This window comes from Anopheles moucheti, chromosome 3 (genome assembly GCF_943734755.1).
Source record: "Anopheles moucheti chromosome 3, idAnoMoucSN_F20_07, whole genome shotgun sequence".
Taxonomy (NCBI): Eukaryota; Metazoa; Arthropoda; class Insecta; order Diptera; family Culicidae; genus Anopheles; species Anopheles moucheti.
Genome location: NC_069141.1, coordinates 39,151,305 through 39,295,483, shown reverse-complemented (window position 1 = coordinate 39,295,483; position 144,179 = coordinate 39,151,305). Strand labels below are relative to the sequence as shown.

Below are 144,179 nucleotides of genomic sequence, written 5' to 3'. Positions count from 1 at the left end.
AATTATGGGTGCATACAGGTGGGTAACTTTGGCAATTGAAAAAGATGTAGACAGAAATAGGTACTCCCTGCAGTACTGCGATAATTGGTGAAGAATGAGGGTTTTAGAATTGTAAATAATTAGTTTTAGAAGTATAAAAAAATCATGAATAACTTTAAACTTCCCACACTTAATATTTGGTAGAAACTCTTCAGGAAGCCGTGCTTAGTCGAAAATGAAAACGAAATGGACCACAATTTGCATGAATAACGACGCTCATAACGAAGGTATATTTTACGTTAATAAGCACTCAATTTGCAACATTGCATCGCCCAAATCGCTTCTTTGTTCTCATCTGCCCGGCAGTTGAGGCACGACAGAAAACAACTCCCATGCACTGCTTCATCGCAGCGGACGGGACTTTCTGAAAAGGCGATTATACTAAAAGTGCATGAAACATTCAGTGAACTTCGGAGCGCGTGGCCAGTCGGTGGTAGGCAGATATCTCATCGGATCGATGTCTGCGGTACCCTTCTTTTGGGGATAGGGAGCCGCGACTCACTGCGACTCAAGGGGTCGGACGGTTTCGGTGCACCAAAGCTCCGAGCGCGCGAGTGTGAATGGTAATATTTTATACCCGACATGCACATGAATAATATTATAAATGCACCCGATGAACACAAGTGCACCGCCAATGGGCGATGAAGCTTTTGTTTTTTTGTTTGGCCGCAGGGCTAGAGGTTTCAAGCTACCCTTCTGTCTTTGGTGGGGTGTCCTTAGTAAATGGTAACCGTTTGGTACGATGTGGTTGTTTGAATGTGTATTTTTTTTGTTGGCTGTCTTGGAGTAAACATGCTGCAGTTCCAGAACGGTTGTCCACACGAGACTGTGCGACGTCGTTGCATGCAGTGGGGTGGTATGAAAGCGTAACAAATCCCGTCAGATTCTGCAAATGTCTTGTCGTTGGAGGCACCTTCTTCTCACGCCTTTTATCGCTCGAATGTAGGTGATGTTTGGTGAACAAAGTTTGGGTTGTGGTTCGGGAGGAAGTTCTTGCATTTTTCATTAATTCATTTTTATATAATCTTTTTAAGAACTTGAACTATTGATAAAATAATAAAACAAAAACGAAATTTGATAATCTTTTGTTGGTTCGTTTAGTTTGAAATAAAAGATTTCACAATTAAAGTTGTAGTCAAACTGCTTCACTCTATAAAAGGCATAAGCATTCCAAATAAGTCGTCCAGAGTTTAGTACATATTAGAAATTGGTTGAGATTTTATGTTTGTTGCATAATATTTCATGTTTTTCCTCCGTGAATATGTCCTTTGCGACATATTTTGTGTATTAAATACACAAAAAGCAGCATAAAAGTTATACCCTCGTTGCATTTACGGTGATAATGATTTTACTTCTCGCAGTGAGTGTTCCCCAAAAATTTTCCAACCAAACACTTCGCGCTTCGATAAGCGACCCACGAGTGCGACAGGAAGGTCGACAAACTGTGCCATTCCGACGCCAGGCTCGTAGCCGCCAGGGCATTGCAGAAAGCCTTGAGCTGACAACCCTCTGGCCGTACACAACCTGCAGCACCCCGGGTCGGTTTTGCAGGTCGACCAAATGTGAGTTGGCAAGCAGCAAGATACAATCGCCGTGTGTTACGACCGTTTTCGAGGACACCACCAGGATCCGGGCAGCGGCACAAAACAGCGGAATGCTCACACCCAACCGATGCCAACGGTATTCGCTGCCAGCCCCAAAAGCTGCTGGAGCCATTTTTCCGCTTCGAAACCATGGCAGAGAGTGTACCGCCGACGCCGCCACACCAGCGCCGGGTGTGCTCGTGGGCACAGGCACCGATCCACCGGGGCCTAGTTCGCCTGTCTCGATGTCCGAAGATAAACGATGGAGCCTGCCGGACTCACGGGCTGCTTAGAGTGCAGTTTTCTCTCGCTTTGAAAGAAGCTGTTGCCTAAGGGGCAAATCTCACCACTGCCACTCGCAGCCAACAGGACGGGGTGGGAACTGTTCCTGCAAAAAGGGTAAGAACCTTCCGGGCTGTATCCGTTTGAAGCCAAACCGCCCCGAACGGGGCATTGCCTTCGAGCGGAACGAAAAAATGAAATATAAATTTTAGCCCAAAACAATACGCAAATAAATTCGATCGAGGATTTATTTCCCTACCCGGCGGGATTCCCGGTTTTGCGTTCCTGGCGAAGCAACCGCATGGTTTGCGTCTCCAGAATGGTTAGGAATGTCCAACGGATTGCGGTGGTTATGCCCGGTGTCGCCGGACGCGGAAGTAACCCTCACCCGGGTGGTGCGATAAGATATGATCGGCAAGCGAAATAGTTTTTCCTGTCGATGAAAGCTGTCGGACAACGGTTGATTGAGTTGTACCGCTCGGCGAGTGGGATTGTACAGTTTGTGCAGTGATATTTATGCGTTTGGTTGGATTTAAAGCATGTTGTTTGGAATTGCTTTACGGTGTGATAGAATATACGCACAACTGAAATGGTTTGATAAATGCATATTTGTGGTACGGTGCCGACAGTTCTCAAGAACTTGTCGATAGTATTCGTCGGATAGTGTTGTGATTACTTTGCTAGAGACAAAACGAAAACGGCTGATACATTAGTGTACTTATCATTTATTGAATTTATTGGTGTGTTCTGAAAGTTTTATTATTAAAAATGTACTTTTCAATGTGCATAACATATTTCTGTTATGCATTCCCTTGATAACGTGTTTGCTTAAGCAAACGGATCTACAATTGCAAAGGAATGCAAAGTATGTGACATAACGAAAACATTAACGATCAGTGTAATCGCGAAGTATAATAAATATTTTCGTTTAGAGCAAAAATCGTAGAAGTTTATTAGTTGAAGATGAAAAATAAAATAAAAGTATTAATTATGTTCTGCTACGAACTACCAGCCAAAAAGATTAATTATGTTGAAAACTTATTTAAAGTATGAAAATAATCTTTTGAAGGATATTTTCATAAAATATCACTCTGTTTCCAATTTTTTTATTCGAAGTCTCAAAGTACATCCTAAAAAACCGATTTCAATAATATGTGAAGTGATAAAATGATACGTTTATTAACGATTCCCTTGACTCACGGCACACAGCGTTTTTTTTAAATTGGATACGAAACGAATTTGTGTGGGAGCGATAATGTTATGCAATAAGATATGTCTGTAAAGGATACACTGGTGTGACATAAAATATTAGATAAAAGGTAATTGATGGGAAAATGTACATTTTGGAGATGGATTAAACAAAAATAATGAAGATATAGCTATTTTTGTGAATTTAAGTTAATATTATGTTGTTTTTAACAACGTTAAACACTAATCATTTAATGAATTTTTGAATTGTAATGCGGAAATTGTTTTAAAAATTGAAAAGCTCATCGTTAAAATGTTGAATAATTTATCTTGCTTTTATAATTATATTATTTCTTCACTCTAGACACACAAACTTTTCTACATAGCTGTACGTGCAAACGAGAGCTACGCCACAGGAAATTGCAAGCGAATGAAAACGCACACAGGATGTATCATCGATGCGTTCCGCTTGGCACTGTCTGGTGGCCAAGTCACGAGACGCGGGTGTGTCACGTCGATCGGCAGTGTTTTTGCGCCCCCTCGAGAGGTGGAAGTCCGATAATAAACGGCTCTTAAATCACGGCTAACATATAATCTTGCCCGTTCGTTCGCGACGCCGCGATCCGTCGTTGACTCAGGTTGATTTGTCGATGTTGCCGTTGCCCGGTGCGTACTGGTGTTTTGCTCGTGCTGTCGCCGCATTGGGAAGTCGAAATCGTAGGCTTATCTGTACCGTCCCGGTGGTCAGGTTGGAGTGTAGGTTCACTTTTGGGCCGCAATCGTAGGCCGACCGGGGGTGGACTTTGGGCGAAAAAACGGTACAGTGTCGGGACAGCATCGATGGTAAACCTGATCCATGCCGCGCTGCACCTTGTTTTGGGACTTGTTTGGTTTTTTATGCTCTTCTCACCAAGTAGTGCGACATTGCACTTTTGCCCCTGGTATTGTACCATGTAGTAATAAATGCATCAACATATTGCTACGAACACAACTATTGGCGATTGGTTTTCTATTTAGTAGCAATGTGTTGAGTTTGTAAATGGTTAATAATGTTGTGTTATTAGGCGATGCGGCATTGTGTGTAGGCAAATTTGTTAAATTATAATAATGAGCTAACAAGCTTGAGTAGTTTAATTAACACCTCCACATTAGTTATTAAGCATTAAGAGTTTGTATTCTTTATTTTATTCAGGAAATATTAGGGCTTTTCGATTAGTACATTATGATGGTCTTGTTTATTCAGATTACTTCATTCTGGCGTGAATTAAATCATTTGTAAAAATGTTCAAGAAATGGGGATATGGGTGTAGAAAAGTAAATTTAGTAAATGCACTTAGTTTTTTTAATGTTAATTAATTTAATTTAATTTAAGATTAATGTTTTTGTTACCTACAATTAAAATACATTTTGCTACCATAGATTAATAATAGCAAAAGTACAGTTAGATTTTCAAACGTCAAGTCGAAAATCAAGGCCTGAAAGTTATTACGTTACATTATTTTAAAATAAAATTTTAAACACCTTTCTGCGCCCGAGTCTTTGATTTGTAATTTATTCAGAATATAACACTCCTAGCACAACATCTTCGATACATTTGATTGCATGTTTATAAATTCCTTCGAGGATTTAACGGACGAATAACAATTGTTGTAGAATCAATAAAGGACATTTTTTTACATGTTTAGCCCTCATCTACTCATAAAATATATATCAAAGTATGTAAAGCAATAGAGTGAATGAAATTTATTATAGTTCTGACATAATGAAAGGAAGACATAATAAGAGGACATAGTAAAAGAATATAAAATCAAGATAATTAAAAACCGTGTGATACATAAATCAATTTGCATTTATTAGGCACATAATTACTGCACAAATGAATGCTATAATCAGACAAACAAAGCGGAATGGCACATTTTTTTTGATATCTTGCCAAGCCCAATAGTTGTAGGAGTGCAGAATTATGAATGTAAAAAAAATAAAATAAAAATAAAATGATTGCCTTCCTGTGTGGTGTTTTTTTTGCGGTTTGTAGACATTTTTTTCCACAAAGGAAAACCATAATTCTGTTCTGGTTCATCCCGATTTTGGAGTCACTCCAGCAGATTCCGCTCAACAAGTGTCCTGTTGTGGGTGGATTCGTAAGGCTGAAAGCGGTGCGAAGTATACGGACGAGCGAACACACCGGAACGGATTAGTTGCCATGCACCATTCTGGCAGGTCTGTGTCATGGTGCACCGCTGGTGGCTAATTGTGGTGAAGGTGCAGCAATTGGAGCCCTTGGGGTCGACGCGATATCATTTGTTACCTGGTTTTCCTTCGCAAGCAGGAACTGGGAAAAAAGGGAAGTTTTGCCGATACCGAAGCCTACAACATCGGTTACCGAAGCCATGACTGATTAATTGCACGACATTTGCAAGTCATATTTTACTGGGCAGGGAGAGTAGATGAGTAAGAGAAAAAAAATATGTGTGGAACTACACATCTGCACGAATCTCGTACCATCAACGGGCATCTACTTGTGGGCGTTCATTTATGCGACTGCGTCCATGCCGTACGCGCGCTCAATCTATCGACAGTCGACGAAGGGTCATTTTTATGCTCGCTTTTAGCTGCCCTACATGGGCAGAAGGTGGTTTTGGGCGTGCATCGATTCGCAGCGTGAGGCTTTCAACTGATTGGAGAACGCCGGGACCGGGCAAAGGCAAACCACCACCAACATCTGGTCGGTCCAAGGGGGTTGCTGGGATGGGAGTGGACAGTTTTTGGGAGGCATGCGGTAACGGAAAAGTACAAATTGGCAGAGCAGCAGAGAAATAAGAGAAAAATTGTAATGAATAGCAAATATATAGCGGCGAGATGCATTACATGGTGCGGAATTCCGTACACCGCACGGTGGCGATGTCACATTTGGACCGTTTGCTCAATTTGGAATGCACATTCCATGGGGATAAGAAGGAGATAACGAATGGGGAGAGAAAGAGCGAGAAAGCGAGCCAGATCACACGTATAACTCAGCAAGCCATGGAACAAGACAAGTGCAAAAGGAGGGTTATATGCTGCATGCGTTTTTGCATGTGCTGCACGCGGATCGCCTCAATCCCGGCCCGCTCGATTAACTTGGCCGTTGTTACCGTGAGCTAACGCTTAACATTCCACCGGTCTGTGGGAGAGAACAAAAAAGTTCGTTCCGTTCTTGTGTGTGTTTTTCGCCTCCTTTTTTTCCGATTTGTCGCCCTGGCTGCGCGGTGAAGCGTGGCTGATGTTCTTGTATCAGGCCGTTGCCAGCGATAGGGATATTAATGGTGACTTAATGTCATCTCCCACGACGATAAGGCTAGATTTATGCCAACGGGCATAAGTGAAAGATAACGCTGCGAATTATGAACAGAGTGTGCGAGAAGGTGTATTGTGGGTTAAAATATTGAAACTCTGTTTCGATGAAATACAATAAACATTAATATTACCGGTAGAGAAAGTGTTTCATTCAACAGTCTGTAGTACAATGAGTCCATTGGGCTGCTGCCTTTTTGTATAATTATCCTTTAGCCTGTGGGTCAAAATAACTAAATGTATTTAAGCATTTTTCTGATCATTTTATGTCGTTGATCGTTGATTGAAATCTTGCTGAACTTAGTTACGCAGAGATATGTGTAAAAATTTATAATAAATTGGGTATGTTGTGAAGTAAAATGGACCGAAAGCGTATTGAATAATATTAAATCAATTAAAAATTGAGAGCCAGTTCTTGTATTCAATAATCGTATTCAAATATTTATTTTATTAGATGTACTGAAATTTAGCAATGTGTCAATTGATGTTAATTCCCACACTTTCGTTTCAAGTAAGTACCGTATTTTAGCGTGTATAACGAACCCCTAGATGAATTATCCAAGATTTTTGGGAAAAAAGAATTTATTTCTTTTTTTAAAACAATTAGATCAACTTTATTGTTACATTTAATTTTGAACATTACAATTCATAATACTCTTCCATGTCGTTCTCACTGGTGTTTTCAAACACATTATCATTGTCATTATCTCCGTCATCACTATCTTCATAAATTGCATGACCCTCAGTCCCATCAAGATTGTTACTGATTTCGCATTTTTGAAAGGATTTGAAGACAATCGCTTCGCTGGCTCCTGACTATGCAGTAATGACCCATTGTCATATCGCTGGAATAGTGAGTTTTTCTTATTCTTCCTGAAGGAGTCAGATACGAATCAGCCCTTTTTATCCACTTACTCCATTCTTCTCTCACATACCCTTAAACGGTTGTGGTTGCAGTTGACTGGTTAGACCTCCAGGAATGACTTCCAGAAACGTTTTGCTTGAGCAACAATTTGTTTAACTTCTGCTGGTAGATGACCTCTAAATGCATTGCTGATTTTTCATAAGAGCTCCAGGTCTCTTGTTCCAAACATTATTAAACCACAGGTTAATCCTTGTTTTATCCATCTATCCTTTTATTTCAACAAAACGACCTTTAATCCATAAAGCTAGAACAGAAAAGTTACTACCCTTGTATAACGACCCCCTGAATTAGACTTTGGACATTTTTGACCTAAAACAGGGTCGTTATACATGCTATAATACGGTGAGTTCCAAAACATCTCAAATTTTCCAAAAAAACATACTGATCTTGAAGGTTTGAAAGCATTGTATATTGTTAAACACAATATTGAAAAAGATAATGCATAATATGGCTCAGTTCATTCTAGGTACCTCAATGAAATGTAAACCGACTAAAACAGCTCTAAGAACTATGAATATATCAAAATCATGTCCATATCATTCGTTTTTGGCTCAATGTCATGACCTTTCAGTTGCATAAGTTATTAAATGAAAGCCATGATTAGGACCGCACGATGACGCCTTCCATTACGATCCATCATCTCTTTTTCATTCCGAAGCGCAAAAGGGCGTCCATAAAACAAGTTCCCTTCCATCGGCTCATGGACCACTATTGCATTAACCTTCTTTTATCGACTTCCACATTTATGAGTAGGTGGCAACCGCACCGCACAACCGAACCGGCCAATGTGCACCCGTAAATAGGTACATACATTTCCGATACATTTATTGCACTTACCCAAACATGGGCTGAAGTTCTGCTCCTCGCCGCAAACGGCAACTCCTTCCCCGGTGGCGTTCGGCGCGTGAGTGATTGTAGCGGGAGTAAGCCCGTGTCCTTTTTTGAACCCTTCCGTTGACCATCGGATCAACCCGAGTCAATCGTTTAACGAGCATATACCAGCTCAATGGTCACCTACTTCATGTCACTCAACATGGGCTCTCGAGTTTCCACCTTTCAACCGCGCAACCCTCCCAGCCCACGACGTGATCCGCTCGTAAAACTGTGTGTGTGCTACCATAAAGTGAGAACAACTCATAAAAGTTATACTGCAACTTGCCACCGTGGCGGATTGTTGTTGTTGTATTTGTCGTGTTTTCGGTGGCTATTTCCTTCCTTTTCGCTTTTCTTTTGCTTGTTGAGCATGTCGTCGCAGGCCCTTTTCCTTAGGCGTGCCGTTGGGTACTAGGGAAGCATGAAAAAAATGCCAATGCGTCTGCATGATTTATGGCAAAATAAACCGTGGCATTTGTGATCTCATTTAATGAGGAGAAGGGGAAGGAGAAGGGAGCCCACACGAAGGTTTGTAGTGAATGCAGCTGGTCAGCAACCAGTCAGGTTGGATGGATTGGTTCGTCAACGGGAACACCCTACACCGGTTTCCCAAGCAAGCGAGAGAAGAGCGTCCCGATCGACACCTGAATCGATCGTTTAGCTCCTTTTGGGAAGAATCCATCGTGCTCAGCAGCCAGTTTGACGCTTTATCTTCGCGGACTGGGTCTGTCCGGCAAGTCCAGCACTATGCAAATACGGTCCGGCAAGTCTAGCGGGGGCCAGTTGCCCTCCCAAAAATGGTAAAAATGTGTCCATCTGGCTCGAAGCGGCGAGACGCCTACTACCAGCATCGTTATGTTTCGCTTCCCCCTATCCGCGATCTGTCCATTAGCGAACGAATGGACTTGTCACGCAAACGACTGATCATGCCAATGGCACAGGTGTCGGTAACCGATATCGGTTTTAGAGAAAGCGCGACCACAGGCTTCGGGGCAGGCGTGTGCGGACTTTTCGGTGACTCGCTGGTGCGTTTGTGTGTTTGTATGTCTTCCGTTTCTTTTTATGATGGGGCGAGATTTTACTGCAAATTGAATCCGATTAGCAGGTTGATTAACCAAGCTAGTCGATGCAAAGTCCGGTTTGAGGATGACTGAGACAAGCGTACGAAATTTAGTTACTTAAGAGTAAAACCCTAAATGATCAACGGTTGACTAGGAATTGTAGTACATATTTTAAAGAACCATTTGCCATGTATTACATATTACTTTTGGGGTGCTACATCCTTTTGTACCGGTATAGTGTAGTGTTGTTCTTAATGTATCTTTGGAGTTGAATCAATTAACAGGATCTTCTGTTAGGAATTATTTAAATCATGGGTCGTCTTCCAAATGATGCTTGAATCCTCAAATACTTATATATCCTCATAGTTTGATGAATCCTTCCTCAAAATTTTGTCATAAAATTAAATGCCAGCTGTACTTAGATTATGTCATCTGAATAAAAGTACTTAGTTCCAAATCTAAAATTTGAATTGTATAAGAAAATTCAAAAATCCAATATTTTCTTCAGGGTTAAGGAATGTTTGAGGATTCAGTCGTTCATTTAGTTAACAAATTCATTTGTGATTTAGCATTGTAATGTTGCTAGATTCTGAAATGTGTGTCCCACACGGCAGGACCGAGATAACATCAAAGTTCCTCCGTAGCTTAGGACTGATTATCCAGTTAAGGCAGTGATGTCAAACTCATTTTGGCTTGCGGGCCGGATTGTTAACAAAAATAATATTCCGAGCCAACTCTAAAAATATCACTTCTGTGTTGCAAAACCTGCCTGACTGTTTACTTTACATGCATCCAACCTAGACATTTTTCGTGATTCAAAAAAAAGGTTACACACGCCATAATTCATATCCCTTATATTTGGATATGCTTAATATTTATGTACATAACACTCTAGTGATAAGACATTCAAATTCCAAAAATTTACACGTTCATTTCTATGTTCTAAGTTACTATGTTTCTTAGATACATTTATTGCATTGTAAGGAATCATAGGAAGACGTTAGTAAGAAAATTAAATTCAGTCGTATTATAGTATCAGTAACAGTGAAGAATTTTAAAAATTGAATTTTTCCGCATGTAAATGTTTAACATTATAAATTTCATGATTTTCATGACATCTGCTTTGTCTTATCTTCGACTAACTTTTGAATATTAGGTTTCATTGTGTGGGTATTGAGTTGGTTTTGTGATAATCTTGAACGCATTTTGTTTTTATTAATATTCATTAAAATATATAAATATCGATATAAAAATCGATCGTTATTCCTCGGCGGACCGGAAGACCTCGCGGGTCGGATCTGGATGTCTGAGTTAAGGGATTAACATAGATCCTTTATTCCTAGCCATGCTAACGAAGAAAACATATTCTATCAGTTATAATTACAGAGTGAAGAATTTAAGCAGGTTAGATGCCAATATCAGTCTTAGATTAGAATGTGATCTTTGTGCAACCGATTGAAATCTCCTTGAAGTTTGAATACTTCATGTATCAATATGTATCAGCATATGCAATGTACTACTTAAGTTTATGCATTGTGTTCCGATATCACCTACTGCTACGAATGATCTCATGGCCGTTGTTGGGGGTAGGATGTGCAAATAAAAAAAGCAGTTTCTTATGTAGCAATGTAAATAACTTCACAAATAAAAGAACAAAAAAAAAAAAAGAGAACCGAAAGTGACCATAGCGGTGCGTAATTTAAATGCAAGCTTTTTACGCACATTACCTTATACAGCCGTGCGCAATCGATGCAAACTGCCTCAATGCAACCGAATGGAGCTAGCAGGAATAAATTTATGTTTACTATGTGCCGCCTCGACATTCCGACCGAAAGGAAAGGTGGGAGTTTTCGATGCCGTTCGATTGGTTGGCTTTCGGAACGCTTTAGGGGGGCTTGTTTGGGATCTCCTTCGCGTTGTTGAGAAGGCTACACCGTTTGACCTGTTGCATCGGTAAGACAGAGGAGAAAAGTCGTAAATAAACGATTAAGAAGATATTAAACTGTGTTCTTTCCTGCCTCTTCGCTTCGTCCGCTAAGCGTATACGCACATAAAACTCGGGCGGCTCATACCTGGGTTCGTTTCGTTCATAAAATGAATAAAACCATCATAAAAGTCAGCATAAATTTGGGTGAAATATTGTTTCGTGAAAATTGAGCAATTAAGGTACGGGTCGACTGGGATTAAACGACGGCATTGTAGTATCGCTTTTCGGAATCCACCTGATAGGGTTAGTTTAGACCCGATGAGAATAAGTTCAGATAGAAACGGGTTGAATGGCAATCAAAGTCGTCTAATCGATGTAGGTGAAGAGCACTCAACAAATGATGTGGTTAACAGTGTAGGAATTGCCAGGTGTTGCACATAATTGTACAACACAAGGTAGGAAGTTCCTTGGTGTTGATGAAAACTACCGATTAAGCCGTTTGAGGATGATAAAATGATAAACGAGTAAACACGGGATGCTGCAAATACTTGCAAGCGTAGGTTGAACTGGGGATTAGAAAACGAGGAACGATCACGTGAATGAACGGCAGTACAGGATTGGAATGTGCCCTCGAACGGCAATGAAACGCGGTCCATCATGAAGCCATCCCTTCAAAGCCCCGGGCATCGAAACGGGCCAGCTGATGGAGACATTTAGGATTGGCTTTTCGACAGTCAAACCAACTTTAATGTCTTTTTAATCTAGTTTGATGTGGAGCAAAGGGTTGGTTTGGTGCGATTGTTTCCCTTCCGCCGCACGCGGTACTTCTGCGCGCTGCTGAAATGTCCATGCCCCGAAGCAGTTCGGCAGATCGGTTTGCCTATCCGAGTTAAGCCGACGCTGGATTCGAAACGAAACGAATGGGAACCTATGACAAAGCGGCAATAAAAACGGACAACCTCCGGGTTTTTGAGGTTAGGCACCGGTTTTTATGGCTGCTTAAATGGGGCCCTCCCGCTCGTGGTTGGTAAAAGATCAAACAGACCTCGAGATGAATTGAGTACGGGCGCGATTTACGGCATCGGCGGGGGTCATCGAGGTTGATGAAGATGCTGCACTTTCTTACGAAGGTCGCAACCATATCGCCATCCTCAGTTCGGGTAATGATAGAGCGACCATCACGAGGATGATGATGACGTTGTGCCGCGACTGGACAGGCCCGATCGTCGTTTCACACTCTCGTTTGAGCGTTTTGTTGGGGTGGGCTAAGATTATTACTATCAACGAATGCGCCCACCACTGCACTTTTTTGATGCACTTTGAACGGGAAGGTTCGACCAGAAAACGAGTTCCGAGTGGTGCGTTGGTCTTATTTTTTCTTCTTGTAAAGCCTAATTAAGATGTTTTCTTGTTTCGATGCAATGTAGTTGAGTTTTCTGCTTCATCACTAAAGCATCTTCCACAACCTCGCTGGGACGGTCAGCCTGGGCTGCAGAAGAATTTATTTTTTACGACACCCGTTTCGACGCAAATGAGTTCCACCAACTCAACACCGAACAGGTCGGCTTGAGCAGACAGGAAAAATGGGAAGGTATTGCTATAAAAATATAAAAGTAAAACAAAAAAAAAAGACACCACACGGTGCAGTTAAGATCAACCCACTATGCAGCGAAACTAGTGCGATCGTTTGGAAGGATTTAGCGCCTCGACAGTGCCAATAAAACCAAAGCATCTGTTGATGATGGCAAATAGTTTGAACAAGATAGGGAAAAATGCAATTATTAATCACCGGAATTAAAAGTTTCCAGTAGAGGTTGCTGTTTTAGTGTTTTGGCCGCTGGTTGTTGGTTTGCTGGCACGCGTTAATAAACTCACCCAGTAATTAGTTTTAGAGCGGGTCGGGAATGCTGCGATGCAAATAATCCACACCAGAAGTCGATGCCGTTAAGCGCCGTTCGCTAATGAATGTATCCTGGACTCCGCAGTGCATAATGTTGACGCATAAAAGATGGGCTTTCTTTTGGTGGAGATAAATATTTGCTGTTAAACGGTGATGCATAAAACAGATTGGTAATTAGATTTTCTCTTGATGTGCACTGATGTTAGTTGAAAAATTTACTTAACATACTGCATAACTGAAAGAATGTCTTAAAAAATCTACCACATATTTGTAATTAAGAGTTTATTAAGCTACAAACAATTCGGCCCGGTGCAATTTGCTCACGAGACAAGATAGAATGAGTTATATTTCAGTCAAGTAGGCTAGATCTGAAGAGTAAAGCTCTGATGACAAATAGACACACAAAAACTATAAAATTCATCACTATATCCAAGCTTGTATTGCAAAACACAGATAATCCACCCAATATTTCAGCTTCAAACCTTCCTTGCATAAAATCTGTTATACAAGAAACAGCATATCTTCCGAGGAAAATTAGAGAAAATTTATCAAGTAAGAGCATTTACGAACATTATTTAAAACAACTACCACAACCGAAAATATGTACACAATACCCGTCCAAAAATTGGAAGCAGATATGGAGAAATCTACACAATAGTAATATGACAAGCAACCAGAAAAACCTTTACTTCGACTTACTTTATTTAATTCACGGAAAGATACACAACAACGAAACACTCAAACGAATAAACATTAGAAACTCTGAACTATGTGAAAAATGCAATGAAATAGAATCGCTAGAACACAAATACGCAGCTTGTCCCATGAAGAAAACAAAAATGGGAATTTTTTCTAACATTAACCAATCAATCCATTTGCACAAAAACTCAAAGCTGGGAAGAATTAGTTTTCCCTGATACCAGCAAGAAAAGAGCGATTTTCAAACAATTTATCAATTACATAAATGCAGTTAATCAAAATCCCGATGTAGACATAAGTGAGGAATTGTTAAGTATAGAATTTTAGACTAAGATATTTTATATTGAAATACAGTTTTTGTTTAAATCTTTAAAAAAATACTGCATAACTGAGTGAATGTTTAAAAAATCTAACACATATTTGTAATTAAGAGCTTATTAAGCTTGAAACAATTCGAACCGTTGCAATTTGCTCACAAAACAAGACATAATGAGTAATATTTCAGACAAGTAGGCTAGAAAAGCTAGAGGTTATATCAAAAGATCCTGATGAAGTTTTGTTACGATGCAGGATCGATTTTAAAATAGAAGATGAAGATATTTAATTTTATATTAAACTCGAGCCCTGTTTTTTGCTGTCTAAAAGACTTTTGCAAGCATCCGTCAGTTGCTGCTGCTGTGCTAACTTCATGTTTAATAATAACGGAAAACATGAAGTTTCATCATTGAGCAAAGCAGATTTAATGCCACGTGTGAGATGGAAGATGACATCAAAATATATCACAAACTCCTTTGCCGCATTGCATTGGATTTATAGGACTCTGAAATGCATACGAAATATTGAATATAGTAACAAATAATATAATTTTATTTACACAACGTTATTCGGTGTTAAGTATTTCTTTCCAAAGCAACGAAAACAAAACACAAAAAATATGCACGAAAAAATGTACTTTGCAGCTAAAAGATAAAAAGCGAATTTTCTTGCTTGATACTGCATTGGACTGGTGCCAAAGTATATTGAATCACGTCGACCTCAGTGGCTTTACAAAACACTCCCCCCAGAACATTGCATCAAGAGACGCCGTATCGTTCTGTCGAGCTTCCGGGCATTTCTTGCTGTAGCGCTTTGTCCATCGACTTACACGCTGTGCGTAATTTTCTTGGCTCCTACACAGCAATCACCGACCGGGGCAGGGTACAAAAGACATAAGCGAATTAAGGATTTTTTTTCCTTTCCTGCGGGAATGTCAGAACTAGTGAAGCAAATTGCATCGCTCCGTACGAAGTCGCGATATTAGACGAGAAGGAAGCCGCTCGCCAGTTTCCCCTGTGGGGAGCTGGCGCTCGAATGTGCGCATATAATATGGTCATTTCATGAATGCGGGCACGGCAGGGTCGTCGGAGGTGGTTCATACATTTCCATCGCTCGAGCTGCAGCTGGAACGGGAGCTTCGACGTTGATGTTGATCTCTTGCCACCGACGATAATGATGATGCTCCGGTGGCATGTACGTGTATAGCCGTCCGCCAGCCAGCTCGGATGCGCTCTGGACGAAATCGTTGATAATATTTGCATGCATATGACGGAGCGTATAATTTGGGCGACGTCATAAAGCATCGTCGCTGCATCTGGCTCGGCAGTTGGCTCGGGCAAGATTAGAACGACCGAACGACGATGGCAGCGATAGGGCGGGTGCTGTAAAAAGAGGCGCAAAATTGAGAACATCAGCGATGGGAAGTGAAAGCAAAGGAAGAACACGATAAGTTCATATAGCTGTGAGCCTTTTCGGTGAGGTGTTTTGTGCCAGTACGTTCCATCAAATGTGTGTTCTAGAATATTATAGCAAAATGGAACGCATCGGTTAACATCCGTCGTGGTAGCTCGCAACATACAGCCACCCCCGTGAAGGAAAACCTTTCGAAGCCTACAGCCCCGCAGGGCATCTTGGTTAGGCCGAAAAGAGCTTGTACCATGCTGGCGATGAAAGCATGCACCGTGCACCGTTGTGGAAGATTTTGGTTGTAGGCTTTGCTCTGCTTTTCGACATTCGCTCATACTCCTTCACAGCTTCCGAATCGAAGCCTCCAAGCAAAGACCAAAGACTTAAACGCACTGCAGTGAAGCAAAAGGAGCAGCGTTAGCTCGAGCATAAGCATATTACATTCATAATTTCGTGTAGCATCATATTTTCCTCCCATTATGTTTGCTGTTTGCGTCTGTGGTGTGGAAATTTAAGCGAAACATCCACAAAAAAGAGCTTCAAAACGGTGGCGTTGGTGCTGCCTCTTCCTTCACTTTCTGCCGTTTTCTTCGCTCCCGCTCAAGGCAGTGTGCTGTTTGGACATGTTTCCGATAAAATCGAACGAGAATCCAGCTTCCATTCAGCATTGGGTGCATACATGCGGGTGCATCCTTCGGGTGGGGTTTTTTTTTATCGTTTTGTGTTTTTGTCGGGTCGAACGGAAGGGGGTCGAACAGTTTGTTGCGTGCGGAAGAAACAACATCGATAGCATAAGCTTCAAGCGAGCAACCTGTCCCTCTATCTCTGCTGGCCCCAACATTTCTTTCCTTTGCCTTTGTGGTCTCTTGCGTTCAAACCATACATACACGCACCTATACAGCAGCGTCCCTGGTCCTTCTGATTTAAGACGAAGATGATGGTGATTATTCGCTTATTATTATTGTTATTGTGTTGGGAGGTAAAACAAAAGATCGAAGAGAAGTTAAAAGAAAACCACGCACTTTGGATTGTCGATCGAGGAAAGCTCGCGTTTCGGTGGCTTTGGTGTAAGATTGAGGTGCCGGCTTTTGCTTTATCTTACCTGCCTCCCTTTTGTGGCAGCGTAAACTGCATTGGATGCGTACGAATCGGGAGGCAAACGCTCGGAAACCCAAAAAGGACACAGACTCTGACCGGTGGTCATCCGATTTTCCGTTGCAGTTTATGGTGTGGCAATTCATTAGATGGCCAGCGATGTGATGAAGATATTACACCCGGGTGGGGCTGCGTGATGGCCGTATGGGACATCTGTCCCAGCGGCGATGGGAATCGAAGTGAATCGTATCCGAGAATCACAATACAATAAAGTTGCAGCCCCAAACGTGGAAAGTGTCGGCCAATGTGTGGCATCATTTGTTAGATTTTCTCGGTAATGATTATGTGTTGTTAATCGCAACACCTGATACCCTGTGAGTGACGATGAAAAGTACATTAAATAGATGTTAGCATGCCCTTTAATTACTAATGGGACGCGTTAGACAAATGGCCGTTTCTATCGAACAGCTTCAAGCTGTAATGGTATCAGTGATGGAAGATCGAAATGAAATGTAAGAGGAAAGGAAAACAAATTGAAATTTCCTGCTAACGCAATGAATCAGTCAGGTAGTTTATGAAATTGATGAGTCTTTGGATCAATCAACAAGCATTAGGATATCGATTACAGGTGCTGCAACATAAACAATGATGTGGTGGGTGTTGGTATATAGTTTTTCGTAGAAAACTCATCGTACATTGTCGAACTTGATGCATCCGACGAAATGTGTTTGATTAATTTTATAATTGAAGAAGTTTTTAAATATCGTGCTAAACTTAGGGTCTTTTGCAACAATTGTCTTCAATAAATTATAATTTGATATACCCTCTCGTATTTACAACCTGTTTAAAAACAACCCTTTGGACTTAAACCTGGTATTGTAACATTTATTGTGGTTTGGACGAAATTTAAAATTATTGTACATTTTTAAACAAATGATTTTTTGTTAGTGTTCGTGTAGCTACATAAAGGATTGTACGAATTATTGAAAATTCAAAAAAATGATTTTGAAAATGAAAATGAAATAAAAATACATTTATTTTTTTTAATAAACATGCAAGCGTATATTTACCTATTGCACTGTAAGTTTCCAATGTTTTGGAGTCCATTTATCTCGTTTAACAATCAGTTTAATAAGCAAATTTACATTGTTTACAATGATTTACAAAGTTTTCAAAAGTGTGAGGTGGGAAAAATGAAAATAAAGTTTCAAATAACATTAAACAACTTAATTTCTGTTAAAAATTAGTTTTTTAACTTTTGCATTTTACGAAGTGCAGAACAGACTAGAAGGTGACATCGATCTCAGGTAAAAAGTTGTCCAGATTCACTTAATTTGCGTTGTTGACGGGGAATTATCGTTTTTTGAGATTGAGGAAATTTCAAAATTTGAACTTTATTTAGCACAGGTTATGTAGAATCTTTCAGACACGACATGAGAATACTTAGAAAACATATTTAGCTTCCTACGATAGGCCACCAAAGGCTTGAATTTGCCAGATATTTGGTCGATCTAAATTTACAGTAAAAAACTATGTTGAGTATCCCTGTTTTTTTCAACGATGTTAAAATTACACTTCGCTTCAAATTTTTCGGTGTTCCAAAACTGTGGAATCCATAAAATCGAGCATCAATAAAAAGCATTAATAGTAAAGCAAGGTATCGAAAAAACCGGCCCACTCTAAAAAGCGGGTGTGTTCTTCGATATTTACACGGACGGCGAATCAACCTGCAACTCATATTTTGGAGCTATAATTTTCTTTAGCGATTTCCAGCCATCCCATCCACTACCACGCCAGCATCTCTGGGCAGTACAGCGTCTCGGAACAGGTCGTCGTGTCTTCCAAGAACCCATGCGCATGAAGCGCTTGTCGATCTTGATCGCGATCGCAAGGGGGAAATAGGTAGCCAAACGTCAGTAACAGCAGCTAAAATTATGATACGCAGCATCCGCGCACCGTTCCGTACATGTTGTCTGAACACGATGCTTGCTCTCCTTCACACGCTGCGTTCCCCCTAGCTCCATCACTGTTATGCTTTCCGTGCCAAATGCAGAGCCCACACCAAAGGACAAGTACGAAATCGGTGGACGAGCAAATTATGAAGGATTTTGCTGGGCAGTTGCGATCCCCAACTGTGGCAAGCAGATCAGCTCCCCAAAAACTACGGTGGCAGCTTCGCCGTACACTTAGGAAAAGGAAAATGAAAGGAAAATGTTACGAACGTCTGTAGGGAATAGGTGGGGAGGGCAGAAACCACGAAAAGAAACATCCACACATCCCTGCAACGGAAGCGCGCATAATGTAACTCAGGGAGTGGCGCAAGGGAGCAAAAACAACAGAACAAAAACAGCAACAAAAACAGACTTGCATCCTATGCTTGAAACTGCATCATAAAAGGAAGAATATGACAACAACCGTGAGGTAAAGAAGACAGAGAGTGAAATAAAAAAAAACAGAACAACTACAATACCACGAACGCTGAACACGAATAGAAAATATGGTAAGAGACAAGGAAGAAGGACGCCACTACAATACGATGCGGCGAGAAAGGCAGCAAAGTGCAGCGTGCGCACCGTACGTATGCGCGATCGAACAAGAACGCACCGATCGTCCGATCAGCCGTGGTAGCGTCTCGCGCAGACCGCGATGCTGCAGAATGAATGATTTTATGAATGAACGAAAATTAAAATCGAGTAGCTTCGAGCGAAGTGTAGGTAGTTATCAGTGTGGAACGAGTTTTCCCTTCGACAGGCGGGTACGGGACCACCGGGTCCTAGGGTCTCCAATTTGCCCACCGCCCCAGCCCAGTGCTCCCCGGGCACAGCCCACGAACGCACCACGAACGGTTGAGGTTTCGCTGGTATAAGGGAGATGCAACGCGGCTTCTTCGTTTATCATGCGGTTGGGTCCTTGGAGCTGCCGCCCGGGATATGTTTCGCCCCCCCCCCGAGGTGGTGGTGGGAGGATGCTTATGTCTGGTGCGTGTTTTTTTTTCCTCTCTGTCATAAGCCCATGTATGTGAGCGTGTCTGCTTTATTTTTACTTTCTGCCCCTGTTCTTGTAGTTGCTGTTGTTCGGGCACTCGCTCGTGGGGATCGTGAAGATGGTTGCCTCGTTGCGTTCTTCCGCCCCATTGTGGTTGCATCGGCTGAGAAGAAAATGCAAACCCTTTCGTACGATCGTGTGGGTGTGTTTCGTTGTGTAGTCTTTCATAAATTGCGGAGGCATAGTGTTGGCAAAATTTTATCACTCAGAAAACATTGGTTTTGTGAAGGAAGTACAGAATGCAAGAGCTCCAGTGGTACAATGGTGATTCTGGTTTATTTGGGGGATCGTGTATTTTGTTGCTCTTACATGTGAGGTAGTCTTCTTTAATGGACAGCTTCCTGTGGGAGTAGTTTCTTGAGACGGTTTCGAAACACATGTGTGGTTTTGGGGAGTTTTGTAGCTGTTGGTGTTAGAGTCATCCAGATGCAATTTAGTCTAAAGTGGGCTTCTTGGATTCGGAAAATTAAACTCATGCTTGTGGGAGGTGAGTTTTTGGTAAAGCTTTAATTTGAGATCCAGAACAAACGAATTTAGTAATAAAGTTAACATAACTATAAAATTTTCATGATATTTATTAAAACAAATACAATAAGTTACACAAAAAAGAATGCCAATCATCTATTCTTCCTCGGAGCATTTTTTATTTCCTTCTGATTCGCTAAAATGCTTCCAAAATTAAAAAAACAATCCGCGATGATCAACCCTTTTTTCTCCTTATTATTAGATATTACTCTTTATCGTTCAAAGCATCATCTAAACGTTGGAATGATTTATGACAAACTGGATGCACTGTTGATCGATAGTTTATTTTAAATTGTAATTTGTTTCGGAAGAAATCATTTTAAACGAAACCGATTACCTCGATCACCAAGAGTGGTTATTAAGCGAATTAAAAATGGCTCTGTTAAACGATAAACTTAAAGAAAATCGGAAATCTTTTACCTCGAAACTGCACATGAATAATATGAGACGTTTAGGAGGGAAAGAAGAAACTCTAAAAAAACAAAAAAACAGATTTGATTTATGCACTGTACGGCTGTGATGGTTCGTTCGGTGTAGAACTATTCCGCTTACCTTGTAGAGCACATGTACGGAATCATCATTCGGTATCCGCAAAAGGCGAAGGTCCAGTGCATCATGATTCGTGCCGATCGGTGTCATCGCGCGGCATCTGCTTGCGTTGCGTCGCTCGTCGTGACTGACGGGCTCGATGCAGGTTGCAAAATGTGACGCATAAATTAGCAACATGATTGCACACAGGGGTTCAAGTGTCGTGATTGATCCAACACACCGACGCACGGGAGCGCAGAATGACGGAGCGTTATCGGTGAAGAGTGCTTGCATTGTTGACGCTCGGTGGTAGTGCTCTTGGGATGCGAAACGATCGATGCTTGTTCGCGTCAAAGTTGGTTATTGAAGAAAATTAACTTGTCGACGACACTAATGGGTGAATATTTATATGTTTATTCGTTTTGAGTAATAACTCTACAATTTGGTGCTTAAATGCATATTGGTGACACATTGTTTTCTTTACTGCCAGTGCTACAAAAAAATAATGCATCATCAACAAAAACATTAAACGTAAGTGGTTTGAGGAAAGGTTTTATTGCTGCTGTTGTGACTTCTGTTGGGGAAAAGGGTAGTTAACAATTCGCACTGGCTCCTACAGCTGCCGCTGCAACGAGACGTTTCAGCTCACGCGTCTGGACACCTCCACAGGAAAGCATTACGCGCCCTTCGGCCAGACAACCTGCCCAGTGCAGCAGAGCGAGTTAATTTGCTGCTGCCGAAGCCAGTTTTGTGCGCTGTGGTTCAGCGTCGCGATCGTCGGTGTTTAATTTTTTTAACGAATTGCGAGTCTGCGAAGGAAAGCGAAGGTTGAGGGCCACAGATTGTTCGTCCCGCGATGGTACCTTCTACGCAAAAAGGGGTCGATTACACGGCCCTGCAGCACAACGCAAGGAAAGGAACGCTTGCGTGGCCGGTAAATCCTCGGGCGAAGAGATAAATTTTCCTTACACTCCTTGTTTGCTTGCTCCAACGCGCCGTAGTGGATTCAGTGTACGAGGCAAGATGTGTTCTGTTGCGTATTTATCATTGCACGGTGCTGCCGTCGAGATAGTAAGCGATCGGATTCAATCTTCCATATCATTTGTAATTTGTATATTACGGGACAAATATTGGTATCGCAGATACAGCAATCCGAATGAAATCCTCATGATTCGTTAGATAATTAGGAACGATCGGACGATAAAATACTAATAAAATCAACTGAAGAACTTCAATCTTTCTTGTAGAATATTTTTGTCCGATAGGAATTTCGTCGAGACTTCTTATCGATGTCTTCGAAGAGTTTTTTTCAAAGATAATTCTTGTTTTGCAATATTTGCAAATATTTTATTTTCCCATAATCCCATTTATTTATTTATCATTTTATTTTATTTATTTCATTTTATTTATCCCATATTGTTACGAATATCATAACAATTACTTTATAATTTACAAACATGAAGCTGCAAGTTAAGTAATTGCTTTTGCTAATCGTTAAAGTATTTCCATTAAAAATGGAAAAAGGATGCGTAGCCTATAGTTACAAAAAAAAAAACGAAGGAAAAAATATCTTACCAGCAACACGCACATCACTGTACCTGTCTGGAATTGGTTGAAATTGCTGTAAAATAATTGAACCCACGGCCACCCTCATACGCTGCGTTCGCAACATTACCCCTCCGGGGTCGAATCAGCAACTTGGCTCAGGAAACACGTAATATCGTTTGTGACTGCACCCACCCCATCGGACCGGGGCAGGAATTGATGGCCGGTACTGCCACTACCGGGCATGCACCGTCTTCCACGGAAGCGCCGCCTCGGCAGCGCAGAAGCTGTTGTGCAGATATGGCCTCAGGGACCACATCCGGATGAATGGAGTTGCCAACGAACGATGCAGCTCAGCAGCAGTAGATGATTGGTCGACGGTTACCAGGCTCTCGACAACGGACCTCGAAGGTAATTGTTTTAAAATTTAAATTTCCATCCCAGCCCCCAACGTGCTCGGGCGGATCCGAAGGTAAAGGGCGGAAAGAACGCAAAAAAAAGTAGAACCGATTCCCATCCACCAGCGTCTCGGCATAAAGGGTAATATTTTTTCAAACCTCCTTGCAGGCTGTTTTTCTGCTGTAATCGCATCTCCTGACGATGATGTATTGCCACTGGAAAAGGATGCATCGTGGGTTGCACGATCATGTGGCATGTTCTGGTGTTTCCTTCCAATAGTTTTGCGTGGACGGACAGATGGATGGGCCGTTTGCGATCGCTGGCGGGTCTGTTTCGCGTAGGAGAAGTGGAAGACATGCTTCTCTTTTTTTGTTTGTTTGAAAGCGACCAAACCACCACAGCGGACAATCAGAACCTTGCGTACGTATCGAAAGACTTACAATCGGGGCTTCGGTTGAACAATTGTAATCTGTTGTTTTTTTTCTCATTCAGAAGGAATATTAATAGTTCCTTGCATCGTTTCCTGCACACAACCAGAGATCACGTATGATCATGGTTGGTTTGCGGTAGAATCGAACACATTACGATGGATGATGAACAGGACGCTAATATGCAGGATCCCAAGCAGGCGTAGAAGTTCAATCCCGCCCAAGGATGGTCAGGCGAAGAAGAAGAAGAAGCAAGAAAAACGCAAAAAGAACCAGTCGGATAATGAGAGGGCTTTTACTTTTTAGCTTACTTTACACCAGAAAAACGATCTGCTGGGTGGATGACTTCCTCCCGGCTGTCTGTGCCGATCCACGCATTCAAGTACGGTTCGAAAGCTGTTCGATTACGGTAAGCGCGAACAAAAAAGCGAACGAAACGAAATAAAATCCCAAAAAGCATGATGCAGTGGGAGGGCCAAGCATATGGGATTCAATTTCAGGTTTTTTCGGAATCGTGTTTTGTGTTGCCAATTCCGTATTATTTCATACGCGGAACGTAATAAAAAATGGGTGGAAAGCATTGCGCGGAAAATAAAATCGATTCCATAAAATATCTTCCTACACTGGTTTTATATGTACGATGATAATTGTACTCTGTTCTGGATCAGGATGCGTAATATTGTGGGGTGAAAAATTAGGCAATCGGATGGGTTTGCTGGGGCTAGCGTAGGATGATTGTGATTCATCAGGTAATGTTTCATCCTGCAGTTGCAGTATGGAATGTGAAGGGCTTGCATATATTGATGACGGAAAAATGGGGAAAACTAAATTTATTTCGATAAGAATTTGTCAACATATTTATTAGCTTTATAAAATTATTTAAATGAATATATGAACTGCTAAACAAAATGTATAAGACAGCAAATAGGGTAATCAATTTTTAGAGTATTAGATGTAAGTCAACCGAAAAAAATGAATGTAATTTATAATTTTGTTGACAATTCAACAGGACTATCGAACTTGCGGAAATATTTTCTATTAGCAAATTAAGATCTTGATGCTATAGAATCATTGGTTTGGAGTTCTTCAACGTTCAACGTTCTTCAACCAAATGATCAGGCAGACTGTGGAAAACATCAGATTTAATCAAAATGGACATCTAAAAAAAAAACGTCAAAAATATGTTAAGTCGATTACTTAGACATATTCGATTACATACGGAAGCTGCGTGATCGTTGGTCATATTAAGGCACCATGATTGACCCGTTCGATTGAACAAGGCCATTATTCAGATAGTTAGGATACTCGTGTTTTACCCTCAGTGCAGGAAGAGTACAACTCGGAGTGACTATTATAGTAACAATGTCGAACAAAAAGGATGAGCTTCAGAACCGAAAGATGACCCTCGAGACGAAAAGATCATGGGAATGGTACCACAGCAACAGCGCGACGGAAACAAATGACGACATCGAGACATCGAGAATGATCACGATGGGTTGAGCACACTCTCGTGCAACGAATTAGATCATGCACAGAGAAGGTTTGGAATGGCCGAAGTTAATTGGTGATAATCATAAAGATCGGATTAAATGGCTTTAGCAGTCAAGATCTTCAAACAAGTGTGGTAAATAAGTAATATTGTTACTAATAATATAAGTAACACAAGCATTCAAAGTGCAATATTAGTCCAAGCCTTGGCTGAAGGGTTTTGCATTATTGTAATTATTTTTTTAGAAAATTTACAACTTAAGGATATCGGAAGAAAGGTATTGTGTAAACAAACTGCTTTTCTTCGTTTAGTTTTCTTTCTTGATGGTTTTCTTTCACTACGAAAATCGAGGGTCATCTTTTGGACTCTGAAGCGAGCGAAAGAGATTCATTTTCTGGTTTTCTTTCATTAAGTTATATTTAATATAAAACTGTATCATTCAGTTTAAGATAAACACGCCGAACGTCCCAAATATATTCTTTCATGATGTTGCACTCCTGGCCCGTCTTGGATGATGTTTGTTTCTTTCGTTAAACTAATAGCAATACTAAACAACTTCGTCGGTGGTCCGGCTGGTCGCACGTGCCTGCTGCAGCGGGTTCTAACGAAAGCACCGTTCTGGGACCGCTTGGCACGCGAATGGCGACGCACGTCTGCCGTCCGATCGGACATCGTGCCCACAGCGCGAGGTTGTGCTCCAGTTCCGCTAGACTGTAGATATTCTCCCCAGGTGGACTACCTTTATCTTGGTTTCCCTTTTCATCCCTTTGCAGCAACGTTTTGTAACGTCTGCTCGCGTTAAACAGCTAGCAATGCTTTCCCCAACACAGGAAGAAACGGTTGCGGGAGGGAACCGATGCGAAGAAAGAAAGAATTACGCGTTAAAATCTGTCATTTACCACAGCGCGAGGCATTCGGGAGGATGCATCCCAGCCCAGAAGTGGAGTGCAACCGAATATTTACCCCCTGATGCGGGTGTTAATCGAACGATAAATGACGTTAGCATGGCTTTTCCGACTTCCACCACCGGTCGCACCGATTCCGTTCGCCGTCAATCAATAGCGTAACGGTTGAACGACGATCGTAACGCCGTGCCACGGTGGGTGGCACCGAGGGCCAGCGAGTGATAATGAGTTCTTCAAACCTGACGCGATCGTAACCAAAACCCGAAAAAAAAGGAAGAAAGAAAACTCCAAACCGTGACCGTGGACACGTTCAGCTGCGCTTCAGTTGCTGCGATTGCTTCTCGGTGATCGCTCTTGTTCTTATTGTTAACACTCCGACCCCGAACATGCTGATGTCCCTCATTCCTCGCTGTTGTTGCTGCTGCTGCTGCGTGAAGTTGTTTAGATGTTGTCCACTTTTTGGAAGCGAAGCATATCGAAAGTTAAACCACAAATTTCACAAACCATTGCAACAACGCCGTTTGAAATTAATTTCATGCATGTAAGTTTTATTCAATTTGGCTGTTTTCACCTCACACCGGTAATGTGCTTTCCATCTGAAAATGTCCTCACTGCTTCTGCTCTCCGGACGTTCGTTTTGTTTTTTCTTCGCTTCATTGCGATTTTCAAATGATCGCGAATCCTTAAACAGTATGCAGTTCTTGAAGCCTGACTTTGCTGTTTTTTGTTTGTGTTTGTGTGTATGGAATTATTTTGTGTTTCATGTCAAACTTCACAACCTATTGTGAGTAGAAATTTGCAATCCCGAAACTAAGCATAGAATGAAGATGGTTCTAGAAAACGGATTGGCTACGTTTGGTACTTCTTACATTAAATATCAGTGTAATGTAATGTCCTTTGTAATGTTTTCATCGCCATTTTGTGTTTTCAAATTGTTTTATCTACTTTATTTGCTTTATTTTGCTAGACTTATCGTTCCACTATGCACGCTTGTATTTTTACAATCACACTTTTGTCATTGTTCTTTCTTTTATTCCTTTTTCCTTTTTTTCCTTTTTCATTGTTCTTTCTTTTATCATGTTGCTTAACAGATGCTTTTGACTATTTCTTACATTAGTTGGATCATGGTTTTGTTAGAAGGATCGTCTTACTTTGCAACATTTCTTTCAATGTGTCATTTAAATTTGTTTAACATTTTTTCCCCATTTCATTGTTGCAACGATCCGGTTTAGTTTTTTGTTGTTTGCGCTATAGACTCAACTGTTTGCTCTGCTGCACTATGTACCTTTTCCTTTATTGCACTGCTCTGCACTGCTGCTTAGACACCCATCATGGTTAGAACCCCTTAACGGTTGATTAGTTTGCTTCCGGGGCTGTTTGCGGGTCCAATTTTCATCGACCCGCAAAGGCAAAGAGAACGATCGCGCGTTTGTCAATATTGTACCGCAAAAGGATCAGCTCAGGAACCTTATAGGCAGCATTATTCTCTATGTATTTATGTGTAAACATACGCCTATTGTGACCTAAACTGGAACGTTTCGAGCGGGAGTGTGAAAAAGTTCAGTCGAAGACGAAATGCCGCTCTGCAGGTTATCTTTGCATTTGGTGAGGCACTCAGAGGCTCATGCTAAAAAATGGGAAATAACCTTCCGCGATCCTTGGTAATGGGTAATGGGAGATTACGGAAGCAATACTAAGGAGTTGAGAAAAGGGTTTTTCGTTTGCTTTACAATTCTTTCCGCACATTGGGGGTCATTGGGGATACTAGTCGGTATTGTAAGTCACTTGGTATATTAAAAAGGTGAAATACGAGCTAAAACGGGACGAAACATGTTAACATTTGTCTACGCAGATCGTTGCCAACTCACCGAATAGGAGTAGTTGGCAATTTCGACGATCTGCATGGATTTATTGTAATTTATTTTATCATTAGCTAGTTCAATAGGTGTATTTGAGAGAGAGAAAGAGTGACGGAAAAAAACTTGTCGGGAGTAATTGTCAAAAGGGTTAATCGCAAAACTGCAATGACTTTTAATATTGTTTAAGAGTAGTAAACTTTTCGTGGCACATATTGAAGCATACTTGTTTTTTTTTGTTCTTGTTGCAGAATTGCGTAGCAGCAAAATTTTTAATAGCTTTGCTTTCATTATTTGTTGTATTGCTTTGCTTTTACTTATACGAGTTTGGTAAGGAGTTTGTGGTACTGCTATAAGTAGAATAATTTTGTATGACTACATTTGCATAGCTTTCTGAAACCCGATTATAAAGTCTTTGGTAGAGTAATGTTGCGCGGGTTTTCTGTTTTGTTTGTTTTGGTTGTTTCGTACAGTAAGGCACTTTATAAACATTTCATTTTATGTTACAAGACGGCAACGTGTTTTTTGAGCGCATGAGCGCATTGCTGCTCACGTTCGTTCTTTTATACTGATATTGTATAACATAGTTGCTTTCGTTCTATTTATTATTACCGATTTTCTAATTGGACATTCCCGTCTAGATCGCGAAGAAAACTGGGACTTTGCTAATAATTTGATCAATATTTTATCACAATAGTGTAACATTTTCACTCTGTACTTTGTTATTCGATGGAATAAACAATGCTCCCGTTAGAAACCGCTGCTTAAATTCATGAGAATTATTCAAAATAAGCGGTATAAGTGTTTCGTTTTTTCACGTATGCAACAAAATACTTAACAAATATAAAACAAACCAGCGAAACGAAAGACAGGCGCTGAAAAGAAACTCCAATGCAAAAACAAATTTCTGAAACATAAAAATAGAAAAAAAATCATAAACAAGCATTTTCTGACAAAAAAAAACCATTTATTTCATTCGACAAAATCAAGACAAAACATAATTTTCTAAAATTTTTGTACTGCAGCATAACGAAAATCATTGTCTTTTAATGTCACGACCGGTGCCGTGCGTCCGGTCCATCTACATAGAATCGTCTTTTGCCTCACTTATCGCTTCACTGCTGACTGCTTATACTACGGTTTTACCCTACGGCTTACACCTGCGTACACCTAAGCTGAGAAATCTTCTTAACAAGTACGGGTACTAACGATATAAAGACAAATAAACTTCAACTTAATAATAAATAAGTAAGAGCGTAAAACTTAATCGACACGAACTTTAACCTATGTAACGAGAGGTGTGCTTACGGTATCTTAGGGCAAGAATTTACAGCATCATTCGCCAGTGTTATAAATTAATAAGTGTTTGTGTGAGTTGGCTTGCTTTTTCTTTCTGCGTAGCGATATTATTTTATTGCCTCATTCCGTTGTAATTGAAGCAGTCAAGTTGGTTCGTCTCGGAATCAACTCGCAACGTTTTTTCAACAATTTGCCCCTTACATTCGGGTTTTGCCTTAATTTTGGGCCTAATGTCTAACAAGAAACAAACGTCATTTCCGGCTAAAGAAATTAAACTTCAACAAAATCGTCCAACTGTGTAACGGCGACGGGACGGTTGGCATGTCCCGTCTAAACAATGTACCTTTCATGCGTGTCCTTTGTGTCGTATTGGACCAATATATTAAATTATGTTCCGTTCTCAGCCTGATCTTGGATCGCATCAGCTAACAGGAGGCATAGCAATCGGAAGGAAATAACAGCAGGAGTATACGAACGATTTAATGTAAGACGTAGAATTGCATGCAAAAAAGGAACGCTCTCTTAAGAGACCTAAGGTGTAAGAAAATTAAAGTAAAACAAACAAACAAATCAACTCTAAAAAACAACACACACGCACTATGTGAGTAGGTTTCAGGCATTGATGGCCCTGGGTGCTTAGTGTAAATTTGGGAGAAATATATATATTAAATAAATAAATAGCAAGCTGAACGAGCTGAAGAAGCTGCGCCACATTAAGGTAAGAATTATAGGAAAGATGAATTAAGAGAATACGCAATAAATAGATTCATAAGAGCTACCTAGGAGCTAAATGCTAAAGCGCTAGGAAAGAAAAGGATTGAGACGGTGTAGCAAAGTAAAGTTGGAAATAGTAAGCTAATAGTTAGAGCACGATTGAGAATCGATGATTGCTTTTTCATGGACGCCTTCACACTGCTCATGCCGGAATGGAGACACAGGATCGTCAAACTTTATGTACACTCTAATTGTCACATTTGGTCAATGGTTGGTGCCTCTGTACAATTAAACGGTTTTGTTTGATTCGTCAAGAAAATCCTGTACTTGTGAAAATAGAAATCGTGAAGGTACGTAACAGGCATTTTGTTTTGCAGTATGTGCAAGATTGTGCGAGATTGTTTGTAATATTGCTGTTCCAAAACTGTCCGTCTTCCCTTCTAGACTTCCCTCTACTCGCCCACGATCGTTAGGCAAGAGTCAATGTCACACGATAACTTCACACTCGTGAGTCTGTTCGTGAAACGGGAGCACCGCATGTTCTGCAAGCGTAGCGTGTAATGCCTTTTGTTTTTACAGCACTCGTATGTACATTATCCGTTCGCGAAAGCCATAACGGGGTTTGCTAAATAAGTTAAACTTAACGCTAAGCTTACACCCAAACTTAATAGACCTTAAACGAGGGTTTTTTTCCCCTTCTTCGCACATTACAATAAATTACGCACACGTACATGGACAGCAGTTGCTTTCGTTTGAAAATCGCATACGCGTTCGGGGCGTGTTTCGAAAACGAAAAACACCTTCCTAGAGATGTCATGATGTATACGGCTAAAGTCGGAATCGTCTGAAACGCTTCTAACAGAAGCGTGTGTGTGCGTGTGTGTATGTCCAAGGCGAGTAGTCGAAAACAGAGTAAAAGGATACGAGGAATGCCTAAGCCTAAATATGTACGAACATAAACGCAGGAAAACGTAAACGCTAAAACTCACAGTAATAAAATACCGGCTCGTTTCGAACACGCGCTTTAACAGCTAATAAATGCCCGTTTGGTGCGGATTGCGGTGCACGATGCTGTGCAGCTTTGCTCGCGCTTTACATTTTGTTTCATCGTCGCTTTGTTTTTTTTTCCGTAAGCTATCCTGGTTCAGTTTTCCGTTAGCCGGTATTAAGTTTTCTAATTTTTAGTTTATCTAGCCTTTGTGTGCTCTATTCGCAATTTCTTACAGCTGAGATCTCTTGTTTTTTTTGTTTGTTTGTTTGTTTGTTTGTTTGCATTCAGGTGTTTTTTTGTGGGAGTGTTGTGTGTGTGCCTTCCCATCGTGCGTTAAGTTTCGTTCATGTTTTACAAATGTTTTTCATTTTGAATCAACGTTTTTCCTCAACGTGTGAGTTTTCATGTGTGTATGTGTTTGTTTTGATCATTGTAAAATTTATATCTACATCCAACTCTTCGTATGGCTCTGTTTTAAAACTGTGTTCCGTGCACTGTTGTATCGTTTTTTGTTTTGTTCCATTTGTGCGCAAAAAAAGTGATTCATCTTTGATGAACGTTTAAAATAACTTTTCTCTAAAAGGATGCAGTATAGTTTCTTGCAAGTTGCTTCTCTCTTTCCCTCTATCTATGTTTCTACTTCTGCACTCTACCAATGCGCTTCTACGAGTTGTACGAGTTCTGCACCGTAGGTTTGTATTTTCACAGTTCGCTCGTGTTTAATCTCTTTTTCACTAGCTGTAAATTTGGCACATGTATAGTTAGAATCGTTCACGTTTGTGTTGCTGTCGGGTTTGATTGTGTGGTACCGCTTTTATGTAATGAAGAGCCGGCGAGCTTCTCGTCTAACACCAGCCGATCTGAAGGTGTTTGCAAAAATTCAATTTGTGCTGCAAAAGAGTTCTGCGCTACGGTTCACATTCACATCTAGGCTATTGTAACAGCAGCAACTGTCGAAAAGGGAGCAGAGAGTTTGGTCGGGAAGGACAGCACGAATGTACAAGAAAAAGTGATTGAAAAGTGTGTTTTGTTCGATCCGTAATGAATTGGAATAATATACGCCGAGGGAAAGGACTATACACGTTGGATTCATGCCAAGAAAGTGAGAACGAACGCCTTCCTGTCTTTTGGTTCGTCCATCTTCTGGATGCTTTAAGTTGTCCCTTGCAGGAATTCTGACGCAAAGAGTTTCTTTTAAAGTGTAGTTTTTCTCAATTCTCAAAAAATATGTTCTGTGGCCAACTTTTGGATTCGGAACGTCAACTATCGTGATCGGAGGTCTCAATGCTGCTGATGGCCGTTGGTGAATTTCATTTCCTTTAGCCCCCGCCGTCACGCAGGAAATAGCGCCTATGCGCTAACGATGGCCAGCGATCTGGTCAGCAGTGTGCGAGAGTTCAGCCCCTGCTGGTCAGTTCATGTTTCCCAGACCTTGCGCTAAGAAGTACGCATCCGGCCGGCATGAGTCGACGTGTCAGAAGTGGCGCAACCGGTCAAGTGGTGGTTCCTCATCCGAAGGTTGGGCAATAAATCATTCGCACCCAGGGCAGGCCGTGGGAGACAGAGCAGAAATGTAAACATGGTCTACGCAATCCTTCGCATTGCTACCCCCCTCTCCCCCAACACACGGGAATGTTCTTTGCTGCGTCATTCTCAGATGGCAAGTGGTCCCGGGAGAAACTAGATCATTTTCCAATAGCCAAACAGGCGAACCCACCTGAAAGAGCGGGTGAGTATCGATGTTCCACCGGTTGGGGCATGCATCACACAATACGAAGACGTTGCACGCGACGCAAAAAACCAAACGGTCTGGTGGTGTTTGCTGCATAAATAGTACCTTGCCCCGTCGAGGGAACCTAGATGTCAGCCGGCAGCCGAACACCGGGTACGTGACGCCACGCAACGAATCAACGGGAACATAATCAGTCGATTATCGGCAGAGCGTATCATTAGCGATCTACGGTTTCGAACCGGCTCCCGACACTAACCGGAAATGGGTTATAAAATCGACGATCAACGCTGGCTAAATGACGGGCGGGCTTCTAAAGCAGATTGGTAAATAATTGGCGCATTGGCTTCTGCATTGGAGTGACGAGTTGGGAGACTGGCCGGACTGGTAGAGAATCCCTCGAACCCGGGATATCCATTAGAGATGACGCCACTTGCATAGACACACACACGTGCAAAGCACCTTTTCCGGCGTATTCCAATGAAAGGAAAAAGCTGAAGTGCCAGCGGGTCCATTAAAAAAAAGTGCTGACACGTTGACACATCGCTTCGGGGAGGAAAAATAGACGCTCAATTATGCTTTGTCGTTGCGATTCTGCGTTTTAAAAAGGCTTTCGGAAAAGCATCGGCTACAACGCACCACCGTGCTCCGGAGCGTTGCGGACAAAAGTGTACAATAAACGGTTTAGTGCGCCCAGCGGTCGCAAATCATCCCCGTAAAACAATCACGAAACTCCCCAATCTTGGACCGCACCAAGCAGCCCTGGATGGGGCGACGCCAAAAATGCAATTTCCTTACCGGCATCCGGCATAGAATCGGGAGTGAATCCGGCACACAGGAACCGTTGTCCTGGCAACGGCCCAGCATCTGTCGCCCCGGTGGCGTTTGGATCGGTGGCAGCGCATCGTTGGCAACCGTTCGAAAGCCCGATCCCGAAGTAATTACGGGAAAAAGTTAGAACATTTATTCACCTCCACAGGCGCGCGCACACGCGTACCGCCTGCGTGCGTTGGCCCGTGCTTCCTCCTTTTGTGCTTCTTCCATCAAATGTGCACCGGGGGAATAAAAGCATGCTGACTTTTGCACAGCCCCAAAACACACACACATCAGGAAGGGAGCGATTTTTGGGCCCCATCGTCGAGGACCAGTCCCGATCCGGCAAGTTTCCGCGGATCATTTTCGGCTACGCGCCGGCCGGCGAATGAAGAGAAATCCCAGTGAAGAGAGGGCGCTGAATCGCTGATCGCAGTACTTCCGGCAGGACGGTCTGACAAAAACTTCCTGCCGGTTCCTACCACCCCTGGGGAGGTTGGCGTCGTCATAATGCACTTTTGTGTGTCGGATCAGCAAAACCCGAACCCCTTCAGACCGAGCCATATCTCTCGCCTCGCCAGTATAAGCTTTTTGCGTGGAAAGTCATAACTCACTCGGCACTTTTGTAGCCAAGCAGAGCAAGGGGAGTTTTGTTTCATTCACTATGGGTGTTCATCTCTGACCGAGCCGCAACACACATTCCGGGGGGTTCCGAACATGTCCTTTCTCCGGCTGGAAAAGTTTCCTTTCAACAGGCAGCGGCAAGTGTGTCTGTGTTTGTGTTCTTTACGGGTTTTCCCTGGATAGTTGGTCCTGTTTTAACTGTCCACCCTCAATCCGATCGGAACGTGTGTATTGGGGGCATATTAGGGGGGGAGGGGGGGGGGATACTAAAGTAAAAGGATAATGCATAGGGTTTCTCTTTACTGTATCACATTACAGTCGGAACGAACGTGCATGCTAGTCAAGCTAAGGCTCACGTTGCATGCCGGTGCCACCATCCCGTTCGTGTTCTTTACAATATGTCGGGGCGGTGCTGGTGGTGGACGACCATTATTTAGTGCACACACACACACAAGGTGAAAGAGAGAGGGAGAAAAAAATGGGAGAAAATGAAATTGTTTCAGCAGGCTTCACCCTGCATCGGGATGGCCATAGTCTCACGCCAAATTTATACTGCAACCGGGTTGGGTGGTGCAATGCAGATTGCGGCTGTTAGTAGTTAGCTGCGCTATATCTTTTCACTCTCTCACACACTCCCTTTGACTCACGCGAACGTCCATGGCCACTATTCGTGGCAGACCTAAGCTTGAAATGGTTCCGGTTATGTTGTGTGGGGCCACGGCGGTTTTGTCACCACTCTCACCCGGTATCAACCTTGAGGGATTTTGATGTTGCTTAAAAAATTCTCCAAAGAGACCAGAGATCGCAATTGCTTATTACAGACAGAATGGACATCCTGGCACTGGGAAACCCTAGAACCATTTCACAATAATACCATTTTATTAGAGAACTTTTGCATTGATCTCATAGCGTTCCCAGGTGTATAGTTTTCCAAGTTTGCATGATCCACCTACATTCAAACGACCTCATTAGCGGGCACGATTGCTTGCTAGACCCATCATATCGACCTGCAGACCAGCAGTCGGCAAACTTGGGATTGCGCGCTGTGCTCGCGTGGGCCTACTTCCTGGCGCTATCCATTTCCCATGCAACGGGAACGCAAAACTTCCAACTTCTTGGTGAAAACTCGGTACTAATTATGTCCATTACGTCGACAACTCCGACCCGTTTGTGGGTGTGTACCGGTGTTTCAGGCAAATGAGGGTGTGTGGGAGGGGGGAGGACTGTTTTCCTTCCGTATTGTTTTGCGGGTGGAAAATTGCAACCCGACGCAGGCACGAAGGTCGTCGCCGTTCGCCGTGAAAAAAATGCAGGAACAAACGGAAACCCATATTGTTGCAGCACGGGGTTTGAAAAGAATTTGCGCTTAAGAAATTGTGCAAGGCAGTACGATAAGACGTTCCCGGCGGGCAGGCGGTAACAGTGCTGGGTTTAATATTCAATTTGCATGATTGAAAATTTAAATTAAGATCATGCGGTAGTTTTGAAGTCGGATTTAATCATGTCTGCAGAAAGCGCGACTGTAATGACTTGGAAAGGAAATAATAAATGCAGGCGGGTTAAAACCGGGAACAATGGGTTGGTAGAGGTATGGAAGGGTGTGTTTGCTGCTGTTAAACGCTAGTGACCAGTCTACAGTTTTTGGATTCTAGATTCGGGATGGCTGAGTAGTTTTGGTGTCTTCACACGAAAAGATCGATATCGATTCTCCTCCGAATTGTTTTATGCGAACGCAAAACTGACTATCCAGCTAAAAAGTAATCAAATCTAGAGAGGTCAGAAATGTGACAAACCAATCCCCAAGGATCTCCTGAGGTGGTAATGCCAAACGAAAAATGAAATCTAACAAATTCTACATCAGCTCTGGACGCTGTGTTGCGAGTAAGGAATGGTCCCATATCCTTCGACATTATCAAGGTGTAGCAGTTTGTACATCTATATCTGTTGCATATTCCACAGGCGAATACTCTTTTAGTTTGCAGCACATCACAAAGATCAAGACATCGTCCGCTATGTTACAGATCCGTTGTAGACAGATACCTGTCAGCAATCATCCTCTTGGTGCTCACGAGAACTACAGTACTGTTGGAATTCATTTCCGTTCTAAATGGACTATTTGTGTGGTGTTGGAGTTACCTACTCTCATCTCAGCTAGGGTTACAGGCTTCTATGTAGTTCCCATACTGTATAAGGCACACGGGTTGTTATGCATTCTTAAGGCGCACTCTGTTTGTTCGTTTCATTGCTTGCAATCGTTGCATTATATCCTGTTCGGTGTGCTACTGCACAATAATTAGATTTTGAAGTACTTTTGTGGAGAGATGTGTTCGTTCTGTACGAAATCGAGGGAAACCGACGCCAGTTTGTCTATCTCACCTAAAAACCTCACTAATCTACCTTTCTGTTGCTAAATGTTCAAGGAATGATGCTCCGCAATGGGCTGGATGAAATCATATTGAGCCGTTATTTGAAATCTCTACGTTCTAGACTAGCACACACAAACTCGCACGCACGCGTACTATGTTCACTACACTACAAACGGTTCGCATGAAGGAATGATGGCCCGCGATGGGGTGATAAAACGAGCGGTACATGTAACAGAACCGTAACTGCTGATCTATTGTTCCTGGGGCTTTGGAGACAATGCATCACAACCATTGAGAATCTAACACCTTCGTAAAAAAACGTTTAAGCAGGGCTACTACCACTCTGGTTAAGCATCTCCGATTTAGATAAGGTCAAACAACACAAACGTTGTAAAGGAAACTTATGATGAAATCATAATCCGCACACACTTTTACGAGGAACTACCGTTCTACCGTTGGAACTACACCACCAGTGTTTGAAAGCGAGCCTTGAAGTTTCGCATCGAACTTCACGATTCAGTCTTTGTTTCCAGAGCGAAACCACCGCCGACACCACCGAAACTGACCTCCTTCTTAATGGCACGGCCCGTGCCAAGGCCTACCAACGGCAGCAGAATTGGCTTCTGGTCCATCGACGGGCTGGTGCTGCCTCCGCTCGAGCCTCCACCGTTGCTGCCACCGCGCTGATCAAAGCGGGTGTGGGTGCGCATATGACGGGTGATCATGTCCCGGCGACAGGCCGCGTACGGACATTGCGGACACTTGTAAGGTTTTTCGCCCGTGTGCGTACGCTGATGCGTCGACAGATGATCCGAGCGGGAGAAAATCTGACCACACACTTTGCAGGAGTATGGTTTGACTCCCGTATGCAGACGCATGTGACGCGTCAGCATATCTGACCGGGCAAACGATCGCTGGCAGACCTCACACATGTAGGATTTGGTGATGTCCGTCGCACCGGTACGACTTTTATGTCGCGAGGCCATATGCTTCGCCAGTCGATCCTGGAGCGAGAACAGCTGACCACACACAGGACACATGTAGGCAACGTCCGAGCCCGGTGGCATCTCCTCCACAACGGGCGAAACGTTCAAATTGAAGCCGGGCGGCGCATGGCCGTTGAGATGCTCGAAAGCGGGCGACCGCCGTATGTCCGGCATGGATTCCCGTTTCAGGACCAGCTTCGATGTACCTATGGAGGCGGGTGTTAATGGTGAGTCCGGTGGTGGGCTGTCGGCCAAATTGGGCTCTTTCTTGATCACAGGCGAGACAAAAAGACTAGTCGATTCGTGCAGTGATGTCGACTTCATCGACAAATCAAGCGGTTGGTCCTGCTGGTCTTGGTGGCCACTGCTGCTGCTGCTGGCGTTACTACTCCGACTGCTGGTCGTTGGCGGACGCTGTGATGCTCGCCCCGCCTGGCCAGACTTCTTTTTCTTGGGTGGATTCAATTGGTGATGTGGTTGTTGTGGTTGTTGTGGTTGTTGTTGCTGCTGCTGGAGCTGAAGTTGAAGATCCGAATCGGAATGGCTGCGCTGACGGGCAAACTGTTGATAAAGCAGTTTGGTCGGCTCCGGGAGATAGTTGAAGAAGGCGAGAGGATTGAAGTACTGGAGCTGCTTGTACAGATACTGTTGCTGTTCCTGCTTAATCTGTGACGGTTGCAATGGCACCATCGGTTGCTGCGGGGAGTCAAACTTGGTTTGGCGAGAAATGTGCGAGGGTGATGGCAGTTGCTGATCGTGAGGTAGTGCATGCTGCTGATGTGACGTCCTCTGCTGAAGGGGATTGTTCTCATCCACTTCGCTTAACCGCAGCGGGCTGATGCTGATGCGCGGACTGGCGGAGTATGGAAACACATCCTCGGCACAGTCTTCGGCGCTGGACCGCGAATCAGTACACTTGATCTTGAAATTTTGCGCTTCCCCAACGTTGTTGTTGTTGTGATTGACCACCGTCCCGCTACCGTTGTGCAGCTTGTCCAACACCGCCGACAGCCGTTTCCGCTTGTGCTTCTTTTGTTCCGATCGGAACAGGTTGTTGTTGGCCGCGGCGGGCAGATTGTTGTTGTTTTCGTGCCCATCGTCTGACGGTGGACGTGAGCGAGTCGCAATCTGCTCCTCGGTCGATTGGTCCTGCTGCTGTTGCTGGTGTTGCTGCTGTTGGTGCTGCTGGTTTTGCTGCTCCAGAGCAGCGGCCGCCACCTGGTACAGGTAGTAAGCGTGTGGACGACCCGTTTGGATGTGCCCCATTGGGTCATAACCGCCATCCGCCATAGTCATTAGGTCCGTCGTTCTGTGATAGTACCGGTGGATCAAGAAAATATCAGGGGCATCGATCTGCAAGGCGAAAGCGAAAAAGAGAGGGATTAGTTAGCACGGCCGGCAAAGCGATGTGTGACAAGTCGTAGGAAGCCGTCGATAAATGGCCACTGAGCGATCATCATTATCGACCGATTAGATCGAACATTCTCATTAGGTTGATTGTTTCGTCTACTCGTGCCGACTCGTGTCGTGCACAACGAAATCCAGGACAAATTAAGGGCTCGTAAAAAGAAATCCCAAATTGAACCTGCAGGTTCGGCCGATCAGTCTTCATCAGCGAAGCTGGAAGAAGCATTGATTTTGATTTTATGAAACAACTAGCTGGAAAAATGTGAAAATCCTCCAATGATTGAAAGAGCGTCGAACACAACGGGCTATTATCGGACACCTTTTCACAAACGAAGCCGCCTGGCCGAATGTGGGGAGGAGGCATTTCGGGTTCCGAATAATTTCCGAACGCGACTTTTAGTGTCCGTCGAAAATACGCCGGGGTGGTAAATTAGAGAATCAGGCCAATATTTTAATTGTGGGAATTTAAATAATTAAGTTATTCTATCGCTAGTCCCGTATCCCAGCAGGTGGTAGCTACAAGTTTGTGATCATTCGCTAGATCAGTGTGGTCGAGCGCCTTCAATCTTCGATTGCTTTGAAACTCTGGAGCTGCGTTTTTTAATTGTGGTTCAAAGGAAAACGAGATATCAATAGACCGGCCGGGAATCAGATGCTGTGACAGAGGGATGGGTGGACTATGGAGAAAACGTGATAAAAGCTGTCGGCTGAAACCGGTTAATTGAGTGAGAAAAGTATAACTTTTCCCCCTATTCAAACAATACACGACTGTGCGCCGCTCTGGGATTGCTGCGATGGATACTTACGCCAATCAGATTTGGAAGTCATTGAATCAACTTCAAAGCAGCTTTTGATAAATATTTTCTTCTTAGCATAATTGTTAACGCAAATTGCTGTACGACGGATTGAGAGACTATCAAGTTGAACTTTAAACAGAAAAAAAATAATTAGTATCGTCAAACATTCTTCCAAGCATTAGCTTGAACATACATATGAATTCACATAAACATACGCTCGCCAAGGCCGGTTTAATGCAAAGTCACGTTTCACAAATTTGCACCCACAGCATGCAAACAACGAATGGGTCGAGGAAGTCAAATAAATACGCCAAACGCAAATACACGCTCGCGGTGTGCATTCTACTCTATGGCGTTTCAATGTTTCGGTTGTGATAGTTGCCTCTTCGATTTCCCCTCATGAACTTCAAGAGCGTGGTGCTTAGTTTTTTTTTCAATCTGCTCACCTAAAAGGTGTGCTATACCTGTGCCTCCCACTCACTGGCGAATTGTTTCCCATCGATACACTAAACACCCCGACAAAACGATTCGTTTTCGTTGAATGAAAAAATGTATAAATCCATATTGACTCCAAGTAACGACCATCAACCATCCCTCTAATGTTTTTGCTACATCGCTCCTCTGTGTTGATAGAACATACACACTTTTTTCCATAGGAATCTTTGAGTTTGAGTGCTTGAAGCATTAGTTTGAGAATTGTTTTAGGCAAAATATTATTATGAGAAGCATTATCATGATAATATGCTTCTGCTTCAGCTGCCGTTGGCTATGTGATCCATGGTTCATCATTACCGTTTCGAGAGGGTGAAAAGGTCTTAGAACCGTTTCTTCAGCTCCTTGGTTAGCACATAACCACAATTTAGGCGCCATCGCCTGCCCCGGCTGATATTGAATGTGATCACGAGCATAAATGCATTCTTCTTAACGTCAAATCGTTTCGAATGGTTGTACAGTGTGGAGTGTATCTTAAGTTGCGAGGTGCCGTAATTATGGTTGATCATATTTTGGAAAACATGATCGAATTCTTCCCTTCCGTGCCGATGGTAATGACTTGACGAATTCTTGGACGGATTCGCTTGGAGTACCTTTCACCTTCGATACAGAGAGTGCATATCCATATGTGTGAAAATTACCGACACAAAATGGGAGAAATAACCGATAAGACGGAAACAAAGCGGTTGCTCATGCAACGCTGAACATTTTTCGACAGCTGGTCGGTCCGAACGGAACGGCTACTCATGGAGCTGTTCTTCGGCAGGGCAGGAAAAAATTGACGCCGAAGGCCGTAGGGCTCCATCATCCTCTCCTGCGTTCGGTGGCATAATGTTTTGCCTTCATCATTTTCGCCTTCTCGTTCGCGCCGCTTGCTTTCTCCTGCAGTGGGTTGGTGTGGGAGGCAGACGAACAGCGCTCGTGAATACATGCCCTACCGTGAAGTGTGTTTTCTTGCGTTATGTTGGCACCCATAAGCCAAACCCGTACCTAGTTGGGGTACGGCAAGGTCTCCAAAAAATAATAAAAACAAGCACGCAACAAGCGCAAGGGAAGGAAAATAACATACAAATTCGTAGCTGTCGATGCTGGCATTGATAAAGTGGGCAAAACCACTTCGAACGCATTGTCTCCGTTGGCGGCTCGATGGCTTTCGCGAGCTGCATTGGCCCGCCAGGCTAGTCCGCGAACGACAGGTTGATGTACCGCAGTCGAGCCTAAGGGCACAACCGGGCTGGGCGGGTGGTGCGGCGAGTTGGAATCATCTGAACCGCTAGAGATAATTACAACGTTCATACGCAACGCGGTCGTAATGGCCGACAGCCATCGCAAGGAAGATGCGGACGCTCCGACCCCCGACAAAAAAGCGACACAGGGTCTGCTCCTACTGCCACTCCCACCTCATATCCGACCAACTGAGCGGGGTAGGAATTATAATGGTTTTTGATAAACGATGCGATGGTCATCGCAAAAGAGGAACGATGTCAGGAAAAGTGCCACAGCGAGTAGCCGAGCATTCACATTCTTGGTTCCCCGATCACCAGGAGCGAGTCGTTTTTTCGGAGGCTTCGTCGGTTTCGGTTCGACAGCAAATCACTTCACCGACTCTTGATCGAACACTCAATGCGTGACCATAAAGTATGCACACACACGAGCATGCTGACACACACACACATAAACAAATGGTCACTTGATTTTGGTCCATTCTGCAGGATCGGTCCACCCAATGGTCGAGATTGTAATTTTCTCTCCCGATGCTCCCATCGCTTATGTTCCGAACGATCGCTTCGGTGACGATGATGTATGCTGATGCTTTTTTGTCGTCACAACAGAAGCACCGGTTGAGTGGAGGCATCATACGGTGCTGATAGTGCCGATGGTGCATGTGCAACGATCCTTATTGTGTGTCTCCCGGCGTGTATGTAGCACGGAATGAATAATGACTGCGGAGGGAAGCGATTTTGAGCGATTGGAACAAAACAGGCAGCCCGAAAGAAGGTGCAGAAGTGTAAAGGTTGGTTTGGTGATTGGCTGATGGCTACCAAGGATTAGCTTCTGTTGTAGCGTGGTGCTTGTCAATGCGGTACTTTATTTAGATTAGTTTTTTTTTGTTCAGGATTTATTAAATAATTTCTTGCCGACGTCAGAAACTACGAAGGACAAATGGCAGAAAACTATACAAAAGTTAACGATAATAATACGATTATATATTCTGATAATTCAGAACTGTTTTGCAACGTATTCAAGCTGCAAGAAGACAACTAAAAGATTATGCTTTTCTGCAAAAAGTAAAAATGTTGGCCTGAAAGCTGTACAAAGTATCATTTGTCACCGTGCCAAATGATAGTAGCAGAAATTTCCCCGCAAAGAAATGCAACCAAGCAAACAAATAAGCATAAAAAATTAAACAAAACACATCAAATCTTGAACCGTCCGAAGGCGAAGAGAAAAACAGTGGGAAAAATAAAAATGTAATAAATAAAACGCACCAAATATTGGTGTGCGATAGAGCGTGGCGTTGGCGAAAAGGAATACATAGTGTCACAAAAAGCAATAGCACACACCGCGCTGACAACTACGGATGTGAGATGGTGTGTGGAAATATTCAGAAAAAAATTGTTCTAGTCGACCGATGGCGTCAGAGCGAGGAGGGGGGAGGGGGGTTACAAAAGGACAAAGAGTAAACAATGGCCATGCTCTTTAAAGAGAAAAACATAGATTGACCGAAGTGTTTAAAGCGCATTGGAAGTATAAAGCTGATGAAGAAACAGAAACTAGTAAAACTTTCGTATGCAAACCACAGCCGGAAGCTGATCGAACGACGAGAATGTGAACAAAATGTGTTAAGAAAGAAAACGATAATACAAAAAAATCACCACCAGGCATTATTAAGCAAAGTATTCTGATTTAATAAAATAAACGCAAACTAAGGCAAAAAGCATAGAGCGAATGTTAGCGAATGTTTCATATAAAGTATCAAAGAAAATGGTAAAGAAAGCCGCAAAAACTGTGAAACCTGGGTCAGTGATGGTTGCTGTGAATAAACGAGACAACTCGGCAGTAGCCAATACTTCAAAGCCGAATGAGACAGTAAACGGGTTGCAAAAGGGGGTATAAGAAAAGCACGAGGGATAGTCTCGATTTATCAGTCCCGGAGGACCATTTGCATTTTGATTTATATTGTCCCGAAGCGTGGATTTGGGGTGTGCGCATTTTTGATCTTAAGCTTCTTTCCACTTAAGGGAAGGGAAGATTTTTTTTTTTCGTTTGGTTATTAGTGAAGCATTTGCTGCCGTTTTTCATTTTACATTCAAGTTTACTTTTCTGTCCTGCAATAGTTTTATTTTTTTTTTCGTTTATAACAAAGTTGTTTGCATAGTAAGGTTGTGTTCGTCTTGTGTAGAGAAGAAATTGACATATTTTGAGACGCTCAAGGATGTACTCCTTCGTCAGCGAAGGGTCCCAAAGATGAGCAGACAGAAATTAATTGATCTCGTTTATATGTTTCTCGTTTGCGAAAGGGAATGTTTCTACTTCCACACTGTCTTGCTCCTCTTCTCGTGAGTATCGAATATATAAGCACAATCGCCATCTTCATCATCACAATCGCAACCGACCGTGGGCGACCATGCGCCTCCATTTATTGACATTCATTCCAGCATGTAGGGTTGGGGCGACCATGAAAAAGAAATGTGAGCCGCAGAGCAAATGAGCTCCAGCAACATAACTTCCAACAAAACTTCAACTCGTCACCGCCACGCAGGTTAGCGGGCAGCTTGAACGAAGCGGGCAGTTTGGCAGAAGGATAACACTGTTGACAGCAAGTTGAATGTTAAGGACGATATATTTTTAATTTTATGGCTTTCGTTTTCGCTAGGCTAGTTTTTTGGCACGGAAAAGGGCCAGTTCTTTCGCTGTGGCGAACCCAACAACATGATAATCAGTCGCTCGGAATGGCCAACGGTCGGATCGGGAGGGGGATGGATCGGGTAGTAGTAACAGTAGGTTATCTCTGACCCAATCCGTTCAGTGTGCAGTCCATTCAGCCGAGGCGTGGACAACAGTTTGGCACCGAGTTCTCGCAAAACTTTCTCGACCGACACTTTAAGAGCACGCCTGTCACAAAGCCTGTCAGTGTCGGCGACTTGGTTGGGCATGATTTATGCCCAAACGGTTTTCTACGTTCTACGCTTTGCGTAAAGGGGATTTTCTATTGGAACGGGTGTAGATTTGGATGATTTTTGTTAGATGTTTGAAGAATTAATTTCTTGATGTTTCATGGTGCAACAATAGCAGATTTAATTAATAAACGCCAGTGTAAGCTGGCACGATGATTGGATTATGTTTTTCATCAGTGTTTTTTCCATTTGTAAATTCCTTTCACAAATTTATGAACTATACAGGAAAAATAGGAAAAATTCACATTTTTAATGTGGATTGAATAGAGAAAAAGATATATTTAAATAATCGATATCTTTAGTATAGCTTATTAAAATCGCTAAATGTCTCTTATTTTTAAACTAATTGCAGGAAAAACTTTCTTGAAGGGAAACACTTTCTTGTGTCTTGGTGCACACTGAAGAAAACACCGCTTTGCGGCAAGTAATCAAACCAGGGAACTTATCACCTCCAGCGCTGGATAAAAATTGTCTTCAAATGCCATTACGCGTAAACGGACAATCCGTCCGTACCGTAATAAAAGCATAAGAGAGCGTAAATTATTCATCGATTGATTCGTTATCGGTATAAAATTTGCAGCGTAATCGTAAAATTTATTGAAAATAAATTCTCCTTCATCGTTTGCCAATGCTTGTGCGGTGTGTGTGTGTGGCAGCATATGTTGATGTGCGGTTTTTGAATGCTGCAACGACTCGTGATCGTTGTCATAAAATCACGTTTTGCTCGGCGGTTCGTACGTTTTGCAGCTGGGAACACGGTAGTTGGGTTGACGATTTCTTTTTCTTTTTTTGCTTCGCGCGCTCTTTATGAATTGGATTTGATTCTTTATTACTTAACAACGGGCACACAACACAAGTGGCAACGTGCACCCGGTTTCGCAGTAACCAATATGCCGGTTCGATAGCGTATACATGCTTCAAGGATATAAAAGGTGGTCCCAGCCCGGGCGCAGCGGAATCTCTTCATCATCTTACTCCTACCTCGACCGAGTCCGATGGGAGTGAAAATAACGCCCGAATCGCGGAATTCGTTCGGTGCCAGCGTCTTGGGCGAGTGTGCGAGTAGGGGAATGGACGCGAAAATTGCAGCAGCGCAATGCAGACAATATGATATCAATAAGAGAAGATGGTTTTGTGCTATGGGTTGCGAAGCACATGAAACGGGAAAGGGGATAACTTTCAGCACACCCATACGCGTTTTTATATTTTTCGCCCGGTCTGGGCAAAGGCAATGAATTGGGGGAACAAAAAAAAAGTGGCTGGCCCTTACATGATGTACTGTGGTCGCCCTGTGGAAGGCACGAGCAAGTGCAAAAGGATGTTGCTCCTGTGTGTGTCCCTGTTTTGCAAGACTTCCAACAAAACGACAGCCCCGGGTACGGTCGCCGTCTTTCGCAAAAGGCTCCGCAATCGTCGCAATACCAGCGCCGAAAGATAAAAGCATAAAACATAAAACAATAAATAAAAATATTTGCTTCTTGTCATCTCCGTGTCCCCTCCCAACGGGCGGGCAGCGATGTACTACGTTCATGCATATGCGACTGGCTTCAATGTTCCTTTCCCCTGCCATGGTTTTGACTTTGCATTGTGGGCACTGTTTTTTTGTTTTGGTTGTCATGCTCTGCTTTTTGTGTTGTTTGGTTTTGTTCTTTTGGACTGGCGTTGGCACATTTGCTTGTCGGTCATTCCGCGCTGGCGGTGGCAAAGCGACCAGCGTTAAGCACTTGCTGACCTTAGGAAGCGATTGGGTGTTGTGCAACTTGAATGCATGGAATAGTCGCCTGTGATCATTAAAGAAGGGAATTCTCGAACTAGAAGGGAATACACGCATAAGTGGCTGACTGGCCACTGAAATGAGAAATCTCGAAAATAGGGCGGAGCACCAGAAGTGGAGCAAGGCGACATAGTGGTCACTTGGGAAGTAGAGAAGAAGGCCGGAAAGGAGACACATTTGTGGGCCGAAATGACAGGTGAGAAGGAAAGAGCGTGGTATTTGGGGCCTGATGGGTATCTATGATCTTTAGCCAGTAGCTTGATGATGTTAATTAAGTTTTGTTCGACAACATTCATCGGGTTTTACATTTTATAATGAAGAAATGGGGTGAGCTTTAATGAAAATTTGTATATTTGAAATTTGTTTTAGTATTATTTTAAGTTAAAATAACTTAATTGGTACAATAATGGGCTTTTTTAAATGAATGTTGATAAAGTAATATTAAGTTCCTAAAAGGAACGACAAAAAAATCACTTATAGCCATTTTTCACAGATTGTTAATTGATCGTTGCTGACTGATAACATTATTTAATAATAAAATAATAATAAATTAAATTTTGCAAAGGGAAGTAACGCATGTCAGACTAGGGCGATTTATGAATCACAATTCTGTGATTCACAAATTGATTTTTCAAATTCGACATTTTCATTGATATTTTCAAATCCTTGTTGATAAGATTGAAATTTACCGACAGTTAATTCAAATCGTTGGTTAACGAGATCGTTCGAAATCCTTTGTGCGTCTTTGTTCTTATGCCCGGTGTCGTATGAATTTGAACTGCTTTGACTTCTAGCCCCGAGCGACTGATTGCAAGAAATTGTTGGTGCATCGTTCGTTAGCGCCACCGGAATGTCAGTCAAACTCTAACAAGCCAACATCTGTTCGGGTGCAAGCAGCGGGTGAGATGATTTCATTCGTCTTACTAGTGGTGTGTCCTTTCGAGCGCAGCGAAACGAACTGGTCGATGAGCCAGGCCGTGCGCAATAGAACGGACGCGTCGTTGGCACATCGCTGGGTGTATAGGGACGGTGTTGGACAAGTATTAAGTACGGGATACGAGGCCCCCGGGGGAGGGGAGGTTGTGCACCGTTTTTGGGTCGTTTTGGGTTTGTTTCGATCATGCCTGGGTGTTTCAAATGTCAAAAGACTTAATTTCCTTCTACATCGTGGGGCACCTATCGCGAAACTTAATTGATCATCAAGACGTTCGTTCATTTCCCGGATCCTTTGCACACCCGTGTAAGCCACCCGGCATGGCCGGATGGCGAAAATCTTATCTACTAATCCCCGAGACGGTAGGAAATGTTCCATTACAGTGTTGAGTAGCGCAAAATAGATCACAGCGTGTGCAAGTGATGTGGAGCGTCAGGTCAGGACCTAACCACCTCCATTCGGAGGTAGAAAGCGGGAGTCGCACATATAGCGCTGTAGGGACGTGTAAGCCGAGCCAGCATCAAGTCTGTGTGGCGTTCTGCGTGTTCGAAATTAATTAATGACGAGATGAGATTATTCATGTGGCAAGTGCAATTAGTATGCACGCTAGATTCAATTTGCGTCCTCGTCACCAAACCGCCGGTTGAGGGTGGGGAAGTCCCACATCCTGACAAACACGACAAGTCGCGTCACACCGAAGAAGGTACCGGCGGTACAGCGAACACATGGCTCGAACATGGTTACCTTTTTTGTGTGTGCGCAAGTGGAATATGTGCGGGAGTAGCACGATCATTTCTGTCGTGGCAGTCATCATCGTTTGCGTCGTCGTCGTCGTCGTCGTCGCCGTCGTCTCTCAGCAGCCGTAGTGACGCAGATTAATTCTGGCAAAGCTAATTTCTCACTTGTTTCCCACAGGATCTTTGCCTTTCCCTGAGATGCGTGTTTCGCCTGGCCTAGGGGGATGATCTCCCACAACCGGGGCAGTCGATCCCCTTTTGCCAGTAGCATGCCGTTTGCGAGTGGATCGAATATCAACAGACAGATGAGTCACGATGATTCACGCGCACATGATGCGATCAAATGTGGCCACCATTGGCCTGGTCGTCACGATCCAATCGTTGTCCATTAGGGGGGAGGCATTTTAAAGACAAGGTCGGGCGAAGACGACGGACGGGTGGTGGTGCGTTAAATTCCGGTGCAGAATATCTCGACGCTTTGTCTTGTGTCGCGCGGACTGCGTCGGTGGAATTTGCTGGCAGCCAGTGGATTGTGCATGTGCGCCGAAATTTGGCGACGCCGGTACCGGTTGCGTTGCTGAAGCAGCACAATAGCATGGAATGATGCAGCTCATTTTGCCCGAGACGATCACTCATGCCATGTGGGCTGGTCTTTTGTCTCTGCAATCGTGCTGCTATTATTGGCCTCGAGGAATCTCTATTTCTTCGTCAAATGAAGTGTGCAACGCACCGAGAGTCTCGGAGCCTGTAAACGGAGCAATGCATTATAGGTGATGTCTTGCAATTATTTGTGCATAGGAATGTCGGTTGAGGTTTTGAAAGTTAAGGAAGTATTTACTTTCGAACATCACATAGTTATCAGTCAACTAACATTTAACGAGATCTTGAAATGCAATATTATTGCTATAAAAAAAATCGTAACCGGCTGTCACAGATTTTATGCAAAGTATTTGCATCGTACCACAAACGACAAACATGAGCGAATAAACATAGCAACTAATACGCAAATGGAAGAAACTGCGGGTGTTGTGCAAGCTGATACATTACGAATATCTCGAACATGACAGCAGTGCATGCTGCATAAAACGATGCACCAGACAAAACAAAGCAGACATGTAGAAATCTTGTGCGAACGAACGAGTGAAAAGGACCTTGTCAATGGCAAGCCACATGGGAGAGTGGGGAAGGGGAGCGAGTTTTTAAGCGAAAGAATCAAGAAAGAGTCAACTCTCAAGAGAACAAAAAAAACCAGCACGAAGAAGAGAGATAACGAGAAACACGAAGCAAAGGCTGAAAGAGTTGAAACAGGTGCAACCGGCGGCGGTACAAATTATTATAAAACTGCACCAGATCCTGCTGCAGTCAACCGACCCAGACGACTGACAATATCTTCGCCTTCACGCTTGTCTGTCCCTGTCTGTGGTGTGTCCCTTTCTTCGGTGGTTGCACCGTAATGCAGAAAGTGCATGTAAAATAAAACACGAAAAATTCTCAACCCGGTATGAGCATCAGAATGCATACTCCACCCATGGCTGCAATGTGGCCATCTTCTGTGGCGAAACACACCGACAGACCCTGTAGAGATGGCTCAGTATTTCTCTGTCTCTAGGTCGACGGTGTGTGCAAGTGGAAGCTAAAAAGATGAATGTCATTTGCGTAAACATTCACATTCGGTGTGGATTCGATGTGACGAAAAAGATAGCAACCAAGTATCAGATTCGTGGGAGCTGTTTTTGGCGAAATTCATGATATACAGTTAAGGATTTGTGGGATAAAATTTATATTAACCTTGGGCTTACATTTTCTTAGAACTTTAGAGCTAATCAATATATTTGATGATGAATTTGGTACGTTTGGTAGAGATCCTGTTGTGTACGGACATCGATCACCTAAACTCCGTCCAATTGGACATGTTCTGTGCGAGAGTTCTCAATTATTTAATTGAACTCTTGTTCGAGGGAGGTTTTAAAATATTAATTTAAAAATAAGATCAGCAAAGATACGATGTTGGTTGAATGGTATCAGGTTTATGCAATGTTACCAACTGGCTGAGGGGTATCAATACTTTGAAAGTTGTACAAATATTTATCAATAAAACTATTAACATTGAAAGTTAATGTCCGCGGTTTGCTTCAAGCGCTGGTTGAGTGATTGCTTAAGAATGAAGGAATTACCCTGCGTTTGGACAAATGCTGCCTATCAGTCAATGGGAAATAAAAGCAATGAAAATAACTGCCTATAAATGGTAACAAGTCAAGCTGTCTCTGGGCAGAATTATTTGCATCCGATCTGTCGTGGCAAAAGATCCCGCCGAAGTAAGGAGTCGGTCGATCGGTCTGCATGGGTGACGCCCAACGTGGTGGAATAGTTGAGCAGCGGTTGAATAGAAAATAGCGCAACACAAACGCTAAATATGTTCAACACCTCCAAATAAGTCAATAAACTCCTTCTCCCGCGGACGGTGAAACCAACCAACCCCAAATGGTACGATGGTACGGCCGCAAAACCCCTGGACCAGGAGGCTGTGGTATTCGGAATTCAATCGTCACCATCGCCTCCGCCGCCACCATCATACACATACCAGCGAAACGAATGCAGTTGTGTGCGGCTGCCTTCTCCACATATGACACGGGTTTGGGACAAGCAACAATTGCAAACGCGGCCGGAGGATCGGGTGGATTCGCTCACTGCGGAAATCTGTCTAAATTTAACCATTATCGGAACCGATTAATGCCAATAAATCTAATGGAAGATCGTTAATCTTCTCCGGACCGGGACTCGAACAACGCATTCCACCGTGCCACAGCATACCGGGGGGGAGGCGAAGGAGGTAAATGCAAAAAAAAAAAAAACAAACAGGGTCTCCATCGAAGGAGTGTATTTCGCGACCATTTCTTCGAAGCAGTTGTGAGATTAAGTGGAACGGAAAAGGGATCATGCCGCATGTGAGCATGTGGATCTGTCGGGCGTATATCTGGTTAAGCACTTTTTTCAGACGAAGCACGAACTATAAAGAGAAGAAAATGGCAGGCAGAGAACCGCTGAGAATAGAATGGCAACCGAGGGGGAGACGATGAATGCGACAGCTAACTGATTTTGGTTTAGGAGGGTCTCGGTGAAGCCGACAAAAAACATATGCAGGAGCCGCCAACGTAAAGATTGTTAATACTTCAATAAATTAACGCTTGTCTGCGACAAAACGGAAACGCCCGCCCGCGATATTTTCAAATCGTTAAGTGAGCAATTCTTTGCAAACGTTGAGTAGGAGAAGGAGATCATTTAGATTTTATATTAAAATAACTTAAATTTACAAGAGTCTTTGTATATTTGTTGAAAAATTAATTGTCCATGATCTTGGTGAGAATGCAGCGGATTAGAAGTTCGTTACTTGAAGGTGTCTTCAAAGTATCTTGCTATTAATGTACAAAGCGTTTAACCGATCGATAATCTCGTGCCGGATATCGGCAATTGAAGAGTGAGTGTATTGCAGAAAGTGAATATAGGAAAACGCTAAAATGTATGCAAATTCATTATTGTTTTGTCACAGGGTCTCCCACTCCCACCAGGCGAAGCCGTGGCCATTCACTATCAACGTTTGACCGTGTGTGTTTTTCCTTTCTCCCGAACGCTCGTGGTCTGTACGTAGTGCGATCCTACACAACCCAGCCTCACGGCTAACGCTACAGCAAACAGGCTCCAAGCAGAAAGTTACATCGGTTAGACGAATGTGAAACAAACATCCGAGACCAAAAGGCACACAATACCGAACCGATCGAGCTAGGAGAGCTGCAGGGTCGTTGGAATTCGCGACTGAAGCTGTAGCTGAGCCCGGCGCACCAGGCAAGCCCCCACATGGGACCGATTTCATCAGGTGCAGCACAGCCGTCTCGTACGCCATTAAACCCGGAGATGCACCGATCTCGCGACACTCCGCACACAATCTGATGTTCGTTGCCGGGGAAACGAAGAAAAAAAGGGGCACGCCATCGAACGACAACACGGTGAATGGTATTTTAATAATTGGCTGGCTGGGGAAAAGATGGAATTGTTTTGTTTACCAGCGTGTGCAAACGGTTGTTACGGTTGGTGCGGCACTCGCCGGCTGTACGAATCGGAAAATGCATCCATCGGTGGGTGGGTGTGTGCATTTGTACGGAGACTTCCGAAGTACATGTGCATATTTACTCAAAACACGAGACGCCGTTTCGCTCGTCCGTTGATCTACACCTTTGATTTTACACCAAAGAAGAATTTTGTTCGGTGAAGAAAGGCAAGCAAAGCTAGATGTAGACAAACAGCTAAAGCAAGGAGCAGCGAAAAAAAAGTGAACTGAAAATAAAAAAAATCACCCCCATTTGCAACAACAACCAATGCACCATGCATCTCTCAAGCGGTTCTTGGCTAATGGGTTTTGTGGTGAAGTAAATTGCACAAGCTGCACCCGCAATGTGCGCATCGTCCGGCAATCCGGAAGCGGGGAACTACCGGCTGGCGATGGGTGGGTGGTAAATATTTGGATAAACGATCAGTAATGGCAAATAGAAATCGCCAATGTTTAGACAGAACATTCCGGTGTGTGTGTGTGCCCTTGTGTTTTCCAATAAAGAAGATTGATGCAGAACGAATCATGATCGGTCGGTGCTAGCGCGAGTGAGGTTATGCTTTTTTTTTCTAGTGATCCTTCCTTCAAACCACAGCCACCTGATGGAGAGACTATTTGCGGACAAATCGAAATGGGCTTCATATGTGGCCTTGTTTTGCAATAACGTACCATTTGACCGTACGAGTTGGCATTACAGCTTCACAATTCAGTGTCATTACATGCAGTTTTTCTGTGGACTCAACGGACAAATATTGTGACCCTGGAGTGTCATCCGAAAAACTGGTAAGTTTACAACTTGCAGCCCAAAACTAAACATTTGATTTGGTGTTAATTTTTTGGCCTTTTTGGCTTGGAATCGAATCCCATTGCTGCCACCCCAACGATGAAGTCCTTTCACTATCTCAACCCAAGATTGATGAGGCATCAATGTTTTACCAAAAAAAAAAAGAAGCAACACTCAAAAAAAAAACCTTTACAAACGATCGATCCGCTTGATGATCTTGTGTCCCTCATTCGGGCCAAGATTATTTCAACATCACACCCTCGTGGAGCGCTCGATGATTGATCGATGATATACATTGTGGTCTGCATACAGCGAAATCGCCAACCCCCTTCCCACAATGGCAAGGTTTTTTCTTTCGATTGCGTGCTGCTGATGCCTCTTTGCGGGTTGCAGTTGGCAAAAGTCTAAATAAATAAATAAACTCCCGGATCGAATCAAGAGCTGAAATTCAAATTTTCGACAACCCGCTCACAGAAGGTCGTTGCAGGTTTCAACATTTGACGACTCCCTGTCGTTTGTGTCGGTACGCTCTATGGCTCTAAAGCTCGTCTGGGGTCACAAGAATAAAACACACCTGTCGAGTGCGGGCTGTGGTACAAGCCGAAATCACAACCGACCCCCGGTGGTCGGACCTGGTCGGCACTCGCGGTCGGAACCCTTTCGTGGAACGTGGACGGTTCAAACCGCGATGAGAAATATCCGCTCGCAAATGACCTAGTGCAAAGCAGCGAACCACCGTACGGGGCTTTCGAGCGATTTACGAGCGGATTATAAAAGCTTACAGCCAAATTAGCGTCGTCATAAAAGCCCCCGCTAATCCGACCACGATGATTGCGGTAAGGTGCGTTGCGGGTTCGGAGCACTTGAGACGTGTCCGTGCATATGGGAGCCCGAATGCTTCTGCCCTTCTGCCAAGGTTTCCCGTATCGGTGAAGAGGGGCCGGGATCAACAAGAAGGGCCAGCGAATGGAATGGTTCGCCGTGCACTATCCTAGACCGTAGCAGTTGACTGATTGAGAGCCCTGCCTGGTGGTCAACACCTTGGTCAAATTAATCATTTGACGTTTAAATACGATAATTTCTTCCTTCAGCGAAGCCGCAAACGGTAATGGGGGGCGTCATTTCTTTCGCTGTTCGCCTTTTGGTATACCATTAGCCTCCCGACGGTACATTGAGCGGATTCTTGTGCACACCTTTTCCCCGGGCCCCGTGCGCCATGATTGATAATCGACGCTTGATTTGGATGACTTCGTTGGCCCCAAACAAAGGCACCTACTGCTCGCTGCACGTAGCTCATACGTGATCGATGTTGATCGAAGTGCTCTTGTGCCGTGCATAACGGAGCGCACGAAGGTAATCCGCGCACGGGTTGCGAGGACGGGCAGCAAACAATGGGCCACGGGTTCATAATCCTTCTCCTCAGCGTACCGACATCGCAGCGTCACCGGAAGGCAATCCCGGCGACTCGACGACTCGGTAGCTGCAAATGAGCTTAGTTGTGTTGTTGTGGCCATCGCGTAACAAACCAGGCTTCCCCAGGTGGGATTGCCGGTGGAGGATGGCCGGATTCCACCGCTGGTACTTTCTGGGATGATTACTCCCGGTTGCGGCTGTAATTAAGTATGGTTTTGATTAATTGTACGATTTGTGTACGTCCGTGTGCCGATTCGCGCCTTGGCCCGGCCGGGGCGCCCACTCGGAGTGAAAGGAATGGCCTGCCGGGGAAGACTTTTACCCGCGCACCGGTCAGGTACCGCGTCACCGTGTTGTGCCGTTGTTGCGCATTATTAGACACGCACCCCCGACTGTGTCCCTGGGGCTCCCGAATTTTCATCTCGCGCTCGCCGATCATCATCATCATCATCATCAATAGCATAACCGCGCGCAAACACAATACATGTCATGACATAAAGCCGGAGAGCATTGGCCCTGTTTGATCGGGGTGGTTTTACCAAACTTTTATTATTTTGTTTTGTTCCCGTATGCTCGTACTTTGGCGTGCGGTCCCCAGTGGCGACTGTTATAAGTTAATTAACTTGCGACATCAAATGAAACACGGCCGTCCGTGGCGAGCATACGCGTGTTCCCGTGTGTATGAGGCTTAGAGGGTAAAGGGGGAATGCATCCCGCTAGAGTTCATCCTCCAACTGGCAGCAGTGAGCTCGAAAATTGATGGATTGATCGCCGAACACCTGCCAGGTTGAATCGTCCTGGACTTATTCCCCCATGAAGAGGGAAAATAGTAAATTGTGTAGCAAACCAAGCAAGTCTATTCCTTACGGTGGAAGATAACACTTTGATATTAAATGGAGCTTAAATTTGCGTCCACTAATTATGCTACATCGGCGTCGGTTCCAAGCAGGATTACAAAGATCCAGAGATTTTCAATGCAAATCCTTCCCAAGTTATTATTGTAGAAAAATCACTATTGATTGATTGATAATTATTCAAAAATATACTGAGTCGCATAGTTTTCCGTGATGTCTATGATAGAAATAAGGTGACCTTTCACTGTTTGGAGAAGGAAATGTCTTCAAACGAATGTGAATTGTACAATAGATTAAGCTTCCTTTAGTTCTAAACAATAGAACTTCTAAAAGTTTTAGAAGAAATAGAAAAAAATATAGAAATAATCTTCGGCAGTCACGCAGAACCGACAAATTCTATCTGAGGTCTTCTGTAGATCGTTGGCCGAAATCGAATCAAAATTCGAACAGGTGGTGACAAACTCTTAACAAAGCTGCTTACATTTACTGGTAGAAACACAAGGTATCTCCCAAGTCCTTCCGACCTTCAGCAAATTATCGATTATTGAATGTACATTAATTAAGCACCAGACATTGCACACCATTTTCCAATAGTGGATGTGAGCAAGAAGACTCCCATATGATGTTGTAACTAAAGTTGAAGCTCTGCAGTAGCTTGTTGCGTTAGCGTGAAAATTGATAAACATCTTATTTGCCAAGCTTCATACAATCTTCAGATGCTTGTTGATGTCTCGGATGTCTCGCTTCAAAATGTTAAACTATGAGTAGGCACAGTGGACACAAGGCCTTTGGATAAATTTTTCCATAATTATCTTCATTTTACCTCTATATTTTTATTGTAATCGGGGAAACGGTTGTGCTTTGTAACCAAAAATCGTCTCTCAATTCGGTTGTTGTTTGGTAAACTCACCTGTAAAGAAATAAATGAAAAGAAAAAGTTAGTAATACTCGTTGAACATAAAAAAATATTGCAAATATGTGAAATATATCAACTTGTCTAACGTTTGTAGGAATGGAAATTGTTGGAAAATTGTAGAAATTTAACAATATTGAGTTTTTTTAATGTTTCACAGGTTTCAAACAAAGTTTTAACACGATCTACCTTTGGCCACATAATAAATTATCACTATTTGTTACGTTGACCCTAGCCGACAAGCGCTACTGTCAAAGTAAATCGCACGATTAGGATATCTGTAGAACCGCCACAATCAATTCGTTGTGCTGTTGATCCTGAACAACTTTTAACCTTCGCCAACTTCATTCCTCCCATGGTTTCATGGCGAATCAAGCGAACAAGTGGAAGCGAAAAGAAAATGAGTGTTGCATCTTAAGATAGTGGCTGCATAGGGCAGGTAAACCCGAAGGGCAACAGTGCGAAATGGGATTTTTGCAAAACACGGCACGGTGGCCCACAATCGATAGTTGCGCGCGTCGTTGGACGTAGCATGATCCTCTGTTTGGCAGGATCGCGCCTCGCTGTTCCCTAACGACAAGCTCCGGTTACAAAACTGCAAGTCGAAGAGTAATGTGATGATTAGCCGTAGCGAAGCGTTGGCCGTCTGTTTCCTTCGCGCTTCCCCAGCGTGAGCATGCGGTCGAACGCGGTTGGTTCCTTCGCAAAACGGCTTTGCCGGCTTAGAATGAGGTGCGATTATGGATGATATGGTAATTACATTGATTGAGCACCCGAGTTACACACCGCCGATCCGATACAGCCTGGCACTGCTGCGATGGGTTCTGTAGGGAAGGTTTCCCCAAGGCACTCGGATTACAAATTAGGCAGAGGAAATATTCGTACACAGGGACGGAAAAGAGAGGGACACGAGGCGAAGCGGCACTATTAAGCGCGTAATGTTGATTGAGCATTCAGCAGATGATGGAAACTCATTGGATTGGGTGGAGTTGAAGAGTTAGGATATGCCCACCCCTCCTCGTAGAAGCTGTAAGGTGATAACGCTCGACGTAGCAGGCGCCATTTCGTAATCGACTTGTGACACGATAAAACTACAATCAACATTGAAAGGGTGCACGATTCTCGGCCCACCTAGCATTGCTTACGTGTGGGTTATGCGCGAGAGCAAAAATAAATACCAAAAATAGGGAACGGCAGAAAGGGGTCTCGTTATTTGCAAATTGATAAGAAATTATCATTTTTCAAACAAACCGTTCAAACGGACGGCGCGAAAGTTTGGCGCGATTCCATCAAGTTTGGCAGTCGTTTCGCTTATCTAAGGTACCGAATGGACGCTCCTACCCAACACACGGACCAGCTTGTTCGCCATGCAGCGTGTGCAGGTCCGGAAGCCACACCCGCTACTTGGTCAGCCATTTCCAGTGCAATTGTTTACCCCTTTTGAAGTGTTTGCCATTTTGCAGTGGTGTTTGTATTTCTATTTCAAATATGTTTGATGGCAGCTTGGCAGCTTCTGTCAGCCATTTGGAGGCAGTTTGTCGTAATATATTCATGTTTGTGGTAGCGTTGGCGATCTTCCAAGGCGCCACGTTTTGAAGAATATGCGACCCGATCACAACAACGCAAATCGTGCGTTGTGACACAAATACAAATGATTGGATTAGGCTCTTTGTGATTGGTTTTCTATTTGTAGAAGCTGAACTGCTTCTGTTCAGAATGAGCAGCATCACAGTAGCAACATTTCAACAACAGTGCGAGCTACACACAGCTACTGTTGGTGGAATTGTCATGCATCACATCAGTAACGTGCTGTCTCATTGTGGCTTCTTATATGAAATCGATTCCTCCCTGCATTACCGGCCGTAGCATGAATGGGACCAGTTTGCAACACTCGTCGTGCAACAGCATCAAGTCCGTTTCCTTGCTGCCTTGCCTCTTTGTGGGTGAGATCTTTTGTATTGCTGGGATAAAGAGACGCGAAGGCTCCTGTTCCAAGCGCTTCCATCAACGGCTAAATATCGGGCCATCGGGCGCGACACTATTATGTACGCTGCATTCACTCTTACGTAGCCGCGTGAAATGCGGCTCACCGGCATACAGGTGAAGGCAAGCCTCGAGGTCTTGCTCAGGGATGGCATGTAATGCATTTTGCGCGGCAGCTCAAGGGCCACCAGCAGCAGCAACAACAATGACCGCTACTGGTGCTGATTGATGATCGACGACGATGAGAAATGGTTTGTAATCGAACGCTGCCAAATGCGAACCCGAATTCAAAATTCCTACGGAATTATTTTGTTCTCATCGGCCAAGATCAAGCCGGGCGCGTTTGGCCAAAACAGCACAATAAAATAACACTGCGCACTGACGCGGATTGTGCACTAAAATACAGCCACATGTTTGGAAGCTTTGATGGGACCTGCCGTGAAAAGAGCTTTTGAAGAAGGAGTTGATTTTTTTTTTGCATTTCCTTGACAAAACGACATGAAAGGAAATTCCACCGTTGGGATTTGAAGAAGCCGTTGTTCAATTAAACAGGGATGTGTAAGAAGTAACCTTGATGTGAAGCGGAGCATGAGCAAATTCTTTATCATATTAGTGAATAAATATACGAAGTTGAAGAGTTTTTTTTTGACATTTGGAGTCTTAGAAGGATGTTTTTTGTGTGGTTGGTTAAAAAAAATTAAAAGAATAACGTCAGTTGATAAAAGAATTAAGACCAAAGTTATGGCAATGTTAATATGCAACTATTTATTAATATCAATTAGATTATTTATTTTAGTGTTACATAAAAGTAGTTCTAAAATAATTAAATTTTAATAAACTAGCCAGAAGGTGAATGAACAAGCACATGAAGCCCATCTGTCACTCGATAAAGTTGATGCGTCTTGTAAGATTTGCAACAGAAAATTAATTTCGTTTAGTTTAGCAGCGGCATCAGGGTTTATGTGATTATGTAACTTCTTCGCAACCCTGCGCTCTCAGCATCGCCACCCCCCGCCGTAATTGGCGCCAATAATCGAAGTCAATTGATCGATCAAAAAATTATTTCTGAACCCCAGCAAAAGCATTTTCCAGCGTACGGTTACGCAGTGATGCTGCCCACTCGTTTGCTGCCAAGCTTTTCCATGGGTATGGCTTATTTCGATCAAAATGTTGTGATTGAATTGCAATAATTGTGTAAAAAAAGTTTAAAATAAAACGATATAATTGTTTACCAGGCCAGGGTGGGGGGAGGGAACTGCGATGGGAGTTTCAAATGTGAGACGAAAAAGAAATAAACGTAGCATGAGCGAGGGAAAAAATCGACGTTGGCTCTAAACTGCCAAACATATGGTGGCCGTCCATAACCGAGCAATCGGACTGAACGATCGATTTATCAGACCTTGGATTTTTTAGGATCGATTATTTTAAGTGAACTTACATATAACACACACAAAACAAACTGCTTCTGAAGCTGTAGTACATCTTCCCTTTGTTCGATAGATGTACATTTGGTTGTACTCTTGCGCAGGTAGTTTCGTAATAAAGATCCGAAAACAGAAATGTGTACGTTGTCGAATTATGGTCGAGATGCTTGAAATGAACATCTCGTCCTATCGAGCAAAAATGTGAAGCTGCACGCTCAGTAGTGTTAGGTTTGGTCGCTTTGATAAAATGGTATTATACAAATTACAGCTCCCATCTATTGCGAGAGGCTGAATGTGGAAGGGAAGCGTATCCAGCATGAGTCAACGGGTTGCAATGGATTGCAGGGAAGGTGAATCAGATCTTCCTCCCTTTTCGACTGTTGGCCTTTTGCGTAACTATGGCCCGCATCCGCGAAAACAGCGGTTCGACAAAAACCCTGCCCATTCACATGGCGTGCGGTGCCAATATTTGAAAATTTGACCGTATGGCTACGGTTAGACGAATCGGTTGGGTCATTCACTGCGGGTAGCTACGACCACCTGCGATTAGGGAAACTGGCAACCGAGGATCGCTGGAGGCGTTGATGATTCGATGCGTCGACTCACAACAGCTCAACAGCAATTTATTGATGATCATGATCGGGTGGACTGTGGCCGGCGGAAATTGATTTTTTGTACATTTAAGTATGTTTTTTTGTTTCACCCGAAGGTGGCCAGCTAATGGTGTCTTAAGTCATCGCTGATATTATAGACTAAACAACGCTATTTCTTGGCACGTGTGAACGGCGAGCTGTGCCGAAACGGAAGACAGCGATCGGATGTATTAGCGAAACAACAAAGAGAAGAATGAAGAATATGGTTACCTCCAGTGGGACAGTAATAGTTACATATTGTGCATGCAGTGTTTTACATTTCGAAATGAAGCAAAAGAGTTCGATATGTTGTTTAGTGTAAGTGATTAGAGCACTTAACTAAACTTGATAACTATAAAACAGTGGAAAAACCGTTCCGGGAAGCAACCAATCGCTTCGCATAATTACTTCCTTTCACCGCTCCAATACGGCCTTCCAAGTATCGGACCAGTTCGAGTAGTCGGATGTCTCGTTGAAGCTGTACGAACATATCTGGACTGGTTGTGAAGGAAGTAGATGAGGGACTTTCACCACCGAAAACGAAAAGTTACAAAAAATCTCTCGGTTCTCATCGGTTCTTGGTTGCCTATGTGACACAAATTTAATGTCCCGAACCGCCGATTCCGATGGGAAGCTAACATGCCGGCCGGCCCTGTTGAAGGATCGGAATTTAGATGTACAACTACTTAGTGTCTCCAATCTTCACGAAGATACCACCGGCGGATGGTTTCAGCACCACGATGGCGATAGATGGGAAGCACAAAAATGTGAAATTTATTGCCATCCCTCGACCATAAATCATTGGCCACTCTCGGACGGGTTCCCGTCGCTAATCTTTGGGGGTAGCTGGAATCCACTGGACAGGTGTGTGTGTGTGTGTGTGTGTGTTGCCCAAATCGCGCCCCCTTCCAAAAACCTTCCCACCGTCGGCGGGCTTCTGCATGTGGAGCGTACTCCGAAGTCATTAGACCCACTCGTCACTCCACACCCATCCTTGATTGGAATCAACGTGGTGCTGCTCTTGCAACGTACGGGGTTCCGAGACCTGTTGCTTGTTGGACATTTATTGCCGGAGCGTTACACACTGTGATGACCCCATTCGAAGAGCTTCACAGGTCGTTCCGTAACATCCGGAAATCGCTGACGCGGTGTGGAAAGGACGACGTTTGAACTGTGAACGGCACCACAATCACATCTGTCACACCAGGTGTCAAGTACAATTAACTCCTATGCTTGAAACAATTAACGTCATTGGCTTTGCGACAGTGGTCAGTGTGGAGCGAAGATCGTCACCATTCCTGCTTGAGACATAACAGATGATTTATAGATAATCATTCCTTGAAGCGCCAATTACATCCAAAAGCACAGTACAAGATTCAACCGATAGAATAGGTATAAGACATGCCGACAGCATATGTTGTTTGGAGCGATCACCCACACTTATTTTCAAGAACTTCAACAATTGTTACAAGAGATAGTGCAGAGTAGTACATAGCACTAGATCAATTAAACGATTACTTATTTATGGAGCCATATTTTGTTTCGTTTTTTGTTGGTTTAGTTATGAAGCAAACTAAAAATTCTCTGTAGCGTACGATAAAGCTTTTAAATTCATTATCTTTATGGTAATTGAAGTTCTGACCACTTGGTTGGCGATGTTTGCGAAGCCTGTGCTTTCTTTTGCGCTTAATGGGTGTGACAACCACAAGACACAAAATTTGAATTGAAACATCTTTGAGGTTTTGAAGAAGTTCACTGATATTTTATTTCACAAAAACCTCAACACAAACCCGTTAAATGATGCGGGATCGGTCACCGAGAACTGTTGGACATATGTTCTGAATGGCTACAGTGATGCTCACCATGTACGTGTCTTATTGCGTGAGTTTTTACACACAAATCGCTATTGACCACACGCCAACTCGACGATGTACAGCAATTTAATGTAGTCGGAAGAAGGACTAAGACGAAATAAAAAAAACACCTAGCGTAATAATCATTCAAGTCGTTTTGTCGCGATGCAGGGCATTCGGAGCAGCACGCAATGGTCCACTCCCTCAAAAATCCCTGTAAAACCTTCGGGTTTTACACCAGTGGCCTTCCAGCAGAGAACGGAGTCATATATCCTCGTCAACACCTTCGCCCGTGATGCTTTCGTGCACATTCAGGTGATGGTACACTGTTTCGTTTACTGCACCTGAGCATGCGATATTAAATGTAATTAAAAATATATATTTATAAAACTACCCGCTAAATTAGGACCACGATGCGAACTGGTCGGTCCGGGGGCGCAAACACCCGCGAAAGAATGTAAGACATGTTCAGGTTCTGGGTGTAATGGGAAGGCTCTGTTGGTATGCTATGCTTCCTGCACTGGGCAATTTTATGACCTCCACACGTTGTGAAGTCAGTTCGCTTCCGTTTCGTACGTTTGGCAGTGATGTTGGTAGAATGTGGAGAATGGGATCGAAATGGTACGATACAGGACGGATGGACAGCGATGGACAACCGAGGGGACAATTCCTACCAGCGTAAAGCGTGAGGATGTGAAGGATTATAAAATGCCACAACATTTCTTTCAGTTCTACGTACGGACACCAAGCATTCGGTAGCATTTGTCGTGTTTTCTTTTTAATTACCGCTTTCTTCTTTAACGAAATACCTTCTTCACTAGCGTGCTTGAAACCTTCGTTGCTGTTGGTATCTTCTCCTTGCAATGTGAGCCTCTGATCACACAGTTTTGTTGTTTTTGTTTTCTGAATTATTTATCTAATTTTAATGATTTCCTCTATTAGCGGACACAGCAACATCACGGATATCGTCGGTGTCGTCAATGGACTAGTTGAGGTTTGAAGGAGGTGTTTCTCATTTTTAGTGTCTTCCCGCAATACGTCGTTCGGAACTGTCCTAAAACGCCCCGCACATGTGCTTGAACGGAGTCCACTCGGTCGCGACTAAAATCGATTACTTCGTTTTCCGTCCAACGAAACGGAAATTTTCGAACCAGAGGCACACCAAAACAAAACAAAACAAAATAAAAAAAAAAAAACATCAACAAATCGCTTAACTTTTTCTACCTTTTCTTGTGTCGTACGTCTTTCCCGGGGGTGGGTTTGATTAGTGGGTGGAATGTTTTGAAGTTTCGTTTCCCTGTTTTCTCTCTGTCTCGCAGTAGCGGCCGCAGCAGAAAATTATGGACAACCACCGTATTTGGGCACTTATTGCGCGAGCGGCCGTAAGGGAAGTATTAAAAATTTCACGCTATATTGAGATTCATCACCTGCCTCCGGTGTGCAGTCCTGGGGCTGGTCGCTTCAAGTGGGGGTAGCTTCATTTGGAAGCAATGAAAAAACATGCATGCATGAAAGGGGGAGCAAAAAATGAAACCAAAGCGTCCCAAAACTAGTGGCGCAAATAGCGCGTTTCAAAATAGTTTTCCTGCTGGTACTCGGGACGGTTTAAGAGAACGGCGCAATGGATAGGTTAAAAACGGAAAAAGTAATTTGCTCTAATTTTTGCACAACTTCCCGAACGCGTGCTTCCTTGAATGTGAGTAATGATTCATCCCAAAACTGGTTGTGGGTTACGACAAGCAGTACATAGTTGTGAGCTTTCGAACTGTTTCGAACACACCTAGGAGTAATGCTCTAAATATGCGATAATGTATGAGTGTATGTAAATTAATGGACGACGGCTAAATATACATTTCCGACTTAAGTTGAAAGTGTCTAAACATGATTGATAATGTGAGGAAATCTTTCTTATTCTTTTAAAAAAATTTCGAAAAATTCCTCTTTGTTTGTGTGTTTGCATTTAAAGAACCAATTGCTGAATACTTTTTTGGCAACCCCAAATTTTATAGCTCCTCGCACTGACACAGTGCCAACGCCATATGTTTGATTATTGCAGTTGCCGATTGTTTTTGAAATCAATAATAAGCGATACATCAACCGATAACGACAGTGTGTGGTCAACAATTCTTACATCCCAATGTATTTACAGAAATACATGTTGTGGGATCGTAAATGTCCGACGCAAGACAATCGCTTCGGCAAAAACCAATTCGATGCCCGCCTTGGTTGGGGCTTGCATAAAAAAAAGGCGAACGGAAGCGCTGTCCAAGATGTCCAAAGGCATCATCGAGGCTCTTGACACCAGTAGCCAGAAAGCTTCGCTCGCGTTAGCCAAATGGAGGCAGTTAATTTCAATGGCACTGCTGACGCCAACGAAAACGCGTTCATTGGCAGCAAATTCATTTCTAATTTGCTAATAATATGAACGACGACCGAGAGTGTCGAAAGATGCCGGAACGATGCGAAGAAACGGACCGTACCACACAAACACATATATGTGGTCTGTTTAGTGGCCGCATGCGGAAATATCGAAACCGACAATAAACGCGCAGCGAACGATGATTTGTATCTGGTCATTTTTCTTGCTCACTGCACACCGCTGCTCGATCGCTCCTCGGCTCGGTTGGTTCGGGGACGTCCGCGGCAAGCATCATTACAATTTGTCGAGGTGTGTGATTTTTTTCCATTGCTAGACGAGGCCCGTCGATGGAGGAGGAAGAAGGTCGAATGAATTGCCAAACATGGTAAGATGTGTTCGATGGTACGGCAAGAGCCTTTAGAGCCTATTTTAGTTTTGCTTCGCCTTTGCGTCCCATTTCAAACACCCGCATCATCCAGAATGATAAAAAATTGTAGCTCCAAAGCGATACCGTGGCAGTTGTGTGTGCGTGTGAAACACATAAGATGAACGATCGTTTACGAACCCTACTGGTTAGGAGTAACATCTTCTGTTAATGTGACTGCTTAGAGATGATTATTTGGTTCATGTTCATGAGAAATTCATAATAAATTACCAAACAGTATGACCATGGTTTCAATTTTTTTAACTAAAGTTTTCCTTTTGCACAATAGATTCTGTAATTATTTGTTGATCGATTGAAGAGTAGAAATGTTAAAAAATATCGTAGTATATAGAAAAATACAAAACTAATAATTTAATTTAAGATTGTAAGATAATATACTGAACTATGTGAACCTAGAAAAACACAGTGTGAAAAATTGATTCAATATGTAAAAGATGCGAACCCTGCCTTAGCCAAACTGAGAAAATCGGATTGGGAAATACTGATTTGATGAATGAAAACGCTTCTTCATTTTACAAGCATCTCGTTAAATTTTCCTCGCGCTTCTCTGCTACATTATTTGATTGAAGGTAATTGAATATAAGCGATCGGGCAGTAATTGTTTAATTATATGTGTGGTCGATTTAAATTTCATCAAAGTTGTAGTATTCGTTTGTCAAGTGTAGACGTAGACGCAAAGAAGGCAAAAAAAGGGTAAATCTGATCGGATCAGATCGCGATCGGAAAAAGTACAGCCCAAGCGCTGCAGCTTGTTAAAAATCACCCATTGATGATGCGGGAGAAGATTTTTTTTTCTTCCGAACAGCAAAAGAATCGTAATATTCGGATCAATGTATGGTGATTTGATTCGCTGAAAATTGTTGGCCTCCCTCGAGCAATTGGCAGCTTCCTTTCGTGTTGGATGTGTGGTCGATTAGTGATCTATTTTACGGTCCACGGTCAAACAGCGTTAGGTTTCGCTATGGGGCCTGTTGAACGATCGTTGGACTGGGCACGTACAACTCTGCCCCCGTCTTTCTTTACCCCCTTCTCACTACGAAACGTACAAACGCACTGGGACCACATCCCTGTACCAGTGCGACCAAGTAACAACGACCGCAGCAAATACAACCCTCAATTCGTACAGTGCGAAGCCACCAGCACACACAATCAGTGGGGCCCCTAGCAGCATCCATACATACATCGGAGACGTGCGAGTCGAGATGAGCGTAACTGATGAAAAATTAATTTACTTACGCCACACACCTAAAACCAAGGCCAGACGATTGGATCGAATCCTCGAATCATACCTCGGACAAGGTACGTTTCCACCTACAGTCTGCCTCGAGCACGTAAACAAAGCAGAGGAAGTAAGCGGAAAGCGGAGGAGAAATAATTTTCCAAAAACTTTCCGACTAAAATCGTACATCATGAGCAGAAAGAAAGCAAGTAGAAGTAGACGTGGCGCTACATGACTCAAAAATAATAATAAAAAATCAGACATAAAATTAAGCTGGCACCTACTTCTCACTGGCAGGAAAATGTATCGCAACTTTACTTAACCTTCAAGCAGCCCGTCCGATCGGAGATCGCGCGCGGTACAGAATTAGTGATGGAAAATTATCGATGGAACGATGGAAAGGTGGAGTATTATAGATTTGACAAGTTTAGCTAATGAAATTGGGATGAGGTTTTGAGTTTCGCTTTCAAAGCTGATTCTAGTTAAGTCTGCCAGATCTAATTGCCTGTTCTGCTATTCCATCCACTCTTAGGTGGGTGGATTTTCCGGTACTTTTCCTTAATTTTAAGGTTATTTATCTGTTACTCTCTTTTGACCCATTTTCTCAACCCAGTTCGAAAGATCACTCATCTTACGATCAAGTTTATGAATGAGTTAGTGTTGAAAACAGGGAACATTTTTCATTCACATAATTTTAACCTTTAGTTGATCATATGTTATGGAATCTAATTGCCATAGTGACAATGTCCAAATGAGCAAAACGTCATATGTTGAAGCTCATTGTGAAACAGGTATGATAACGGAGTGTGGATAAAACATTATAAACCCAATTGAGTTAGTGGTGATCGTTGCGCACGCGAGGAACGATCGGATTGCATGCATTTCTTCCAGTGGGATTATACTAGCCTGCACAGGTTACACAAGGTGAGCAGAACTGTGCGACAAAACAGAATAGCAAAAGAGAAAAACCACCCGCACACAGAATCGAGCGACCGGAAAAACACGGCCGTTTCTAGAGCCGAAAGGTACATAAATAAAAACTCTATGTAATTAATAACTAAACAAAAAACCTTTGGGGAGGAAATGGAAAGGTGTGTGTTCCGCCATGATCGGGGAAACCCAAAGTATACCCAGGGACGCAGTAGGTCTCTGTCCCAATGATTATCCGAAACATAAATTTTTATTAAAACGCAATAAATATGCTAATCTAATGGTGCGGATCCGGTGGACAAGTGAGGGGGATTTTGAGAAGGTAGTATTGATGCAAAGGAAGACCGAAACGTTCGCAACATCTCGGGAAGCTCCAGAGAATTCGAAGGCTTTGTTTTTCTTCCATTCACTAGCCACGCTGTGTACGACTAGATATGCATAGGAAACATTGCGTGGCGAAGCAAAAGATGCTGTCTACGATTTTTTCTCTCCGTCACATGATCATTGAAAAATGTTTGGCTTTGAGTATGGTGTATTGCATTGGACGATAAAGCATTGAGAGCCATGCAAAGGCATATATTCAATATTTGATTACATTCAATTGCCCAGGAAGGTATCAATGGAAACAGTTTTTTTTTCAGTCGTTTGAGCGGGTTATAATGCGGATCTTCCCATATTTATTTCTTTTTTCCATGTGTTCTCATTCACGAAAGAGTGCATGTCATTGAAATAGGTCGTATTTGTTACTTGTATGTCCAATATATGACTGATTTTTGGAGTATGTGATTTTTAATTCAAAATTTACATCAGGGATCACATTTTAGTATTCATTATATATTTATATAGTGTATTTTTTTTGTATATTTTACATAATCAAGACAATGCATAATGTAAATTGTACTCACATTTGCTAAAATATGGTTTGCAGTCATCATAATTTAATTTTACTCCAGTACTAAATGAACGATTGAGGAATTTTACTAAAGTAACAAAAAACCTATTATGAAACACTTAACGAAAAATCGCAAAGATTAGCACTAACAGAATGCATAGTAGAGAGCCAAACACCGGTGAGTAACAGAAACGGTATAGAAAACTTTATTTATTGTGCCAGTTTTGTGTGGTGAGGGAAGACGAAGTCGGACAATGGAGGAGTATGGTATAATCTATGAGAGGGTGTAATAAAATAAAAGGGGAAATAAATTTGAGGAATTGTTCAACTAGCGTTGTAAAAGAAAAAAAACCTTCGCGGTTCCTCTCTCGACAAGGAGGATACAAAACCACGACGTATTATACGTGAAGAATGTGATGAGTTAGACCGGGGGAAGAACCTGTCTCTAAGGTATAAGTCTTAGATCTTGACGTGCCACTAAGCAGATGTACGTGAGAAAAGAGAGACAGTGGGAGAGAGAGGGAAAGAGATGGTAAAAAAGGGCTAAAAATTGTGGGCAGAAAGAGATAGCAAAATAGTGTGAGTTCGGGAGACTGGAGTGCGTAACAAAAAAAAAAAGGTTCCAACCCGCAACCGAAGAGGCCATCGGGATAAGACTTTTGGCCCCGAATGGTATGAGGATCGTAATGAAGACGGTGTAGGTGGAACACACCAATAAGCACCGATGGCAAAGAAATAAAAGGAGACGAATAAGAAAAAAAGCAAGCCAGTCGAAAAGCAGGCCCATCAACCGCGACCATGATGACCGGGCCACAGACGGACGCGTTAGAGTGGATGCCAACGTCGAAGTGAAGAAAAAATCAACAATCCATCTAGGGGGCGAGGGCTCTTGTCGGACGGCGAGCGCGCGCGCAGTTGGAAAGCCTTGTTGGGCCAAGCCACCGAGCCATTGCCTTCGAAAGGCCTGAGCCTGGAATGGTCTCAGGCTTTTACGCGCCACATGGAGTCACCACCCCCAACACAAACACAGAAGGGAGCACTAGCTGCCGCTTGGTTTGTAGAGGCTTAGCGTTTCCTCAAGGCGTTTGCTAAATTCACAAAAAAATAGCGCCTCCACCGAAGAAGGTGTCTCGACCGAACAATGATATATTAATAATATTACGTTCGTGCTACCCTTGCGTACAGGTCCCTTCATTTTACGGCCGATTGGTCGGTTTATATCCAAAACAGATCCTGCGCACTCAACCTAGGAACGCGTTTAGGCCTTTTATGGTAGACAGGCTAACAGGTTTTCCGTTTTGGGACTAGTTAGTTTTGAATTGTTTCGCATTTTTTAGGCTGTTTATGTCGCTTGGTTTGAGAGTAGACGAAAATGTGCGAGTTAGTGCATAGAAAGGTGAGTTCGAAATTTGATACTGTTGTGCACAACGCTTTGCTTTAACGGTAAAGTGTATTGATCATACAATAAGAACTCATTTTGATAAGCTGTTCAATAATTTTTGGCAGCACAGCTAACAGATGAGTCTTTCACGTCAAATTGCAATTTGCAAATCTGTTTACCTATAACAACCAGCTGGGATGTAATGAAATTGTTTAGAAGTTTCATAGAAGGTTTAAGCGATGAAGCGCAAACGAAAGACTTCAACGACCATAGATCGCAACCAAGCGACGAACCCGGTCGCTTTACGTAAGCTTTTACGATTCGGAAACTGCTGGGACGATATGTACTCACCGGCGAGCACACTTAAGCAGTATAATACCAAGAAACAGCACGATGAAATGTGTGTAGCCGAGTGGTGAGAGCACGAACAATACGTCGGTACAACTGTATCCCAGTTTGTAAACAAAGCGTTTACGAAGTGGAAAGCAAAAGGAACGGCCAAGCGATTGAAGACGACAACGACAACGGCATAAACTAACCATCGTCATCATCATCACCATCATCTTCTCATCTTTCCCTGAACTGGTTTCCCGGCCAAGCGGGACCATCCACGGAGCAGCAGGTTTCGATGGGAGAATGACCGCGAAACAAGACATCCACCCGCAACCTGTTGGATTCGGCCGGGAACGATAAACGGAAGGGAGAACGTGCAAGCGCACCGGGCCGGCGACAGACAAGAGGACAAAGAAGAGCGCGAAGAGAAGAGGCTACTCTGATGAGCGTGGTGGCTTTCGTTGTGTTGTTCCACTGGCGTTCCTTTTTATCTTCGATTAATCAAACACCTGTTGTTTTGGTTTCACGAAGAAAGAGATTGGCTCGATACGTAGAGCGTTGCGGCGCAGGCGGTAAAGCGGCATCGCTGGTGAGAAGAGGGGAATCTGCTGACCCACCATCAGCATAGAAACTGCCACCGGCCATAGACACGTCGATCAACGGTGATGACCGAGCCGGTGAAGGTGTATTGAATTTATTAATCCTTCAAAATAATAATAAAGCGGAGGGAGCTAAAAAAGATCCTCGACGGAAGAGGAGGCAAAGAAAAAAAAACACAACAAACCGATGAAGCCGGTTCGTGTGAAGGTGCTTTCCTTTTCCATATTTTTCCAAACCACCAGCCGAACGGTTGGCTTTCAGGCAGGAGGAGTCTAGGAGCTCCTTGCGAGCCGCAACGCCGGTGTCAACAATAGATTGATCTATGTAGCATTGAATATTTGTGTGTGCAAGAGCTTTTTTATTTCGTTCCACGCTTGCCATGATTCTCTTCCTTTCCCTTAACATCCTAGACGCCCACCAGCAAGGGCAAAAAGGCTTCCCATCGCCCTACCACTATGCACCGCTATGCTTCGCGCGTTCGCGCTGTGGCGCAACTTGACGCGCAAACGACACAAATTGGGGTCAAAAATGGCGTACGTCTAGTTTCAGGTTTTGTTGTTTCTTTGCTCGTTTTTTTTTGGTTGTTGTGGTACTTGTTTACGGTGTAGTATTTTCGTTCGATCGGGAAGGCCAACGGCCATCCAAAGGGGAAGAGTGGAAGCTGGGTGCGGCAGGGGATCTGCCGACGACTCGATTATGTTTTCGCACTGTATGGGCTGGCGAAACAAAAGCCACCCCAAAAAATGCAACCCCCCTCCCAGCCTGCGGCACCCGTGAAGTTCGCTCTTTGTGGTTTTAATGATAATGGTTATAAACCTCGCAGAACGACCACCGGGCCTCAAAAGGAACGCGGCTGCCCCCAAACATCATTCAACCATGCCTCCCGTTCGATACCACCAATAAAAGGCCACTCATTAGCGCGCAGACGGGCGCGTGCGCATACGCGAATGGTTTTTACCACTGGGCGGTCCAGCGACCCACCTGACCTCAGCACCTCCGTTGCCTTTCGTTCTGCCACGCTTCGTCCCCCTCACCCCGCGCTCGTTCATCCGCACCTGTCCAATTAAGGTCTCCTTTTGTCATCCTTTCGGCACGAAACCGAGCGTCGAGCGCCAAATCGAAACCCCAGTGCCAGATGAACGTACTGGCCGAGTTCTGGCTCGGAGGGATGGGGCATTGCTCGCTTGCTTAAGCAATTGCACGCTGCTGCTGCAAGTGGTGGACTTGATCGGGTTGGTGTTTGCGGTAGCCGCTGCCGCTGTTGTCGTCCGTGCTCGCGTTTGTTTCTATTTTTTAATGCTGCGTTACAATTTCGATCGCAGGAGCAGTCCCACTACTAGGTTTCGTTTTGTGTGACGCGCTGCCATCACCTGCCGTGTCAGATCATGTGAGCGTGTGTGTGAGCGTAGCTTGCCTCCAGCTGTCCTATGACGAGCTGGTAGATTGACAAGGTCATACGAATGTTTGATTAGCAACTGTGCTCGCCTCGCGAGAGCGGGGGTGCTATCATGGCAGGGCGATCGAACGGAAAAAAAGAGCTGTCAGTGTGTGCACTGCCACTGTACCCACCCACCCATCACCAAGAACGTATACCCGCCGGTGACTTAAACAGGGGCAAAGAAACAAAACGAAACTGCCTCCGTAGGTTTATTGCCATTTTCATACATCGCGTCTATATCCAAACTGGTCGGTAACTTTGACCAAGAAGCCGACAGAAACAACGACGCAGCCGTGCGCGAGTTTGCGATCACACGGCATCTGGTCATTATGGATGCGGTTTTGCACCTTGATGCGGAGAGACAAATACGGTTCATGTTGCGTTACTCTGCTTTTGATTGTAGTCCTAGCAATGGTGGAGAAGGCAGAGAAGAGTCTTTATTTATCTTTACTCTTTTTTTTAAATTCCAACCGCAATCGATATAACACGATCCTTCCTCTGTCGCACCTTGCGTGTACGATGCGCAATCGCCACCTTTCGACTGCCATAATAAGTATGCTCAGTGTCAGTGTGGTACGATACGATCGTACTGCCTCGGGGAAAGATGATCTAGAGTAGTGCGTGAATACCTCCTACCTTCAGAAGAAAAATAAAATTGAGGAAGGAAAAAAAAATATATCCTGACTAGCATATTTCATATTTTCAACAATTCAATTGCCTAAAACAGCACTCAAACAGAAGCGGATCTTCGTTTAAGAGCTGGCACAAACCCGAGGGACGATGAGACACACTTGCGCCCGCAAAAAAGATCATTGACAGCTTCCACAAAAAAAAAGAAACTACCAGTGCTTGTAAGACACCGACGGGTATATGCTGTCGTTGTTATTCTTCCGGCGAAATTATATACGCCGACAATAATTTTATGTTTGTATGCTTTTTTTCCTCACTGCCTGGTTCAAAGCAAGCAAACCCAAAAAAAAAAACCGGCAGCCACAAAACCATGTGTATTTACGGCATAAATCTACCATCTGTTGGGCCATTTTGGATTTTCATGAGGGTTTTTTTTCTCCTCGTGGAGCATCCTCTTAAATTCTTGCACTTGCTGCGTAAACTTAGAAGCGTCTCGTTTTTGCGCGAAGGAGGATGTTTGCTGCGATTGGTAAAAATTGGCATCGTGGAAGCTGCTGTTGCTGTGTGTGTGTGTGTGAATGTGAAAGATTTTTTGTTTTGCATTATTATTGAGCTTATTGCTCCAAACGTTGCGTTGCGTTAACTGTGCTGTGACTGCTCGGGTAAGTGGTTGTTTTCCTCTTTCGTGTTCCTTACGATCGTTGACTTCTGATCTTCGCAACTCTTGCCCGGAACGTCCACTCCGGGTACTAAAAGGGAGCAGTTCATATTAATATAATTCAACAGCATTTTACGTTGGTGTTTGTCAGAATGTTCACAAGCAACCACCCAGTACCACTTTCCTTCCGAAGCACAGTCAGCCTTTTATCCGGGTTGTGAGTGAGCCGGGTTTTCCACAAAACACCCACAAGATAAGTCGCTGGGTCGAAAGAGATGTGTTTATAATAGAGGCAGAATTTGTAAGGCTTCTCGTAGTCTTCACGCTACGAGTAAAGTTCTGCTACAGGGCGCTACAGACAGTGATGGAATTAATGAACCGAAAACCACCATAACCATACCCCGAGACACAGGGGGATTGCTATGGAACGAAAAACACACAGAAAATCACAGAGCTTCTGCCTGGCAGGCGAAGGAGGAACTCGACCATATGATGAGTGAATGGATCGTTGTGTCGTTGATCGCAATGTTCATTGAATTGTGTTGGAGCGTTGGCAAAAAAATAATGGAAGTTTGTAGCAAAAAACAGGCAGAAGGAGCTTCTACACTAATCGATGGGGTGTATGGGACGTGGAATACAGCGCCAAACATACGATATTGTGGTGATGTGTTTTGCTCTCTATTCTATCTTAGTCATTTCTGAAGCTCGACGTAGTCTATCGAAATCGCAACGAGAACTATAATTTGTAGCACTCACAGAATGTGTTGATCGGTTGTTTTATTGTCTTGGCTCAATTGTTATATGACGATTTAATTGTATTCTATCGCTAAACAGTATTTGCACTTAATAAACCTAAAACATAACGCATTGTTTTGATGACTTTACGCAACGATGACTACAGCGATCGGGAACACACAACCGCACCTAGTGGTTCTCACTGAACCAAGTGAGTTTTTTTGTGAAAATTGACTCGTTTTCTTCAAAGATTTTTGCACAAGCTTCCTGTGAGTAATGGCGAAAATGGTTTGTTGTCGCGGCGGCCTATTTCTGACGAAAATCTCCTGCTACGTGTTCCGTTTTCGTAAAACGAAAGTTCCACTTAGCGCGATAAAGCGATTCATCCTCAACGGCGTACCCGCTTGAGCTCACCCATTCGGAGCAACCCCCGAAAAGCGCTCTTCTGCGCCCTCGGGGTATTGAAGAGGATTATTGCAAATGCCGCAAAAAAACTAAGAAACAAGGTGGACGGGGTCTTCTTTCCGCGGGAATCGCTTCTCAGCCGAGCTGGCGAGAAAACAGGTCCCATACAAAACAGAGATCCTATTTTTCAACATCCAGCCGCTCATAAACCACGGCATTAACGTTGCCGGTGGATGGACGATGATGGGTGGTGGGTGAAAGCAGAAAACCGTTTTACGACATCGCAAAGGCTAATCTTTCGGAGAATGTAGTGGATCTACCGAAAGGGTTGGCTATTGTAGCCCCCGTTAGAGGGTTAGATGGCCATGAGGAAGATTGAACTTGTCAAGTGTTTAAGCATGGGAACCATTTAAATAGAAAGGGTGTTTTTTTCTTCTTGTGTGGACACTATCATAATCATTATAACCGTAATCTTTGATTCTAGTATCATGATTTGTCCTCGAGGCGGAAAGGCGATACAATTGCCGTTAAAAGCTATGTGTGTGACGTAGTACCAAGTTATTTGTGAAAACATTCTCAATTTAGTAGTGACAATAATTTTAAAAACAGGTTTTGTATAGTGGCATTTAATTTCGTTCAAAAAGACCAAGCGGAATTAAACAATTTTCATTTTATGCTGTTACGTGTTCGAGCCAATAAATGCGACAGTAAAGTTCGAAACATCTTTTACACAGTGTGAGAATCTGTTCGTGCAAACTACATGCGATAAGCAAATTAAACGCTGATGTAATCAATACGTAAAATAATCGCTTGCCAGCAATTCAAGAGTTTGAAGAAAAAAAAAGATAAGACAACCATGCTCTCAAGGGCTAGACCAAAAAAACACGATTCGTTTTGGTTTTCTTCACACGTCGCACCATACGCAGCTTACAAAACGTACGCATACGGCAATACACATTGCTTCAAGCCATCTGTCGCCAGCGTTCAAAAGAGGGATGGAAAGAGAAAACTCCCCCTTAAATGCTCCCCCATGGTAGGTCCCCAACCCAAAGGCGCTACGGCTTCGAAGAGGATGCAGAAGAGGGGCGAGACAGGAGTGCTAGCTCGATGACACTGCGGTATCGATGAATGGCACGGAATGGCAAAGGATTGAACCACCCACTTCCCGTATATCTTCCTGCCCAACAACCAACGATGGGTGGATGGGGGGCCTCAAGATGACCAGCATCCCTTTTTCTACTTGAGCACGATCCGCTTGAGCTCGTGGCAAGCTAGCAAGCATGCTGGCAATGTTGTTGGACTTTTGGAGACATGGTGACCTTTACTGCTGCTCGTACCGCTTTTCGGGCACTCCCCATACCCATACCGAAACCAATGAACCGAAAATGTGACAACTAAATGTGCCGCTTGTCAGATTGATCGGGGCGGCCAAAAAAAGAGAACCATCTCCCCAAAATGATAAAAGCATCTCGCAGCAGATCCTGCATATTGGGGACGGTGAGAACAGTTGCCATGCGGTGCGGTTGTTGTCATCGTCATCTCCTTGGATGGATTGAGATTGCGGTGGTGTTAGAATATTTCGGTAGCCGCTGCGACGGATACGTTTGCAGGCAGGCAGACAGGCTTCTCGTCGTACGGCGATGATGACTATTGGTTGGATAATAAATTCAAATTAAGCATCAGAATCCCACGTCACCCGCATGAAGGGGAACCCAGCCCTCCGTTGAAACAATAAACCGTTTTAGTCTGACATCAAGATTTTGGATAGACGTCGTATCGAGATGTCGGTCTCGCTCGGTTCGTGAGTCGAATTTCCGAATCTGTTCAATCGGGCCTGTGAGACTGTTCGGATCTCGATGGTGTCCTCTTGGAGGACATTCGGGCCGGGTATCTTGCGGTTGGTTGACGCCATTTACGATGAGCCGTGTAGTAAAAACAATTACTCCTCTTCGCCAGCTCTTTGGGGAGTTGCTCACGAATCGAACACGCGCTCGGCATACTTTCGCCGAGGCGAGGTTACGGAATCCAGATGGAATAGTTTTGGACGGTTGGGTGTGCGTGGGATATTCATCGCAACGCTCGTTCCACTAGAGAGTTGCGGATTTTGGCAACAACAAGAGCATGATGAACCGTGTAGCGTGATAAAGACTACAGAAAGGACGTGCCTGTCATTGGTAATCGAGCATTTAGTTTATGTTTGTAAGGATGTAGAAGGAAGTTTACACGTTGGCAACGAACGCATTGCGACGAACTGCGTTGTTACGACTTTTTCATCGTTTTTTTTTGTTTCGCTAAGCCCACACATTACCAATTGCTATTGAGTAATTTGGTAGTCTATTCCAGCGAATTTGCATATACAGTAAACAAAAATTATACTGTAACACAATATTTCAATAATTGCATAAAGCTCTGCTTCCCACGGATTGTTATGCTGAAATGTTGTGTGATGAAGGGTAAAATTAACTACAAACCCAAAGGTGCTTTTTCACGATGTAGTTTCACATAGTTTGCCTGGAGATTAATGCTGCTCCTTATCCTGTACGGTCCGGCAGGAATTAATCACTGTTCGGCAAAGGCGCTACGCAACCGACAATACAGGATATCTGGTAGCAATTTGTTTTTCTACCCACCCGAGAGGAAAGAAAGCGGAATTGAAGCCCATTTTTAACCGAACGGCAACCTGCAACGCGGTGCATTGATTGTGTGCCAACTGGCCGGTGCAAATTGTTTGCAATTTTGTCCTCACCGTGTCAATTTGGCATCGAAAATGCAAAACTGCGTCGCTTTAGTGTATCACCTTCGGTTACGCCATTCGTTTCGGCATTCGGATGGAATGAGTACGAAATGCGAAGTGTACCGGGAGACAGTGCAACAAAAAAAAAATGGTCACCAACAGCCGATGACAGCCGACAGCCGAAAGAGCGATTACGCGCGCCCCGAGGGCCTCCAGGGGCATCAATAAATTAATCTGATTTCAACTGTCAACATCCGTTAAATTAGCACTGGCTTTTCAAACCAACCGAGGGAAGGCGCGGTTTTGCAGGCGTCGCTAGTGAAGACGCCGAAGAGTTGTGGGGATTTGCGATAAAGTAATGCGATGCGGTGAGAAACTGGTTCAGGGCATCAGACACACCGACAAACGCCCAAATGCACTCTCCAGCGTTCCATCGAGTTCGACGTCTGAAGAAGAGCCTCCGGGTGGGAAGTCGTGCACGCTTCGCTTTCTTGCGTATTGCTCCCAGGAAAGGGGAAGGCAATCTGTTTGCTATCCTATCCACTTCGAATATTACACTTGGGGAAAAGCGGAATGCATGTCCCCTTGGAGAGTGTCGCCCTGGTACCTAATAATATCATTCAATTCAATTTACTCGTTTTATTCTCGTTTCGACTTAGAGGTGCATTGAAGCCGAATGGCCGACGATGTATGCTCGCTTCAGGTATATTAAAGATACACTGTTACACCTACAGGGCTAAGTCCAGTAGGTCCAAGACCCGAGGAACATCTTTGTACTGACACAGACGACAAAAGTTAATCTCATAAACTCTGCCAAAATATGAGTCTTTTGACACAGGACTCAATGAACCTGCAAGCATGGAGACATCATTAAGCTTGGAGTTGGCCTACAAAGACGCTGTTGCATAATGTGACTTTACGCCTTAAACTCCGCATCTTACAACCCGCAAAACAAACCTGAATAAAAATGTATTTCATTCGATCCTTTGAGTACAGCTATCAGTTTCCCGCTGGTACGCACCTGCGAAGAAGATGAAAAAGCAACATTAGAAAATGGATAAAAGTATCATTAACGGAGTTCTAATTTCTTCAATAAGAATTCATTCGTAATCACCTACTAATGGGAATACTTTGTATGTCTCAATCAACCACACCGTATGGGATCATGCGAACAAACCCGAAAAGGTTCATTATCGGTTCACGATCGCGGACGACACACCTGATCACGACGAGTTGCTTAAGTAGAGAGCCTTCGCAGAGCAATGGAAGGTGTGCAACAACAGTATCAGCCCAACTAGAATCCAAACTAGCGTCGACAAATCGCTTGCCATGGTGGACAATTACCATATCGATTTGGAATATGTGCAGTACCTTGAATCCGCCAATGTCCAGCCGAAGCGGTGAGGCTGCCGACCGGTCAAAGCAGGCACGGTGCTGTCGTAATGCAACTTTGCAACTCCCCCAGGGCTCGATTTCCATAGAATCTTTTTCTTTTACGTACTCCCATGCGGAGTCGGCTGGAAACGGATGTGCGTGCGCCATCTGCTGCACCCTGCAGAAACTCCCGCCAGCGGTACACGCGATCGTGCAGAAGACGATATTGGACGACGTTGGGCACGTCTACACACAATTTAATATTAATTTCCAGCCTGCCAACTAATCGCTAACCGTTCAATGGTGTTCGATTGAGACAGATAGAGGTGGACGGTTTGGAGGTGAGGATGGGCCGTGCGAGGAAACTAGCAAATCGGGCACGATCTGTGCGGAGCGAACCACTTGCAACAAGCGATCGATGCTGCACTGGCAATATTTGCGGCGGCAAACGACGAACACAGCGAAGGCCCACAAGAGCAGCTAATAAACCTGTTTATCGGCTCTTCCTTGCAGGTGAGACCGGGCCATACGCTGGCCGTCTTATGTTGGCGAAGTAAGAAGAAAAATGATCACAACACATAACTGCCATCGACTTCACCCACACTCTCCCTGGGACAAGCCACACACACGTTCGATGGGTTGATACGAATCGCGGGCTACACTTCTTCAGGACCACAGCGGCGGCAGCAGCCCTGTGGCCAATGGAAAAGGCTTCTGTTTTTTCCCCGTAGCAAGCAACGTGTGCTCCATGATCTCTTCTATCTGATGCTGCTGTTGCTGGCATACACCTTCGGTCGGTGTTGCCTTCATACGGGTAGACAAGTGCATTCTTGGTAACGGATTTTGCAACTATTGGACCTACTGTTGTTGAAGCAGGAGAAGGATCAGCAAAAAAAAACCCTTTGCCGGAGCGATCTTTTCATTTTCGCTGGGAAAGGAAGCATGGCAAAGGGAATAAGGAAAAAAAACACGAATTGCTTTCGTCTTCCCAAAGACTTCAAGGTAACTAGCTAGTCTGGCGACGTAAGGCGACGTCTTCGTCTGCAGTTAGTACCGAAGGTTAGAACTTTACATGGTGTGTGCTGCGCTTGGTTCGTTGCTTTGATGCAGTCGTGCAGGAATGGTTTGCAGTGGGATGAGGACTTTTGTTGCCAAGGTTATATGTTACTCATTTGTGATGGTTACGCATTTGCGATAGGAGAAAACTTCTGAGAACTAAACACAACACAACAAGAAAGAAAATTGTTGGTTCTTATCTTTAACAACACGTGGCTGCGAATTTTTAAGATCGGTCTGACAATTATGCCAGTTTTGCAGTTTGCATCAATAACAATAAGAAAATATCACTCATAATTTTTTGTTATACTCTAGGTCGCTAGAATCTCATGACATACACCAGGCTAGCCAATAAGAAAGCAGCATCATTCACCCCTTCATGATAACTGGCTTGAATTTATGTATACAATATCTTCCAAGCATCTCCTATTAACGAGGAAATAATAAATCTTTATCACTTGGTAGTTATATGATATGTTAAATGATATGCATATTAGAGATTATAAGAGATAGGACATCTTCAGATAGGAATACTTATCATCACGTATCAGTTTTGGTTCAAATTATATACATTGAATATTTTCGAAAACATTGATCATAAAAAGCTATTTTACCGTACCTCTGATTTATTTATCCGATATTAAGATCGAGCCAAAACAACTATCTAATCATCGGCTTGGACTTTGATCGCTTTCGGTGCCGTCTGCCGTATGAACATCACGTAGCATTATAAGGATTAAGTCGAAAGCGTGTACATCGCTTGATTGAGTTTGATTTTTCTTCATTGTCAACTCGGGAAGACGTCGTCTACGGTGATGAGGCTCTCGAGTATGAAGAGCATTCACACGAATGTACAAATCAATTAGTCACATTTTTCTCCTCTACCAAAGGTGGAAAGTTACGCAGTAGTTAACCCGCACACTTGGCGATGAAAGCCGACCAGTTTCAGGTTGGCGGATAACCGGGCCCCAACTTCCCGTGTTGGTGTTTGCGATATCGCCCGGGGCAACGGATGCTAAAGATATCTGAGTGGCGATCGTTGGTGAAATGGACTGATTGCAGTTACGGTCCCGCTGCGTGCCGCATAAACGCACCTTGAACGATTGAAAAGGAGGATCTGATTCAAGGGCTGCTCAGCAACATTGTTGACACCCTGGCCCGTGCGCTCCACCGTTGGAAAACCCAGTCTGCGCGAAATACGTGTTATACGCGAATGGTGCTTGGCTGGGCGCAGCATTTCGCTGCGACAATGGATCGGTAAACCGGTTTATTCATTCTTTCTTTACATTTTACCCAATTTAAGGATGACAAGAAGATATGGCGATGGACAGATAGGGGGGGTTGGTCTTGGGAGGGTCGTGACAGATAATGACACATTCCGTTTAATTGTCATATAAATGAAAGGTCGATAAATGGAACTAAACAATTGATGCTAACTTACACAAATGTCCAAAATGACACACCCAGTTACAAGATACATAACGTAAGTACATACATGGAATAGCACAGTGCTTAGTTGTGCAGCAATTATGCGTTAATCAAAATACTAAAAACAGGTCTTTCAGGTTTGCATCACTACCATCGCTTCCATAAAAAAAGCCAAAAATTAAACAAAAACATAAGCCTGTAAATAATTCAATTGTAGCATATTTATGAGCCCTGACGCAACTGACGACGGCTCGGGCTCATTAATAATCGAAGGGCGCCGATATGACGCTCTTTCGAATTCATTCACGATCTATCCGAACGAATCAAAATAGAGGAATCGGGAGAAGGAAGCAACTATAGTGTGAGGGTATAATCGTACCGTTTTATTTACTCCCATGCGCGATTAGGATCAAAAGGCGAAGAAACCTAAGGAGAATGCAGAAGGCACTACGGACAGGTGTAGGGCCCGAAGTCGATGGGAAAATTTAAGCTGAAACTGGGTGGAGGATGAAGTCGCGGTCGCATGAGAAGGTACCGTCTTCGCAGATCGCGATCGCAACCGGCGTGCTGGAGGTTGAAATTAGCGTCGTGAATTAATTAGGCTCCACCAACGTGGTGCGCCGGTTTCGCTTCCTTCAACCGGCTGTGCGGTTCCTCCAGGCGTAGCGATAAAAGATTGCGATCAATTCGATCTTAAAAAGGCCTCCGTCTGCCTTCATAGATTGGATATATCGTGATGGCGGGTGGAAACCAAACGATCCGAACCGGGCATGCATTATTATGCGTCCCCCTGCGACTGGGCCCATTCAGGCCTGAGTGTGTCTTTGGTCTTTTATTGATTTCCGATGTCGTTTGCTTCTTCGTTTGATAAGCTCAAAAAGCAACAGAAACGAATCAAGAAATTTAAGTAACACAAAAACAAAGCAACAAAAAAAAAGACGACTATAACTTCATTTCCGTTTAATTAACGAAGCTTCGATGGGGCCTCGCCGGCCGAAGGAAACAACGCAAGGTGAAATGAAATGCTGCCTCTCCTCGCGTCCACCCGTTCCGTTTTTCCACACAGGGGAAGTAATGCTTCCGCTGCGGGAGACCGCACCGATTTCTGGCGGATCCTGCATCGTCGTATCTCACCCCGCTTTCCTGCGGGCGGCCACATTTCCTGTCAATTTGAATTTGGATCGTTGGAACGCTACCGCTACCGCTCGAAGGCTTTTCTCACGCGCAAGCGCAAGGGTACGCGCATTCGGGTGGGACACAGTTGCAGATTGAACACTGAGAGAAAAACATCACGTCGGGCTTCCCGTTTCGTTTCTTTACTATTTCTATTGTGTCTTTTTTGTCCGTCTTCGATCAAGAAAGCTATGCACTCCGCGCCTGCAACGGCTTCCGAAAGGTTTTTTGCTTAATTAATTGGAAGCTGACATGCACGGGCTGGAGTGTGCGTCTGCTCAGAATGGTCACTTCCCCTTTTTATTGCGGTACACTATCGGTACGATGTCTCACACGAGCCATAAGTGACTGGTGATCGTCGTGCCAAAAGACACCCTTTCCCGTACGCCGAAGTACGCTAATATGCAACAATCAGAAGGATAATTAAACCAGTTCGTAAAAAAACTGGGGAACACTCGCGTTGTAAAAGGTTTAAAGTTCTCACCATCTCAGCAACTCCACGTTATAGAGTCATTTATTTGGATTACCTCTCAAGAGGTATGTCGGCAGCGTGCTGTTCGCCATTCGTTTATATTTTCGCCAAACCATTTCGTTTCCCATCTGCCGAAAATCAGGCCAATTAATTCCGAATGAATCCCATCGATCAATCCAAAACTGAAACAAGATATCTTGGTGGCGACACTATGGTGGCGACACTATGGTGGCGATGCATCAAAGCAAGGCAAACGCATCCATAATTACTGCAGGCGTGTGTTTGAGAAAACAAAACAGAAATTTGAAACCAATTCACTGATGCTGCGCTGCAACTGATCACGCACTCGATCAATCAAAAGTAAGCATAAGTGTGGGATTATAGTGAAATAAAGCTGTACGAAAAATGTTAAATGGGTGCCTGCTATAATTTTTTATAGCAAACGGCAGTCGAAGAACACGTGGAACTAATAAAGAATTCATTCCTACATAAGTTTGATTTATTCTTGAAGAATTACCTTGTAGAAAGCTTTTCAATTGCATTACGTGGCTTCGCTCCCACTATCGTACAGTTGCTTTGGTAATTCGTTTTATTTTCCTCTCTAAACGTTTACTTACGTTACGCAACAACCCACATCGGTCAAACACCTCTTCTTGCATGATAAGTCAGGTTGTTGCGTACGGTTTGTGTTGTTGTTGATCGTTTTCCGTTTTCCCTTCGTTTTATATCTTCTTTTCGTCTTCTATTCACCACATCTGATATCGATCAGCACCCGTGAGGGCTCGAACTTCGACCGTGCAATTTCCTTCTTTCCCTGTACGAACAACAAAAAAAAGTAACAACCCACCGAAAGAAGGTAAAAAGATTTCGTTGCACTGATTAATTGCCGCGGTTAAGAGAGCCCGATCTTTCACTGAACGCTTCACCGTGAGCCTTCGATTTCAAGTTCTTCGAAGAGCGTAAAGAAAAAAAAACGACTCAAACGCACGCGATTTACGCGATAACGCGTTTCGTTTGTTTGTTGCCGGTTGGGTAAGCGAAAATTGATTTGAAAGTTTTACCCACTTTTGGCGGGGCGACCTTTCCCCCTGGGCTGGTTTAACTTCAACTCCGGGGGCCAAAGATTTGGTAAGCAGCATTTGCTCTTGCAATCAATGTTGGCAGACGCGAAGTGTGAAGGGGCTGAAGATGATAATAGTTTGCGATGGACGACGCGATCAACTTTTACCTTTGCTTCCTGGTTTTCCCTGGTGGTATATGGCGAAGGGAGCCGTTCGACGCAATGGACAACGGCTCGGCGGAAAAAAAACGAAAACAGCTCATCGAAACGTTCAAACTTCATCACTTAAGGATTATCGGATAATCGGGAAGGAATTGACACGGGCCAAGCCCGTAATTCCTTAACCTTCAGCAAGGCAACGCATTGGCGGTGTATAAATTGAGCGTGTCTTTCGATGCATTGCCACACATGACACCAGCTCGACACTTACATTTTGAGCGCTGACGTGCTGCTTTTACCTTAACCTTTGTAGATGATGATCTCCCGAACGTTCCCGTCTGGCGGTGCACATGTATAACGTGCAGGGGTGGCATTGCCCCGGGCGCTGGAGAAAAAGTTTTGCCGCATAATCCTACCGTTCGCATCGCTTAAGAACTCACGTTCAACAGATGAGAAATCTTTCGCATTTCCGACCGTCAAAAGCCTTTTTCCCCGGGACCTGAAATGGCTCAGCAGGGTTTTGCGCCAATTACTCCGCGCGGTGCCTCTGCTGCTGCCAAAAAGCCTACCATTCCACCGGGGGGACGCATCCATCCGTGCGCATCATTAAACATTTCGATTTTATCTGCCGTTTTGATTTGTAGTCCTCGGTGGATATACCTCCTCCGTATGCCGTTCCGAAGCATTCTCTGACCGGCACCGGGGTCTTTGGGGTGGCTTCGAAGCGATGATAATAAATTAAAAAAAAGGAGGATAAAACAAACCATACGCATACGCACACACACTTCAAGGAGCCCGTTGCACTTGTCTGCCGAAAATCGGGAACAAAACAGAGAGAAGTCGTGCCGAACACGGTGGGAAGATTGAACATGGTGCATGGTGCACGAAATCATTCAACACACCGGGCCCATCTCATCGAAACGTTTCGGCATGCCCGGGCATGAACTGGCGGTACTTTGGTCAAACAAACAATCGCCCCGAAATGGTTTTACTGAAAAAGGCACAAAATGGCAACAAAACTGAACAAACCACACATGAATGCAGCAAAGTGCTGCAGTGGGTCAGCAAAAGCAGCGGGTGTGAGTGAGAACAAAACGCACAGCAAGCCAAACAACATCACGAAATATGTCTCCCGCCAGAAGGTCTCACCCCGTTTCGGCATCGTCAGCGTCACACCCACCCAACTGCGCGCCGCCACGAAGGTGCTCTGCAAACTGCAACCACTCATCGATTTGATATCCTCGCGCCATATGTATCTGTCGGGTTTAATGATATCGTCGTGGCGGTACCGACCAAGGCAGTCGGCAGTCGACGACGACACCGAAAGATCGGTCACATTCTTAGTCGATTTGTGCGAAATCTCATCAACCCCTCTGCTTCAACTCCACCACTGAACGGGGGATGTTCTACCGCACGGTGAAGAATTTCTTCACATACGATCCGCCGTCGTTGCGGCACTATTCGCTGCGTTTTCTGCAGCGACATCTTCTCCCACACACTGATGCTGTTTTTTTTTAGTCACAGGAAAAAGGGAGTGCCCTCCGGTGTGTTGAGGGTTGCTATTTGTGCGACAGTGCCGTCGTTTGCTGAGTTTTGTTTTTGTTTTATTTCATCCACCCTCTGTACGGCCGACCAACGATGGATCACAAGGAAAGAAGCGAACCCAAAATAATTAAACTGAAAACAATTAATTTTATATATTCGCGTCTCATTCTCTTCTCCACTCGACATCCACTTCGCTGCGCATACAGGGTGAACAAACATCACCAAAGGGAAGATCAGATCCCTTTTGCCTTTCCGCGCAAAAGTGTTTCATAGCTGGTTCCCCTCACCCCTTTTTTTTGTAGCAAAAAAATGCCTTCTCAGAGGTAGTTTTGCGGCTTTTCGCGTTCGCCTAATTAATTGAGCTTATGCTTGAATGTTGCCGGCAAAACGTTTAGACGACCTCGGTCCACCTCCCCACCGTACGGCCTCTCCGCCGCATGGAATGGTCGCATTTGTAACGGACCCTTGTTGCTGGGTGTAGGACAGGCGCTGTACACGCTGTGTTCGTTTGAGTTTTGGGGCGCTTTTTCGCTTTCCTACCTGACGTCAGAGAGACTTCATCTCATTACGATGGTACCGATGTGAATTGGTAGCGATTCCCGAGCTTACCAAGCTGCTGCCGTTCTGTCTTAATGGATAGCTTTTCGATCGTTTAAAGAATCGATAAGCAGAGCCCAGGCAATGTATTGAAAGAAGAACACATCGTTAATAATCGATGTAAGGAGCACTATACAAACTCGGCGATGGAACTTCAAACTTTCCATTTTTGATAATGTTGTATAAAACCGAATGTTATGTTCACCTTTGTTTGCTTCATCCCTTTTTTTCATTTTGACTGAAAAAACGCCTTGAAAAACGCGTTGAAAAATCGATTTCCAAGTACGAATGTTTCTTTATCTTCGATGATTCATCGATGCCGTGCCTTTCCGCCCGACCATCACCCTCGTTTGTTTAACCACTGGTAATTAATTGCACAACGATGGGAGTAGAACAATTCTGTAGAAGTAATTTTTTAGTGCTTCCGATGCATTAAGACGAACATCATCAATCTTCAAAATGCATTAATTTATCCGTTTGGCGTTGTTCTCACCATGCTGCCGGCTGCACGGCATAAGATTGCCCGAGGATATATTGCTTTACATGTCGATTAAACAAATCAAAACAATGATCAGTACGGCAAGGAAGGCTTCTAGTATCGTGACCACACAGTGATGGTTTTGGCGTCGTCTAACAGCAGTGTTTAAATTCGCCCCGAACGCCACTTAACCTTGACGGATGACAGCAGAACCGTGGTGTGTTACCATATGAAGCCTCCCACTACTGCTGCTCTCGATTGCAATCAGCTCATTAATTTGTGAACAAGCCTTGAGAAGCTGGTGGCCGGGCTGATGGCTCGCACACAAGCGTGACCGTCACAAACGCGTGCATACTCGCGACTTCATTTTGTCTGCATAGCGGAAGAATTAGTCCGAAAATTAGCCAGCTCAGCCACCTACGAAATCAAGCGAACGTGTTTCCCTTTGCTGTCGGACACAGATGCTTGCAGTCGCTTGTATCGATCGTTGGAGGCCTTTTTTCTTGCCGAAGAAGGTGGTGTGGATTGAACCGGGGGTTTGATTGTTTTTGAAGCTTTAATCTGTTTTTTTTTGTGTTGCTGCTGTCGTCGTTGTTATTGGCTTGTAGATTTTTTAATTGTTTCATCGGCCATGGGTATCCATTTTGAATCCATATGTATGGAGGATGGAGCAGTTAGAGGAAATAATTTGGAAGTCGTGCTACATCAAACACTATCATCTCAAGTCCATCTAATTCTTATGAGCCTAATAATAACGATGATTATATGGATGACGACATATTCGTTCGTAATAGAACGGAAGTAATAGATTTTGTAAGGTTGGATGCTTTAAACTTAGTTAACTTAGTGGATGGCTTTGGATGACTTATAAGCTAATGAGTTTCTTGCACAGATACAAAGGCCCTTGCCGTTCCACGTAAATTTGGACATCATCTTTTTTGATATTGAATAGGTTTACTGATATAATTGAATATGAAAGAAGCATCTCTGTGATAATCTTGATAAAGAGATCGACCATCAGTAAATAGTTAATAAACAAATAGTTAACAAATTGGAAGTTCCATTGCGAATAGCTGATTCTTGTTTGAGTTTCATGTTTTGCAAACTACCATATTTTGTAACAAACAGTAGTTCTTGCACACAGCGAGAAAAAATGCCTTCAACCCACCGCAGGGAAAATTGATGTAACGGGCTAAAGGCACGCTAAAGCAAATCACACGCCCTCGAGGAAGCATTTAGTGGATACGTTTAGCACGCGATAATAAAACCAGCACAAACAGAAACATATGCAAGCCATGGACAGCCATAGTGGCCCGTTAGGTTGTCGCACCTTAAAATGTTTCGGTTTATCTCCACAGCTGGTAGCCCTATCGATGCCGTTTTGTAGCAGTGTTGGCCACTGTGTTGGTCTGATAGTGGATAGTGCGTTGCATAAATTGTGGTGAAATTTAAATCATTTCAACGCATAGCCCATCACCACACCTAAACAACACGAAAGCCACGGGGAGTGATTGTTCGGCGCGGTGATGTCCAAGGGAAAACGTAGACACCTCAAATGAATGATTTTTATCGCAACATTTGGCCTTGAGGTGGCGTTTGCATTATAGAACCCGGGGACAGCTTTTGATGCCTTAATTTAATGTTTAATGTATGGTTGGTTGATCGTGTAAAGAATAAGCCGAGAGATGGATTTATTATCTTTCCTCGAAGTTGATTCTAATAATTCAACAATCAGTAGCTCATAATGGCAGTTTTTGCCAAAAAGAGTTTGCAACAAAATATTCCATTAAATGTGGTCATAAGACTAAGACATTTCGATACTGAACTATCGTATCAAAACGTGTTCATGAATCTAAAAAGGTGATATGCGAATGTTAGACCCTTTCAATTTCGAGTACCTTAGGGTTTTTAGTTTACGATGATTCGGAGAAGTCTTCAAAATTCAACGCATAGCTTTTTTAAAGCAGGGATCTAATTTTTTAAAGCAAAAGGGCTAACATTTTGCAGTTCGTGCGCTCGCTAGGGCATGGCGGGAAGACCCTTTTCCGAGAATGATGCACAATCGTAAATTCCTTCGAGGAAGAACAATATTTCGCACAGGTTGTGGGAGAAATCAGTTTTGCGAATAAAACCCGCTGGATCGCAAACATAGATGTTACCAGCGCTTGAAGAAGGTGAACACTCATCACATATCCACAACATTCGCGACTTAAACGAATCTTTAAATGTTCAAGAAGGAACAAAGCAAAACGCAACGGCGAAAGAATCAAGAAAGGGGGAAAAAAAACAAAAGCAGCATCAGCCGCCACCGATAGCCCGGGTTGTCGGCTGCCGGCAATGGAAACCGGACGGCAAGGTGCGGACCGAAAACAACAAACAGAGGAAGAGGGCGAGAAAGAGCGATAGGACAAAACGATCCGAAAACGATCCAAAAGAATCGGACCTAATGAAATCCTCCTCCAATTTGGGAAAATCAGAATTAATATTCATTTGAATTCGTTTCAAATGAATCGTCTCACGAGGCTCTCGCCCGCTTACATTCAGCAGTGTGTCCAGCGTACATTTGGATACGGTCAAACAGTTGAGCGCAAGATGGAATTGGAAGGTGTCGTTGGTGGGTGAAACTATGCTGGCTGAGATTGCCATTGAGGTCTTTGGCTGCTGCTGCTGCTGCGGCTGCTGAGGAGGACGGCTACGACGATGATGATGATTGTTATGCTGTTGCTGTTGTTATGAGATGTTCAAGTGTATGAAATTCCACTTCTGTCCGGCTGACTAGTCGTTCACTTTACCAAGAGCTTGGCCGTTTCAGTATATCTGACACGGTGGTGCGGTGGCAGACTCCACCAGACAATCACGGCGCAAGCGAGAAAGCGATAGATAGAAAACGCTAACCGGCTACAAGTCGTAAGGGTAATATGAAACTGCCCGTCGATCTTCCCTCGTTGGCCTCGGTAGGGCTTCTGATGCGGGTGGGATCTTGAGACATTACGACCTTCTTCTCAGTACTGGCTCCCGGTCGAGTTAAAGAACCTTGAAAACAGGTACGACCAAGAATGTGATGCGGGATATAGGATCCCCCTACACTACCTGCTACACACCGGAGATCTTGGGGGACTGTCTGTTTGTATCACAGCGTCCAGATCCCCCAAAGAGAAATATCAAGCGAACGAAGCTCGGAATGACAACGGTCGGTAAAAACCCAATCCGGACCTGGTGCATGCGCGGTTCCAGCTCAAACCGGCCAGCGAGGGTGGTAGCCTAGGCATTGAACATGAGAAAATATCTAAGAAATAAGGAATCGTGAAGAAATGGAAAAGAAAACTCGTTTTGTGGTTTTGTGTTCAACAATGGGAAGCTACAAAAACAAAACACTAACGGGAAGCAATTCTTCAGTTCCTAACCGTTGTCGTATAATCCTTTTCGATTCACTGAAATATTTGGCGTAACTGTCAATGGTTACGTTTCCGCGAAGGGTCTTTTAGGATGTTGAGTAGATGAGAAACCTTTCTTCGTTTTATCAGCGACCATTTGCTTCAAGCATCCACACCGATAGAATCTTCGCCGGCTCACGGCCCTAGCAACCGCTTACTGTTTAGCTCTTCATGCTAAAGTCAATGTAAAGAATGTTTTCGTTTGGAATACCTGTGTACTGGGGAATTTTTCGAAACCACCGGCAGAAATTTACGGTCCCCCAATTGTGTGGGGGAGAAATCGTCCTACAACGAAGATCGCCACTAACCCAGAGGTACCGAAAAGCTCACACCGATAAACGAAGAAGATACCGAAGGTTCCGCGTCCATGCTTCACATTCCAAACCTGCCTCAGTACTCTTCAGATTTCGATCGAAAGATCTCCGAATGGATCAGTATTTCGCCACCTCCACGTATTCCGAAAGAGTCTAAACGCGATGCTGGAGCTTCAAAGAACCAATTCGTTAAGTAGTGTTCCAGCAGGCGGAGCGTTTGTAATGTTTGCTTGCGTGTAGTGTATAAATATTTATGTACGTCCGAAGAGCCTCAGCTGGTTGGTTGGGCAGTGCAGAGACGTGGGAACTCTTTTCAATGTTGAAGGCGATCGAGTTACAGCCGAGACTGTCCTATTGCCTTAGTGTGATGCGTTCGTAAAGACACGAGAGGAATTCTACAGCAGACGCTCTTGTGTTAGTTACCGACGGTGGCGTCTCTGATTATCTCTAACTCCAACGAAACTACAGAGTTAGTTGATTGCAAAAGTAAAGAATTTTGAGTTTTTGGGTAAAGAAAAATTACTTATTTAATTTCACATCAATTCCATTAAATGCAGAACAGGGCAAAGGAATATTCTTATCGACAATGTTCTACCCATATCATGGCAATCAACTGCGGTGCGGTCGTGGGGCCAAGAGAAGTAAATCAAAACATTAAAGTCGCTTTTATGACGAGCTAATTGAGCATGTGCCGTATTCAGCGCTCACCAACCAACCCCACGGGTATTAGTAGCAGCAATTCATATCCGACACTTCTTGACCACTCTACACTGTCCGCGGTCTGCGGTGATGTAGAGCGAGTCCGTCGAGTGTAGCGGGTGTAACGTACTGTCTAAGACGTCACTTGAAATGTTGCACAAAAGTCTTGGCGTTACTCGACGCAGAGGTCGGCATGGAGCGCCACCCTTTATGATCGTTTATGTCGTAAGCTTCATGCTTATTTTTAAATCACATACAAACACACATACGGTTTTAGAGGTTCAGGATGAGACTGGGATGCAGAGAGGAGTGACACATTATAAACAACGTTGTGAGAACACAGTACCCGCCCGGAGACGGTATTGCTCCGACGCGGATTCCCATCCATCGACGCTGGGCGCAATGGCTCCGATTCGAGCAGATGGGATAATGTGCCGCGTTTTGTGGCCTATATGTCGGCGGTCGATGCCTAAAAGGAAAAGAGGGAGTAAGCAAGTGGGCAGCAGGTTTGTTAACTGAACGATGTGGTTGGAATTGGCGCTGATATTGACGTTGGGGGAGTAAACATCATTGCTCGCGCATCCACTATGCTCAGGACATAAGTTTTCTCCCAGGCAAACACGCAGAGGAAGGCAAAAAGAGGGCCTAGAAGGAAGGTTAATTGATAGCAATAGAGAACTCAATTGATGGTGGCAACTCTGCTCGGCAACGCCCGCACTGTTGGTGGAAGCCCTTAAACATTGCGCGTCCACCATTACCCTGTTCGTAACATGAACGACGGGTACCAGAACCTCAGCGACGCGACGTGAACATGTCAATTGAAATCTGGAGCCAACCCCCAGTACACAGCGATGACTGAGATTTTCCGCGTCGAGATCATATTAATATCAATTAACAGATAAGATGATGGGCGATGATATTTCCGCACGGCACCGAATTATGATTGAATTAGTCATTCGTCGCAGACGGAACGTTCTCACTCGCGTTCACGATCCGACGGTTTAACTGATCTGAGGGCAATTCGTCTATTGGTGATCGTGTCTTCAGTTATCAGAGGTGCGTAGAGTAATGTATTTCTTATTTGGGAAGATAAAACTTACGATTGTATACAGTTTCTTATATGACCGAAATAATACTGAAACAGTGGTAACAATGTTGAAACGTACCTGAAAAAGAGAATTGAAATTAACGATTAATCGAGGTGCGATTGAAATATCATTACAGACTTAACAATAAATACGAAAACATCAACAATCAATAATGAATAATCATAGCGAACAGTTAACAAAACAAGTGATTGTTCACTAAAGTTAGTGGCAGTGCTTCAGGTTTTCAAGAAGTAAATATTTAAATATGTTTTAAGCATAACAGTAGGTAGGAAAACCTAGAAAATATTAATGCGTAGAGTATTATTATATAGAGTCTCCAGGACTCTATTGAAGCCTTCAATACTGCTAACGTCCTGGTATGAACTAGATTTCCTTTTTAATAGTTGGCTTGTACTATTCCTTGTTCGAAAATAAGTCAATGTGGTATGGAAATTGGGATTAGTAAAACAATTAGATAAACTGGTAACGTTTTTAGTTGATCTTGCCATTGTAATCAACACTGACATTCCCTGCTCAATTCCGTCTTCAGATACGCATCATGGAGGAAATGAGAATGTAGGGTTTGCCTTTTAGATAGGAGCCTTTGACCCACCGTGAGAGAACCTTTCAAAAGCCCATCTTGCATCTTCCAGGCGGCATCGGTCCCTCTGAAGCGAACACTCGTGCTCGAGGTGAGATTTTTATTTTCGCCAAACTTTTGCGAAACCCACTGTCAAGCATCGAAACCGTAAAACTGCTTTACGAGAGGGAGCTTTTGCCACCTTTTTGTTGTTTCCTTCATTTGTTCGCTTTTTCGGCCCTGTGCAACATCGCCTAGAGGTTGCTGCATCCTAAAGTCAGTTCTGATCAACGGGAGCACCGAGAAACGAAAGATTCGCCACATCCTGTTTCTTTCTATCGTGTATGGTAACCGATAAAATGATTCAACCATTGACAAGCCGGGAAAGTGGCACTGTCCGCGTATGTTACTCTTGAGATATTCGCGTAGCTTTTGGACGGATGGGCTTTGAAGTTTTGCAATAAGACGTGGGAAACTTGAACTCTCTTCAAGATGCGGCGGTATGCTTCTCGTGAAGAGGGTGGTGTGTTGTTTTTTAATGTTTTTTTTTGCTATCCTTGAGCAGCTGCCTCACTAGTTAGTGAATGTTTTGCAAGTAGAGTTTGTTTTATTTTACGCACTCCAACTAAACCCCAAGTTTTGGGTCATCTGCTGTGAGCTGATATGCTTTCCTCCCTCATCTCACCTTAACAAAATAGGACAAAACAACGGGGTGCGTCTTACAGTGTGAGAAAAGTGACAAACGAGTCTCAAGAAAGAAAAAAAAGCGACTTACCAAAAAATTCAACCGAAAAGCATGTATGAAAAACACACAAAAAGGCCTCTCCGCAAATGTGCATGTTTTTAATTGTTTAACGATGCAGTGTAACCTTCGTCAACTGCGAAGGAAAGCGATTCTCACCGGGTGGCACACGGGACACAATTAAATTAACTCATGCCAGCTTTATCTGAACCTTTCTTTCGAGGCTGCTTCTCATATTGCTCAATATCGGAGATCACTAGCGGTGGTTCCAATTTGCGTATCCACGCGTTAACCCAATGGGCGATGATGAGATTGTGTTGCATTTTCCCATGCGCATTTGGTACATTCCGTCGCCGGTACCCAGAGATTCGCGTAATCCGCACAAATTTGGGCTGTGAACCGGCCGTTTCGAATGCGGATAACGTTTCATGGCTTCGTGTTGCAGCGACAGAAGGCGCCGCTAAGACGCATTTCGACACTTTCTTCAATTAATTGAATTAAGACATCATCCCGTGCAAACCCTCAAGGGGATCATAAAATTAAAGTAAAATAACAGGTCTAACTATCTCCTGTTAAAGAGGATCGCCAACCTGTCCTCGCGGCCCTCGGAAAGTGTGACGCTTCACCAACTAAATCGATACGATCGGCGTTGATCGGAATGATGGCGCTAATAGAACGGCTTCAGGTCCGTTTGTTGGCAAGCGGAAATGACATTAAATTACGGCCACGTACAATTTCCAATCGAAAACAGCCGATCTGAGTGGATCGTATATTATACCGCTTTTGTTACGATCAAGATAAGAATCAAACCGTCGCGTTTGAACCGGGCTGGCTTTACTGGCACACACAGCGTCCAACCCGTGCCTATTTAATCTTGTCCCCAAAATTCGTTCACTCGTCCAAACAGCACCCGGTTGGAGGCGAAAAATGTATCATAAAAAGTTCTCATATCATCCCGACGTTCGGCTTGGAACATTATTTTCTGTCCGATGGACTGCGCGAGCGAGCCTCCTTCGCTTCCTGCTCCTGTGTATGGCAGCGAAATGAGAAAGAAACGGAGCAAATAATCAAGAAATTAAATTTTAACCCCAGTGTCTCACCGCACAAGCAGACCAATGAGAGAAACAAATAAAACAAAGCCAAAAACAAGCTCCCAAAATGAGGCATGGATACGTCAAGCGACAGAATTGAGCAACCCCGGGGTGAATGAGGAGAGCCTATTTTCCGGGCCCGAGATCCCCGCGGTGTGGTCGCCATGGACGCGGTGGCTAGGGTTCGGGCAGCAGATACATTTTATAGCCTCGGATAAGCAGCAAGCAGCATAACTTCTTCATTCGAATAACGATTCGGCGTCCTCCCGCAAGATTGGAAGCCGAAGTTCGGGGGCTTGGGATGACTTCCTTGTCGTCCATGGGAACTCCTCCAATTTTGGGGTTACGGCAGCACACGATCTTACCCTTTCGTTTGGTCGCCCAAGCCGCCGTACCCACTTTTGAAGAACTGCTCCAGATGAAACCGAGATGGAAAACATAAATAAATTTAAAGTTCCTGCTCCAGCGCGGTGACGGAGAAGCAAAGCGTTACAGGTAGAACCATATACACTCATATCCATACGATATCGAACCGGCACCACCGGCCCAAACTGACTTGGGCTGGTGACTACAAATCTTGGTCGCTTATCTGCCCACAATCTCGCGTCGTTGGGCCGGTGGTGAGTTACTTAGGCTCGCCGCGGGTGTTTGGCTGTTTTACTTGCATTTGGCGGCTGGAAGGACATTCATTTGCTTGGTATTTTGTGTTGGTCTTTTATTGATTTGTGCAAACGTCTTTTCGTGTAATTTGGATATCGTACGATTTCCCGCTGTGTCCGATGCGGACAATGCGGGATGTATACATTATTTGGGTATATGGAAAAAATATTGTCTTATTGAGTAAGAAATAAACTTTTATGAGGTAAAATTGTAATGTACTGAAAGCTCCTTTAAAAAGGGTTCAAGAGTTCACTAATTAACCTATTCTGACAAGTCAAAGTACCGCAGTTTCATGCACAAACGAAGGACATTTAAGTGATATGGGTAAATTCACGGAGATACGTTTTAATGATTAAATTCTGCTGACCATGTTTCCAGCTTCAATACGTTACTTCCGCTCCTCAAGTAAGGCTGTGAAACGGAAAAAAAGTTTTTGTGATTCTTGCACACTTCTGGGACGTGATGGCATAAACTGTGTCAGCATAAACGTGAAAGCGTGTGTCTAACATTATCATTATTAATCAAACAAAAGCACTTAACTCGGACGCAAAGGTGAATACCGCAAAGCACCACTTCAACAAGCAAACCCGACCGCCGAAAACAAATTCAATGATCAATCTTTTGTCCGGCCCGGCCTTCTGGTTGCCGTCGCTTAATGAGATCGAGCGAAGCGATCAGCGCTGACCCGGGGAACATTTTGGGCCGTCTAGCTTCGGTTGGAGGACAGATGAAAACGGCAGTGTACCACACATGTCAGCTCCCGAGGATCGTAAACCAACCCGGCGCAGTGTGTAGTGAACCCCCCGTGAATTTCTTCCAGTATCATTTCAAACATGATAGATTAAGTGCACCCCCTATTAGTGCGCATTCCGAAAAATGTGTCCACCAATCATCGAACCACCTTAGACGCAGGGGTCTCATATTCGGGGACTAATGTACACCGTATTACGGCATATGTGAGCGCACATAGCAAAATTCGACACCATGACCATCGTCACCGCTGCGGGTATGGGCATTAAAGGTTTCGTCTTGGACGGCCAAACACAGAACAATTTGCTGCCGAATTGCGAACGTCCCAAAAACGCGCCACCAAGGCTAATGATCTCTCACCTGCGGTAACGAGTTGGGGCGATGCTTTGACAGGAGAAGGCGCGTATTTTTTGGGGAGGTTCGTATCGCCAGATACCTGAATAATCCTGCGCCATTAGTGCACGAATCGAGAGAGCGATTTCAACCATTTTACCCCGTGAATCATCTTGTCCTTCTTGTGCGTTTTCGTCCCCCAACTCCAAGCTTCCCGAAGGCCTCGATCTGTCAAATTTATCATTTTAATATTTTGTCTACCGGGAGGTTTTTTGGGGCGATTTGTGTTTCATTTTTTCTCCCCCATACGGTCAACGAGATGCCGCAGGAGAGTAAACGAGGAGGTCCCGAGCAAAACATGCGTGATCTGTTTGCTTGGAATTGCCTACCTGTAGGGTACACGACAGCTACATCCCCATGGAAAGAAGAAAAAAAAAAGGTTCGAGGTTGGGTTGGAAAGTGTTACACACAAATCATAGGAGCGCATGCTCCGTGATACAGGCTCTTTGACAATGCGCTAATTTGTGCTCCACGATCAGGTCGAGCAGAATGTACAACAACATAAAAGGAGCAGTACGGCGACAGGTCTAGGTTTTCTAATCCATAGACGACCCTTCGGCAGAGCGCTGGAGCGGTTGCTGGAGGTAACCGCACGAAATAAAACAAAAGAGATGTGTCGTGATCGAAGTGATCGAAGGGCAACATCAGTCTGTTTGGCAGGTGGCAGCATTCCACGGGACCGCTCCACTGCACGCCCAGCGGGAATTCCAATCGAGCGTCAATCGAATCTGAGGAACAGGTTGATCGACATCACACCCAGAAATCGGCTATTGTACGCTCGCCAGGAGCACCAAGCGATACCGGGACGGTGTGAATTAAATATTTGTTTTAACGCCACACACCCGCAGCTGTGAAGTAGAGCAAATGATTGGGAAGAATATCTATTCCATGCACACTGTTACCGGGTGCGTTGGGATGTTTTCCTTTCCTATTAATTTTTGGCTCACACAGCGCGCTGGGGAGGCGCGAGATCGCCCGATCTGCAAGGGGTGTTTGTGTTCATGGACGTAACCGGACCGGGAGGTGATGGAAGATTCACCAAGAATGCTTCCAACCGTGAAGGAGCCAAACTGTAGGCGTGTTTTCGGGATCCGCACGCAAGGGCGTCGCATCGTGTTGTGGCATGATAATTTGAGCCAAAAAATCCTACGTAATGAAGCACAAATAAACACGACAGCAGCAGGAAAAAAAGACTGATACAAACATGAATATGAACGGCAGCCAAACACAACCTCCCAGATTGGTATGGCGCACACGTGAAGCTCCTGGTGAACAAACTTTTTTGGGGTGTAGTGCCAAAATATGGGGAGGCAAATCTTGGACGTATCTAAAAAATCGCCTGAAAGGCGGGGCCGTGTCGTGTACGCAAACGCCACCGGGCAAAATCGGAGGCAAATGATTACCGTTTGATTCCTCGGTCATTTTTATTTATCGTAAAAAAATACTGTAACTAAATGTAAGAGGTTCTGATAACTATAATAAATAAAACACACACCCTCCAATTGAAGTAATGCGATCCTAGTTGACAACGGAGATATGTACACGGAGTTATGTACGAGGTTGTATGGAGGGACGATAATTGCCTATCTAATGTTCATTGTTATTACCGCAAAGACGCTTAACACAACTGCAAAATTGTAAATTGAAGTAAAATATTATAAATTAGCTCTCATAACGATCAGTCTCGATGTAAAATAAACTGCTTTGTAGCATCTTATTTGAAACGACCAAAGCTACTGCGTAAATCTAATGAAACAACAACAGAAGAACAGAACAGAAGAAGAACACAAGTAATCACATTATATGAAGGAACACAAGTGGGCATCAGTCCAAAGCCTTATCACATCCTTCACCTTTGGCCGTATGTTGCATGCGTAGTCAAATGTACAACAAAAACAAAAATCTCAAAGACTAGAGTACGAATAGCCACGATCTTTACTGGAAACAGGCATTGGAGATGTTTATGATCATACTTGGACCTCATAATTCCCGAATATTTTATTCACATGAATTCTAATCCAAATTCACATAACTAACTCTAGAACAATATGTTATGTAAGTTCCGTAGCTAGGTGAATAAAAACTATAACTTCAGCAAGTTCCGGCAATTATCATAGACACCACAACGCACGGTAACATTGAAATATTGCTTAGTAATAATGCGTTAGCGAGCGGACATCAGGTGTTGGTGCGCACCGACGCAAAGTGCAACGCAGCTAAAACTATGTTAGACGGCATCCACAACCGGTAAAGCTGGGGTGTTTTGTTTTCGTTGAGGAGTACAATGTGCGTATTTATGAATGAAATTGTTGCACTTGGTTGATAGTCATGGGCTTACAAATGCGAAACGACAGTTAGAGTGGAATGTGGCAGTTTGGCCCATAATATGAAATATGGATGGATATGAAGTAACGTGAAGAAACGTGATTATCACCAAGAAATCGGGAAAATATGAGTTTTCTGATTTTCTAGGCGAGAGATATTGGAGTTAAGGCCCTCTGTTAAAGTTTGTTTTACACAACTGACTGTGGCCGTGGATATGTGTAATTAAAACTGTCAGTGAAGCGGGGTTGAGATACAAAAAAAGATCATCATTCATAACATATGATTAGATCTTATAGAAAGTGATTTAGGGTAGCCTTCTAAAATATTAGAATTAAAATAATATTATGTTTCCGTGTTACGATTCCTGATTTCAATGTCAATCTTCCGCGTTTACCGTCATCAGTTTGAAATAAAAAAATATATTGACTGTAAAAGTGATCATACTAGGAACAGACAACAATTCTAATAACAATTTTATTTTGTCTCCAATTTTCTTAGTCATCTGGACAATAGTTACTTATTTAAATGATGCTCGTGGTTTGCACTTTTAACCCGAGTTGCAAACAAAATGTTGCATAGTGTTAAATCAGCTTAGCACGCGTAGTGATACAACGGCTCATGGTAAAAAGGTCTAGCGCGCAGACCTGTCGTACCTACTCTCCAAGGACGCATGCGCACAAATATTCCCCTAGACACCAGACAACTTAACTCTGTCCCGACGAGCCAAAACAAAATCTGTCATGTTTAGTAAAAAAAATGTCACTGTTCGTTTTGAAACAGACAGCACTTTCCATATTATGTTACCATTTTCCAACCCCCTATACAGCAAGGTATAGTTTGAAAATAAGGCATTGGAAAACATTCATTTGGACAGATCCTCGCACTAGCTAGTCCTGCGCAACGTTTACAAAAGCACTTTGCAACACTGTCACGGTTTTTATACGTGCCGGAATGAAAGTTTGAGTAAAAAAAAGCTTTTGTCTCAAGGCGTTTTGAAAAATGTTATACGTTTGGTTTACTTTTACTACGCGATGTTTCGAAGAAAGAAGAGCCTTAAAGGAACTTATCTTCGGTACGCTTCACTATTGAGCGTTGAAGATAGCGGTGGAAAGACTTGTCCAACCTTCAAAAAACGGTTACTTTTGTTGGTTTTCATTAGCTCAACTCAACTAGTACTGTTTTCCTTCCTTTATATGCCTGCTTTCGTTTCGTGCAGCAGCACCTTTCCCAGCTTAAGGTCGCCTTGCTTCCATTGGCTTCAAGCTTTCCTTTTTATTTCCTCAGCCAAAACCAGCCGGTCCCGTAGGTCTCCCATTTAACGTTCGGGCGCGGTTGTAGCTCATAAATTTTCATATGCTAATTTCCAATGCAAACGCGTGTGCACATCGTTCTTCTGCACCGCCGACGCACCGAAAGCTCTCTGGGTAAGGTACCGCGGGGCACGGCATGCGCTGACATGGCAATCTTTACCCCGTACCGTCACCGCCATTGCACACATGCCCGCCCCAAAACGGTTCCCGTCACTCCAGCGGGATGGAAGCAACACCTTCTTCGCGAAAAGACCTCGCCTGTGACCTCGGGAAGCGGAGCGGTTTTCTTGGTGCTGACCGGGGGGCGGCCATGGGTCAGACATCGAGTCGGCCAGTTACGTCCGCTTAGCCGATCGATAGCGTTTTGCTGCATAATCAACGAATGATTTAATCGGCCAAAGCCGAAGATAATGATCGTGTGAGCCTCACTTCCGAACCAGAACGGGAAATTAAGGTCGACTGTATCATAAGCTCAAGTAGTAAGCTGACTTTTTATGCGTTTTCAACCAAAAAAAAAGCCACAAAACAATAATAAAGAAGTTGAGAATGAACTGTACACATTCATTTTAACACATTGATTCAAGCCCTCGCCTAATGGTGTACAACAGTTTCATTTATTTGTTTTCGTTCATTTAGTGATCACTGCTGGTGTACGTAGCAATTAAAACGCTTATTGTGCGCGAAATTGCCCTTATGGTAGTAGTTTTTGCTCAATCGAGGGTAGTGATGAATGGAACACATCGGTGTGATTGAAGCGTAGGGCTGGCAGTGGGCGAGTTTTTTGTGTTGACTTACTTATTCTGTGCCATCAGCAAGAAATACTGCACCACCCACTTCAAGCGCATGAGAAGTTTAGTTTGATTGTTTTTAAAATGTTGATCAAGTAGTTCAGTTTAAGACACAAATGCCTGTTTTTGTGATTGTTATTCAATTTCGGTTAAATGCGGTACTGTGGGAGTATAGCATTTTTTTAAATTATAATTAAATTAAAAAACCCTACGCATTTGCAAATATTTAACCGAAAGCATAAACCCATTAGCTCACCCAACATGTGCTTTTTATGGGCAGTCTCGAAGGAAGGAAATTTAAATTCGCACTTGGCGTGGTTGGTTGGACGCTGATGCCACTATTTTCTACTTCTTCTATCGCGTCCCCGCAGTCTCGCATTCCCCCGATTACCGATGGATGTATGCACGCAATGGAAAATAATACGAGAGCAAAATAGCCTTTTTGTCACCGTTTGAGGGAGTGACCGCACGAAACAGAACAGCTATAGAACGTTACGCTTTGGCTCCTGGCTTCCTGGGTCCTCTTCGTGGGCCACGTGAATCATTGGTAAAAGTTGAATTGCAGCCCTGTGTAGTGCGGGAAAGCGCACAATGTCCTTCCGATTCTGTCCAACCGTGGCCGTGCAAGCTATTTGAATGTGATGTAATCGCTTGCTCACAGCAGCAACACCATGTGCCGCTACGGCCAGGACCAGGCTTTTGAATATGGCGTATTACGAACGCGATCATGCTTAGGTCGCACTAGTCGAGTGTATTTGCATAGCGCGGTCGAATAAGATGGATGGACGGAATGTACCTTTTTTCTGTGTTTGTGATGTTTTTTTTTTCTTTCATTTTGCTGTTGTTTGGTTATCAAACGATTTCCATGCCGTTCCTCCGCGCGTTGGGCGCGGGGAACACTGAGAATTATTTCAGGGTGTCGTGGCAAAGCAGGAATGAGAAAAGCTACAGGAAAGATCTACGCAATGATGTATGCGCATAAAATATGTGTCAGTCGTAACACGTTTATTTGGACGGCCTCGTGTTTAACGGCCATTTTGCCAGTTCGGGACTGTAACATATTCGGCATGTTCTATTCATAATGTGCAGTCTGTAGTACATTTTTTAAGTCTGACAGTTGAGACTCTACCGTAAGAGTAACTATTTTCATTGCGGTGGACATCACCTACAGCGTGGTGTGCTGATTTCAAGGACCATGCAACACATGCAAATAGCAATGAACTTAACTCCGCGTAAAGGGCGCTTGGGTTCGAACATTCTGAACATTTGCAGTTGAATGGTAATATTCAAGGACATTTGTAGTCAAAATGTCATACACTCAACAATTATAACTTTACGGGGTTTAATAGTGTTTGACATATTCTAAATAAATAATTTTGACTAACAAAAAGTAGCTCCATAACATAAAATATGTCAGCACAAGCCGTCACATGTGGTGTGAATTGAAAATAAAAGCCTGTATAGCTATACGAATATGGCTCATTACCCCTCCTAGAGATATTCATCAAAACACATGCTACAAGCAACACATCTTGACCATCGCCACCACATGTGGGATTAAGAAAGTAGCGACGACTCCATTTCCGGTTCCGCGTTTTCTGCGCGTGTAGTTTTTGTTTTGGATCTTTTTTAATTATTAAGCGACCACAGCGCCAATGACCATTAACTTGTGCTGGTCTACATCGCAAGAGGAGTTTCTAGAATTGAAGCTTACTCAAAATAGGCGCACTAATTTATTCTACTACTGAACACTAATATTTACATTGCTTTCTTTGATTCATATTGCAATTTTGCTTCAAATTACGTACAAATAACAAAAAAATGTAAGTTAAATAAGAAAACGCTCCACCAACTTCACCGATGCCAAAAGGTGGTCAAGATCTAACGCGGTTTGCTCCACAGTCCATGATGGATGCTCCATTATTTAACGGGGCTGTCGACGCAGCATCACATCGAACTCATTATGGTGACGGTTTGACTATTTTAACCGTATGATTTTGCTTTTTTATTGCCCAATGTCCCAAATATCCAAACACACTAGGCACGCATGGATCTTCAGACGACGGGACACGACCCAGGCGCGACATGCTCACATCCTCCGGAAACGATAACAATTTATCAATCCGCCTTTGCTTCACCGTGGCTCTGTTGCCTTCGCATCCGACAAAAGTTGATGGAATCACACAGACACAATGCTCTTGAGCATAGATTTTTTGAGGTATGACGATGATCACCGGTCTGATATCCAACGAAGGGAAATCGGCGAGAGGAACACCTTCAACATATCTCACTCCCGCATCCGCCCCAAACAACAACAACCAAAAAAAGTCAAGCCATTTTGGTACGGGCCGCAGAAGATTGCAATCCATCGTGCGGGTTTCGTATGCGAGATTCGTTGATTCCCATCCCCGTCGACGGAACCAACTCTTTTTTGATGGCGGAATCGCACACTGGCAAACTCCACCATACAACATATTTTAATGGTGGGTACCGGGGCCCGCAATCGTTGGCGGCCGATTCCGGTGCTGGAGGGAATCGGTGACATTTTAGTGCCGACCCGAAGCGAGGGTTTCGAGATGATGGCCCTGGTTGGGCGCGAGCGGGCCGGTTTGCTCGTGGGACAATTTTCTACGCGCCCATGTGTGAGTGCCCCGAATCTTTTAGGGGGACTTCAAAAGTGGGAAACGATAAGGTAGCCGCGATGGATGCTGCTCCAGGCGTAATCAGCATCACTTCCTGCCCTGTGCGGCGGCAGAAAAAAGGGCACCTCAAAAAGATTGGCGGCCGGCAGCATCAATTTCGTAAGTTTAACACCCCGGCCTGAGAAGAAGCGCGACAACTGCAAAGGGTGTGTGTGTATGTGTGAAGCCCCCGAAACACCGGTGCGATCAGTTAATGAAGTTAAGCAAACGTTTCGGCATAAAATATATGCACAAAAGAAAGGGAGGACCCATTGTGGAGCTAAATGAGGTGAAAAGAAAAACAACGGCCAACCGAAATGGTTTCAAGATCCGGCGACGGTTCTTCCCACGCCGTCGGAATGAGCGAGGATCACTGAACAAAGCTCTCCCCGTAACGGTATGAGCTTCTTACATGTAGGAAAAGAGGAAGGATCTTTTTATAAGCTCTTCCTGCTCGCATTGATCATCGAGCTCTTTGCTCGGGATTTCTTTTTTTTATTGTGGTGGAGCACCCACTGGACGATTTTCCCTTTGCGGGAGGTGATCTTCTAATAAAACCCTCAGCTTCTCGTTCTTAACGACACACAGCATTATTTGACGAAAAAAAAAACGCTTTAAGAAATTTGCAAAAAAAGCCGAGTCTCGTTAGCCGCCGGCATTTGGCGGTTTGTACAGCCAAAAAAAACACACACTTCGACTTGGACCATCTGCCTGTGAAAGCTGCACCACTGTTGATGTACGCTCGATCAACGCAAGATGTGTCGCACCACACTCAGGGTCGCGGACACATCCAGATGGTGATGCAACAGAAAAAAAAAGCTGATATTTCCACTTACCATGCATGGGTTGAATTTATATCTTCCGCTTGACGTTGGGCTTGATGGTTTGCTTCGGCGTGCGGCAAATTTTCCTCTCCTTGACCACCGTCGATCTTGCGTCGTTGTTCGAAGGGTGTCTTGTTAACACGAACTTTTATGCGCACACGGACAAACAAAACACTTCAATACAGATCAAACTTTGCGTCACCGAGGCGGCACGCGTGGAAGCTGTGATTAGCGATGCGCGCGTTAGAGGGCGTTGCGTATGAAGGATTTTTATCTGTTGCTTTCCTGCAATTACACTACACTTTGTTGCGTAGACCGATTTATTCTTGTTGCATCTTTTGAGCACACTTAGACGACAAGGACTTCTAGTAACTCTGCGCTTGCCGATGTTGATCACGGACACTGCTCAACGCACTACTTAACGGAAATAGAGCACAATCAGATCATAAGCAGTTGTGTGCGGGATAGAAATCACTCGAAAACTTGACTTTGTGTTTGGTGTGCGATATTCACGTTGCTTTTCCGCCAATGCTTCCACCGACACGAGTTATCACGCACAAGCGAACGACGCGCCACCGTACACCGGGAAGAACTTTGTGCAAGTAACCCGCCCCAAGTACACCTCTGGCCGGTAAAGGTCGGTTTCGACTATATGTTGGGTGTTTTTACACAGCTGCCATGACGTAGTGTCCTGCCGATAGGTGCGTCATTTGAAAGGGGTATCGGGTGGATCCGATGCTGCTTTTTAGGTTTTTTTTATTATTATTCGTCAGCACACCGGGTCTGATAATACATCGTTACGGGCGCAATTGATTTTTTTTTTCGTCGGAGCTCCAGCTCTACGATCAGATTCAAGGCAATGAATTGTACACAAACGTTGAACGTTGAAATATGATCGCGATCCTGGCAGAAATACACACGCACAAGCACGGGTCACACACGGGTATAAGTTTTGCACACCTTTTCTTGGCACAGTTTCGTCAAAATTGTGATGCGAACAGCATTAATGCCGGTACGAGAATGCAACGATCATAGTATGATATCCTTCGCGAGTTTGGCAGGACGTACAGATTTGTATTCAACGAAATTATTTCACTTTTACCCCACAAACAGCTGGTGGTCACAAATCACAGCGTTGAAACAACTCATGCCCCCAAGGAGACTGCAATGGGTAGGATTTATCCTTGAGTGTCGGAATATTCCGCAGCAGCCACAATCAAACCACGTGTGGATAGAGCTCACTTGCACTAGAAAAGCGCGCGCACGAATAGAAATCAGGCTTGGAGCGCTATATTTCGCCTAATGGGTTTGCGCGGTTTTGTTAACTACACTCTAATAATTCACCTATGTTTTTTTTTTAAATCTGTCATCTACAACACTGAAAGCAGGTCCCCGTTTCTAAAAACCTGCAAAACGAAAAACGTCGCCTACTGCGCTAGACTACCGAAACGAAGTTTGCGTGGAAACGGGAACACGACGCACGTCCGCACGCTTGAGAGGTAAAAGAAGAACGATTATTTGAAAATAAAATTCACCCGCAGTTGGCTATTTGCTTGAAAACGAACCGCTCGTGCGCATTTGCTTGATGAAGAGAGGCAAAGGTGGCATCGTTGTGCTTCATCTCGTTCTCGTCCGCGTGCAGTTTGTTCGTTGCTCCTGTTCGCACCTAGGCAAACGTGTTCGGCGACACCGTTTGGCTCGCTTGCACGCCGCCCGTCTCTTTCACGATAGCCGAAGAGGCGACGTACCGAGTGCGAATGCCGAAGGCTAGCGCGCCACTACGCACACATACGCATTTGCCGGCTTAGCATGCTTTTGTTTTTGTTTTGTTTCTGCTGTGTCTACCGCTTCCGGAGCACGTTTTACCTACCGTGCTTAGGAACCGGAGCGCGTGAAATGAACGTTAGTGGAAGTAGCGATTTTTGAATGGAAAGATCGTTTTGCGGTACAACAGAAATCAAAGACCGAGTGCGCCAAAAGCGTTACTTGCTGGTAAGGGTTCTAAGGAAAACCGAGTCTCCCGCTCAACTCCCCTAAAACCACCACCCCAAGGGTGATTTCTTTGTTGAAAAAGTTGCGTGCACAATCGAAGAGACAAGACAGCGGGGCCGAAGAAAATTCGCGCCCTTTGTTGTGGACCGGTTTTTCCTGATCTTCTCCCTATTTCACGAAGGACCCTTGACGGTACGGCCTACCCCTTCGCCGCCAGCGCTAGCGCTAGGCGGAAATTGCGCACTTTTCATCCTTCCTGTCGCTACTGTCCTGCCTTACCTAACGCCGTACGCCCTACCCCGTGCGAAGCAATGATTTCATTTTTCATTTCCTATGTCCCGCATTTCTTGTGCTCCGTTTTTTTACCGTTTATTCCTTGCCCGTGTCTTAAGGACCTCTGGCGCTAAAAAGCTGTAGCCCGATGAGGACTAAATCTTCAATTTTTTATGTGGCATTGTGTACGTGTGTTCCCCCTTCGCTACGAGTCTTTGCGCCGTTTTTGCTGGAATCTTCACGGGACGGTGAGGATGATAATGATGGCTTGGCTGTTTGGACCCATGGCTGGCACAGCTGCTAGTTTAGCACATCTTCTAGCAATGTCATGTTACCATGTCATGTTGCTTTTCGCTTATTCAAGCTATTGTTTGACGCGCTGGATGTTTCACTGTCTGCCGTTGGCCGCGGCACAAAGGGGACTCGGCCGAGATTATATACGCGTGCTTTATACGGCGTCGCTTGATGCGGGAGCAAACAGGGCGGTTGCGACGACCGGCAGGAAGGACCATTTTCATTGGGGATTATTTCTCGTAGAAGATAGAAGATTTTGGTCAAATTTATGCGATGGAACTGATCGGTGTTTGCTGCGACCCTAGGGGTGATCGCGCATTATGCGTAAGTTTCCACAACTGGCACTGCACAACGAATGGCGATATGAAGTTATGGACGCTTTTATTGCAGGCTTGAAGACCGTTTGAATATCTTAAACCATACGAAAAGAGATAATTATGAATTTGACGTAGTATGATATATTTTTTAAAAATATGTTTCGTACCATTTATCGTTGTAAAGATTTTCTCTATCCTTTTAGAAAGAAAGATCCCTTATGTTTGGAATATTGTATCTAAAATTAATGAAGAAGTTATGATTTTTAGAAATTTTTCAATAATTTAAACAATTAATTCGATGAACAATGTTTGATTTTTACGCAACGTATGAACAAGGATCTCCATAGAAATTTCTCAAGATAATGACGCAGCTGCAATATCTCCGTCTAGGAGACGAACCCCAAGGAATTCGTAACACGACGTCAACAGATTTCCACCCCCTTGAACGTTCCCGTATGACCTAGAACGCTTGATTCATCGCTGCGTAATGACTACGCATTGTCCGGAAGAAGAACGCTGCTCTGAAGTAGTTGGTCCCACGTAATATAAATTCCTTTACACATCTCCAGTCACCCTTCGCATCCATCTGGCCATTTACTGCGCCGTAGTGCGAAATGACCTTTTTAACCGAATTTTCTCACCCCAAACACCTCCTCTACGACGATGCCGTTCTTGCATAGGTGTGGGATGCAATCAGACTACGCGGTATCGGAATGCATAGCTGTTGGAGGAAACAGCAACATTTCGCATGCAGCTGATCGGCTGAAGTTTGCTGCCAAAAACGGATGACAAATATTTTGTTTCCGTTTTAAATTCAACCCCTTGGAAAGTTCGCACAAAGGGGCGACGAAAATTGGGCGTAGAAAATCCTCCAAATGTGTGAGATAGCGAGGAAAGTAACGTCGTAAAACCGGCGTTCCTTGCCACGTTCCCGCACTCGTATCCCTTGTCATATCGTGCAGGACGAAGTAACAGCTTACGGCTACACAATTTTTCCCATCTCACTGCCACTGGCCCCCAGCACCAAACCGATTCCGGTCGGATTCGGGAAACCGTTTCGTGAGTGTCGTGAGGCTCTGTTGGTGAGGAATAGCAAACTGCACGTTTTACCGCAGAAATAAATTACTTCACTACTTCGCCCAAGCGGATGATGTTTCGTGTTCAGCATCGCTTCTATTATCTGCCGCCCGGGTGTTCGTGTGAGCGTTCGCTTTTCGTTTTTGTTTTGTTGGTTATGCGGCTGCCTGTACGTCTTGATGGTGCATAATACTTCTATCGATTTGCTGCCGGAATCTGATACGTCTCGTTTCGTGCGCTTGTCTTTGGTGTTTTGTTAGGTTTTGGTGGACTATCTATGCTCTAGGTCATCATTACCTCCCCGTATGCCGTTGACTTCCATTAGTTCGATTGATAAACGCCCCACGAGCCACGGGTGTTACTCAGCCGGGCTTGCTTCTGCATGTGATGCCCGGTTTTATGACAATTTCCTTTTTTCTCTGGTGCACACCATGCCAGTTTATGAGCATGTGTCGCGTGTGGGTGCGCACTGTGATCCAATTTTGGAGACTTGTCGGAAATGGTTGGTAGCGAAAGCTTTCCTGGGCTATTTCTGGGTAGTCGATGCGCACTTCAAACTTTAGATCCGCCTTCAAACGTAGGATCGTAACGTTTTACAGCCAGCCATCAAATTATGATTGACAATTTTAGATCAAATATGATTCATCGTGGATGTAGCTTGTGAGCAGGGCAGTTCGTTACAAAGCTTAAATCTCATATTACTATAAACCATATCCATTGAATATATTAGTTCGAACGAGTTCATCTTTGGTTCTATTTATGAATGATTGGAAAATATACATCCAGTCCAGACTGGTCCATTCTTAGAATATTTACAGCGGTTTTCTGTTTCGGGTTTTAGGATATTAACGATCCTTATTGATGATTATTTCATAAAGTCATCATTTTTGCATCAAAAGGTATTTAATTTTGCAAACGAGTTATATGATGCCGAAGTAATTGTCAGAATGAAAAAAATGATTAAAAATATGTAAAGAATTTATAACTTTTTTAAATTAAATATAAACAAGAAATATGAGCTAAATCAAATTTAAGAATACTGATGTGAAGGTAATAACCGATTAGTTAGTTATTCTAATAAAAGGGTATAGTTTAGATGAGATTTACCAAATATGCGATTAGGTTTTGTGTTTAACGTACTACGCATATTATATAAAAAAATGATAAATCGATAATTAATCACGACAATTGATGAATTGACGAATCTCTTGTTATTTAATATATCTCAATACTCCAATTAGTAGACAAATACCTTCCATAAATGTATGTTTAAAATAGTAAGCTTGATTGATAGTTGTTAACTGTTTATTGTGCGTTGCTTGCTCGTTATTTTTATGTAAATTGAATAATTTTTTTTTCATCAGGCGAGAGTTCACAATATACTAACATGTCGTGAATCGATGCTTTTTTGAATCAAGACGGCCGTTGCATCGAAGATCTTCTATTCTTGATTTTTCTGAGATTCTTACAATTTACGACGCTATGAGGCCGAATTCCTTCCGAGCGAATCATCACACCGTAGCCGCATGCCGTATGCCGCAGCCGCGAAAACAAAAACTCTTTCTTCTGGAATTATGCAGAATGTTGCCGCGTGACAATTATGAACTATTCGCCACCATTCGGAACGACTGGCAGACGATCCTATAACAAAAAAGAATGTGTCCCATAAAATTAGACCACCCCAACAAACATGAATCAAACATACGTCCTGCGCACATCAAAAAGCGCTAGCGTCGACGGTTCCAGTCGTCTTCCAGTGCGTTTATGCAACAAACGAGCCGTGCTGAACTCTCGAGAACTGAATCGCCAGCACGTGTTTGGTGTGCGCCGCTCCTTGCCTTGGCTCCTTTCGCGTTGTCAACGCATCCAACGGCCGCCACGGTTAGGTGGAAGCATCGAGTGCACAGCGAAACAATTTCGAAATTCTCACTCTATTTCTATGCCGGACGTGTTGCGGGTGGCCCCCCCAGGGTAACTGGGTTGGGTGGGGCATTGTTAAGGGTCAAATTGAAACCGCTACTGCTCTCAAAAATAAAAAAGCAGGAAGAGCGAGCTGGGTGGCGAAGTTCAGCTGCGTGTTTTTTTTTATTTGCCGGAACATGTGCTTCATTAACAATTCTAATGTGTGCGTTTACTACGAAACTGCAAAACTTCGCCACTGGCGTCTTGCCCAGCAAAGGAAGGGGGTGTCTAGTGGCGCTGCATCACCGCACCACACTAGAGAGAATGGAGTTCACGATCAACAGTGGGTGTGTGTGTGCTGCACTGAACGATATCAGATATCGTGTCGCACTGCTTTTGGGGTAGTAGCATTAAAATGCATCCCGCTTGAATTCATTAAGGATAATTGAATTTGATGGCTTCCGATTCCTCTTCGCGCTGTAAGTAGCGAATCTAGCCGACCCCAGCAGCTAGTTCCCACCTTCGCTCGCCTGTACCGGTGGTACCGCCCGGTACGTGTGTGAGTACGTGCCCTTTTTTATGTTCACGACACGGGGAGAGAATTAATGCATCTTCACCACCACGGACATCCAATTTGTTTCGTTGAGAATGACCGTGGAACGGATGGTGGCTCATGAAATGGTAAACCGAACCGAACCACCGAACCAAGAGGACCGATTTACGCGTCCAAGCTCTGGCCACACCCGACCCCGTAACACTGTTTGCTTTGATTTCAATCCATTTTATGGTTCCGTGGTTTGCTGTTACATATACGGGGGAGGAATTTTTATCTCCGAATGTAGGTTTCTGCTTTAAGACGCGAACGTTGTTTTGATGCCACGGCTTCTACGCTGTTCCACGGCTCCACTTCAACACAGACGGATTTGGGGGAAATAAAGATGTTTGATCCACTGTGCAAAAGGAGATGAACCTTTTTTTTGTGTGTCGAACGTTTTGTAGAACTGGAATGGAAGCAGCATTTGGCAAGCGTTTGGAATATGTTAGAATTATTTGTCATGCGAATCAAAAGCATTTAGAAAATTATACAGCAAAATGTTTTAATTTGGCAACCATTAAAAATTAGCTCATAAAGTTGTTAGCCAATGTACTAAAGCTGGCGAATAAATTAAAGAAAATTGAGTCTTTTAGCAAGGTTGAACCGTTCACCGACTGTTTCTTCATCTGTTTCGAACACCCTATTACGATGTGTGTGACCGAATTCGAGTGGAGTAAAACTAACTAACCCGAAACTTCATCCCACGAGGTGAACGACACCATGCGTGTATGATACCAGCCTTCTTATCGGCGCTTATCGAAACAAACGCTCAACATAATGTATCGCTCGCGGTGATTATCTTCGACCGGTGGACCGATTGTAAACATGTGTTCCCGATCGGTAGAACATTTATATTATCGTTTCGCTCGGTGACTCGTAAATCATATCCCGCGTACTGCCATTTCGGAGGCAAAACACCACATCCGTAACCGGTTGTACCAATGAATGATGGTGATTTGCTTAATGCTTTACGCCCGGCGCTGTATGGGGACAGGACAACCGTGCAAGACTGCTTTAGTGCAATTTTACATTCTCATCAGCATTGGGATGTTTCTGGGATTTGTCCGCCCGGATTACCATAATCGGACAAACATGATGTTACCGACAGAGTGTTCGATCCCCGGTTTAAGTAAATAAACCACAACTCCAAGACATTACCGACGGGTTGTTTTACAGATTTTTAAACATTGAATCATCTACCAATGGATCCAATGGACGGCTTCCAGAATGCCCCGATCGCTTAGAATAGAGCTGATTTAATTTACCAATGCCACACAGACCCTATAATTCACGCTAGTTGACAACGTGACGCTGGACAAAGCTCTCGATGTTTACTACCACGTTGCGCACATAATAAGCGCGAACGTCGCTGTTTCGATCGTAAATCATCCCTCGCCGTGTTTTAGTCGTGTGTTGCTCATCTCGTTGCTCAGCTGTTGTCCACCATACCGTCGTCAACCGAGCTTCGCCGTGCTTGGGATCGATAATCGAGAAGGAGAACGAGTCGTCCAGTTTGGAAGCCTGTCAGCATCTTCAGAGGATCTCCGCTCAGATAAACATCCTTCGGAGGTGCTTGTTTTCTTCGAGCCTTTTTTTGTTATCGTACTCTATTTGACAGCTTACGGGAGGCTACAAATTGTAAATTTCGATAACGCATCGTTCGTTCGGACACATGCTGGCCAGGCAGGCTTGTGGCAGGGTAGGGCTCAGGTAGGATAGGATCGATTCCGAATGTGGCTGAATGGGACGGCGATGGCGGCACATTGTCTGTAGAACAACAGTCGCCCACGGCGGTGGAGAGGCTTCGGTAAGCGTGTCATCAGCTTTGTTTACACAATTTGTCTTTTGTAACGATCACTGTTGGATGTACATGACGGATAGTTCATTGCTGTTATGTTTTGTAAGAAGGAGGAATCATAATTTTGAAGAAAAAAACGGTTTTGAACATATTTTTTGATGAATGAAAATGTGAATAGTCAGGGAAAGATTCTGACTGATTAAATTATATTACTTGAATTGAAATCACCTAGCAGTTTGAAATTTTTATAAACATTAACTATTTGATTCAATACATACTTTAATCAATCGTTGTCTTATTTTAATTTATTTAAACTAATTTCATTTAAAACTTTAAAGGATCTACCAATCAAGGTTTCAAGTTCAAAAACAATTACATTATATTTAATATTATTATACCCCTAAACTGAACCACAATAATAAAGTTTTGGATTTTTTAACTTAAAATAACGCGCCACAACTAAAAAGGACTCTGCGATGAAGCGAATAAAGCGGAAGATCAGCACCCGGAATCTAAATTATGAGCACACGACCACAAGAAAGCAGCTTAAATGGCAGCTGAGCGAACAATTGCAAAAAGGCTCATGCTACATATTGGTACATGGCTGAGTTTTTTTTGTGCTGCAACCATGATGATCGCATCCTTGGCAACATCAATCTACCAGATTGGTACGGGATTTGTTACGGTATGGCCCAAGAAAGGGCATAACATGAAGGATCTCCCCTCGTGAGGATCGTGGGTGAAGGTGCGTAACGAATGAAGGAGGAAATTTAATGATGCCTTCCGACCAGGTAGAATGCGGACAGAATAGACATTTGCCGTGCGCGTGTGTATGTCTTACAAGAAAGCAGGACAAACGATCCGAATCTTGATTCACATCTGAGTGTGTTTGGTACCTTTAGGGCAACGATCCTTTCCAGCTGGTGTTGGGTTTAGAGTCTTCAGCCATGCGTTCGAAGGATATGCGCAATTTTGTAACCGAGTGTAGCGCGTGCCTTGTCAATATTTGGGTAGGTTTGAGCAAATGCGAGTTGTAGAATGAGTTGTGCTATTTGCGCAACGAGACATTTGAAGTAGATTTTATTTAATTTTACTTTCAGCATATTGTGCCTTATTATAACATGTTAGACACATCCAAAATAAGTTTTAACGATTATGATATTTTTCTGATTTATTTGTTGGAAAGAAACAGCTATCTAAATCTATTTACTTGATATAACATTGATATCTCTTATTCATACTATTTATTATTATTTTATCTAATTAACTTCATTCATCAGCTGCGTTTGAACCGATCCGTGCGTAACGAGAAACCCGCAAGAAATTTTCTACTTAACTCACCGAAAAACAAATCGAATCTTCAAATCCAATACCTTTAAGGGACGTGATTTACAATTAGGAGCGAAAAAAAACCCTCCCAAATGGCTTTTATCCCGTTCGACCGGTGTTACGTAGCAGTTTCGTTTCGTTTCTTAGAGGCAGGATAGTTTCCTTATACTTTTTTCTTTTTCACCAAAGGCAAGAAAAGCCAAGCGTTAAAAGGAACGGAATGATGCCAGGGACGGCAACTGCATGGCACTCATACAATGCAATGCGTTACATTTAACTGCACAATCATGTTTAAAGGGCAGATTCGTCCGCAGCATTAACGTAAATGTGTCAAGAAATGTATTCCATCCCGTTCGCTCGCTAACAAATTTAAATCACACATGAAACATCAACACATCCAAAAGCTGCACCGATGCGTTTCGGAAGACCATGAAACGCATCGGAATAAGACGGGAAAAAGATTGCAAAGGACGAAGGAAAAGGTGCAGAGAACGTTCGAAAACTCACACTTCACACTCTCAATCTCGTCCGGAACTCGGACCAGAACAGCTGATCGTGCGCCTTAAGGTCGTTGGCAACGTACCGGGCAAGATCGGGGAACAAAGTTGCACCTTGAGGTTCTGCATTTGGAAGAGCGTGAATTTTAGATTTGTTGGAGTTGTTTTTTCTAGAGTTATTTTAATAAATCCTGATATGAATCCGTTTTTAATCGCGTTCTAACAACCAGTCGGCAGCCGTCAATCGGAGGGCTTAAAAATGAATGCTCCTCATCCAACACAAACTCAGCTCAACGCTATATGTTCGAGAGCTGCAGCAATATGATCAGCTATTCCCAGTTGGAGAAACAAAATGAAAAAGAAACCATCACTTACAATCACAAAATCTCGCCCAAGACCCGAAGACCGCATTTGCATATTTCTTTTCGTCTTTTTTTTTTTTAGCGATCCCCAATCACCAGCCGGTCCGGTCGGCGGTGCGTTGGGCACGGCTATCAGGCATAATGTCACCAGGACGAGGGCAAAGCCGCACACGATGCGACGGTTCGGCGGTAGGCTTTGAATGGGTTTATTGTCGGTTTGCGAAACGGCGAAACTGATTGATGGTGCAGCGATTCGAGCGCTGACCGATTCGCATATTGAGACGTTAAGCGTGAAGGGTTGCGCCGCGGCTAGCAACGAAGCTGCAGTACGGTGAAGAGCAACAGTGATCCTCAATCTCCATCACAGGCGATTGAGCAGTTTTCAGTGGATTGATCGTGGATCGACAAATGAAGTTGTCATGGTGCCGTCGTGCGGAGCGAACAGAGCAATTTACGAACTTCGGTGATGGTGTTGATTTGTTATGTGAGTTTTGTTAAATATCATACTAACATCCAACATTTTTTGAAGAAGAGAATGTATTTGGGAAAAGATGACTTAAATAATGCAGTTCTGACTACGACGAAAACAGATTTAGCGTCTAAATCTTGAGCATCTTACCTTTAAATTTCAATTTTTTCATTTTTTATTTATCAAGTTCTACTACTTAACAATATGTTTGAAATACTTGTACTTTCTTATCCTTCATTCTAATGCATATCCAACTAAGACTTCTCATAGACAATTGTGATAGTGCATATCTGTGAAAATGATTGTCCATTTTTTGGGTTTTGAAAGAGATCTTGACGTCTATTAATTTGGTGTTTCATGCTCCACCTACGAATCATTTCATGTCACTGTACGATCTACACCTGGCGATCGCAAACGACTGAACCTATCTCTTTTGCGTGTTGTTTTGTAAGGCAACCTTGCTTTCTTTGTAAGATGTTTTTTTCCGGCAAGATATCGCATTCCTTCGTAAAGCCAACGACATCCGTGCGAGACATGCTGACGGTGACTATCGGTATCTCACCGAGCTTGATTGGGAATGGAATCCGTTCATTCAGATGGCCCAAAAGTCACGCGTCCCAGGCGCATTTTTTTGCCGCTCTGGGTGGTGCACGTGGGCGTCGACCGGATCGCGGGTCATCCTCATGCCCGGTGGTATGAAAATATTTTCTACCTAAGCCTTTGAAAGACTTGCTTAAGTTCGCCGCAAACGCATATTTTCAGCGTTAATTGAGTGTATAAATATTGAGACGACTCCACAGCTGCCCGGGCCGGGCTGATCGTTCGAAGATGCCAGCTGGTCTAGCGTAGCCGCCAGTGAGTGGAGGCGTTGGACTAACATGATAAAGGGGCATCTTTTTGCGCCGTTCAGCCAACTCACTAGCCGGAGACCTGCGGACAACAATAATCATGATAATAATCGATCCACGATCGCGGGTTGTGGGGACGAAGTTGTGAGGCTGTTGAAGTGTTTAACATTTATATTTAAATTTCTGGTTTCTGTCGCAAAAGGTATCAAACCCTGCCGCGCAACTACGAGATGATTTATGAAGCTCATAAAAAGTCTGAGAAATATGATTCAATGACGTTTCTCCTTATAATATGACATAAAAAAAAAACAGATTATGCCTAATGTTTTTTTCCCTCGCATTTATTTGTGGGTGGATGTGAATCGTGTGAAAACGTTGACGATTAAAGCCAATTTGAGGTTGAATTAAAAACAAAATTGTTTCAATCAATCAACGTTCAGGTTTTGACGCGATTGAAATTCCACGAGCACAATATTTAATTCTAACTCATAGATTGGTACTTTCCCTATACATCATTCGTTGCAGTTCGAACACAATATCACCTGTTAATTGATTTGAAATATAAAAAATCAGCACCACAGACAATGAGGAACCGATTGTTGCTTATGATGCGTTGTATTCGTACCTCACAGAAAGACTTGAAATGCAGTACCACTGTACACATCCACTCCTGTCTCACGTTCGTCTGGCAAGCATTACCGGCTCATGCAAGCAAGGGTGTGAATTAGTGTACATTGTACGGCATAAATGACAAATCATTAACTCACCCACGTTTCACATGCGCGTCGGGACGAACGCCCACGAAGAAGAGAAGTTGAGGAATTCGCGCCTACACCCTTTCCCAACGGTGCGCGCTTCCGTTGCGCTAGCCGTCCACGCAACGGAACCACCGTCGTCTGCCGCCGTCAAGTCAACCCTGTGTTTGGAGAATGAAGCAAAGTAATTTCCCTACCTATGCATGTGCGTCTCGAGCTGCACGAGAAGAGTTCGTCCGCATGGACAGGGGAAGTCCCAGTCCGGTTGGAGCCGGGGTAGACATACGAAGGAGTAATTTATTCATCATCTCACGGATGACAGTTTTGCGCAGGTATTTGGCGTTGGAAGTGTTCTTGGCGCAGGTATTCGGCATTGGAGACGCACGCAGGACCCACAATTTGGACCACCGACGCAGCTTGTTATCGGGCTTGAAGTGGCATGTGGGCGATTAGTTTATTATGCTGCGAATGGCGTTTTTTTTTTTGCAATGGTAAAATGTAGAAGAGTATGGAAGAATTTGCATCGGATTGCATTGCTATAAATTCGTTCCACGATACTTTAATCAATAGTTTATGTTATTTCGCCATGCGAAGAAGAAAGTTGTGCGTAGTAGATGTGAAGATTTATAGCATTTGAAACAACGATTTGCTACAGCGCATCCCTGATGCTTGTGAAAGGATGCTCGTGCCTGCATTGCCGAAAGCAATTCAGACAGCAAAAAAGTTCAAAGATCAAGCTATCAAGCGGAAAGAAGTTGCATTAAAGTACATCGTCTCGTTCGTCAATCTCAACATCTGCCTACTTTCCCAGGCGATCACGATGGGAGTCACATATCGTACCGTAACCCTAACAAACCGTCCGGCGTGGAAGGTATGAGGCAACATTTCGATGCATTTCGAAGGACCTCCGCTGTGCACCGGAAGAGTCCCCCAACGAAAACAAACGCCCGACGGTTTTTTTTTTGACACTATAGACTTGCCGTCTATAAGGAAAGAACGAGAGACAAAGATATCTCGGAATGAAGCTGAGTACACCTCGCACATTTCGCAATGGAAAAAGTTTCCCACAAGGTGTGGCTCGGTCGCTGGCAATCACAAATAAATCTCGGGACCAACACGGACCGGGTCCATACGGTGGCTCTGGCAATGGTGGCGTTAGCGGGAGGTAGGGTGGCACTGCATAGAAAACAAGGGAGAATCTTAACGCCACTTCCGAAGGGGTCGGGCGCAAAAGCCCGGAACCGGTCCTTAGAATGATCGAAAAGGGGACGATTGAGCGATAGGAGGAAGCGTCTTCGCGTAAGCCGATGGAAAACCCCGGACAGGTAAGGCGGCGATTGTGCCCAAACTGCTTATGTGCGTGCGCACACACGTAAAAAGGGGGAAAATCGGTAAGAAAATCCATCCATCCCGACACAGACCCCTGGTGGGTTTTGGTTCCCTTTTTCGACATGCACGCAAGATTGCCACGGAAGACGAATTGGGTGCGTGCAAGAGGGAACACAGGGAAATGGGGAATCGAAAGACCCAGAAGCGACGCCGGCGCAGTTACCTTGCGCGAATAAAAGACGGCGTAATTAATATTTACGGATTCTAACTAACTCGCCAGAACGGAACAGCTGGGCAAGCAATGGGGTAGTGCGATGGCTGGCCGGGTTTTTTTTTGGGACGGGAGAAGGAGTATGGTGGGAAATGAGATTCACTCCTAGAGGGATGAAATTCCACCCTTCGGTTACAGCAACCACCCCAAAGGCGAAGGACGTTTTACTGGGACGCCGACAGTTATCGATGTGGTAGTGCGATTCTTGAGTCACATCTGGAGGAATTTGCCTTGAGCGTTGTTGCACGCAGTGCGCGCTCATGCCGAAGGAGGGTTTTCCACCCGTCGAAATTTCTTCCATTTTGAGCGCACTAACCAAGATTGGCGAACGTTGAATAATGTCCTATTCCGCAGCGTATTTGCCAGTACCTTTCTTTGTTCTGCTGAAATGCATTTTATGTGGTCATGCATGTTGAGCGTGCGTTGGTGATTTTTCATACTATCAGCGGAGGGTGCATTAATGTAAGTGTGCATGCTGTTCAGGGGAGGGTGATACAATTTTTTCGCAAAACGACCAAACCAACGCAGCTTCCGCCTAAATCAAATCTCAACCTACCATAGTTGCATCATAATTGCATTGCGTTAACGTAAAGTGCAATTATCGAACTAAATCAAGTTTCTAACGTAACAATAGCCATAGATGCTGCTTTATGTGGGTATGTAAAATGGATGGCAACGGTGAGCAGATGTAGCAACGCATAAACATGCAAGGTCAATAAATGTGTAAATGAATAGAACCCGCTTAGCACCATTAATCACAGAGAGGTTTCAATTAATGTGGAAATTTTAAAATTTCGAGTATGGTTTTAATGTGAATAAATTTAGAAAAAATACTTGTTAGAGTAATTAAATTTAGAAGAAATTGGAACTACCAAATGTTGAAATGTGATTATACAATTCTGTTTTAACTTATGTTACACAAGTCGGGGTATGTTGTGCCAATATACATAAGAAAACAAATATTTCAATAATATTGCCTCAATTCCTCATAATTATGTTAAGTTTGTTCTCCTGGAATAGAACCATAGAAGAATTATGTTAGTATTCTAAATACAGAGTACTAACATAATTCTTGTATGGTTCTTTTCCAGGAGAACAAATTTAACATAATTATGAGGAATTGAGGCCAGATTATTGAAATATTTGTTTTCTTGTGCCAATATACCCCAAAATACCCCCAATGGTGCACCATAAGTTAAAACAAAATTGTATTATCACATTACAATATTTGGTAGTCCCAATTTCTTCTAAATTTAATTACTCTAACAAGTATTATTCCTGGATTTATTCACATGAAAACCGTACTCGAAACATTATGCGTATTAACATTGCAACCTTTCTGTGATTAATGGTTCTAAGCGGGTTCTATTCATTTGCACATTTATTTGTTTTGTTTCGAATGTCCTGAATTCCATCTAATATTACGATCTGCGAAGTTTATGATAAGCTGAAGCTGGAACAACTTTCCATTTCTCTGTCTCAATTGGGCAGAGTGTGAAGAACAGCTACAATGTATTACTTCCGCGTGTTTTGCAATAATGAGAAACACTATCTGTCGCAACCTCTCTGGAAATATCTATAACGAAGTCTAGGTTTGATAAAGGCATTAAACTTTCTTAATGAATACTATCACTATTTCCCAAGGAAAAGAGAACTGTTAAATCTATGGAACAAATAAGCTCCTGAATTGAACTTAATTCAAAGAGTTTTATTATTTGAATTTGTATTAGTTACGAATTATTTCGCATTATTTAATTTTGTCATTGATTTACAAAACTCTTTTGTGAAAAATAGGTAATTCCTATGTGACCTACCATAATATTAGTTTTTGGTATGTCATGTTGCCTGTCTAATTAAACTCTACTTTTCCCCATCTTGGGCGTTTTAGCTCTATAAATTTGATTTGTACACAAGCATCGCAGCGTCATACAGTTTATAAGGAAAATATAAGTTCCAATTGAATCGAACATTGTCCCACTAAATATGTGTCGTCGTTATCGAACGCGAACCCCTCACACCAGCCGAGCGTGTGTCGGTGTGTGTCACAGCATGGGTAGGGAGCATAGTTATGCTGTTTGCTTTCCGTCAACCAAACAACAGCATGGCACATTCTGGGCAGGCACTCACGTACGGGCTCACGCACGGGTGGTACTGTTGGGTAGGGTCAATCGGGTGGATTGTAGGTTGGTAAACGACGATGTATCGGTATGATGCGGCGTGTATTTGAGAGCGCAATACCAAGGTAGCAATAAAAAAAATCCTTTCCCTTCAATGCAAAGATTTTCGCCGGATCGTGAGAACGTCTTTTCCGAAAGGTGTCACGGGGAAACGTTGAAACAACCTTAGTGCGGTTAGTGGTAGGTAGGGTACGGGTTTTGTGTGTGTGGTGCCTGAGCAGTTTTTGGTGTGTACCGAAAAAGAGGGTTGCATTTGCTGAACGGTGTGGTAGTGGACAGAATCGGCGTTGATGACAGCAATGGAGGATGAGCTCGATGACGCCACGCAATGATATGGCGTTGGAAGTCTTCTATTCAAGCCCCATTTATAATGGTTTATTTGACTATTCGTCCAGAGAGGATAGAAGGAGTTCTAGTTTCTGCGTGCAACATATTTGCCCTTATTTTAAAGCTTAAATCAAATTTTACAAGTCAAACACCATGTCAACGGAAATAGCGATACATCTGTCTATTTCTGCTAATCTCAGAACTCTTAATCCCGCCAAGTTTGTCAAACACACTCCCCCAACACGTCTGGTGAATTGGGAGCTAGAAAAATAAACTAGAACCACATGTCCAAGACACAAACAAGCACGAATGGAAAGCCGCTCAAAGTGAAGTAACTGTTCAAGAACACAAAAACTCTCGATTCATGTAGCCGTTTGTTTGCGAGGCGGTGTTACGTGTTGCGCTTTTACGCGCTTTCTAGACGGTGCGGTGTGGACAAGCCTGAAGGATTAAAGGGTTTATGCACCGGGCGGTGAAAATCCTCACACTGGTTAATCCGTGCAAACAGTGTCGGCATTGAGGGCGGCGAAAGCCAAAGCAGAAGTTTCGGTTGAGGGAGGAATGGTTGTCCGTATCTTAACATTGCTTACTGCACGTCGTGAACATCAGTGTCAATTGTGATCATCTGCCAACTATTCTGATAAAACCTGAATTTGGTTATCGCCTTTAGGTTGGTTGAAAGTTGCCGTTCAAATGTATTCAAAACGACCTCGACGACGAACGACAATAATGTTGCTCTAGACCTTTGCTTCAGGTGATGATGGTATATCCCAACGTTAGGGTTTCTTACTTCCGCACAATCGTACCATTCAAGTGGCACAAGAACTATGCTCTCTCTGGCAAAAGAGCAACACAACAACAGTATCACATTTCCCCTTACCGGATGGAAGGATCTGAAGGCTATGTATGTGCCTTTAATTTGCTTCCCGTTTTGGACAACGGAAAAAGACGCACGTTTTCTTTAGATTCGACACACCTTTCCGGAAGATAAATGGTACCACTGGGAAAGGGGTGTTACTCATCTTCCTGGACGCGGTATTTCTTGTGTGAAGGAAGTATCAGAATTATCATAATAAAGCGCATGAGTACGAATTTATTTCATGAGACTTTATAAAACATTTTAACTTTCAGTTTCACATTTCCAGAAATACCCAGTCAGACTGCGCGCTGTTAATTTACCCATTCGAGCAGTTTGTTTCGCCAGGTTGTATCATTCACCCGTGTGTTTTGGAGGCACTGTGATGGTATCCCAGAATGCATAAAATTAAACAGTGTTTTTGTGCTTTGCATGCTTTTAAAATAGGTTTAAAATGTTTACACGTTCTCAGTGATAGATTTTCCCTTAATTTACCGCTTTATTAAGCGGTAACTATCTCTTTCTTGGCGTAATGGCCTGCTAGGCCATGGTTCATGGCATGACTTACTCATGGCTTACTAGACGTACTTTACCACGTAGCCAGATAGTTAGTCCTTGCTGCTGCCCGAAAGGGTAAATGAAGGACTGCTAATTTCCACTAGTTTATCCTTAAATTACTCAGTAAATTAGGGGGAATTTAAGGGAAATTTAATGAACATTCGCAGCGGCGCTTGTATTTCTACGTGTATCGATCTGCATCTAATGCCAAAAACAAAAGGAACACATTAGAACCGATCGATTACACTTACGTGAAAATATTAGAGATAGGTAAAATGGACAGATAGGTAAAAATAATCCTGAACCCTTAGTATTGTTTTCGAAAAGCCTATCTGCATCTTCGATAAATGCAAGTACTTAAGTACCGACAAAGAATTGTATGCCATACACAATTAGTGCGTTATTTCAAGTGTTTGCTAGAAGCACGCGATTTCTGCGTATACTCAGATCACAAGCCACTGATAACCGCTTTTCAACAACGTCCAGAAAGAGCCAATCCAACGCTACAGCGTTGACTTTGTTTTATCAGCGAATTCACTACATACATTCGTAACGTTTCTGGTGAATAAAAATATCGCAGATATGCTGAGTAGGGTCGAAGCGATTAACACTGATGCGATAGATTACGAACACATGGCGAAACTTCAACGCACTGACACTGAAACGTTAGAATACCTTCGAAATACACCATTAGCACTGAAGGAATTAAAAATGCCCCGTAAACGACACTTTTTTGCGATACATCCACTGCGACCATTCGTTTCACCGCCTGTCAGGAAATTAATAATAGAGAAACTGCACACAACCCCCGGGAATACGAGCTACTACACATTTGATTACGGAAAGATTCGTTTGACCTTCCATACGCCACGACTTCAAACAGTTTGTTACACACTGTTTAGCATGTCAGAAAACCAAAACCATTCGTCACTATCACACTCTGATACTACATATTAGCGTACAGGTTTTATCACGTGCACATTGACCTGCTAATTCCACTTCCACCTTCCGATGGAAATTATTACTGAATAACGATGATAAACAAATTCACCCACTGACCAGAGGCGATACCACTTCCCAACATGACAACGGAATCTGTAACGAGAGTGTTTGTTACGCACTGGGTCTCAAGATGACGACAGACCAGGGCCGACAATTCGAATCAGAACTTTTTAAACTCAAGTTTGAGACACTAGGAATAGACCACTTAAGGGACATCACCATACTACCCGCAAGCTAACGGCCAAATCGAAAGAGTGCGACGACTGTTAAAATCCTTAATAATGTACACTATGGACTGAGGCACTACTTGTTAGTAAAGTAAGGTTTACGATCTGCCGTTAGAAAAGAAATTAATTCAAGCATGGCAGAACTAATTTAGGGAACAATTTTGAGTTTGCCTGGTCAATTCTTAGATACTAGCAGAACTCAAACTAGCGCGACATCTGAGTACGCAATCGAATTAAAAGAAATAGTGTGTAGGAAAAAGGCAACACAACAAAAACACACCGTATATGCAAAACGAGCAGAAATCGTGCACACATGTGTGGCTGCGTATCGATGTCTCGCGATCAGCACTTACACCTCCGTGCGACGGACCGTTTATCGTAGTTAATATATAAAAAAAGTTCGTAATTAGTGTTACACAACGAAAAGTTTCGAACTGAGGAATAAGGACTGAAGTGTCGATGGATCGCTTAAAAGCCGCACACATCGACGAATTAGAGCTACCGATCGCGCAAGAAGATACTCTCGCTGGAAGCACTACGGCACTGCCTACCGAAAAAAGTACACTACATGGTCACTTGGCCGCAATACCTAAGCGATATTGATTTAACTAAAGAGGAGAGTGATGTAGAGATGCTCGATAGCACCATTGAATAAGCTGCTCGACAGCACGAATTTGCTCGACAGCAGGAATTTATTAACTGCTCGATAGCAGCACAAAATGGAACAAACGGAGTGCATAAGGAACGTGTCCTTATCGTGTCCTAAAGGATCGTTTCCTTATGCACCTCGAAACGACAGCATGGAAATGTAGCTCTATAGCAATCTGAACGCCCTACGAGTAAGTCGACATTCCATAAGCTTCCCAAGTTCTACGTGCCCAAGTGATTTGACGAGGACTTGTCCGATCCCCTAGTTTTATTTAGTGCATAAATGCTGAAACCTCGCCGATCTCTAGTATTTCTCTCTAGTATCCGCTATTTATTCCTTATGTATAACTATATAGTTTAGTTTATTCAAGTATACAGTTACAAGTATCAAGTACAAGTCAATTCCAAGATGTTTTAATGTGCATTTATGTATTTTGTGTATTTATGTGAGTATATTGTTAAAAAGGAAAAAATGTCTTAGACATCGAAGCCTCTCAAATCCCTGTAAATATCAGTGGCGACATATGAGCCAAGACGAGTATAAAAGAACAAACATAGGATACTCAGGAAATATATCGCTCTCTCTGTAACGTTTTTGTGTCAGAAATCCTGGACATGCTTGAAACAGATTTTTCCAATTCAAGGAGATTTGCTAAACTAGCTGAACAAGCAGTGGGGGACTAGTACTAGAATTGAAAATATTATGTTGAATTAAAAAAGGTCTTTAACATATTTTCGCTATTCTCAAATTCATACTACGGTAATATAATACTTATCCAAAAATCCCTTAGTATCATTATTTAAAAGCAGGCATGATCATATTTAAATTAATTTAAATCACAATGAAAAAGCCGAATATCTCGAATATCTGTGGAATTACCACCGTTGATCGAATTAAGTTCGGAACACTATATGTTCATGAAGTGTTCAAAACGAGCATGCAAGATGCAGCTGTACGGTACCAAAGAATAATTTGTTTTGACACGTTATATGACAGTGGGTTGATAAAATACGCCAACATTAATAATCTACTTTCCAACACTCGCAATCGGTATTATCGCATGTAAACCATCGAACGATACCCATCCTAGCACGGTAATAATCTCATACTCCTCTTCAGCTGCTCGTGGCCAACCCAGCTAAACTGTTAATTGAGAAAAGAACCTACAATTTCGCACTTTACACGGAGCAGCCAGGCCTGGACCACTACCGGAGTAAAACCGCCAGTGTGATGGGGTGGGAGACATAAAGCTCCAATGCACTCCAACATACACAAATCGTACCGGAACTCGCACGAATCGAAGGTGGAATGGTCATAAATCATTGCGGGGAAAAAGATGGAAGTTCCCATTTTGCTCGCTACTCATGTGCACAACCCCTCGGAGAGTCCGCTTGGGTTGGGATGGATGCTTCTGTTATTTTTCGGCCACACGATCAAACCCCGGCCTGGGTGAGGTGTTTCCGTTGGCCACACCCACGATGGCAAATAAATATGCTTCGACTCTATTTATCTTATCTGCTTATAATTTCGCAATTTGCCACGAGCGGGTTGCAACTGAACTACGGTGAGTACAAACAAGAAGAGAAGAACCAAAAAAAAAGGAAAACGAACGACTCCAAACCATCGGCAACGATTCGCGCGATACGCGAAAACGAACCCCGAACGCGCCTCATGTTTGCTGTGGAATGATGCCGCAGTGTGGACACGGCAGAGGCTGGAAGCATTGCAGCTGGTGGTTGAAATGAGCGCCTGCTACGCTGCTGCACTGTCACTCATATCGTTGCCGGTTGCAGGGGCGCCCCGATAGAGGAGTCGCCTCGGGTAATTGATGGTGCGTTTTTGCGCCAACTGAATCGATCGGCATGATCGTGTTGTGATTATTATTTATTGAATCGTTACCCTAGCTGTACAGGCGCGGCCCTGCATCTGATGCAATGGAAGCAACAGTAGTCGCGGTCGCACCAAACATAAGGATGTATCGATGCACGCAGGTTACAGGGGCCTTTGGGGGAGGGGTGGATGAAGAGACGAATGAGGGTCGGTGAGGGTAGTTCCGTAGCAAACGACGGTTATGTGGCGTTCTCACCTGCTACGTTGGTTGTATCACTCCCTTCCGTATCATGCCGCTCCCACCGGACAAACTTCACGCGGCCCATCAAGAAGTCAACCGCTCAAATTGAAGATTAAGATTAGACTCTGGATATTAATGTTCGTTGACGCGGCCACTGATTGCTCCGATCCGATGATGACTTTGTCGGCAGCTTTTCTCTCTCACCCAGTCGATCAGTTGGAGTGTTCGGGGATGGGGCAACGGCAGAACGTGAAGCTTGGGGAAATCTTGAAAAATGATTCCATTTCAACGGGTTCGACTTCGGTTCGGTCCAGTTTTCGTGGTTGCCATTGGTCGCTGTGAGCCTGTGTGGTGGTTTTGATTTGAGATTTGTGAGGGAGAGCGCAGTGATTTCGTTTTCCCTTTTGCCAGTTAGTACGCGATTCCAGAACATATATTTGTTTCCCCTGCAATCACAACCTAAGCATCGATGGGAACAAATTAAAATCATCGATATCTTGACAGAATCGAACCGAGGTTCACAATAATGGCCCGGGTGCGATTGCGCTTGCGCTTGATTTTGGTTTGTTTTTGACCATTGAGTTGATTTTTATGCTCGTGTCATGTTAGTGTTTCTTTTGTTTCCTTTTGTGATCTCTATTTAGTTTCAAACTAGTTTTCTAGCAGCACGACGCTTTTCTACCTTTCCTGGCTCGAGGGTGTTGTCCTGGTTGGTATTTTTAGGACAAACGATAAAACTGGAGCTCGTGTTAATTGAATTGCGTTTATGGTGGGTCACACCGGTAGGGGGTGAAATCTGGACTGTCGGAGGCAGAATTTTTACTATTTAATTACATTAGGAACTCTAACTGATTTTGAGATTTGAATTCTAGAAATTAATTGATGGACCATACGATTTTGAATCCCTGATGTGATGTACTACAATTTGCTAATCCAGATGTTATGATGGCGCCTTCAAAAAGGCTAGCGATGTTAGATGTTAACTCTAAAACAATCTAATCTTAATCTATATCTGTATCTTTCTGTAAATAAAAATGTTCGCAATCACAGATTAACAAAAAGTTCTTAAAGCTTACTTTGTCCTAAACCTAACCGAAGTTAATCGCAACACGGTTACATGAGGAAAATTGAGGATTGAATAAAGAAATAGCACGGATGGATTAGAATAGGTTCAGTTGCATTAGACAGAGGGTTATGAAGAACTTGAAGTAGAGGTCACTTCTTTTATTATTTGTTAATTTGTTAATTTATTTATTCAATCAGCCTCATATGGCCCCCTTGAAGCTTGGGTATAAAGTTACATTTAACACGTAGTTGGTCGCACAGAAAGAATACAATTTAAGAATAATAAACGCGACATGTCAGGTTCAAAACGATCACAAACAGCGTTAAACGCACGGCACATGGACAATAATAGTCTGGCACGGAGTGACCTCGCCGGAACGTAGATGTTGAGCCTGGATAGTAGTGCCGGCGAGTCGATCCGATGGTCAAGTAGCCCTGCGACAAATAATCTCTGCGCGTTACAGTTTCGCTGTTTCAGCGACTCCAGGCCGAGTAACGCGCAGCGTCCGTTGTAGTCCACTTTGACGCTCCAGGAACGCAGAGAAAATCGCGTATACTTGCGCTGGATGGACTCCAGACGGGCCAGAGGACGCGCAGCCGTAGGCCACCACACCACAGATGCATACTCCATCACCGAACGTACTAAGGAACAATAGAGCGCCTTAGTACAGACCGGATCAGTTAATTCGCGCGCTAACTTCTTGCATGCTCAAGCTGGTCGTGGAAACTCAACTTAGCATCAAGGAGCACTCCAAGGTCCCTGACACAGCTTTGGCGCACAAGGGCAGATCCATTAATGGCGTATTCAAATAACAGCGGGCTGCGTTTTCAAGCGAACGCTTGTCGGCGCAGAGCTCTAGGCCATTCGTGGAACACCAGGACTGGAACACGCTCAGAGCCGTCTGAAGAAGCGGATGGTTTGCTCGAATTATGCCGAATTATGGTGTTCGGCTCGGAGATCCTTGCAGCTTGACTTGTCAAAACCTTCTGATCTAATTACAAAAATTTGCCTTACTTATATACTATTTTTGCTGCTCGAGCGAGCTCAAACCGAATGTCCGCGAGTGATCCTTTTACATTTACTTTTGTTCTAACGCAAATAGCGTGGATACTACAAAGTTGTAAAGAAAATTTGTCGACAACTTCTTCATAATCAAATTTAACGACAACTTTAAAATTTTAATAAATGCTAAATTTCTTATCTTGGATTGCAGTTAGGATCATTAAAAAAATATATACTAGTTGAACAATGCATGTTAGCTGTCTGCATTCCAACTAATATCCTCACTATTGATAGACATTTATCATGGTGGCGTGAAATATTCTCCCACACCACCAGTCACCACAGCGAACATCGACTCGTTCGTCGATGAAGATGTCACCGCCATCGTTTAATGCTCCTGTAGCGGAAATAACCCGCGAGTATAAACGGACGACATCGTCTCACTTAAGGTCGCACGACGAAAAGCCGAATTAGAAATAAAAGTTAGTAGATCATTACCAGCGAAAAAGATCAGACGTACCAACAACCCTTTAAGTAGCGCTATCCGAAACGCCGAGAATAAACCTCCAAACTGGTGACCCCGACGTGATTGGATTTGTGCAAAGAGTTATTATTTTTTTTTTACAATAACGTTATTTTTGGTTTTTTTCCCGGGCGCCTGAGAATATACCATGACCACCCCTCCCGTCGAGTGCAAGGAAGAAAAGCTGCAGATCGCGGCATCGAGTCCGCGAATTAATTATCCCACGTTCGATGCGGACGATGTGGAAACGTGGTTCGTCTGTCTAGAGGCTGCATTTTGTGTGAACGCGGTGAAACTAGATAAGCAAATGTTTAACGCGGTCATTGTGGCACTGGGCTCGCAAGCCAAACACTTTCATCACGCCATCGCGATGTGCAACCAGACGGCGTCAAGTGACAAATATCCCATGATGAAAAAAGCAGTGATCGAGCATTTTCGGTTATCAGAAAATCAGAGGCTGACCAACCTATTATCCGGTGTATCGCTCGGCGACCAAAAACCTAGCCACCTCTTGTCGCAAATGCGCCGAATGGGTGGAGAAGGCTGTTCAGACGCGGTTCTTTGCAACATTTGGTTACGGGCACTTACACCGACGGTTAGGTCGATTATTGCTGCTGTCCCTTCCGTCACTTTGGATGAACAGGCAAGAATTACCGACAAGATCATGGAGGTTCCCCATAACGAAGTCTCGGCAGTTCGCACAGAAAATGTTCCCTCGCAATCGTCCCAGATTGCCGCATTAGAGTGCAAGGTCGAAGCGTTAACCCAACGGCTCGAGGAAGTTTTTGCAGTGCATCGACCCGGATCATATGATCGACAACCGAGACAACGTTCGAGAGTGAGAGAGCCCTGGAATAGGTTCTCGTCATCACAAACACGCCCAAAATCGCCACGCCGATGGATATGCTGGTTCCATTATCGCTACGGCAACAAAGCTGAGAGGTGCGAGAAGGTTCATTCGAACGATCCTAACACTCAATGCATTTTTTTCGACGAGCAGATACCACTACAACGAAAAAAGTAGTCCGTTTTGTACTACCCACTAGGGTCACTCCAGCATCCAGTCACCCATCGTACTCTGAAACACTCAGTTTCTCTCTCAAAAGAGTACCCAAGTACTCACCACTCTCTGAAACACTCAGATCCACTACGCAAACACACGTTAACACCAGATTCACTACCGAAGAACCCATCGCCGCAACAGAGAACACTACCAGAGCGACAAGCACTGGCACCGCCGGTAAAAACACCAATACCACATTCGAACAAATATGCCGCATACACATCACCGATAACGTATCGCAACACCGATTTTTAATCGATACCGGCGCCGAAATATCCGTTATGCCACCAAGCACAAAAGAAAGGTCGAACCCTTCGCCTTTGCGGAAACTATACGCTGCGAATAGCACTCAGATCAACACATATGGCCAGAAAACACTAAAGGTGGATTTAGGTTTGCAGCGAAAGTTTATATGGTCGTTCGTCCTAGCTGACGTCAGCACACCTATTATCGGCGCAGATTTCTTGAAACACTACGATCTTCTAGTTGATTCTAAGAGGAAAAGACTAATAGATAACACAATAAGGCTGAATATACAGAACACAAACGAAGAAAACAAAGCGACGATTTCCACAATTTGCGTGCCGAAAACGTTTGCCAGTATCGTAGACCGATACAAAGATATCACAACACTCAAAACTAAGCACCAACCCACGAAAGCAGTCGAACACCAAATTCTTACATCTGGTCCACCTTTATTTTGTCAACCACGAAGATTGCCCTTAGATAAACTACAAGAGGCAAAATCTGAATTCCGCTACATGGTTGAGCAAGGTATATGTCAACCATCAAAAAGCAGCTGGGCTAGCCCGCTGCACATGGTTAAAAAGCCAAACGGTAAATGGAGACCCTGCGGGGACTACAGAGGATTGAATGCCGTTACTGAACCAGATCGGTACCCAATACCACACATACAAGATGTAAGTAGTATTCTACACGGCACTCACGTTTTCTCATGTATTGATCTGCAGCGCGCTTATCATCAAATACCCGTGGCAAAGCAGGACATCCCAAAAACAGCGATAACTACTCCCTTTGGTTTGTACGAATTCAATTTCATGACGTTCGGTTTAAGGAACGCAGGGCAAACATTGCAGAGGTATCTACACGCAATATTCGGGGACCTTCAATTTGTCTTCCCATACATAGATGACCTATGCATCGCATCAGTCAATGTAGAAGAACACAAACAACATCTAGAATTAGTGTTCAAAAGGTTAAGGGAAAATGGGTTAGCCATAAATGCCGAAAAATGCCAAATAGGGAGATCATCTGTGATTTTCCTAGGTCATCTGATAACACCACAAGGCATAAAACCAAACCCAGCCAAAGTACAAGCGATTTTAGATTTCCCGAGACCAAGGGTCGCTAAGCAGCTCAAAACATTTCTGGGAACTACAAATTTTTACCGCCGTTTTATACCAAAAGCAGCAAGCAATCAAAGTATACTACAAGCCATGATCACCGGAAACGCGCGCAACGACAATACCCCTCTTATGTGGGATCAAACAACAAATGAGGCCTTTGAAAGCTGTAAGAAAGAGTTGAGTAACGCAACATTACTGGCACATCCGTCTTCAACCGCTAAGCTTAGTTTATATGTTGATGCATCAAACGTGGCTGTTGGAGGGGCACTTCATCAAACGACAGAAAAAGGGCTTCAGCCTCTTGCATTTTTCTCAAAAAAGCTAAGCCCCAGTATGTTAAAAGCTAGCACATACGATCGAGAACTCTATGCTATGTACGAGGCAGTTCGATATTTCCGCGATTTCCTCGAAGGCCGAATATTCTGCATTTATACGGATCACAAACCATTAGTAACGGCCTTCAAACAACGACCTGAACGGGCTAATCCTACGCAGCAACGCCGACTAGTTTTCATTAGCGAATACACAACAGACATACGCCATATCCCCGGAAATAACAACAACGTTGCGGATATGCTGAGTCGCATCGAAACCATATCGTCTGCACCGATCGACTACGATAAGATGGCAGAACTACAAAGGTTAGACGAAGAGTTACTAGCCTTTGTGCACAAACCTCCTGCAAAAAGCTCAATCGTCTTGAAGGAGCTGGAATTACCATCAAAAAAGGGCACACTTTACTGCGACGTTTCAACACAGGAAATCCGACCACTAGTTCCGAGAGTGCTTCGAAATCGGATAATTCAAAAGATTCACGGCACATCGCACCCCGGTATTCGAGGCACAACACATTTGGTGGCGCAGCGATACGTATGGCCAGCATTGAGAAAGGACTGTAAAGAATTCGTCACAAACTGTTTAGAATGTCAAAAAAACAAAATAACGCGGCACAATTTCACCAAAGCGGAACATATTACAGTACCTGGACAGCGATTTCAACATGTGCATATGGATCTCATCGGTCCGCTACCCCCTTCGGAAGGAAACGTGTATTGCTTAACACTAATAGATAAGTTTACACGTTGGCCTGAAGTAATTCCACTACAGAATATGACGGCAGAAACGGTTGCACGAGCATTTATCACAAATTGGGTTGCGAGATTTGGTGTACCGCATAAGATCACTACCGACCGCGGGCGACAATTCGAAAGCGATCTTTTCAAAAAGCTTTCCGAAATGCTAGGAATCGATCACCTTAAAACGACACCTTACCACCCACAAGCAAACGGTCACATTGAACGCTTACACCGTCAACTAAAAGCAGCGCTTATGTGTCACGATCGCGCTAGGTGGACCGAGACACTACCGTTTGTTTTATTAGGGATGCGGTCAACACTGAAGGAAGACTTAGGAGCAACCGTTGCGGAATTAACCTATGGTACGAGCTTAAGGCTACCAGGAGAGTTTTTTGACCACAGTACAACAGTATCGAATGCGACACCCGAGTTCGTAAACAATCTGAAAGCAATAATGCATAAAATTAAGCCCATACAAACAACAGATCATAGAAAAGAGAAAGAAGGGTACATACAAAGCAGCCTACCGACATGTACCCATGTATTCGTGCGAGTAGACAGGATTAGACCAGCGTTAACATCTCCTTACGAAGGTCCATATAAAGTGTTGAGAAGAACCAAAAAAACCTATACACTCGAAGTGAAAGGAACGATATCGATAGACAGATTAAAACCCGCGTACACGAATGTATCGAGCGAAAAGAGCGCATCAGTAGCAAACACTACACAGTATCAACGGGATACAGTGGCAGACAGAAATCCGATACACCAAACGCGTTACGGAAGAAAAATTTATTGTCCACGTAATTTTTAAAAGAAGGGGGGATGTGATGTAGCGGAAATAACCCGCGAGTATAAACGGACGACATCGTCTCACTTAAGGTCGCACGACGAAAAGCCGAATTAGAAATAAAAGTTAGTAGATCATTACCAGCGAAAAAGATCAGACGTACCAACAACCCTTTAAGTAGCGCTATCCGAAACGCCGAGAATAAACCTCCAAACTCCTTTTGGGCATACGAACGAGCAAATAATCTACGTAAATCTAACACCATCCGCCCAACTTCCCACACCTGGGAAGCAAACAGTACATGGACACACACGCACGTACAACGACGGTCATCGTCATCGAACCGTAAAAACGCGCTCACCCCTCGCTGGGGAATGCGTGGGTTGTAATCTGTGTTATGGAGAGCACGGTCGTGGAATTGTGTTCGCGTGCTGCACACGCCGAAGGTGTAAACAAGCTGAACGAGCTTGAGATCGCAGCGATCAGACGATGATGGCCCGCACGTGACTACTTTCTCACCATTGTGTTGTGGGCTGGTGAGGTGTCTAGGAAATATTACTTTCAATGTTTTGCTGTTGGGCTATTTATTTCATGAACAGCCGTATAAACTGTTATATATGTGCGGTTATTCAGAAGGTGACGCATTTGAAGAAGATCATCTTTTCGAGAGAGGTGTAAAAATATTACACGGGAGCAATGCAAATACAAACAGAAGAACTTTGATCATCGTTTCGGATGCGCTGGGAGGTGCAACGTTTGCTAATTGTTTTCGCAGAATGCACTTCCACCATCACAATCGCGCGAAGGTTCGCGAGACATGCAGTTTTTAAGGGTGAGCCGGTCGCCGTCTGCCAAATTGTTAGATAATTTCCTATCATTTCACTAAGCGATATCATTCGCCCGGTGTTCATGCCGTGTGTCCCACCGCGGGACGAGTTTCTCCCGTCCGGCGAACGGTTTGGCAAAAGTCCGCACCCGGGAAGGAGCCGAGTCCGGCAGGCTCCCGTGGGGGTTGCCACACAAGGCTGTGATTAGTAGCGTTCGACACAGCGGGATTTGGGAGGATTTTGTGCTTTTTTGTGCTTAGTTTGTTGTACCACTCTGCTCGTTTATGCGCGCACCCCCGGAACCTATCATTACGATAAACGATTCCAATCCGAAAACTACACTTAATTGCATAGCCGGGGTCCCGAAAAACGGTCCAATTTCAAACTCATGTAGCGTGGGGTGGAGTGGTGTATTTTTTGTTTGTTTGTTACTCATCGCAAAACGTACGGCAGAGACCTAGAGAATGCCATTCGTCTTTCCCTGGGCGCAAAGAATGGCTCCAGTGCGGCTCTGCCATCTTGCCATCTTGTCGATGACGACATGGCCACTTCCCGTAGATGTAGGCAGACGGGGCGAATGATGTGATTGTCAGCATCCTCTGCGGTCAGCGTTTCTCACCGGTTGACCTTCATCGATTGTGCGGGCGAGTCGTCGTATTCTAATCGACGGTCCATTCCCCTGTATGATCAGATTTGTATATCGCTTTGCGTTGCTCAGACCTCCGGACCTCCGCGTGCCTTTCGGGAGGGGGTTGGTAAATATACATAATTCCAAAATGATATCAAATTACAGATGGTCCAATTGGTGGCATCAATCGCATCGAACCATTTCCCAGGAAGTGTGTTTGTGATTATTGTGCCCGTAACCTTTCGGTGGGCAGTCGTACGCAGCCGTGTATACTTGCTCTAGAGCGAGAGCGTACGTGTCTTAAGGAACACCGAAAGCTTACCACCGATTATCGGAACGGAGCCAATTTGGGAAGTTCGGAAACCGAAACAGATCCATCCATCATCATCGCGATTTGGAAGCGGCGCTTCCACGCCTTGATCGATGACGTCCCTAGACAATCGGCGGCCCAAGCCGCTACCCAACGGAACCAAGCGTCTTAGAGTAGCGTTTTCCACCGTGCTTTGGCTTTGGCTTGGTTTGAAGTGGAGCAGCTATTTAAAGCGCTTTAGTCCATTCGCCCATCCGCTCTCGTGGTTTGCTGTGCAGTCTTAATCACACTCTTTCACCCTTCAAGTATAAAATCTTAGTGGAGTGATTAAAATCACCAAAAATTGCCTTTTAAAATCGTTTGCGAATGGTTTGATTTGTGGCCAACAACAAATGATAAACGATGTGGGTTGATAGAGATTACTGTTGTCAAGCTTCAAACGCAATCCACATTGCATCACAGGGGAGAATCCATAATTTCTACTGCATGAAAATGCTATGTATTTATAATGATAAATTAGGGCATTTTTAAAGAACTTCTTGTTTTAGCAATTTAGTTTCCGCAATCTCATCAGCGGGCATTAAATCAGATTCGCTAATACCAAAACTTTTTCACAAATCACTTACTCCAACAATTTCTTTATCGCAGACATTGCTCCACTTCAAGGTTTCGTTTCTTTCCACCTACGTGGTGGCGTCAAACGAATTACCAAAACTTCCTACAAGAAGATCACATGTGTCGGAGTTCCAAGGCGTGCATAAAAAGTGCAGCTGCTCGTGAAAGCATGACGGGCGTCGAAAACGAACGGAACTTTTTCGGCAAATGAAACGAAAACCTCGGCAGGTCTACCGTTGAACGTTCATTTCCAGGGATGCATACGGGGGATTTCGGAAAACGGATTCTCGCAAAGAAGAAAATAAACATCCAAAATATCCCCAACCCATCAGCTTGTTTTTGCAGGTGGAACGATGGCAGGCACTGCTGGAACCTGGTACGGTCGGCGGTGATGGGAAATTAAACGCTTCCATCTCCGGAGACGCTCATTAGAAATTAGAATAATTGCGACCAGATTTCGAATGATAGTGAAATGGAACTGTACCTGTGTGTTTTTACTTTTTTGGCTGTGTGGCGTTGTGTTTCGGTGCAAGATTTTGATGCCCTCGGGTGTACGCACACATCACTGTTGTTGTACCGTGTTTTTTTTTCTGCTCGTTTTGGAACGTGAATAATTGTAAGCCAGAGATTCTTTGAGATTCTTTTTTCTTTGCACTGGCATGGTGGGTGTTTTTTGTAGCCCCTGTTAAGAGGGTGTATCGTGCTCGGAGCGATAGGATAATTTTTAAGTCTGGACAGTCGATTCGCGAGAAATCAGAACAAGATGCCATTCGAAGGAACGGTTGAGGGCCGCTTAGAATGCATATAATTTGGGAGGATTAGAGCCCGACAGCGCTAGCGTTGGATGCCGGTGCTTATCGATTTATTCGTAATGGAAATGTGATGGAATGATTGTAGATTGCAGTTAGCAGAGTGGAGGCCCTGACAAAGATATCATTTGCGAAAGAATGTAAAGAATGCTGTAGTTTTTATTTTCGGGAATAAAGGCTGTTAAATAAATGTATCGTTTTATGCATTTATATAACCTTTCTAGAGCTTCCACGCAATTATGACCAAGAGTATAGTTTTAGTATGAAATTTTGTAATATTCATGTTTCCAGAATTATAAGGTTTCACACTCTATATAATCACATCATCAAGTCTCGTAAATTTACTGTGGAGGGTTCATGTCTTTAAAACTTATAGTATTATATAATGTTTTTTTTTATTGATATAGCCATAACAATTTGTTCGTGTATGTTCTACAGTTATTTCAACACCGCAAATAGGATAAGATAGTGATGATTTCTTCTCGAAGTATATGTGTTAGACGAATGATGAGACTCTTTTTCGATTTTATGGAATAACCTTTATGTCGATGCTTTCAAGATGCTACTATCTGCACCATAATGTTCCTAGATGTTTCACGTAGTTTGTCAGTATCATGGAACCCTTGATCCTTTCTTTCTACCTTTCTCTCTGAAAGAATAACCAATCGATCGCTTGTAATTGTGGAGTTTGCATTTTCCCTTTAAAAGGCTAGTGAATAATACTACATAGCATCAGTAGATCTGCCATTTTGCAATGAGAATGGGTCTTTAAAGCAGTATTACTAATAAGGAATAAGTTTTTCACGCAGTCTGTCCTTTTCAGACAACCTTACTCACATACATATTTATGTAATCACTCTATCCCAGTGTGAGTTTATCAAGGAATTTCTGTCCATGTGGGTGACAAAAGAGGACTTTACGGGTTGAGTTGTCTGGTGCAATTCTGATGACACTACTAACTTAACAGAGAATGTCGAATCTAACTCGTTGTACGATAGTAAGTTGATCGTACAGCTCGTAGAGATCCTCTAGTACTTGATCTTATAGTCTTCGTAGCGATTCTTCAATTGCCTTTTTGCACATACGGAGCCAACAATCCCTCTGGGCATCTCTGCTTTGTTCGTCAGGTGAGATAGGTGTTTAAGATAATGATCCTCATACTGTAGAAAGTCCAGTTGGCAGGTTTAACCCTCGAATATCAGCTTAAATATTTAAAACAATAACTAGACTCTCCGCATATAATTTCCTTGTTAAGTCTTGAAAATGAGAGCAAGCGTATAGTCAAAGTTGATATTATTTATAGTAACAAATATGAGACAACCCATCTATTAGAGGGTAGTGTATTTTTTGTTTCTGTGTCTTGTTCTTGTATTTTTGTTAAACAGTATATGGTTTATATTTATGTTTTAGAAAGGACCCATCACCGTCCACCAGAATACCACCTCTAGAATCTATACCGCTCCTCCTATTGAAATCGTTCTGTATCTCTACTTAGTAGCTCTAATAGTAGCGCGTTTAGTAGCTCTACGGTGCGACCATGTATCAGTAAAACGTGTCTAGCTATGGGAGCTATTTATTGACCAACGGAGCGCGGTCAAAAACATTTACGTTTTCATTTTCACCCAAGTTCACGAAACACAACAACACTCGGTGAGTTCACAACACCTGATGGAAAGTGACTCGACAGTTGACGCTTGTTTACGACCTACCACGCACCACGCCTGATAGTAAATACTATAATACGAGCCCAGTGGCAAAACAATCGCATGTAACCGGTATTAGTTGTTCGTTCCACTACACTAGTGGAGAGCTTTCGTGCAGCTGCACCAAGCGAAAACAAGCCCAGTGGGAAGAAGTTCCCGGTGCGGGTAGGTTTTACGTCAGTGCGGTACAAATTACCCCAACGGGACTGGGTGAACGGTGCAAAGAGATGGGCAACAAACACCCTCACCCGATTCGCGGCACGTTTAAGGGTCCAATCGGGGTCAAAACCGACAAACCATCGCATCATCAATGATTGCGCATCATGCCGTACGCCGTTAGAGGCGTTTGATTTTCATTCTCGGTTTTTGTTTTGCATATCAGTACCGCATCGTTCCGCCTGTTACTTCGTTTGATAATCTATCCTCCGGAAGCGCCAGGAGACAGAGGTCAGCGAAGGGAATAGACCGTTCCTTCCCAAAAAGGAAGGACGAAGACGTCTGTTTAAACAAGCGTCGGCATGGGAGATGTGTCCGGTGCGCAGTTGGACACATGGTTTCAATGCGCAACACCCTCCGAGGAATGTTGCCACCCCTTCCAGCTTCCACCGCTTCCTCTGAAGCGACTAGAAAAAAATCGTGTAATCCTTATCGCGGCTCCCACAAGTACTGGCGAATCGGATGAGGTTCCACCGGCTTCTCTGGGTTGTCAAACACACTGACCCACACAGGCACCCATACAAACGATTGACGTCAGTGTCGGGTGACCCCGGGCGTGAACCCATGTGCGTTTGAGGTCCGATCGCGCCCGGACAGTTGATCGTAAACGGTAATGGCGCGAAATTGCTCCCGCACTGTAGTTCATTTTTTTGTTTTTACTCGATCCGCCTCCGTACACGCCAGCGGAAAATAAATTAAACAACGGAGCCTTGGCCTGAGCAACGCGCCCGCACCCGATCTTGACAATGCGCGGGACCCGGTCGGAGTTTGCAGTTGGGACGTGAACAAAAAAGAAGCTGAAACGTCTGTGCGATAATGCGACCAGATAAGAAAGTGGCACCGAAATCGACCACCGGCTGGACGATCGAACGATCAGTGTTTCCGTCTGGGATGGGGGAAACTTTCAATTCAAAGTATAATTTTGTTTGAAAGGAGATGAGGTTTTTTGTTGTTTAGCAATGACATATTACACACCCGCTCAGACTACTTGTTGTGGGCAGAGACATGCGGCTTGGAGGCGTGGAGATAGTGAGTTGAAGTGATCGTATACAGGCTTATGCTTATCAATATACTTTGAATGCGTTTGAGAGGAGACTACGAAAGAGCGATGCTGTGTGGACCTTATAAGAACACGTGGAAGTAGTAAAGTACGTTTACAATTCTAACACCAAAAATATTATAATAATTGTATTGCTGGTTAATTTAAAACGAGGATGTGTAATCTGAGAGATTTAAAAGAGAACTTACACACAAAGATATTGTACATTTATATGTGTAACTGATTGCGTTTATTTTGTGCAAATGATTATATTGGAACACGTATTGTATAATTTCATCTAACGTATTGTATAATTTCATCTACCAAACCCATAAATAAGTATATTGATATAATCCGTTACGCTCGAAATTAAAATTGAAATCGTCTAAAACAAAACTATCCAACAAAATTTCTTTAGTTACCCGACATTATTAATTAGTATTGAAAATATTTTCAAGACGACGCCCATTAAATCACCGAGGGAGAGAGATAGATAAAATATCTTAGACAATTTTTGCTGATATACGATTCATGTAATTCCCAAGAAATGGGAAATTTGTTAATTTGTTAATATGCCGTTAATATGTTTTTCATATGCCAAAGGTTTCAAATCCATCATTTTTAGCTTTGGCAGTATGTATGTTATGTACTTTATTGTGCTGAGAATTGAATAATACGAAAAATAGAACACAGTGTCATTAAACGAGCTTAATACATGTTAATGTTAATGATAACTAAACATAATGCTAGCGAAGAGATTGTCACAAATCTTTGAGCATATTCAAAAGAATAAGTTCTAATGTACTGATTTTATAGTTTGGATCGAATAATCGTCAACTTTATTCTAATAACTTCTTAGGGGAAAAGATCCTACACAGTTATAAATCTTCTGTTTGTTTTTGCAATTATTTGAAATTTATTATTTATTATTTTGCAATTATTATTATTTTTTCATCACAAAAAAAAACTACCAACACCAAAACAAATATTATAACTACCACACTTATTGAATATTTAACATATGTTCGTTACTTAAGTTAAAAAAAATAAAATCAATAAGAATGAAAAAATCGTTCGCGGTCCGGTGGTGTATTAGTAGCGGCGCCGGTCTTCACACGACAGGACCGAGGTGAAATCCCATTCGGACTAAACACCCGTAGCTAAGATTGACTATCCGGCTGCATGGCAAAAAATAGTCGATGCAGCCTGGCCGTTCTAATGAAAATAATAAAATCGTTTGCATTCTGAATTTTAGTTAAAAGTTAGCTAGTTTAAGTTAGTTCAATAAACTTTAAAAAATAGTATTTTATGAGTCTCAATCCAGAAAATTAGAAAAACCAGCACCTCATTTTAGTTTGTTATGCAAAAGAAAAATATTTTTTTCAAGTTCTTTAAAACTCATAAGTTAAAAGTTCAATAATTTGCCACTGTTTTCTTACGTCACTTAAAATTCCCTCGCTTTACTTGCACAAGTCAGTATAATTCCCGTAAACCGAACTCAGTACGGATGATAAGCGCAGTAAGTTTTGGTTTGATTTGGTTTGGGATTGTCGGACACGATCGTCGTGGATTTTCTCGCACTGATCTTCCGAGCTCATTCAAGAAAACGGCTCCGTTCACTGTAATGCAAGCATCCGTCGAAGGTCGTATTTGAGAAGGTTATCGCGTTGATAGTGCGGGTGGATGACACAAACAAAAAAGTGCCATAAACTGATATGTTTCAACTGTCTTAAACGAGAGCGATAAGAATTGTTAGCAGCGGAGATATAGTCAGTGGAAAAAGCCTGGAGTTGAAGAAAAATAATCGTTTTGTTAAAGTATTAAAAACTTAAAACGTTGTTGCTTTGAACCTAACAAGAGCCAATTGCTTAAAATATCGCCGCACGAAAATAACACCACATCAACAAAATACCATCTTTATTACTTACTTTGCCACTGAAAAACATGGCGGTGGCTTTTGTAGTTCGGTGCAGAGCATACAATAACGATCATTTAAATATCAACAAGCATTTGCAAACAAAATGAGCGACCATCCAGCGCGACTGGCAATCAGCAAACAGATGTTTTCGGTAGGGGGCAACCCTTAACGTCTCATAAATTAAAGATCCTCTTTTTTAAAACTAACAAACATCCATGCACTGAATATCTAGCCCGAAAGCTCATTTAATAAAAACTCTTCTGATTGTCCGACCGGACACGACAAAATCTCTGCGCCTTCACCATTTACAGTTAGATTCAAGGAATGTAACATTTACCATCCTACCAACAACACCCATTCGAGATGAAGCGAATAAAAAAAAAAAAAACACACACACACACACTCATGCACAGCTTCCCTTTCTTCTGGTTTTGATCCCCAATAATGTGTGGTGGTCGGGACGATTATACTTATCCGTTTTCTAGCTGCACGAACAGCTCCTGAGAGTTAAATGATCGGCCGGAGACGGGACGAAAGGATTGAGAGACACATCAAAACGGTGAATTTAGCGAAACGGAATGGACCTCATTTGCGGAATCAAATCATTTCGGTAAATTCGTTCCTATTCTCGTGCGGTCTCGCACTTCCCGGCAGATCAGGTGAACCTTGTCGGCAGTCCGGTTCCGGGTCCCCCCGGTGCTGTTTCGACGTGGGGGGAGGAAAAATTGTGAAATTCAATTTCGCGGAGGCAGGTGAGACGGGCGAGCAACATTTCTATGTATCGCCGTAATCGTAATCCCGAAATGGTCAAACAACGAATGGGTCCGCAATTCCGCCGTTCGGCTCAGTTTAATACGCATAATATTGGCACCTTTGGATCGGCTCGCGAGACGATCGTTGCCGCACGTTTCTCTTACTGCCGCTTCTGCTACCATTCTGCTCCTTCGATCATGCGCCGAGACAGCATGCAAACATATTTATTCATGAATCAAAACAGTTATATTAATTCGGGCGCTTAAGTCTAAATAATTGGACTGACCATTCATTTCGCTCCAGTTGGGCAGCATCATTTATCAAACAAATGGAGCCAGCGTACACACAAAAGCACACGCCCTCAGACATGGACAGAATAGAAAAAGCACACACACACACATACACACGTACATTTTGAGGCAACATTATCATGCTCCTTCCGACACCCACCAGGCTGGCGGCCACACCGAGGGCACCGGCCTGAACACGAAACCGCACCGCTACATTAGCATTGCGGCCGGGGCAGCCTGTTGGCTCCCGGAATGCAGAACATTGGCACGTCGCTCCGGGTTTGCAACCAAACTGTCCAGAGCACCTGCTGTACAGCTCCCGAAATCATCTCCAAACCGTACCCGGGGGTCACAGTGGATTTGAACTTATTGCTGTGAAGGAAGGAAGGAAGGAATGCCGCAAAGAAATTATCTCTAATAATCTTCATCAAATCCGTTCTCGGGGAGTGCACAGTTACCCGATGCCCTGCACACCGTGCGCAGCTAAATAGCGTGCCGTTTTCACCACGCAGACGGACGGCCACGGTTCACGTGAGACACGCCATCCCACCGAAACCCGGCCGAAATTGTGCGGCTTCGAAAAATCTCCCCAATCGTAAGCACCCAGTTCATAGGCTAATTGGTCGCCCCATTCACGGCGACGGCAGTGAAAGAGAAATTAAAGCAGCATCCTCTAGCCACCCGTCACTGGTGGAGTGGTGTTGAAGTTCAAAACCCGCCAGCTCCTTGGGAAGGAATCAATACACGGTATAAATGAGGTCTTGATTTAACGAACGGTGCGCGACACCAAGAAGTACCGCAAGCGAGCGGCTCAGTGCGTACTCGGGAATTAAGACACTCGATCGTAGATCGTGACGGAGGGTAGCGACACGCGAACGCCACCGCACTATCTGCGTTCCGCGATCGGGACGAATTTTCGGGAGGACGCATCACGGTTGGCGATGCGGTTCCACTTTCTTCAACGGATTCGCGCAAACGAATCGTGTCATTAGCAGAACCGTAACGAGGGCGTAAATAACCTGGTGGAAGAACGCTAGCGATCATTTCACAAATGGTTGATTATGGAGCCAAATCTAGTGTTTCTTAGTGAAAAATGACTATTAGTCAGGGGGCTAAACTATAACTGTCACTTTTTGACAAAAAAAGGTAAGCTACAGTGCACTGGGCACATATAGGAAATATGTTGCTATAATGTAAACATGTTTGCATGAAAACCTCAATTTTTGTAACAATTTTATCTTTGGACTGTATGCCTTCACTGAAAACTTTACCAAATCCAAGGTTTAGGTACAGGACTGCGAGATACATGGTACCTAGTATATGCGGATTCGGAGATACGCGGTTTTTTTTTTTAAATTTGACAGCTGAGTTAATTTATAGTACAAAATTCAAACAAAAATATTTAAACAATGGTTGATAAAGCATCCATTGTAATGAATGTACTAACTTTATTTGAGATTTTGTAAATGGTTTTCTTTCAAAAAGTCTTCTGAACTATCAACTGTATTACATGAAAATGTAGACTTTTGTTTTATAACTCTCATGTATAACGAATCTTCAGATTCAATATACGCGGAAACTCTAGGTACGAGGATCTCTCACGAATTGCAGCGGACCAGCAGAACAGTATGTCATGAGGACTGTACAGGCAGTTCCCGAGATACGCGGTTCCTCTTATACGCGGATTCGGAGATACGTGGTTTTCGGAAATTTGACGGATGAGCTAGTTTATAGCACAAAATGTAAGCAAAAAGATGAAAATTGATCGAAAATACCTTTTTTTTTGTCACATAAAACATTTATTTCTAACTTATTTTAATGTATTCTTTCTTAAAATCACCTGATTCGGTGAAAAAATTAAGTCCAGAGAAGGAAGTCGACTCTGTGACTTTGAAGTATAACGAAATTGCACCAGGATTTGACCTACGCGGAAATTCGAGTTACGCGGATTTTTCCCGGGTTATGGTGGTCCGCTATAATAGCGTATCTCGAGGACTGCCTGTATATATGTTTTTTTTTTATAGTATTTACAGTTTTGATGGTTTTTACCGAACTGTCTGTGAGTACCTTATACTTGATTTCGAAAGCATTTCGTAGGATACATAGGTACATTTTTGCAAATAAATGTTTGTTGATTATACACCCTAATAGATACACTTTAAAATAAAAATGCTTCCAATGTTTTATGTAATATTATAATGTAAATCTCTAGAGTTAGTTCTATTTTGTACTTTTGAGTATAAACATTACCCGATATTAAAGATGGTTTACGCTATGAATTGTTCTCTTTTTTTATTGTTTAATGCTCACTCGTTCACATTTAAATTCTATGCGTATTTTAGTATTTTCATTAGCTATTATAGTTGATTATCGTGTACAATACATTATTCTTTTCTGATAATTTGATCAGTTACCTGTGCATAGTCCATCAATCTATCTTCGTCTATTTTATAGCTAAATAACTTAATTTTAACAACATTCTCCAGATACAGCTAATTAATGTTGCTATTCGTACCGATTAATACCTGACAAGAACGACTTGCATTAAAAGTAATAATAAACAGCGGACGGTAACCGTATAAAGCACATAAAGATTACCAACCAAACAACTCACATCGCAAGCATACGCGCACATAATTGCCGTCCAGTGTATGATCATAATACTCTGATCGTGCACAATAATCAAACGAAGGTGATTAAAGGTGAGAGTTCTTGTGAAGGCGAGGAGCAAATCAGTTAAAATCGTTACCGCTAGCACCTGTTTGGAAAGCCATCATTTTCTGCTGGTGGCTCTTTACGACGCGAGACGGATCGGAGGAAAGTGCCACTGGCACAAAACAATCCGTTTTCGTTCCGCTCGGCACGCATGCAGTGGACGAGTGGGATGATATTAAAACAACATCAACAATGTGGAGGAACGATCGGGTTTCGAATTTATGGCGTCACTAGCCTAACGGGGCTGTACGCTAGAACATACCGGAGTCGTAAAAGTGCGATCCGAAAGAGGAGGGGAAGATCGTAGGTATGGGAGTTATACAAAATAACTGATCGAAATCTTGATTAACCACCCGAGGAACATGAAAACTAGACACAGGTTTCGTGTGTTTAACATGTGCTCCATTTCTAGCTCCGCGCGGTACTAGCAGGACCAGCAAAGGTGTGACTTCACGCGATGTTTAGATCGTTCAGAATGGCCAGAATTCCCATAGTTTCAAGCTCGAACCTTTGCTTCATTGGTTTGCGTATACCGGTCGTTGACAATCTTCGGATTTGAAGAATGTGG

At 43.6% G+C, this 144,179-nt stretch overlaps 1 protein-coding gene across 1 annotated transcript; it reads right to left on the bottom strand.

The window, feature by feature from the left end:
• Window positions 1-36,392: 36,392 nt before the first annotated feature.
• Window positions 36,393-124,153, bottom strand: LOC128302685 (zinc finger protein 853-like). The gene is made up of 2 exons (XM_053039549.1): window positions 123,998-124,153; window positions 36,393-38,222 (listed from the first exon to the last, which is right to left on the bottom strand). The coding sequence occupies exons 1-2, from the start codon at window positions 124,151-124,153 to the stop codon at window positions 36,393-36,395; spliced, it is 1,986 nt and encodes a 661-aa protein (XP_052895509.1).
• Between the last annotated feature and the right edge of the window lie 20,026 nt (window positions 124,154-144,179).

Coding starts and splice junctions, on each gene's coding strand:
- LOC128302685 (XM_053039549.1), bottom strand. CDS start 124,153: ATGATTTATGACCATTCCACCTTCGATTCGTGCGAGTTCCGGTACGAT. Junction 38,223..123,997: donor TCCGTGTAAAGTGCGAAATT/GTAGGTTCTTTT, acceptor TTCGCCTTGCAG/ATCGATGCCCCTGATATTTT.